General features: G+C 40.6%; 5 protein-coding genes across 11 annotated transcripts; 3 read left to right on the forward strand and 2 right to left on the reverse strand.

The window, feature by feature from the left end:
- Positions 1 to 6,354: 6,354 nt before the first annotated feature.
- dctn2 (dynactin 2 (p50)) lies at positions 6,355 to 19,732 on the reverse strand. Of its 5 annotated transcripts, XM_029502584.1 has the most exons (16): positions 19,519 to 19,732; positions 19,154 to 19,222; positions 18,272 to 18,280; positions 16,440 to 16,445; positions 15,538 to 15,634; positions 15,055 to 15,116; positions 14,724 to 14,822; positions 12,426 to 12,586; positions 11,702 to 11,855; positions 11,378 to 11,443; positions 11,126 to 11,164; positions 10,867 to 10,944; positions 10,394 to 10,465; positions 9,261 to 9,363; positions 7,967 to 8,058; positions 6,355 to 7,193 (listed from the first exon to the last, which is right to left on the reverse strand). In XM_029502584.1, exons 1-16 carry the CDS (start codon positions 19,552 to 19,554, stop codon positions 7,107 to 7,109), a joined length of 1,230 nt encoding a protein of 409 aa, XP_029358444.1. In that variant the 5' UTR covers positions 19,555 to 19,732; the 3' UTR covers positions 6,355 to 7,106. The 5 variants fall into 5 exon arrangements, with proteins under 5 accessions (XP_029358444.1, XP_029358442.1, XP_029358441.1 ...); XM_029502582.1 differs by lacking the exon at positions 18,272 to 18,280 and having other exon boundaries at positions 19,519 to 19,731; XM_029502581.1 differs by lacking the exon at positions 16,440 to 16,445 and having other exon boundaries at positions 19,519 to 19,731.
- A 1,748-nt stretch (positions 19,733 to 21,480) lies between these two features.
- On the forward strand, positions 21,481 to 72,018 carry kif5ab (kinesin family member 5A, b). Its single transcript, XM_029502275.1, has 30 exons — positions 21,481 to 21,606; positions 29,240 to 29,242; positions 39,082 to 39,169; positions 40,072 to 40,145; positions 40,510 to 40,614; positions 41,019 to 41,067; positions 42,058 to 42,113; positions 42,782 to 42,869; positions 43,134 to 43,258; positions 44,622 to 44,726; positions 45,360 to 45,508; positions 46,834 to 46,982; positions 50,114 to 50,319; positions 51,190 to 51,258; positions 52,456 to 52,662; positions 56,055 to 56,201; positions 56,773 to 56,961; positions 57,353 to 57,470; positions 60,023 to 60,087; positions 61,589 to 61,698; positions 62,863 to 62,964; positions 63,485 to 63,545; positions 63,635 to 63,706; positions 63,865 to 63,969; positions 66,139 to 66,355; positions 67,231 to 67,459; positions 68,241 to 68,305; positions 70,106 to 70,133; positions 70,606 to 70,688; positions 71,936 to 72,018. Exons 1-29 carry the CDS (start codon positions 21,481 to 21,483, stop codon positions 70,673 to 70,675), a joined length of 3,177 nt encoding a protein of 1,058 aa, XP_029358135.1. The 3' UTR covers positions 70,676 to 70,688; positions 71,936 to 72,018.
- Positions 72,019 to 78,205: 6,187 nt separating this feature from the next.
- On the forward strand, positions 78,206 to 87,635 carry soat2 (sterol O-acyltransferase 2). Its single transcript, XM_029502781.1, has 15 exons — positions 78,206 to 78,284; positions 78,611 to 78,669; positions 78,882 to 79,021; positions 79,137 to 79,190; positions 79,669 to 79,776; positions 80,467 to 80,749; positions 82,356 to 82,431; positions 83,125 to 83,209; positions 83,458 to 83,503; positions 83,680 to 83,809; positions 84,193 to 84,290; positions 84,974 to 85,072; positions 85,306 to 85,441; positions 85,831 to 85,976; positions 87,572 to 87,635. The coding sequence occupies exons 1-15, from the start codon at positions 78,206 to 78,208 to the stop codon at positions 87,626 to 87,628; spliced, it is 1,596 nt and encodes a 531-aa protein (XP_029358641.1). The 3' UTR covers positions 87,629 to 87,635.
- Positions 87,636 to 91,529: 3,894 nt separating this feature from the next.
- igsf8 (immunoglobulin superfamily, member 8) lies at positions 91,530 to 101,518 on the reverse strand. The gene is made up of 8 exons (XM_029502950.1): positions 101,313 to 101,518; positions 100,973 to 101,120; positions 97,778 to 98,158; positions 96,279 to 96,740; positions 94,414 to 94,592; positions 93,845 to 94,097; positions 92,999 to 93,457; positions 91,530 to 91,872 (listed from the first exon to the last, which is right to left on the reverse strand). Exons 2-8 carry the CDS (start codon positions 101,016 to 101,018, stop codon positions 91,745 to 91,747), a joined length of 1,908 nt encoding a protein of 635 aa, XP_029358810.1. The 5' UTR covers positions 101,019 to 101,120; positions 101,313 to 101,518; the 3' UTR covers positions 91,530 to 91,744.
- A 23,281-nt stretch (positions 101,519 to 124,799) lies between these two features.
- Positions 124,800 to 128,619, forward strand: sp7 (Sp7 transcription factor). Of its 3 annotated transcripts, none has more exons than XM_029501290.1 (2): positions 124,800 to 124,901; positions 126,385 to 128,619. In XM_029501290.1, the coding sequence occupies exon 2, from the start codon at positions 126,414 to 126,416 to the stop codon at positions 127,731 to 127,733; it is 1,320 nt and encodes a 439-aa protein (XP_029357150.1). In that variant the 5' UTR covers positions 124,800 to 124,901; positions 126,385 to 126,413; the 3' UTR covers positions 127,734 to 128,619. The 3 variants fall into 3 exon arrangements, with proteins under 3 accessions (XP_029357150.1, XP_029357148.1, XP_029357149.1); XM_029501288.1 differs by having other exon boundaries at positions 124,803 to 124,901; positions 126,381 to 128,619; XM_029501289.1 differs by having other exon boundaries at positions 124,809 to 124,886; positions 126,381 to 128,619.
- The last annotated feature ends 6,278 nt before the right edge of the window (positions 128,620 to 134,897 follow it).

The raw sequence follows: 134,897 nt of genomic DNA on the forward strand, positions 1-134,897 counted from the left end.
ATTTCCAGCTTGGGATAACACCAGCAGAATCAGAACATGTTTTATTAAACAGTGTTGGCTCTAACAAAAATCTAAAAATATACAAATATGTATGGATGGATATAATGTCGAAGAATTGTGTGTTTCCGGAACACAAAGGCTGAATCGATTTTTCTCATGAATTGTGTTATTATGATATTTTTTCTTTTAAAGGAGGAAAAGAAAAAATCAGGATGGTGTAACCATTCACCTCCTCCCTGTACCATGATGTTTTTATTAAACGTGTTGCCAGCCGTTTGTATCTCACCTGACTTGGTATCAAAGGTGTTTGTCTAAAGTTTGTCCGTATCACCTGACATTACACACATCCCTTACCAGGAAATAATCCACGAGGAAAAAAAAGACCAAAAAAAAAAAACACACACACACACACACACACACACACACACACACACACAAGCTACCGACTCGAAGACACACTTTTCCCTCTCACTCCACTGGGACGGTGCGTTGGTGGAGGGCAGATGTCTTTTGGTTGTAGGTTATTTGTAATCTGCCACACATTAAAGGCGCACATGACAGTCTCAGTCATTTCATACCGCGCGCTCTGCTGCAGCTCCGCGAGATATGAAAACACGGCCGGCCGGCCGGCGGAGCGTCTGTGGCGGCGCTGGGTGGGATCCAGCAGCAGACTGCCCCCCCCTCCCCCTCCCTCCTCCACCACCACCACCACCACCCTCCTCTCTTTTTACTGTCCGGCTACATGCTCAACTGTTTATGATGAAATTCATCAGTCCGCAATTAAAAACAAGAACAACGACAACAAGAAGAAAACAAAACTTTTATTCAAGGTAATTGTCTCTTATAGATCTCTTTATCATCCACCCTTATTTTACGGCTTACTATTCATTAATTTGGCTGTTTTCACTGCTGAAAATAACTAAAATGCAAGGCTGACTCTAATAATAATAATAATAATAAAAAAAACAACAACAACATAGGCTGCCAGATCTCACCGATATTTCATTGGCATATTCTGAATAATCCTGATAAATAGACTAAAAAACACCACTGAGTTCATACAATATGCACCTGGCGTTTATAAAATGATATGATAGGTACAGAAAAATGAAAATTTGTTTTGAAAAATAGCATAATTCGCACTTTTTGGTCAATTGAAGTAGCCTACCCATGCTATTAAACACACACACACACACACACACACACTATGATATACTATATTGTCAAAATAAATTCACTACATACACCATGATATCTCTGTGAAGGCATAGATTTAATAAAATCACCACAGCTGTTTATTGATGTATAGCTGAGTGTAAGAATCAGCAATGCGTCCCTGTCGAAGCCTCACAGACCTGGTGTGTCCCTATAATGTCACATGGCAGGTTCAAATAACCTTTAAATGATACTTTTTGTTGTCAGTTCACATAAACAGTGTAGCTTTGACAGCCGGAAACTGATTAAAGTCCCCTGAGGGACACACACAAACTATAAATCTCGTTCACCACAATGTAGGCTTAAGATGATGTAAGTTCAACAAGGTCACTCTCTCAGACGCAGCACAGTAGGCCTACATGTTATCTTAAAATAGTCACAGTGACAGGAAGGTTGACAACAACAACAACAACAACAACCAACAACAAAATAAGACCTCATTTCATCATGTTCCGCTCCTGACACTTTGTGCCCTAATCCCAAACTCAGCACACACTAACCGCTCACCATGCACAGCCCCACATAGCAACAGCGCCAAGTAGCGAATAGAAAGCTCAAATACTGTCTCTAGGACCCGGGTTAAAGCGCTGCAGGAAGCACCGCCAACACGTCACGACTTGAGTGGCTGTTGCTGAGTAGTTCAGCACACTTTCTCCACAGCCCCCCCCCCATACACACACAGACACACACACACTCTCCACCCCCTCTCCATCACCCCCCCCCATACACACACACTCTCCACCCCCTCTCCATCACCCCCCCCCCCCCCCATACACACACAGACACACACACTCTCCACCACCTCTCCATCACCCCCCCCCATACACACACAGACACACACACTCTCCACCCCCTCTCCATCACCCCCCCCCCCTCCTCCCTCCTGACCCCTGCCGTCTGTTTATTTTGTCAGTCCCGTTGTCTGTGTTGTATTCATTAGAAAACACTGTTTACCATCCCACATACAGCTGAGGTTGCCTGTTATTTAGCTTTTCCATGATGCCGATGATGAGGATGTTTTCTGAAGGGGTGTCATTTCAGCTGAGAGCTTTTGAAAGATGAAGAAGTAAGACAACAACAACAACAAAACGATGCATTTACAATATACGTTTTAGAAATCACATTGCTCCGTTATGGTCATCAACCTTTTGATTTGTGTTTTTGTGTTTTGTTTTGTTTTTTGGTTTTTTTTCACAGCACCTTTCAGCCCGAGGTGTGAGTGTAAACAAGCTCCCAGGCTGAACCGTGCGGCCACGTGGATCAGCTTTAAAACGACATTTCTTCAGTTTTAAAGATTTCAGTCACCAATGCTGTTACTGTGTCATCCTACCTGCTTCCACGGCGATCCCATAAATACATTTTTCTGCGTTTTGTTAAGAATAACAAGAGAATTCCTGTTTGTTTTTTTTTGTTTTTTTACGCAGACCACAGACAATCACTCCGCTGTCCTATATATTACATCATATAAGCAACCAAAACAAAAAGAGACGGACGGACCCGCCCACATAACTCGACTAACAGATATATGTGCATATGATTTCAGAGAAATGTGATAATGGACAAGTAATATATGTGTGTGTGTGTGTCTGCTATTCTAAAAATTGTGTGCATAGGAATTTATTTACTCATTATTATTATTATTATTATTATTTTGCTTTGATGCCTCACTGATTTAGACACATGCTGGTATTTGGAATTTACCAACAATCAGTAAACTGGGGAGGAAAGAAGAAAACTTAATATTGCTGATTATTAATGTTTTGAGTTGTTGTTTGATGTTGGTTTGTTTTGTTTTTATTTGTCCTTACAGACAAAGAGTCCGGGGAATCTCCAGCCACCACACCACACGCCGTCTTTATGTCCTGTGTCCTTGGTCAAAGCTCCACACCCAGTTCCCACTGACACTGACACACACACACACACACACACACCAACACACACCAGCTGTCGGAAATCTTCCCCTCTCTGAACTCAGACCAACCAATACAGCTGTTAACATGGACTGGTGATACAGTGAATCCTTTTTTCTTTCTCTTGGCTTCTCTCTCTCATTCTGACTTTCAGCTCTTTCTTTCGGACTCTGACAAAGAGGCAAAATTCTGCCCTATTGTTGAGATCTGGGGAAGGAATATTCTGACACCACTAAAGTTTTTACTCCAGACTTTGGCGTCACAGTGATAGGTGTGTGAGATTTAAAGCAATGCCAATTGCAATTAATTGCACAGGCAATTGATGCCACGTTTTCTCAGATGAACAATATTTTGTCTTTGAGCTTTTCTGCCCTTTTCTTTTTAACACATTTTGCTCTTTGCTCTGATGCCCATTGCAGCTGAGGCCAATTTGGCAATTTTTTTAAATGATGATGCCCATTAATCATTTGAATATTATCTCCAAAAGCGGTTCCTCATCCAGGATTTCGCTTACAATAACACATCTTCCATCCACACAAAGCAGCAAACTTCCTTCATTCCTTTGAAGTTTGACTTGATTTCAGATTTTGTTTTTGAGTCAACAAGCCTTTCATTCATTCCCATCTCGTCTGATCCGGCTTTAACAGTCAAATGTCACATCCACTTGTTGAGATTTCTGTATTTGGAGCTTTAGGACGACTTTGCAGACAATCTCGTTACGCATGTTAAACCCTTTTCACTTCATGAGTGTCACCTATCGTTACCCAACCATCTCTACCCGTCTTCCCTTTTAGACATTTGTTACGAGCCTCATTCTGCCCAACGACGGCATCTGCCCTGTTTTACTCCGTTCACCTCCACCCACCTCTCCTGTTTTCCTTCCTGCTTCAACACAGGCTTTTCACCTGTCCACACTCATTCAGGATAATCTGACAAACTGATACAAAGGCCCTTGTGCGATTTGCTTTCTCTTCTCTGTAGCTTACTTTTGATTTCTGATGCCAGTTGATCTTTCTCTGCTTCTAGTTTCGCTTGCCACCATTTTATTTCAGCAGTCTTCTTAGTAGAAATGTTTGTATTGTTTGTATTGTTTCCTGAATTAATATGTGCTGTAAACTAAAATAGAATTTTGGGAAATACGTGATCAAAACTAATGACAACAACCGCACAAAGGATTTGTACAACATCACACTTTGAAAGCCTTTTTGAACAGGTGAGTTTACGGCAGCAAGAGAAAGACAGCAGACTCTAACGCCATCCTTCTTTTGCTCTTCCTTTAGTTTCCCAGAAACAGATTTTGGAGTACTGACTGCTCCCTACAGCCTCTCAGTTCAGCTGTGCTATGCAGCCCGCGGACTTAAATATTTACTTTGCCCAGTCGAGCGAAAAGGGCTGGTGGAAGCTGCTGATATAGATATACATATCCTGGAATTTATGTTGCTATGAACCCCTTAAGAATTGTTTGGATTTCTACCTCACTGTTAAAATCTGCTCTTTTCAGCCAGTCTTCCGTCTTTCTCATTCACTCACTGACCTTTTGTCCTTGTTTGGATTCAGGGCCATGGGGAGAGCTTCAGTCTGACATGAAATTGTAATATTTAGCGCCATTGTTAACAACATTTTCAGCTGAAGCCTTGGTGAATCCTCAGTTGGTGACTGAAGCGAATGTATCCTAACAGATGGGGCTGGGCTGACCCAATCTCACACACCCAAAATAGAAGGACAAATGCAGTACAACATGATATACAGTACACAGTATGTCTCTGATCATCTGGGGCATTCCCTTCTAAGTTGGAGCTCTGGATCTAATTCCCTGTGAGCCACACTTGATACGTCCAGTTTTCAGCTCCCCCACAAGTAGGGGGATCGAAAAGAAAAGCTGGGGTCCATGCTCAATGCTTTACCATCACGTGAGAAACACACAGTCCAGGCCATGAAGTGCAGCTACCTTATAATACTCAGCTTAAGTAAATGAGAAATCAGCAGGTGATCATATGTACTATGTAATTCACAGCAAACATATTTCGATCCGGTTCGAAGAAACATTGTATTCATCATCTATTAACTATTATGAAACTAACTGTGTGTTTCTTTTGGCAAATCTCTCAATCCGAATAAATCCACTTGTAGTGGACTGATAGTTTGAGTTACTTATAAAGAAAGCTGCTTTGTCTGGATGACTCATCAGAGGCACCTGATCTTTACCCCTCTGGACACTATCTGTTTGCTGTTGACACAAATACCATCACCTGACATTGAACATAGTCCAACTTTGTCTGTTAATGCTTTCCGTAAACCTACTAATGCCAGATGGATCTGAGGTTGACCTGAGTTCTATCAGACTATGTCCTGCCACATTTCCAAGCATCCATTTTAATCTCACTGACCCACATGCTTTGCTTTTTCTGAGTTGTTTTTTTTTTTTTTTTTTTAATTCACTCTGCTACATTGCTCCATTCAACTAACACCATGTGTGTTTTTCACAGAAGTTGTACATGTTAATTTCTCTGGAACAACTTTCAAATTAGTATTTTAAATACTTACTATTTCATATTGATAATTATTCATAGACACTGTTATATACCTTTACTATAGAACTGACAGTGGAGAGAGAGAGATAGCTGATAACACACAACAAAGGTCGCAAGCCTGAACCTGGGCACCTTGATTTTTTTTTTTTATGTAGTTTTTCCTTAGTGTCATACACTAAAATTAGCATTTTGTAGTGGCATCAAATCTAGTTGAGTATTATAACTACTCTCTTAAGGATGAATGATGTAAATACAACGTAAATAGGTAGGAAATTCTGTTTATTTTATTGGTGGGTTCATTATTTCTGCAGGGACAGAGATTCAGGTCTGGCTGAGTGGTTTGCATCAATATCTGAGAGCAGAATATCACATACCTGCGTGTTTGGAAGTTTTTGTTATGTGCCATGCTGCCACCTGTTGTTCATAAAGAGGCATAACAAGTCTTATAATATGCATGAACTCTTTATCTTCAAGATTTTAAGCACTTGTTTTTTCTTTTAATTGATTCAAATTTTAATTGTTTTGATATTTGTGCCGATGCCTGAAGTGTTTCACATGACATGAAGTATCACGGCCATCTTTCATATTACAAGCTCTATAGTAAAGATAGAATTTGAATATTTTTATCTTCCATTCAGCTGATATTAGCATCAGTTCTCCAGCAATGTGAGGGTGAAACAAAGATCTTCATCCCAAACTTGTCGCACTGTTTTTATTTATCAGTTTTCATCACCACAGATGAACAATACAGTTGACTTGTAGGCAATGACAAAGCAGATTAAAAGTTGTCTGTGGCGTCTGGTCTCAGTCATTATAATATAGTTACAAGCGACTGAGCGTGAAGAAACAATAAGGTACACAGGCATATTTACAAGCTTTCCTTCCATCACTTGGCCCTGACACTTGCACGAATGTGCTCCTGCTACAACACTGGAGCACAACAGATTGATATTTTTTATTTTTTTTCTCTACACAGTCGATGACATCGGAAATGTGTCACCCATCAATCCAACTTTACAGTGATCCATCATTTGACCAAAGTATCCAGTACAAATCTAGTAATAGTGTGAGGCTCCAAAGGAATGGAAGTTTCTCGTGTTTAACTCTAATAATTATAAAAACAACCCAGTCTAAAACTTAAAAAGCTTAACAGGGGACTGCGATCAGTGGCATTTATAGAGTGGAGAAAAGTGTTTTAAGTTGATATCAATTTGATGCAAGAGAAAGGAGGGTGGACAAGAACATTTGGTCTCTTTTTTCCATCATTCTGTCTTTTCCAACTTCTTAACATTCCACTCTGTGAAAAAAGGCAGAGGCAGGAGTAGAGAGCAAGAGAGGGACAGCCAGAAAGGACAGCCGTAAAATCCTAATCCCCTCTCTGTGCTCTCTAGCCAACTCTTATTTGTCCATGTCCTACACTCTCCTGGACCAGCGCAAACTCTGCCATCGTTTATTTAGAGAGCTTCTTCATCCGCTGATCTAGTGCAGCAAAGTTCTCCTCTATAGCCACCAGGTTTTCCTTCATCGTCTGCTGGACCTGGGAGAAAAAGAGGAGGAAAAATTAGGACAGAAGTGACAGAGATGAAGAGGGGAGGAATTACAGTGGGGATGGAGAGCTGCATGTAAAAACAGACAGACAAATGGATGGATATTGATGGAGCAGAGGGAGAGAAAAAAAAAAGCTGTGGAGATGCAGAGGAGGGGGTAGGCGGCATTTGAGGAGGACCTGGGAGACAACGAACATTACGGAAAGGTTCTGCTTATAGAAGAGAGAACCTTTGTAAATAATCAAGTATCAAACTGACAGAAAATACTTTTTTTTTTTTTTTTTAATAAACGAATAAACCAATTAAGTATGTTTTCTTTTAGCACACATAACGCACCATCACTTTCATACGTGTGAGAATTCATTGCTTTCTATTTCCTAATCATTAAAAAACTAAATACCTGGATTTTTGACAAAAAAAAAACATTCCACGCACAATGCGAGCTGTAGCTGTGTTAATAAAAACGCTACTACTAAGTGGTTCAGTCTGACTCACATTCTGTCCAACACAGAAGATGCATTATAGACACTATATGGCAAGATCTGTTCCAGGAGGAGAGAAGAGCAGTAAATGCTGAGTGCCATCTCTTCCTCTGGACCTACCAGAGATACAACCACGGCCTCATCTAATAGTTATACTCGGTTCAGTGGTCCTCAGGTTATGGCAGTTCACACACAAGATGAAAATGGAAGTGGTCTAACATTTCCACCATTCTGAAATATTTATCTTTTCTCGTTCGTTCAATAGCTCCTGGACAACTTACCTGTGTTAGCAGGGTGTTATTGTCCTTCAGAGAGTTGTTGATCATCTGCTGAGTGGTGTCCAGGTGGGTCAGCAGCTGGCCAAACTGCATGGCTATGAGACGGAGGGGGTGAAGTGGAATTAAATCAAATTTATTTCTACACTGCCAAATTATAAGTTTACATCAAGGCACTTCACACATAGAGCAGGTCTAGACCAAACTTTTTATGGAGTTGTTCAAGAGACCTAACACAGTGAAATCAAAATGTAGGCAAACAGGGAGAAAAAAAAATATAAGTTGGAGCATCCATCCATCTGTTACACTTACTCCTTACAGTGCATAAAATACACTGTAAAGATAAGTGTTGTGAAATTTTGATCTAAACTGATGGATGATTTGTTCAAAAATTGAATAAACTATTTGGTTTTTACTTGTTTGACCTAATGAGGAGAAAGAAATGAGATCACTGCAGCTACACCCTATTGAGCGAGGAACACTTCAGCTCCACACTGTGACAGATCAGAGTAAAGGGAGGCTGGATGATAAATGACCTCTTTCAGCTCTCAGGAATGAATTATCAATATAATCTATTAATGCCAAGGTTCTGCTTTCATGTGCTAAATAATAAAAAGATGATAATGTGATATATAATATCATGCATCTCTTTTCCCCCAAGGGGGTGTTTAACAGTGGTGCAAGATTTAGTCTAATTCTATTACCATTTTGAGTCTCTTTCAGTGATTTTTTGCCCTTTGTTATAATAGAATGGCATGGTTTAGGCTAATTCCATTATCCGTTTGAATCCCATTTGCGCTTAGTTTTCATCTTTTGTCTCTCACACACACAGACATTCCCACTGTGGATGCAAATCTTTCAGGCCAAGTATTACTTCCCAGCATGAGTGCTGTTGGAAACATGATCCGGGTTCACACCCTGTTGTGTTCAGTTTCTACATCCTACATATTTTGAATCTTTAATGCCACTCCCCACCCCCACTAACCTACATACATCCTCTCCTTGAACCCTCATGGGTGTCATTTCAAGGTTCTTCTCCCCTCACATAAAAGAGTAGAACATAAATTATCCAAGTTTTCATTGTTATTATCCTTAGTGGGGTGAAATCTGCCCCTCGAGCATTATTACAATATTTGCAATATGAACCAATTACTCAACAGCAGCACATTCATTAAATGTCGTGTGCTAAAATGATGTGACGGTAAACTCCTCCACTTCCAAACACTTCAACTAATATTGTCTGACGACAAACAAAGTTTTCAGGTACGGCGTAATAAACCAGTCAGTTCATGTGCCTTACCCTGCTCATGCAGCTCCTTGACAGCGACAAGTCTCTGAACCACCTGAGGTATAGAAGTGGACATGGCATCCCACTTCTGCACCACGTCATAAAGCTGCGACACCTTCCAGGAAGAACACACACACTAACATTCAATACCAAGAAAACAGCATCCAGCGATAGGCCACTGTGACAAATTTAAATGAGCCCTGAAGAATCCCAAATTTTCCATTTGGTCTGTGTGTGAGCAACTATCCTCTTACATTTATTATGATATACATCAACAGCTTCATTCAAAATCACCTCCACGATGCTGAGGTTAGAAATCCCACTCAGGCTACTCCAGCTCTGCCATCTTTACAAATCCTTTCAGACCATCTGCTCACTCAGTTTACATACCGATACACTGGAAAGTGCTGATACTACAAACAGCCTTCAGATTGCGGTTTGCCAAGTCCACTTGTATTTTATGGTTAAAGACATGAGCCCAGTTATTGTGGGTTCAATGACATTAAATATAATCTCACATTACAGCATGCTTTTGTGCTCCTCCAATTCTTTTTTAAAAGCACTGACGTCTTACATCAGTAAATCCTATTTGCATCCTTTCCAAAGTCTATAACAACCATGGACAATAATGTTAAAATCTATCAAAATGAAACCACAATGAATTACTTTGTCATTCACAATAATAGTAATGAAATTAACATGATCTGCCCTCTACTGGGCTATTAAAGCTATAACAGTTTCTGCATAAAACAGACTCATGAACAGATTAACCAGGACATCATGCAAACCTACCAGCTGGATCAAAGCAACTTCTTCAAAAAGAACAAAGTAACAAGACTACGTAACTATTTAGCATGGCTAGTCTGTACATTTTTAGCTGTGGTTTTCAAAATTAATACCATGTTTCTGAAAATGATCTGAGATTCATTTATGCTCTGGATGCATTTTACAATTTCTGATGAAAATGTCTCAATTCCTATGACTGCAAGCTTTTGGCAGGAAAGTCTTCCATCTCAAAGTGCCTCACAACTAGAGCCCCAGAGTTCGACTCATTGACGGAAGCTCAGAGTTTCCATTCACATGACATAAATGCATCTGGGATTCTTACCGCATCTAGTTTGTGTGGATCTTCAGGGATTACTAACCTTGTTTTGTGTATCAGCATCTTCAATTGCTGCCTTGTGTTTTGCAATTTCATTCATCTTCCCGAGGACACTCTAAACCAAAGAACCGGAAAAAAAAAAAAAAAAAAAAAAAAAAAAAAAGTTGTCAATGTCCGTCACTGTAGAACATTCAGACAGACAGGAAAGAAAAACTAACTGTACTTTGGGAACTGTCAATATGCTGGTGAATGACTGCAACACGGCTAACCAAACAGAAATGTCAATTATTTTGAAAGTTAAAAAAAAAAAAAAAAAAAAAAAAAAAAAAAGGGGTCACTACAAAGAAAATGCGGGCTTGTTTGAAACTGAATTTTGACACCAAAATGATCAGGGACTACCTAAATCCAGATTTCTATATACATTTCAGTATTTCCTTAAAATAATAACTAATCAAGTCCATTAACTCCCTCTGCCTCCTTCTCTCTAAAACCTTGTACTGTGCAAGAATTGATTACCTGCAGTCTTGCCTCAACTTGATCCAGAGTAGCAGAATCCAATGCACTGACCCTTGCCTGCAGTAGCTCTATGGTGTCCTGAAAACAAAAGTACAGACACAAGTTAAAAATTGGCACAGCAGCAAACAAACAAACTTGGAGAAAGCTGGACTGATGACATCTTTGAAGTATGACCTAGTTCTTTTGATGCACATCAGACACAGTTATGAATAGAGACATTCCACATAGTGTGAGCTGACGAAAGTGCACAACTTCTTACCATCAAACTACCTCCTTGTACACCAGCGCTCAGAGGCCCCTGCAACATGAACACAGAAAGGAAATCTTAATTTAAAACACTAAATGGAAGATTTTCTTTCATTGTCACTTTGTGTTTGGCTACACTGCAAGAGAAGCATGAAAATCTACTGGTGTACGGGTGAAAGAGAAGGAGATCAACAGAATTAGTGTGAATGAGAGAAGCAGTAAAAGGGGATGTATGTGTGGAAAGACTGTGTGAGTTGCTTTGTACCTTCTTGTCTGATCCTGAGCCAACAGCGATCTCCAGCTCAGCTAGACGCTTCTCCAATTCTGCCATCTACAGAGACAGAACAAGTCAACACGTGGCTGGCAAAGACAACAGCTTCCCAAAAGACAAATGCACACACACGTGCACACACACACCCACATACCTCCCTGTCTTTTGTTCTGTTTATTACCGTCAAATATTCTCACATTGCTCTCATGAGAAGGATGAACGTCAAGGAGATCACACCACTAAGATATTTGCTCATTTTGAGCGTGCATTCATCCCAGACACTTAACTCTGCTGCCTCCGTCTCCCTTTCCACTTTACCTTGGCAGACTCATTGAATCTTTCCTGCTCTGGTCTGCTGTGCAGCTCATAGAGTACCACTCCATCTGGGCCCTTGGCTGACGGTGTCGGCTTGCTGTCTCCTGCAGAGCTGCCACGGCTGCCCTTGGCCGCCTCCAGCTGGGCGAGCAGACGCCTGCGGGACGGAAGGAAAGGGAGACACAAAGGAATTATATGTTCAATATTGTTATCAGCTCCAAGTCCTGCTACATTTTTGGTGCTCCTTTTTTGCTCTTTTTCTTTACACGCTATTTAGTAAACTTCAAGGTCAATGTAAGCTTTAATCTTTTTAGAACAGTTTTCATCCCATTCGTTCTCTTAGTCTTCAGCTCTCTTCCCTCGTGCTCAGTTGGGCTCTGATCTCTTACCAGTCTCTCAGTCCCTTTACTAACTTAATCATTCACCTTGTCCAGTCTTTGTTTCCTATTCCATCACTTCTCATGCTCCCCTGGTAGGGCTTTGCTGAGATTTGGGTTACTGTGGGCAGCTGATAGCAGCTGTACTACCATTACTGCTTATCTCTCTCTACTTCCCTAAATTAGGTTATAGTCCACAGCTCAGAGAAATTAATTCCCCTCCCTCCTCTCCAAATCCCTGCCTACGAGCTCACCATCCTGTCAGGTTCTAATAATTTGTAGGATCAAGTTCCAGGTTCCAGATGCTTGTCTTCTTGCTTTATTGTCTTGTCACCCTCCTAGCAGCTCACCTCGCAAGTGCTCCATCTGGATCAGCCAGGTTGATGTGTGCCTGTGGTCCCAGCAGTGAGTCGAGATGGGCAGAAACCAGCTGCTGTTTGAGCTGGGCTGCATGCTGGGCAAGTACCACTGGGGTCAGACGTTCCTCTGCATTACTTTCCTTTGTTGCAGCCTGCAAGATAAGAGACACACTGGTAACTAGACAGCATTGACAGCTTCTTTTTAAATTTTTTTGGATAATGCTGAGCTTGATGAAAATGAGGACTAGAAATCTGTCTTAGCTGAAAAGGCAACTTCATCATAGGACAGGTATAGCCTTGAAAAAAATGACATAAAAGCAAACCGTACATGCATTTTTTTCCCCTGAGGCAATTAAACCATTCTTAAGGAAATTATGTTTCAAGTAGAACTGAATTAAAGAGATTCCAATGATTTTTAAAATGGACCTGAATTAGTGACTATAGCAACTGCAAAGAGACATGACTGATGTGATTCAGTACAATAATAAAATGGGTAGCTCAAATTAGGTGATCCAATTGGCTCTTCGATGTTGTATTATGAGCACAGTCTACAGTTCTGAGGCAAAATTACTTTGCGCAAACACGTATCACTCCATAACTGACAGACAAAACAGTAATATAGAAAGAAAGCAAACACACTAGCTAGCAGGTAACAATACTGTACTCACCCTAAACGAGAAAAACAACACAGTGGCAACAAGATATGGAGCTAACGAAAGAGCAGATAGACAAATGGTGCAGTATGTGCAGGCAGTCAGTAAGACCTACTTTTTTGCATAAAAAAAAGTATATCGATGAAAACAAGTCTTTAGCATGTCTATTACTTTGACTTTAACACTTTGTAACTGTTTTCTAAAAGCAATCGATCACTTATATCACATAAAAGGTGTGTCAGAACAGCGCCCTTAAAAACCCTTATCTGGGATATCATAGATCCGTTCCACGGCCTGTTGTAAGTTTTTGTTTAAGCATCTGATGACTTAACATGAACAAGGAAGATGGCATACCGTACACCTTACATTGTACACCTTGAGATTTGGGCCAGGGATGCCAAATGTGGGGGAGGCTCATCTACACACCTGTTAAGTTTCCTGACTGCATCTTGCAAAATTCTGTTGCTACCACACTGAAAAAAATAAATAAAAATCTGTCCACAGACATATAAACACCTGCTAGTACTCAAAACCACATCAGAGGTCAACAACAGTAGTGGAAAATAACAGTGGAAAGAAGATACAAACACACACATGCCCACACTGAAAACAACAGCAGATGAACTCTTGTTGAAGGTAATGGCCAATATTATGTTTAATTATATTATTGCCCCTTAGAATAAGATAAGCAGAAGAAAGATGGACGGATGGAAAAATTAATTGACAGTAGAGGTCTGATGCAGATGAGTAAACTCCATTGTAATACATGATGAACCCTCTTTCATGGCAAGCCTTACTTTATAGGCAGGCACTTTTCTTTAGTCTTCATTTTATAGCTAACACCAAAATCGTGGCAAAAAGGACATTACATTCAACACTTTTAAGTAAGAACTCTGAGGAATAACAACCAGACAAAATTGGCCTTTCACCCGGGCAATTGTAAAGAACATCTCATAACAGAACGTTTTGCTATCTGATTTTGTCAGAGTTGTTTTCTGGTGTAATCCCACCATGATAAGGTAAGTGAAAGAACAAACAACATACTTTGTCTAAGTTAAACTACAGTATGCTCTCAGCAAAGTATGCTGAAGCTTTGACTGTAGCATTTACAAAAAAGGACTGCATTGGTGCATGTCAAAAGCCACAAGGAGATATTTTAGTCTAAATTTAGAAGTTATGGCAGAAAAACAGTTTGTTACCCCAGTAAGGCTTCATATTCTGTCAGGGACCCGCAAGATCTCAAAACCAACAGCTGCTGTCACTAAAACTGCCAATTCACAGGCTGAATTGGAAATTGGTGCTGGACGCACACAGCAACAGTCCCTAATCTGTGTCTGACACTGAAGGTTAAAATAGTGTCTGGGCTGTAAGTTTGAGGTTTGTTGCACTGGTTGAAGCAAAAGTATTTTCCAGGTTGAATTTAAAGCTCCAATTAACACACCATACTGAGCTTTGGATCGGCTTCTTGGTAAAAACTGTGCAACAGTAAGAACCGGAATAAATATGTCACCTTTAAAACTAAACAAGCTCACATAGCAAGACAAAAGCTGGATAATCAGTGTTTACCATTCCTTGCCAAGCTGTCAGGACAAGAGAAAGGGTGTGTGTGTGTGTGTGCGCGTTGTAGTGGGTTCACCTGGATGGCATCCACCTCCTGAGTGAGTTCTTGGATCTCGTTCACCAGGCGTTGATACTTCTGTTGGGGTGTCTCCTTAACTCCACAGCCTTCCCCAAGCTTAACAAGGGAAGCACAGAGTATAAATATTACCCAACAATGAAATGTGTCAAGCAAAGAAAATCAATGGCATCTCACTCTTTGTATTCATCATAAAGAAAGAAAGAAAGAAAAAAAAAATCTATTGAGCGAAGTATAAAATAATAATGCTGGTGTTATCCTCAAAAATAATAGCGCTCGAAAATAATAAAAAGGTGAAGTGATGCATTTTTGCTGAATAGAAAGAACTCACAATTTCAAAGTCTCCCGACTCATAGCCCACTCTGCGGCTTTTACTGATTCTGTCTGAGAAGTCTGTGAAATGGAGACAAAAACGTTCTAAGTGGAATCAAGATTCAGACACAAAGAAGCAGACTGTAGTCAGTGTGAATTTCAGATAGAGACAGAACAGGTTTTGGTTTTAAATCACATGTTGGACACATAACTCTTAAAACTGAGTTATATTTAGACAACTTAAAAACTCCATAACAATTGCTTTTTGTCAACAATATTGCACCTTTAGAGTCAATCTGGTCTGAACTTGTGTGGTAGGGCTCAAGTATCCATATTCAACACAAAGGAGCCTCTCCTCCAGTGCAGATTGACTCACTGATTTATTTTTTTAATAGATTTCATACAACAATGGAGGTCAATGGCTCCGAATAAATAAATTATATCACACAGACACTAGTTAAAAACATAGATATGTGTGGTTCTTCATGCACTCAAAACTGACCAAGTCCCTTAGTGTTGACGTGTTTGTCTTTGAACTTATCATAGGCTGCGTTTGGGTTGACCACAATCCTCTCAACGCTGTCACTGCAGAGCTCCTCCTGTTGTTGGAACCACGAGGAAATAAAGTCAGAAAAACAAACAATCATTAAAGGTATGGAGACATTGAAAAAGAGCCTTACTTTAGTCAGTCAGTGAGAAAAAAAGGCTTGAATCTTAAGGCAGTCTTAGAAACATATTGCAGGTTGGTAGGATCTTAAAGGAAATCCTACACTTGATCATTGCTCCAGAATTATGATTTCAAAGATACTTAATTGTGTGTTTGAGCCCAAGGGTGTATAATCGCTCACAAAGGTCAGATATCGTCACAAATTGTAGTCATGAATCATGGAAGCCATTATGTGGGCTGAATTAAAGGATTTCAATATAATTTACTGTAGCGGGCAAAAGACAAATGAATAATGGTGAGGCCAGATTGTATCATCTGACCCTCAATACCTTAATATCGCACTGTAAAAAGTCATTACTCTTCTACTTTGGCATAGAACTACTTTGGAAACATGGATGAAAAGGGCAGCATTAAAGCTAGTGGCCACTAAAGTCACATTTCTAAATGACGGTTGTTTGATTAGTGATTTTGGAGGGTACACAAGACTGTCATTTAATCAACAATGATGAACTAGAGGCTACGAGTTGGATTAAAACACCACCAACACATACAGATAGATGGCATGAGTCTGGGGCTCACACACAGATTTGGATTAAATAAATAAACCAATCAATCAATCCAAAAAAAAAAAAAAAAAAAAAAAAAGGACCCACACGACACACAGAACACAAGACAGTTACACACGCCGGGTGTGGGAGGAGGAAGAGGAGGGAGTGGAGAGTTAGTCAGGCTCTTACCAGCTCCTTGGGTTTCCAAAGAGAGTTAGAGAAAGTAACGGGAGAATGGAGGGAGAGAAAAAAGTAGGGGGGAGAAAGAGAGAGAGAGACAACACAGATTAATGTGGTTATCACATGCCATGCACACAACAGGAACAGTTGACCAGGGTCAGGGAAAGGAAAGAAAAAAAGCAGTGTTCTGAGAGTTGCTGCTAAACCCTGGAGACATATTGCTCAGACAACTTGTGATGTCTCCAGTTCTTTCTCTCTTCCCCAAATCAGGGTGGTATGATGGACCATGAAAAGCACCAAGTTACTTTCTCTTTTTAACGTCATGTTGTACTTCATAATGTTTTGTGACAATATGCTCTTATAGAGGGCATTCAAGTCTCATAACATTATGTAATGAATTTAGGGGATTGGTGTTGAAACAAAAATCATGAGTCTGAATGAAGGGTTAAAAGGGTCTTTAAAAAAAAAAAAAAAAACAAACAAACAAAAAAAAAACCCAACTGTTAAAATGTCTGAAAAGCCTAAAATGCAGTTACAGATATTGAAATAATTCTAACTAAGTTATCCTTAATGGATTTGCTAAACTAAATCAGCTGATGAGATTAAGGCCCCTGTATACTGTGTGATTTTTGGCTTTTACATACAAATCTAATGACATCTTCCATCCTTCACCCAGGATGGATCCAAGGTTGCAAAGGTAAACATGTCCATTGATTGCCAACTTAGAGCTTTGATGACCAACGCAAACTTGGATCTGTTAAAAATTTGGTAAAACTGTTCAACATAATTGCAGCAACAGTTAGCATTTTTAAACCAATAGAGTAATATAAGAGCATATACCATCAGTTCAGTGTATACTGTGTTTTGCTTCACATAAAGACATAAAAAAAAAAAATTAAACGGTGGCGTAGTGGTTAGCACTGTTGCCCTGGGCACGGGTTCAGTTCCCAAAGGTTTCCTCCCATCGTCCAAAGACATGCATGTCTAGGTTAACTGGTGACTCTAAATTGACCGTAGGTGTGAATGCGAGTGGTTGTTCATCTTTGTTTGTGTGTTGGCCTTGTGATGGACTGGCGACCTGTCCAGGTGTACCCCACCCCACGACCCAGAAACTGAAAAGTGGTAGAAGATGGATGGGGAAAAAATAAAATTGGAGTCAAAACAATAGCAAAATTGTGGAATTCTGGCAAAGAAAAAAAATCCAGGGGCAAGGGCAAAGATACATATTTTGCAGTTGCATTTTCAAAATGTAAAAGTGAAGTTGCTCTGCTTGTTTCTGCATTCACAGGACAATCTGACTTGTCAGAATTAATAGCAGTTCAATAAAGAATGCTACAACTCTATCACATTAGGTATTATAGTCAGCTCACAGTGCAACATGCAAGGATCCTCCAAGATTTCATCACAGAGTAAATAGGGGGCCTTCAACATGTCTAGTTAGTCAGAACAATGAAGTTAGCAAAGAAGCAGTTGTTGGAGCATGACGACAGGTTATCAAGGAAAATCTGTAAAACCAAAACTTTTTGTTCTTCTGTTAAACCATCACACACAGACACAAACTTTGGTCTTCAGAGGCATTTTAAGTGCTACTGAAGAGCCACCAACAGGATTCTTTCTTTGAGTTTAAATGAGTAACAGAAATAATAAGAAAACAACCAATCCTTTGCATTTCAAAATGATCAAAAATCTATGAATTACAGAGCACAAAGGTGGTCACTCCATTTATCAATTTCTCATTTCATCCCAGTCAGTAGAAGTAGGAAAATGGACATGAGGTTACAAACACATGCACAGAAAGCATGGAAAAAAGCTCACTGAGAGTAAAATGGAGCCAGTCTTACTTGTACAAACTATGGTTCCAGGAGGGGTAGGGAAGAGTCAAATCAAGGACAAGGGAATGGGAAGAACATATACATGGAAGGGAAAATGCCAATTAGGATTCACTCAGCTGGTCAGTAAAAAGTCCAGACATGTTTAGAACAAAGTCAACCCAGCATCCATTAACTCGCTGTTAAAAAAGGCTGAACTAGCACAACCTCCACTACATCTGCTGGGTGTATAGATCCATGTGAAATAAGCAGGTACATATTGAACACATTGAAGATACACAGTATCTCTAAAAAGGGCAGCCTGGTGTCTGGAATGAAACATGAACAAAACATTGTTCTTTTTTTATAAATCAGTCTTTACTCAGTAAGCATAATGAAGTCAAGAAATGTATATTAAATAGTACTCTTTGTATTTATAAGTAACCCAATAAATCTTATTAAGAAGTGAGTGCATAGTCACCTCTTAACTTCATGATGCTTGACGAAGTCGTGAAGATTTCCTATTAAAGCTACTGGTGATAACAAAAACCATTTAAAAGGTGGCCCAGAGTTAGTAAAGGCAACATCAAGTGATTATATTTAACTGTCACGAATAAGAGCTCGGTATTTAAAGTTGGTGACATCAAATTACTTAATCGCATAAATACACTGCTTCTGACCCACTATTAGTTTTTTCCATGCAGTCAGCGTGATGACAAAGACAGTCATTGAATTGTTTGAGTATTGAATCGCGGTCAGTGTATTGCACGTTGGCTAAAATGAAATAACACGGCCGTTTGACTGAAATATTGAGCAGAAGCATTAGTTAGCTTGTTGTGTTAGCTTACTGCTCAGTGAGTTTGCAGTGACAGTCCGCAACCCGACACATCCCGTCGACACAAAACAGCCACTCACCGACTCAAACTGAGCCTGGTCATCCTCCGGGAGGTCGCCGGTCTCATACACGTCCGGCTCGTTAAAGGCCTGTTGAAGGAAATTTGATAAACACATGAAGCGATCAGCCAAAACGTTTATTGTCGTTAGCCTGGCCAACGCCCCGGCCCATTCAACAACAGGCTTTCTACAAGCCCTCCCAGCTCTAATATCACACCATACCGTGTTACCCAAAAAAGCTAGAAACCAATAATGCGTATAATATATAACTACTGACAATAAACAGGTGACTAGATCGACAACAGGGATGTTGGCTGTCTCCGCTTGCAGCTAGCGTTAGCCATATAGCATTATTGCTAATCTGTTTGTTAGCATTAGCCACTTACGATTCCGGGCAAGTTAGCGTATTTAGGGTCGGCCATTGTCAGCAGGATGCAAAACGACACCAACAAACCACGACGGGACGGAATAGCAGTTCCTCAAAAGGTGCAGAATACCGATGAGGCGCGTCGGACTGTCACAAAAGCCAACGACAGATGAGCCAGCAGTCTCTCAGCCGGCGGACAAGCCGATGTGGTCACTAGCTTGATTTGACAGCAGGTGCGTTGGGTTTCATTAAAACGTAAGCGAAGGGGCGGTGCAACCTTCGCTGAAAGCAATGAAGCAGTCGATCGGCCTGGCGAGGACAGAAAAACAAGCGTCCCGGAGAAAGTGACGCCTCTATACGCATGCGTGCTTTTTAACCAATACGGTTCTGTGATTTCACTAACGTGTCTGTTATTTAGCATCTTTTATTTCATTCAGAATCCCTTCGTATCATATTTTATTTGTGATGTGCCCAGTAGCTAAGAGCAACAAAATCTATTTGAGTTAATTTCCACTGGCTTCCCCTAACACCTTTAACAGTGTGGACACACGGTGGCGCTACAGACCGGTGTATGGAAAACTTCCTATTATGCAGTCTATGCAAACAACTCAATCAATGGGCCGAAGATGGTCCACTGGATGGTCCAAGAAGAGGATTCACTCCGTTGGGGAAAAATATCTACATTCACTACAATGGATAAATATCACAGAGAACCACACATAAAGTGAGAGGGCCCTATTACGGTTATACATTAACTGCCTTCTGTTTGGCTATTTAAATGGTAATGGTTCTAATTACTCAACGGTAGACGTTATTATAAACAGAGGCCTTCAATCTTCCATCTCATTCATATTTAAATGCAAATTGATTTTATTTCAATGTTAGGCCAAATACTACTAAAAAAGTACTACTATGATCATACTTTATCCATTCCTCCTGCTGAAGTGGATTTCCAAACACCTCACCAAATGTCCAAACTTTGGTTTTAGAGAGGACAGTTAGCCGGCGGAAAGGGAGGGGTGAACTAAAGTTCACCAAGGTAAGCTTTTTTTTTTTTTTTTTCACTTTTACTTGATCCACAAGGACTGCATGTCAAAATGGTTTTTTGCTATCTCTCTTGCAATTCTCTTTTTTTTGTGATATGGAAATGTTACATCAATGGAGAGCAATTGAAATCAGTCAGAAACCCTGATGGATTCTTTGGTTCCCATATGATAACCCAGTCATGCAAATCAGCATTACCATGACGACCAGCCTGGTGCACCCCTGACAACAAGAAGCCCCACCCCACCCAACTAAAAACTAACTACCAAACATCTGTCATGGTACTTAAGTATTTCTCAGAAGTTGATAGTGCCACCTCAGGCTCTCACATCACCTCGGTCGAAGCCAGGAGACTGTGGAGGCAGCAATAAAAGACAGAGTTGGAGCTCGGCCCCTCTGCTCAGTGGTGCTGATGAGAGAGGATTTGAGTCGCTTCTCCAGCACGCCCCGCCCCCAGTGAGGGAGCAGGGATGACAGTGATGCAAGTCTGCACGCTCCCGAGGAGCCTGCAGCCTCTCCAGACACCGCCGACCGGACCGGGGTGGACTCATCTCACCGTTTCCAACTCCCCATTTGTCGCCCAGCTCTCAACTGCACCCGAGTTTGGTCTGGGGATATTTTAAACAAGAAACACTACCAAAGAGGCTTTTTCTTTTGTTTTCGTCATATATGTAGATATATATAGATATATATCTTTATATCTACATCTATATTTTTTATTCAGTGAATTTGGCTGTAGTCTCTCAAAAAACTCGAAGTAGTCCATTCTTCCAGATTCCTCGCCTGCCAGTCTTTCTTTGCATGTGGGTATAACCGATGGTTTTAGCCTGCGTCCAGGTGCTTTGCTGGAAAAGATCGCACGGGGATTTTTAATCTTAATAGTCTTTTCTAAATTCCTCTTTCTCCTTTGGGAGCGATTGGACATCCCTCCCCAACAATGGCTGATGATGCAGAATGCAATATCAAGGTGTTGTGTCGATTTCGTCCACTGAACAAATCCGAAATTAACCGCGGAGATAAGTTCATTCCAATATTTCAAGGTGAAGACACAGTCATCTTTGGGGTAAGTTATTTCTAAAAAAATAAATAATAATAATTAAAAAAAAAAAAAACAACCTTTCTATGCAGTCCGTGGATCCTGATGCTTGGGGCTGCACTTTTCATCTGGAGCACCCATCAAATATACTGGCCAGACAAGCTTGGGGGCTCAAAGGCTTCTGCCTGGGATCAAACTAAGTATAGACCTTATCAATATTCACATAAGCATGTTGCATCATTCAGGTGTGAGCTGCCACTAAAAGGCACCAAGGTTTTCCAGAGCTGTCACACAGGCTAAGCCCTGAGGAAAACACTTGATAGATAAATAATGATAAACAGGCATTCATGTGATGTTTCTCTTGGCCATTGAAATTGAGCCTAACATCAATAAATTCCACAAAGTGGAGGTTTGCCAGCAAGGTGGCAAAATAAAAAGAACTCTTTAAAAATTTATTTTGACCCCACCTTTGTGATCCCACACTGTGCTGCACCTTATCATTTGTCTCTTCTGCTGTATTGATCTGTTGGATTTTGGTGTGTTTCCTGCCTTAAATAATCACACAGGATTGATTGGTGTTGTTGAAGGCTGCCTTATGCAGCCTTTAATGTGCCAGTGAATTATCTTTGGGTTGTCTCTGTCCAAACAATGGACTGAACAGCAGCTGATGATTATTGTCAGCACAATGATGATGAAACAAACTATAAAATGATGATGAATGTATGCCAGAGGCTGAGGTTAACTGTGATTGTGATTCCTCCAGCACTGACACTTTCAGCAAAATGAATGGTCTGCAGCAGTAAGATTAGAGCGCTCTATGCAAATGTTCTCATTGTTTAGATGTAAAACCACATCAATGGCCAAGGCTGACACACGCTACAGCGTATGCAAATGCACATACAGGACACACATGCATGTGTGAAATTCACAAATACACTCACACAGACAGTATAGTACAGTATATTGTATGGTACGGTATACTGAGTTGTGTAGTCAGAATGAGCGAGAGAACGAGATATTCATTTGGCCTTTGGGTTGACTTCAAGTGATGATGAAGACAGCAGAAAATCCCGAAAAGCTTCATCTGTTGTCACACACACACGCTGAAATGCAAGATGCTGGTGGATATCCCTGCATGACTGCCTTGTATATCCTGGCTGTAGACGTAGGATGTTTTCCACAAGCAGAATAGTGGCTCGTTATCACATTATTTTGAGGCTCTTTGTGGATCCCAGGTTGGCGTTACAACAGCTTGAAATCTTACATCAATCTTGACAACTGTGAGAAAGTGTTCTCTGTCATTTTTAAGACAGCAGGACAGAGAAACAAGGCATTCAAATGGTAATTTAAGTGATGCTATCTCAGTTTAAAATTTTAGAGAATATAAATTTCTTTAATAATTTATCAGATGTCGGAGCTTCGGTTTTGTTCAGGCTATCACGTGTCAGACAGGAAATGCATACTTTGTATTGGTCGAAGGATGATAAGAGGCTGAAACTGTGTGTGCGGAAATGAGTGGAAATATTATTACCCAGTTAAAAGAACTGCGATGTGTCACAATGACAATAAAACATGCACACATACACTGCTCTGCAGTTTTTTCCCTCTAACCATTCAAATCTGATAATGTTTGGAAACACAGCATGCACATCTTTACTTTACACCCATTTCATAAACTAAATCCCCCTCAAGTTATTTCTTTACAGTTGAATATAATAATAAAAATATGTTCACAGTTTCCATCTTGGCCATTGTAATTGCTTTGGAGGCCTCGAAGAAGAGAGGGGCTTTTAGGCATCAAAAGTCATCAGAGTGTGTGTGTGTTTTTTTTTTCTCTTGTAGCTCTGGAAAACTCAGAGGAAGTTATTAAAAAAAAATAAGTCATTTGAGAGTTGAGATGCGGCATCTGTCAGTTTTGATCAGGATATTAAATATCAGGCTTCTGCTGCAGTGATTGGTAAGAGCAGCTACGCACTCACATTTTGATGGTTGATAAAAACAATTCGCATCTGGGCAGCGCTAATGGCTCCATATTTTTCTGCCCAAAGAAGGAGGCTCATGGAACTTGTTAGCTGGCAGAGGCAGTGATTTTAGTTGTTGATTGATGGTTTGGCTGAACCTGCATGGCATGAAGGAGGATACTTGGAGAGATTAAAGATCGCAGACGATAGTATGTTTTTGTGTTCTGAATGAAGGATTGAAGGCTCAAGGGACCTGAAAAGATTGAAAACAGGTGAAATCTGACTTGAGAGGTGTGTAGGCCTGAGACAAAAGAGAAAACGTCAAAAGACTTGTGTATCAACTTGGATGTGAGTTTTGATGACTTGCATTTAAAATAATAAATAATAAATAAATAATAATGGCAAGATAATGGCACTTGATCTCTTGAATCTATTGAGCCAGTGACTGAACAAACACTCATTATTTCTGACATTCTGAAAAACAGTGTAGATTAGATAAATAGAGAAGTGACAAGGATAATAAAGTTACAAATACATTTTAGTTGTCATTCACTTGTGAGGTGTTTTTTTTTCCCTTCAAATCTTCTGGTTATGGAGTAGAGTTGAAGCAGCAGGAGGAAGAAGCCCCTCACATCTTATGATTTCCACTTTTAACTTGCAAGGACCAGTTATTAATTTGACACATTTTCACACGTTTTATAATTTTATAAAGAGGTCAGTGAGAAAACAGCTGCCAATTTCTATCCTGCAAACAGAGAGAAACATTTAGCTCCTTCAGCATTCTCTTACCAATTGGGTGTTTTGCACTAAGCCATTTCCTGAGGGATGTATATCTTAAGCTGCGTCTCCTCCCCTGTGTTCACCAGGTAGTTGCACTCTTGTCGGCTCACCTTTAGAAGCTGGACCAGTAGCACACAATATGTTAGTCAGAATTTCTTTTAGCTGCCTGCTTTGCTGGAAATTGGGTTAGTGGGAGGTTTGAGAGTGAAAGCCCATAAAACCACAGCAATGAGCGAAAAGAGGCTAAACTGCTCCACAGAGCCGAAGACAACCGCAAATGTGTCGGGTGATCAAAAAGAAACAATTGATTAAACTCAGGTCTGTCATGAAATCGACTAAAGAGAACTGAACTGAATATTACATGACTTTCTGAATACTTTTCATACCGAGGACTGAATAATTCACTAGGGCCTTCACGACTTTTCTCTGTCCAACGGAAAATCTGCTGTGCTCCAACTAATTGACACCAGTAGTGAGGAACCAATGTCACTCCTGGATCCACACTGCATCAGTTGTGCTACAAGCAAGAAACAGCCGAAATACAAAATACACACAGATACTACTGAGCAGAATCGTTCAATCAACCCTGAACCAAGTAATATAGTGGTTTGATCATCAAAGACACATTTGTGTTGGAATGAAACACAAGACAACAAGAAATGTTTTTCTCCGCAACTGCAGTGGGAGAGTTATTTTTTCTTAACAGCCTGTGAAACGCTTTGACACAGTGACACAGTGTTTTTCCCATGAGTGATTTTAATGGCAACAGCACTCTGTTACATCCATCCTACTGGTGTGACACAACCATGAATGGCGTTTATTATCATCGATAGTTTCTTTGTCATGTGCCTTTTCATCTGAAACGCGATGCCACCTGTAGAGCCTATATGTGACAGCAATAACCATACTCAGCCTGCACGGCCGCAAGGTGCAACCTTCGAGTCTTCAGTAGCAGCTGTCTCTTGCATTTCACTGGCTGGAATAATGCAGCATCACAGCGGCCAGATTGTCCCTCCCAATCTTCTGGCAGGCGAGAGAGAGTGCCACAATGAATCATGCTTTGGATTCATTTCTATGAATAAATAAATGGATCAAGGCTGACTCAGTGGCAGCAAAAAAATGATTTTTTTCTTCCTTACTTGCTTGCGATGAGATATAGATATGGAACGCAAGAAGTGTGCATCTGTACATCTGGATGAAAAAAACAAAAACAAAACTGCATTTCCTCCTTCGATTGATATTCCTGGCCTGCAAAAGAGTCACTGGTGCTCAAGGGGATAAACAGCATCATTTTCATTCCCTCTGTCCAAAAAGGAATCATTTTATGGTCCATTTGGCTACAGCTGCAACAAACCCTTGTTTTTAGCTGCAAGCATGGTCTGAGTTTCTCTTTAGGGGGAAGGAGAGTTTGACACAACTTGTTTACCCAGAGCAAATCCACAGAATTTTACGTATAACTATTTTTGATCGAACAAGTGCAAAGAACTTTAAAACTCCACTGTGGGCTTTGGATGAAACTGTGGGTCCCACTTATCATGGCCCATTACGTCGCAGTCTGAAAGCTACATTTTAATGGGCCTGCAGCCCATTTAGATAAAGACAAAAACTTTCTTCTTCTTGTTTTTTGCACAAACTGTAAGCAATTATCCTGTCAGATTCACGGCATGAGTGCATCTGTGTACACTGTACGATTTTCTGACATGTGTTTGTGCTTTGTGCTGACTGGAGTTTGCAAACCTCATTATAACGGGTTCCTAGCCACTACGCTGACCTATGACATCATGGGTCTTTTGGAATTGTTTGATATTTTTTTTTTTAGTTTTGGTTGACAGTGATAAATAGCAACAAAGGTCAGCTTGTTTGTGGTGAAACAGGTCCCTGAACTGACATTAGAAAACTCAATCGAAATTGTGTGCATTAACACGCTATTGATTCTCTATTCTCTGCACACCATTTGTAATTCTATGGATCGCCTTTCTCTGACTGCTGCTCTCTTGAGTGCTTACAAGTCTTCTATAGAAACTCCATAGTAGAAGAGGCTGTTGTATTTTCATCTCCGAAATACTTACAAGCTGTTTACTTTTGAAGGAATATTAGAGGATTAGAGCAACCTTGTCAAATGGTTCACAGACAGTGTGTTTTACACTAAACTCTGCAGGAAGGCACATTGTGAGATTGTTCAAACTGAACTGACAGCGTCAGGTCTTGCAGAAATTGGCATGCAGTGTTGTTGAGAATTAACTGATTACTCATCAGCAGCCCCTTCATTTCAAAGTATTCCGATTTCCAATGGGGCCGTGGCTCCTCTGCTTTCGTGCACAGATGAGAGTTCACTCTCTGTTGTCCTATCCTCGGTTCGGAATCAGCGTTGAAAAATATTTCCTATTTTCTACTGCTCAGTTGCTGCTGTAACAATCTGTTGTCAGTGCATGTCAGGAACAGCGTAAACTCCTCTACCTGTGTCGTGCCTCCTGTTATTTATAGTTCCACTGGTGCTCTTTGAAGGATATTCCTTTTGCAACGGCTTCAGCGGCCAAAGAGAAGGAGAAATGGAGGTCCAACTGGCTCCCCTGCTCCTCCACCTTTGTGCTCCAATTCTATCACTGCAGTGCACACACCCTAACCAATTAAGTGCCGTAATGGGATTGCTGTGCAGGGTCATGATCTGCACTCATTTCTCCTCTTGGACGCCGCCATCGATGCGACTACCACTTGGGATCAGATCTGATCTCCTCCTCTCAATGCAAGCTTTGCTATATTTTTTCTCTGGCTGTATTTCATAGTGTAATGATTCCGCTGCTCAATTCCTTGTGACTCAGCAATAGTTTTCGGTGGATGTGGGTTAGGGTTAGGGACGAAGTTTAGTGAAGGGAGTTCCTGACAATCAGGAACCTGACCATTAGAGGATCAAGAGCAAAACAGCTTGCGAGATATCTTGGCCCATGAAATGAGAACCAGACTAGCAGAGATTAACTTTTCTATCTTTAAAGCTATTCTAAACACTTCCACTTCATAGTGAACGTTTCCTGCTTTAAACTATAGAGACGCTAATCTGGCTACCAGCAACCTGTACCCATATGGGCATACAGCTCTCACTGTCATCTTTTTCTGGAATATCAATATTATACGGGCACCCATTTTGTTAGCAGAGACACTCAACAGAATATTAGCTGCCAGTTCCTTCAGCTCATTTTATTTTTACTCAGCGTTCACGTGTGCCAGAGTTAGATAAGCTCGTGCCAATTCACCAGTACCTCTCCCTCCCATTTCTCCCCTTTTATGACAGAAGTGGGCTGTGACTCCGAGGCTTTTTGCTCCAGGGAGCGTTAATGGAGCATCCTCCTCTCATTAGCCACGGCCCTGCCCAGGATACTGCCTGGTCCCTACGTCCGCCCTTGGCATCTGTGGGCAGTACATTACAGTACAACCAACTGCACATGCTCACACACGTGTTTGTAATTGCCAAGACCCCAGGCGGTTGGTGCTATATTGGCCCTATGATACGGAGGAAATCCCTCAGAAATGAAAGGAGCTTCCCTGTCCTCTGCATGCCCAGGAATCCTGTTTCCTTCAGTTAATCACAGTTCAGTTTATTGAACTGACAGCAGAGACCGTGACATCTACTCGAGCCCCCCCCACCTTCTCAGGGGAGCCATACTTTCAAGCACATTTTCCTTTACTGCTTTTGATCTAAATTAATTTAATTTGCTGTTTTTCAGAATTTTATTCAAACTGCTTTACATCAGAGAGACTTGAAAAATCTTGCCAAACAACATTTTCAAGCTTATTTTAGTCTTTCTGTGGCCCAGGATTGTTCCCAGCCCAGACTTGAGAAAACACTTTTCCAGGCTCAAGCTCAGTAATGTTGTGTCTTGGTGGCTCCCACTGGGTACTTCAACAATCACAACATATTAAGTTTTTCACTTCTTTTGCCCCACCTTTTCCTCCCTCTCTCTCTGTAATTATGATTTTCAATAATTCATTTTCATGCAAACTTTTTTCCCTTTGGCCTTTTATTACCCACATTACTCTCTGCGTGGCTCTGTCATAAATTCTGGCTGGATTACAACAAGAATCTTCATTACCATGTTGTTGATTTTTACAACAAATTTAAATCATTAGTATTTCTTGGATTGCTTCATTTCCCACAATGCTATCCCCGTAGCTTCACTGGGTTTAGTAATTGCTGGTAACAAACACAAGTTAGATAAAGATGTTTACTATATTTCTACAGCTTCTTCCATCCTATTTTTCTAAACTCAAATTTATTATTCATTCTCAGCCACACTGGGTCTCTAACAGGCTGAGGACTGATGGTGCAACACAGCCCATCGGCATTAATGGTGCTCTACTTCATGTTTCTTTCTTTGGCACTTATACATTTTCACATCAGTCAAAGTATTCAGGTTCTGCATTCAGATTTAATTGGAGCTGTAGACCAGCATGACTAAAAACTCTCTATTTTAATTTGGCACAAAGCAAGAAATGTCTGAGGGTGTTGCATTAAATGTTGCCTGCATTACGATTTCATCTTCTAAATTCAGTCAGCACAGTTGGCTCACAGTTAGTGCACAGATTAAATTATTGGTCGAGAGGGATTGATGGTTTGGTTAAGAGCTTTCTTATATAACACAGCCTCGCTCTCAAAATCAGTGGGGAAAAATATGCCCCCTTTGTGATAAATTGATGCATTGCCTACTCCCTAAGTGTTGCTACGTGTTAAATGGATTACTGTACACATTCAGATCTATACTAACCCTTTCTTAAAACATGCCCGTCGGCAGGAAAAAGAGATATATTTTTTTAATTAATTTATTTAGAGCATTGCAGACTGAGACAAAGCTGCTGTCACAGGTAATCTTGTGTCCCGTGTGAATTCAATTTGCCTGGATTTGCTTATGCACAGGTTTAGCTGAAAGCAGGTGGCTGAAATGGAGATTGCGACTGTGAGTCCACAGGATCTCAGATGTTTCCTTTGACACCACACATTCCCTTTGAGATAAACAAGAGCTAAAAGCTTGGCTCTCAGACTGTCTCAGGTTTGGATTGAAGCCCTTTGCCCCAGGCCTAGGCTGCTTGTCCCAACTCATGTTCAGCAACTCACTTCTCTCTCAAGGTGTGCTTCAATTTTCTGTGGGGCTTCTATAACTGTATGCCATAAATAACTGTAAGGCATGTGAAGGCTGGAAAGTCATTCAAATGTGACATTGGTGGCAAACACTGAAACCTTCAAAGTGCCACTTAGATGATGAGGCGCCTTGTTATCCCCACCTTTTCTTGCTCTTTCCATCCCGCTCCCTTATTCTGTGTGTCTCTCTGGTGCATGAACAGTTCATTTGAACTGGATATAAATTTCTGTGTGCTTTGCTGTGAGAAAATCTTCTGACCTCCCCCGGGTCTAGATATGTTTAGCTCTTTTCTGTTCAAACAATATGGTAGAGCCGTATATCATTTAATATTTTCGGATCCTAGTGTCAATATGGGACATCAGCAGTCATTTTGGGGGAAACTATTGTTGGTTTTTTTGCCGAAAGTTAGCTGAAGACATATTATTCAAACAGCTGGTTATTTTGGCTTAGCTCAAAGACATGAACCAGAGAGCTGTGAAGTTGAGTTAATTTCCTTCAGACAGAGCAAGACTTTGATAAACAGCAAGAAATAAGAAGAGTATTTCCCCAAAATTTAAAGCTATTAATTTAAGGCAAAGGACCCTAAGGAGAGAGTGTTACCTTACCTGCACTGCTCAAGGTAAGGAATTGGCTTAGGCTTGCTTTGTTTTTTTTTTTTAACCTGATAAAATATAATATAATTCTGTATTAAAGTGCTGTTAGCCCGTTTTCACCTGCAGCAGCAGACGCACAGAGTTCTCTGGAGAATTTTCTGCACGCAATGAAGCAAATATTTTTTAGCATGTTTATTGCTGTTGTTTCTACCAGAAACTTCATAGCTTTTCATCTCACTTCCTCTGCCTTGCTCTCTTCTTAACTCTCCCTCTCTCAGCTGTCCTGACCTCAGTGTCGATGGGTCTCTAAAACTAAATCCCCCCCCCCTCTCTTGTTGTCCAAAGGGAGGCTAGTGTTGCTCCTATTTTGTGATTGGAAACTCAGTGAACAAAAGCCAATCTTGCCTCCCTCTGCTCTTCATTCCTTTGTTCAACCCCTCTCCCTCATTCTGATGAATTATGCAGAGTATTTCTGTTTGATTGGGGGACTAATGGCTGCATTTCTACATGTGGCTTGTTAATAAGCAACTTCATGCAGGAAAATGAGTGAAATCATTAGCCCAGTGTTAACAATATAATGTTGGGTGGTAAACCGTAGCTCCCTGAGCTCGTGATTAAGTAAAATAGCTGCAAAACATTCCAGCACAAGATAGCTGCGAGACAATTTGAAAAGTAAAACACCACTACTGGAACCTCGCATTCAGTCTTCACTGCTGTGTGAGCCGCTTTGCCCTCAAGGCACTGTGCCAGTCGACTCGGCTTAGACTTGTCTATAGAGTGAATTAGGAGATACAGTAATGTTTGGTAATATTGTGTGACTACAGTTTTTGCAGTTGTGAGGGGTTTTCTGTTACTGAGAGAATGCTGTTATCTGGGGCTCAGAGCCTGATTAGGTTGATGGAGCAGACACTGGCAGCCTGAACTCCTCTCCCACGTCAGTCGCACTGTGCTTGTGTGTGAATTTGTGTGTGTGAGAGGAGAATTCATGAATTTGTGGATAAGACAGACACAGATGCTGGCAAAGACCGCACACACAGAAACATGTGCACACAAAATCTTTACTTACATAAACACAAAAATGGGCTCCTCTTCCTCTTCATCCTTTGCCTTAAGTCGAGCTCAACAACAAATGTCAAACCACTGCAAATGAGCCGTGGCGCAAAAAGTGAGCAGCTGCCTGCTTGCCTTCCTGACAGACAGTCAGCCCACCAAAGTGAAGCAGGAGGACAAACACATGCCTAATCTTCTTATTATCTCATCCAGCTCTTCCTTCAAAACATTAAACTATTTCTCTTCTGGCTAGTGGGAGGGACAACATGGAGAGGAAGGATAGGAAGAGCATTATACTGTAATTCACTGAATAGGAGCTACATATACATGTGGGTGGTGTATTGGAAAGTATTTTTTGCTGCCAAGTATTGGCAGTCAACAAATCATCACCCTATGTGGAGAGTGCCATCTAATGTGTTAGTGTTTTCTGGCACACACTTCAGCACCTTTGAATCTGTCCCTTTAAAAAAAAACAAAACAAACCAAACATTGGCCAGTTCAGCACACTTACAAAACAAATTTTGCTTACGGTTTCCCAGCAAGTGACCTTTTGTGTGGCTGTGTGAGTAATGCCTGTTGTCTGTCAGGACCAGAGGTGGATGTAGCTCAAGATAATTATAGGACTGTAGAGGCTCAGGCTGTAAATAATGTGCATGCTTGGAGAGTTAGACCCCTGTCACTGTTGGTTTTGTCACCTTGACTGATTTGCTATAGAGACTGTAGCGATGTCCTCTGATTTTTTTATTAATTTTTTTCTGTTATCTACTGTTTCTCAACAAAAGGAGTATGTACATTCATGATGTTCATCATACAAAAACATAAAACACAAAAACAACAGAAAACATTGGTCTGAACCAATGAGGCTCAAAATGTTCAAATTGTCTTTGACCAAGATGTCAAGAGACTCATCATCAGGTCACAGTCCAATAACTTGGTTTGTGTTCAGAAGTCTTAGTTGAGGTGTTCACTGGTGGTTTACAAGATTTTGCCTAAATGTGTTGTATGGTGTGTTTTCCTGCCAGCCCTCTGGAGTGGCCTCTTCTGTCTCCAGTGTCTTACCTTACCGGCAGAGCCCATCTAAATTCAACAGCTGCTGCACTCCTTCATTGCTCTGTTTTTTTCTGCTCCTGTCTCGTTAACTCATTTACTACATTTGCTGTTGCTTGGGTGTTGCTCTTACTGTGTATTGCCCATTTCCCCCTCCTGGCATTTTTGAGCCTTGATGGTGTTTCTCTCTCTCTGTTATTTATACTGACTATAGAAGTCTGTCTGTCCCTTTTTTTCATAGCTTTCTTTGCTTGTATTGTTTTTTGTTTTATTGTTTTTAGCTACCAGTTATTATTGCAGTTTTTAAATCTTTGTTTTTTAAAACTCTTGGTTTTTCTCTCTTGGTTTTTCTCTCTCCCTCTCACTCTCACTCTCTTCCCTTTCGCGGGCCACTGCAGATTGCAGTCTGGACATGGTATGTGGGTGTTTGACATTACACATAAAGCTTATGGCCATGAACAATGTCTGCATGTTGAAATAATAATTGGTTATGTTTTTTCTGCATATACACAGTCAAATTCACACTCGTTGCTTCTCATTTCAGCATTTGCCTCCATGCAGCTACACGCAGACATGCAAATTCTACTATATATCTGTTTATATCATATTTATATTCATACAGAAATAGAACAGATTTGTATGTTTACGTTGGAGTCAGTGGACCAAATGGTTAGCAAATGGCTGTTTCTCATCCAGCTTACATAACTGGTGCAATTTACTCATGCCACTGAAGACCAAATCACAATTCCCCGTTCTATCCCTCACTTATTTTGTGTATTTTGCATGTGTGCACTGTGTGACATTACACAGGGCTCACTGGGAGAGGAGTCAGCCTAATCAGTGCTGATGGGGAACTTGTTTGTACCTGCAGTTGTGATTACTGTGCTTAAAAACAACAACTAAACAGTTTTGCTTATTAAGAAATGGAGAGATATTCATAAAATTGGAACTTGGTTTCTGCCGAACTGTCTACCCTTCTGTCACAAACAAATTATTTCATACAAAGCTAGAACACCAAAGTGGGTGGTCCCTGTGGAAATGTTCCCACTCAGTGATTTACTTTGCAGTAATACAACCTGATTTCCAGCTAGATCACTTAAAATTGTGTTCTTGTTTTTTTTTCTTCCTCCTTGCCGGCTTTTCCTCATGAAATAGCAAAAATATATAGATTCTTGTGGCAGACCAGGATAAACATCTAAATATATCACCTCTTTATATTGGTCGCAAACTAAATTGTTAGGAAAGGGCAGACAAAAAAAAACCAAAAAAAAACCACAAACAAGTTTAAACTTTCTGCTCCTTACAGATTGCTAGTCCAGTCAGCATGTGAAACCATGGCAACAGTAACAAAGGTGTGCAGTGACTGCACCTCATATTTAAAAGGAAAAAGAAAACAGATGAAATAATAAAAAAAAAAAAACAAAACAATGCCAAAGGCTTAGTGGTTTGCAAACACAAAATCAGGACAGCAAGTTCTAAAAATCTGTATGTTGCTGTGTTTATTTTATGGAGTATACAAGCAGTCAAACCTGAATCACACTTGATATAAGTTCTCTGATTGTCATGTCAAAGACATTGGCTTTAATACAGCGCTAAACACCATGCTAATAGCTAATTTACTCCTATTCTCATATATTGGACCATTGATTTTGATGTTTCAGCAACTTAGCCACTGAGCTTCAGAGGTGGACAGAGTACACAACTTCACTACTTGAATAAAAGTACAGATACTTCTTGTCAAATATTAGTCCAATACAAGTAAAAGTAGCTTAGTCAAAATATTACTTTAGCTAAAGTAATAAAGTATTTGCTTGAAAAATTACCAAGGTAAAAGTATAAAAAAAATACCTCAGGAAATACAGGAAAGCAAATTAGCTTTTATCATAATTTCACAAAACACTGATGCGATTCTGCTACAGACATGTTTATAGCTCAAACATACCTTCAGTTAAAGAGGCCCTAAAGAACCGGTCTGTGGAGGGATCCGGTGTGTTAACCGATTCGGTTCCCCTTTACGCTGATTTAGTGCTGAATCGTGCGTACTTAAGGAAGAAACGCAAACAGAAACACAGCTGGGTGTACGGAAAGCGAAATGGAACAAGCGTATGTGTAGGTTACTGGAATGTTATTTATTATATAAAAACATAAATCAAGAATTCATTTGTTCGGCCGTTCATTGTCAATCTTTGTGTAAATGGATACCAGCTAGCCTAGCTGTGGGAGAGTAGCCTACGTTAAGTGAACCTCACTGCCGGATCACTTACACTAGTTAGTCGCATCGAAATGGACTGCTGGCTAACTGGTTAGCTAACTGGTTAGCATGCTCGACTGACGCACTGATGACATTATTTTTGACATATAACGTTACTATTGCTTACCATTTATTTGGAAACGGACGGAGCACCAGTAAATGACATATTTCTGCTCCTCGGAAACACCCACCGGATAGTGTCCATATTTTTCATAATTCACGAACTCGTTGAACACCATCTTATCATAATGAACATACACTCACATGACAAACGTTCATCCTGACCGTCCTTTGGGAAACTGGGTTGGGAATTAGTTTATGTCCTGGGTTAGTTCAAAGTAAGTGCGTGATTTATACGAAAGTCAATGATCCATTCACTCAACACTTCAAATATTTTTTCCTGGAAGCCTACACACCATCTGTTATCTCTTGCACGACATGCCCATAAAATAGGCTATAGGTCTACATAATTGTCACTGTGATGATCGACAAGTTAAACTGTAGCATATACACAACAAAAAATCAGCAACAAAGCATGGTATTTATTTACTCATAAAAAAATATAAACAAATCAACAGGCGTGGACTCGGAGCTAAGAAGAAGAGGTCACGTGGGGCGCTGGAGCCAATCCCAGTTCACTTAGGGTGAACACGTCATCACGGTTAGGTCAGGTGACGTAAATGTGACGTGGTGAAATAGCGCAAATGTCTGCGGAAAATCGAGCAGCCGCTGTGGCGCAGCGGTAACGCTGCCGACCCGCACCTAGGTGGGAGGGGATCGATTCCGGGCTAGGGGAGGTAATGTAATGTAACCCCGGGGTGATGTAATGTAAATATCTGTATATGATGTAAATGTATGTAAACGTGATGTATGTAATGATGTATGTAATGTAATGTAATGTATGTATGTAGGGTCCATTCCCGGTGTGGGCACCTGAACATGTCTACGGAGTTAATTGGTTGCGAGTATTGGACTGGGCTAATGCAGATACGGCGCCCCCCCCAGGACCTAGGCCGAACCACACCAGACTGGTGACGGCACCCCTCCAGGAACGGACCGAGACGAGACCGGAGACCACAGACTAGACCAGTAAAAGAGCGAACTGAGATGATTTATTTTATGGCGGGAAAAAGGGACATGTAAAAATACATCCTTCGCTAAGCCCCGCCCCCTTGGTTACTGTTGCTATGCTAGCCTCTTTTCTGTTGTCTGAAGTTCGGTGGGAAAATGTCCGGTAAGCATCAGTCCGGTGATAAGAAAGGAAAAGAAAAAAGAATGAGAAAATAAAGGGTTAAGAAATTTTCTACACAAATATTTTTTAAAAGGTGGTGACGGTGAATTTGGAACGAAAAGAGCAAGATAAGAAACAGGGCCGTTAGCTTGTAATGTAAGCTAGCTGGCCAGCTCTATTGCTAACGTCCATTAGCCTAGCTTGTATTAAAGCCCGACACTAAACGTTGTCTTAGACAGAAACAGCTGAGTTTGGTAGCTCCATCAGAAAGGAAGACACAGAGGAGAGCGCTCCAGCTGCAGTCAGGTAACAGAAAGTGACATGGGGGGCAGAAGAATTTATTTAACTTGTTGGCTTTATTTCTGCACATGATATTGACCGCAAATTTAGGAGTACTCCACCGATTCAGACACAACAACACACACAAGGACCGGGATTACTCGTTGTTAATGTTTAGTGTGTGTGTGCAGGCAGACAGACCTGTATTCTGTGATGAGGAGTTGGACCGTGTTGTTGTAAGTGATGTCAGCAGAAGACATCCAAACTCTGGATACAAGCTAATGAGCGTTCCAGGTAATAATACGGCCACCATGAATGAGCCGATCGTTATGGAGAAATAGTACAGGTGGGATGAGGATTATACATTATACATAAGAATATGACCACGATGTATAATCCAATAGCCAACCTATAGCCTATTTTATGGGCATGTCGTGCAAGAGATAACAGATGGTGTGTAGGCTTCCAGGAAAAAATATTTGAAGTGTTGAGTGAATGGATCATTGACTTTCGTATAAATCACGAACTTACTTTGAACTAACCCAGGACATAAACTAATTCCCAACCCAGTTTCCCAAAGGACGGCCAGGATGAGCGTTTGTCACGTGAGTGTATGTTCATTATGGTAAGATGGACAAACGTGTGTTCAACGAGTTCGTGAATTATGAAAAATACGGACACTATCCAGTGGGTGTTTTCCGAGGAGCAGAAATATGTCATTTACTGGTGCTCCGTCCGTTTCCAAATAAATGGTAAGCAATAGTAACGTTATATGTCAAAAATAATGTCATCAGTGCGTCAGTCGAGCATGCTAACCAGTTAGCTAACAGTCCATTTCGAAGCGACTAACTAGTGTAAGTGATCCGGCAGTGAGGTTTACTTAACGAAGGCTACTCTCCCACAGCTAGGCTAGCTGGCATCCATTTACACAAAGATTGACAATGAATGGCTGAACAAATGAATTCTCGATTTATGTTTTTATATAATAAATAACATTCCAGTAACCTACACATTGGCTTGTTCCATTTCGCTTTCCGTACACCCAGCTGTGTTTCTGTTTGCGTTTCTTCCTTAAGTACGCACGATTCAGCAGTAAATCAGCGTAAAGGGGAACCAAATCGGTTAACACACCGGATCCCTCCACAGACCGGTTCTTTAGGGCCTCTTTAACTGAAGGTATGTTTGAGCTATAAACATGTCTGTAGCAGAATCGCATCAGTGTTTTTTTTTTTTTTTTAATAAATTATAACCATTTCACATTTATATCACCCAACCTAACCATGCTGCTCACCCAAAGTGAGCTGGGATTGGCTCCAGCACCCCACGTGACCTGGAAACGGAAACACTGTAGAAGATGGATGGATGGATGGACTGTCAGTTCATTCGGTACTGCCAGTCATTGTTTTTAATTGAAAATAGATTATTGCACATACCTAACTGCACAATAAATAACAAATAATTTACATGCTACAAAATCACCCATCCTTGAAAGTGTGGACACTTCATTATTATTCAAGCTAATGACAAATTTGCGTGCTAAGGGATTTTGTGCTAGCTTTTTTGTTGTCTGCAATTTTTATAAGTTTGCACAGCAGCTGGCTCTATAAACAATACTTGGATGTGGAGGGGGGATTAATAGTTTATGCTACTCAAGACTCTTGGTGCAGAGATAATCACTATTGAAGAAAAAAAAAAATCCATTGTTCTATGGCACTTATGCAAAAAACAGAGACACGTCATTTTCTTTCAGGAAGGTTTTATCAATGGAAAGCATTTGCATGACAATTAGCTAGGCCAATCAAAAATAATAACATGCACAGTGTGTGGTGGCCTTCAAACCACTTTTAGTTTATTTCTGTTTTCTCCCTCTGCTGAAGCTGTTTTAATTCCTAAATTTGTTTATTTCATCTACTGAGGGATCAATTTAGTCTATTTATATCCATTAATGATATTTTACTCCACAGGAAAACAATATTTTCTTTACATGTAGAGGAGCAGGAAGAGGACAGGGCATGTGGAGCCAGGATGGAGTTAGATCCTTGCTTATATAATATGGCTCTCCCACTTACACTTACTATACAACTCTCATGACAGAAAGGCTAGAGTCAAGCTGGTATGTGTATAAATTTCAGTATATCCAGATTAGATAAGAGAGCTTTATTATCAGCCATGAAATGTTATATCCTTTTGGCAGGCTGCAGGCATAGAGGGCTCCCTTTTCTATCATAAATGATGGTTCAAGTCCCGAAATGAATCACATGTCTACCGTTGGTGTTAGTGTTGTGTACTGTTAGGTCCACACATCTTTAATAAATCTGAGTTGAAATTATTATATTTGAGGCAAAGCACATAACACACATGAAAAAGATGAACTGTGATATGTGAGCAATTTAACAGGAAACCATGTAATTAAAAACAAAAGAAGACTAAATTCATGTTACTGACTTGAATGGAAAATGTTTAAGATTATTATACACCATCAAAGTTTAGTCAGCTGTTTGGCAGACCAGTTTGGTCTTTCACTGATCAAAAGGTTCTCTTTAACTGTTTAGCGGCCTGTTTGTCTGATATTTTACCTGCTTCAATCACAACTACAGTTTTTTTTTTTTCTTTTCTTTTCTTTTTGCATTTCCACTCCTCTTCTCAAATCCATTCTTCCTTTCACCCTTTCACATCAAGTCTTCAAGTCCTTGAATGCTCCTTCTAATGGCTTCACCTCAGATGTGATCCCTTCACTCTCTTTCTCTGGGTCACATAGTCTTTTACCCACAGTTTCATGCTGCACTGCATTCATTCAAAACCCCCATTGCTTCTCAATAGCGCAGGAAGGTACTGTACTGCTGAAAAAAGAGACAGATGGGCCTCTGAATGTGATATATGCGTTTCTATTCTGGCATCATACACACAGATGGGCACACTGTCTATAAAACTTATTCACTATGTGTATGAAGGAAATATTGATGTGGCTCTATTTATAGGGGCAATATGGTTTTACATAACGTTTTAGCGATGAACATAATCCAAGTCACAAACAACTTGCAACCTCACACACACCCTTCACAAACTCCTCAGGTTGGTCTTTACATCATGCCAAATGGGAGGCTGTCACTGGCAGTAATTTAAAGTACCTCCTAAATTGTCTGTGCTGCTTAGCTGACTGTGTTTGTGTTTGCTTTTACAGGGGAAGTCGTATGTATTTGACCAGGTGTTCCCCACCAACACCACCCAAGAGCAGGTCTACAATACCTGTGCCAAGCAGATTGTCCGAGGTGAGTCACACTGCATCACAATGTCTCTTGGGATCTATACATCAGTTTTGTCAGTCCATTCACTGTGCACATCCAATGGCATTTCCCTCCAGTAAGTGATAAACACCAATTTTCACGATGAGATGCAGTCACATAACCTACAGGTATGAGCAGCAAAAATGCGGAGGATCACATCACAGCAGGGCAGGAGTGTATCCACAAGGCAATAGATCAAAAGAAACCATCACCTCAGAAAGCCCAATCTTTGTTCCTTACTCCTCCCTCTGTCTGCAACCGCTGTCAAGATCTCAAGTGCCTCTGGAAGTCCATTGAACTGAGTCTCGATGGAGCATGTAAAAGGCTGCAAAAAGACGTAATATAAAAAAAAAAGCACCATCCATGACTGACAACAGGACAGGAAACATTTATGGTTAGGGATTTAGGAAAATGCTGCAATGAGAAGTGAGCTTTGAATTGTGTCCACAGAACAGGGCAGTGGAAGGCAAACCACAGCAGAGAAATCTGGTTATAGAGGCACATCCATATTTTTACGGTCTTTCCCCCTTTGTCTCTTTGGCTGTCTGCTTTTGTATTTTTCAATTTATCCACATTATTGTGTCCTTCACTGACTAAATTAGAGACTTAAACACTGCAGCTACGTGTTGCTTATTGTGTGCAGCCATAAAGGTTGCACAGATTCAGAGCAAGCTTAAACAGCATGCACTGCTTCATGGCCACAGTTTGATCTGTGTGTGGAGCAAAGGTCAAAGCAATTTGCCTTTGCTTATATGTACATCTGCCTTTCTTTCATACTGCCGAAGCTCCGGTCTGAATGGATAGGATTCTGTCAGATTATCCTTTTGTATGGTATTTTTTCATTTCCACTTTATTTGCTTTATTCAACGTACCTCTCCTCCCTTCAGATGTACTCGCTGGATACAATGGGACCATCTTTGCTTATGGCCAGACTTCCTCTGGAAAAACACACACCATGGAGGTAGAGTATGGATAAATAATTTACAGTCTTGCTGTAGCACGCTCACATTGGCTCAGACACACACACACACACACACACACACACACATATTTTACTTATTCATTTTTTTTTTATAGCTCACCTCTTCTGCTCTCCCTGACATGACATCTCCCTCCATCACTGTCATCGCTCTTTATCTTACTTTTCCAGCCTTCTGTGGGAACTACCCTGCTCTACTGCTCTCTCTGGGAAACAACCCTGTTACTTTTCAAGTCAAAGACCAATCTGTTCTTCTTTCTTTTTACTACACTCTCAGCTTAATTCATTCCAGGGCCCACATCTATCCGACACTTGGCTTACATATTCTTATCTTATCTTCTTGCAGGGAAACCTTCATGATCCCCAGGGAATGGGAATCATCCCCCGGATCGCTGAAGACATTTTTGAGCATATATTTGCAATGGATGAGAACCTAGAATTCCATATAAAGGTTGGTGTGAATTTCAATTGTGTCTGTTCATGTGTGTATTTGTGCAATTGTCACAAACACACCGATGCACGTGTTTAGTTTTGCTCACACACACACAATGATACATTCAGTGGGAATTTGCTTTGAAACTCGGAGGTAATCTTCTGCCTACACACTGAACATCAATAAATGATGATATGATATAAACCATGATAATCCTACAGTATTTGTTGTGATTTTTCCCCTTTTACATCACTGCACCATAATGGAGGATAAAGCCACACCAGGCACATGGGTGGAGAGATTACTGCTACATCATTTTGCATATTTGTCCAATGAGCTTTCATTTCGCGCCCTTCATGTATCTATCAACATCTTCTTTTGGGTCCTGTGCTATTTATTTATTCATTTATTTATTTCTCCAGGTCTCCTACTTCGAAATCTACATGGACAAAATCCGGGACCTGCTGGATGGTGTGTGTATGCAATGAAAATGTGAACACATCTGTTAATACTTATGGCTACATCTAGGTCCATAACAGACCATCAAGGTTTATTAGCCACTGTGGGGAGATGTAGAGTGTAAAAATCAATTTTTTTTAAATTTAGGAGGAAGCTTAACCCTGGGCTGTTAAAAAAAAAAAAAAAAAAAAAAGCATCCTATCATCCTATCACTTATTTGCAGTGAAGGTTATGCAGGAAAATAGAGAGGAAAACACTTAGTATCATGTCTCCATCAAGGAAACTAGCGTGGGTGCATCAACAATAGTTAAATTTGATTATGACTTCCTATAGACCTTTGCCTATCTACTTCAGACAATAAAACTTAATGGCTCTGAGCATTACATGCACAGACAAACCCCACAACATTGCAGTTCTGAGTCTTATCACTGAGATATATAACCACTAGAAAATGATTGAGACTTGAATTGAGAGCTGTAGGCAGCATCGCTGTGATTACATCTTAAATGGAGCCAGAGACAGTGGTGAAAGGCTCAATCTGTATTCACAGGAGCTCTCTGTGGGTGAGCAACATTTAAGCTAGGGCCAGTTTAAAAAAAAAAAAAGAAAAGAAAAGAAATTAATGCAGCATAGAGTATAGTCTATGTAGCTTTGTACACAGAAGAAGGGTATGGTTTAAAAAAAAAAAACAAACAAACAAACAAACATACAAACACCTGCAGACACACATGTCCAGACAATCTCCATGTGACCCCACAATCTAGTAAAATTGAATGACTTTGGACAAGATAGGACATGCCTCAAAGATTTTTCTTGCACCGCGGAGTCTGACTCACAAGCATAAAGGGAACATAGTCAGGTTGGATTATGGATGTTCTGAGTGGAAAACCACAGTCATATGCAAGCACTCATTTGCATGCACAACCCTAACCCACACACTCATTCACACATACACGTATATATAAATACAATGACCTTTCCTTATTTTCCCCCACACCCCAGTGACAAAGATCAACCTTTCAGTGCATGAGGATAAAAACAGAGTTCCTTATGTGAAGGTGAGTCACGTACATAACTCAGAGGCTCTTGTCGCCTTTGGCAAGATTAAGTCTAGTAGCATTAATTTCTATTATGTAAATATAATATGTTAAATAATCAGTGGGACATTTTGGAAAATTTGATTATTTGCTTTCATTTTGCGATTAAAAGATTTTAGCTTTAGCAGGTGGGGAAGGAGAGTAGCTCTGTCAAATGGAAACGAAACACACCCATTCCTCCAATTTTTGGGGAAGCCATTTTTAATTTACCTGTCGCTGCTTTGCTTGTGTTAGCATTAACATCCTACCAGTGAGTTCAGCGTAAAACATACTTTTACTCACCAACAGTCTCCAGAGGTTGAAAATACCACCAAAGTTAACTCTTGTCTTTCTCTGATTTTTTTTTTTTTTCTCCTTCTGGAATATGACCATACTTTTCTTTACCTTGTTACTGCAAAATTAGAAAGCAAATAAACTTTCCCAAAACTTTTTCATTGGGGATACTTCAGAATATGTGTAGAGCTCAAAGCAGGTGCATGTTTGGGGCATTAATTTGCAGTCAGAACAACAAAATATGTATGTGATTATAAATTATGTGTTTTTGTATGTACATGTACCTTTACATAAATGAATGTGTTTCATTTATCACTACACAAACGAAAGTGTGCATGTGTGTGTCTTTCGCTAAGGGCTGCACTGAACGCTTTGTCACAAGCCCCGAGGAAGTGATGGATGTGATAGATGAAGGAAAGGCTAACCGTCATGTTGCTGTCACAAGTGAGTCATGCTGTTGATCTTCTCAGTACTGACCCTAACCCTACCTTCACACTGTCAGACCTGACACCTCGCACATTTTTCACAGTTTAAGTAAGGCCATACTAAAGTGCAAAGGTGAGAAATGCATGATGTGGTGCAAAGTGAACATCTTGCTTAACATCTCTGTCAGTTGGGGAAGGGGGTGGGATGAATGATATTTTCCGTAAGGAGGCTAAATTGGAGTTTCTCCTCCCCTCTTCTCATCTTGTGCTATCATCACTTTAGACATGAATGAGCACAGCTCCCGCAGTCATAGCATCTTCCTGATAAACATCAAACAGGAACACGTGGAGATGGAACAGAAGCTGAGTGGGAAGCTATACCTTGTCGACCTAGCTGGAAGCGAGAAGGTAGGGTGAATGGGGAATATTCTTGAAAATAACATTAAAAGCAGGGCTTTGCATTGCTATTAAATCATAATGTTCACTGTCAGCAGGATTTTGTAACAAAGGGACCGTCTGTTCTCAGAAATAGGTTTTTCAGATATCAAAGAAGCAGATAAACAATGTATTACAGCTCTGAGTGTGGCTCTGCACTGAATTTTTAATGGATATCATATTATAAGAGACCACATTCTGTCTTTGGGACTGTGGATTTATTTGCATTTTTTTCTTTGTTCAGTCTGTCACCAATGATAGAGTTTTTCACCTTTTTTCAGTTTAGATGAGGTCTAAAAGACCAGACTACAGTAGACAGAGGTCGCATTGAAGGGGAGCTGCGAACATCTAATTATGTCCCCTGTTCCAAGGCCTTTCAGGTGAAATCTGAGTCAGCTTGCCCTGTCACACTTTTCATGAAGCAATTTATATCCAGAACACAGGCTGTACTTCAGAAAACATGCAGACAGAAAATATATTAGAGGTGCAGCTGAGCATGACCCCTGCTTTCTGGTGTTGATGGTATCGATGTAAAATATGAATATCATGTGCTTGAAGTGGCAAATGGCCATTTAGACTTGATAGGTTTTGATTAATTGCTATTAAGTGCTGATGCTGCATCTGTAAGTTGGTTTCATCATCCCCGCTGGCAGAAGGAAGAAAAGGGAATAAAATGCTCCATCCGCTTCTGCAACATCTTTGAATTTAATACAAAATATTAGGACTGAACAGAAAGCTTGTGTATCCTCCATTAATAGGGTTTGATAGGACAACTTGCTCTCCTCATTAAGCTCTCATTATCTGTTATGTAATTATGTAAATAATTGTATCCCATGACAATTGTGATACAAGATGATGATGCGTGTTCCTTTTGAAGTTAAATGTTATGCAGAAATGTTTTCAGACATGTTTGTAGAAAAAAAAAATATATAAAAACTTTCCTGAAAAAAATATAGTTTTTTAGCAATCATAAGGAATATAGAGTTTTTCTTTATGTACAAGTCAAATATTTTTCCATGTTCAGCCGAATTGCTGGCTGTGACCCGATAAAAGACTCCCAGTTAAGCTAGCAATTAATTAGCATTGATTAATTGGATGTCTTCCAACTGAACACGGTCAGCATTTTCCCATATAATTAGACACTCATCTAATTAGAAAAGTCTTACACTTTCATTTCTAGGAGCCTTATTTCAGTTCAGTAGGTCCAACGCTAAGACATTGTCAAAAACCGCAGCACTTGCACAGTAAAGCATCGTAAAAAAAAAAAAAAAACATTGTTGTCCTTTTGACATTTTTATACTCTCTCTCTCTTTCTGTATGTGTGTATCTGTGTCAGGTCAGTAAGACAGGTGCGGAGGGAGCAGTGCTGGATGAGGCCAAGAACATCAACAAGTCTTTGTCGGCCCTGGGGAACGTCATCTCGGCTTTGGCTGAGGGAACGGTATGTTGGAGAAATCTCTGCTTCCTCCAAAGCGCTACACACCGAAGGGTTTTCCTTTCACCTGTTTTTTTATTTTTTTGAACAAGCATTTGGTTACCAGCTGCAGTAAATTGGCTGAATGTATTTGATGAGAAGAACTGAAATGGCCTGAGTGAAGGGATTTGCTTCATGCCTCAATTCAGCAACAGTCAAACACAAATTACTGAGTAAAACGAATCAGCTCAGAGGTATTTGTATAATCCTACACCTAAACCTACCTTAAAAAGATCCAACATTTAAAATATTTCAGCAAAATATGACATTGATTTTTTTTTTTTTTTTTGCCAAGATGAGAAGTGTAGCTGCAGGAGGTAATAGCTGCCTTAGCTGGGGTAAGTTAAAAAATCAGTTAGCACTGAACACAATCTGGGGTTTTGCAGAATTGTCTCATATTGACAACGGTGAAACAACAGATGGAGAGAAATCACTCCTTTCTTTGTTCTCTTCTGATGCTCACAACAGATCATTTTTTGTTAGAAGAAAAGGGAAAGAAAGGGAAATTCAGAAAGTGCTCCAGAGATTTATTTTTTTATAATCCTTTTATGCCTCCATCTCTGATTCCCTTTCATTCTTCCCTTCTTTACCTCTTTATAGAAATCCCATGTACCATACCGAGACAGCAAAATGACTCGTATCCTGCAGGACTCACTGGGCGGGAATTGTCGCACCACCATGTTCATCTGTTGCTCTCCTTCTAGCTATAACGATCTGGAGACCAAATCCACCTTGATGTTTGGCCAACGGTAACACACTTCCATGATGCACCACGCAGCACAACACACAATGTTGTTTTCTTCAAGTGCAGCTGTTGGGATATTTTTCGGCTCAAACCTGTTTTGTAGTCTGATATGCTGTTCACCATTTGTTGCCTCTACTGCTTTTGATGGCCCACACATCGTCTTCAGAAAGTTTGTGTTGCATGGATGATGCTCAGATTGCAAAAGAAGCATCTTGTCTAATCTAAAGGATCTAAAGGGTGAACTGCAGTCATAGAGTTTTTTTTTGGGCTTTTTGCAAGATTTCCACTCATATTGCTCGCTGTCAGCTAAAGGAACTCACAGATGGAAAGAGTCTGAAAAAAAACAAAAAACCTCCCAGTGCATCTTCAGTCCTTTTCCTCTAAAATGAACCCTTTGAATATAGACAAGTGTTGGTTGAAATAAATAATGTATGCCAAGGGAGTGGCAGACTCCACAGCAGATATTTGAATTTTACTGAACAGAAATGTGGTCTCTTATCTCCCTCTGTGAACCACAGTAGCTGTTGAACGCCAAACTGATCTTTTTTCTTTGTCTGGGAGGTCAATATAGATCAAAAATACTCAACCACTTTATGTGAATATTTCGGTGTTATCATCATGACTATAATCTGACAATTAAAGTCTAAATGTGCAGAGGGGACATTGCTGCATTAAAAGGAGGCTGCTGAAATTCTGTCTTGTTTAGTGCTAATTTTAGAGTTTCATTTTATATCAGAAACACAGGCTCTATGAATTGTCTCGGGCTGTACTTCATTCAGTTACCTACATCCTAATGGGAAGAGAGCAAATTTAGGAAGAGTCTGTTGTGATATCAGGGAATAAATAAATGAGGGAAACATATTTTTCTCACTGGAGTGTGAAATTACGTGAAATTCGCTGATGTGAGAGTCACAACCAGAGCTCCCTGCTGAGCGGCTGCAGTCATGAACGTTTCAGCTCAGCTGTGCCTCATGTTTTGAGTTATTGTGGAGAAACAATTTACTTTACACGCTAATGAACTGCTTGAATGTTACATTTTTATATGTATGAATGTGTTTGATGGAGTCTGAAGCATGGCACTTTTTGAGTTTTCACCATTGTATATTGTAGCCTCTTCCTGCATGCACCATCAAACACAGTAGAAACTCAATTTGCATAACAATTAATGAGATGCAAGCACATTTTCATTAAGCCGCCACAGCGAGCTGAAATATCCTCCAATTCTTTGCTGTTCTTGTACACTTTTTTTCTTTTCATCTCACCCTTCTATCCTCACATTCTTTCCCTCCTCTTCTACTTATCTGATCCACACTGTATCCTACCAATTAGAGCCAAGACCATTAGAAACACTGTATCGGTAAACCTGGAGCTCACAGCAGAACAGTGGAAGAGGAAGTATGAGAAGGAAAAGGAGAAGAACAGGTCGATGAAGGAGACCATTCAGAGGCTTGAAGCCGAGCTGGACCGCAGGAGGAAAGGTAATGCAGCGTACAAAAACACTCCTCTAGAGATGAACTGTTGAAATGCCCTGCCCTGGGTGGTTGACATTATCACATGGACAGACTGCCTCAATTTAGAGGAAACACAAGAAAGTTGTGCGACAAAAACAGTTTGTACAGCTGTTCATGGTCCTCAGAGGATGGCTTTTCCTGTAGTACCAGCATGACATTCGCATTTTTTTTTTTATTCTGAGAGCAGTGTCTTCCGAGAAATATTGAATTTCAATTTGGTGCATCCATATTCCGCAAAGATCCTCTGCCTTTTGGATTCTCCCTGTTGTCAGAACAAAACACGCCCACTGTGCATTTCAACCAACAAACTGCTCAGATGGACAATGGGGTGTGCTATGTGTTAAAGCTAAATTAGCTTAGCGCTGCTGCTTGCATGGCTATGACTCATATTTGACAAATTATTGTAAGGGATGATACAAAAGAAAAAAAATTCACTGCTGCGTTAAAGAAACTCAGATCCTGAATCAGTTACATTATGTTATTTTTGGTGACAAAGGTCACCCACCAAGCTGCCACCAAATAAATAAGGGCAGTTTTTCCTGGACAGTGAGTGCTGGATGTCAAACCCAGAGAACTCAGCCTCTACATGGTTCCCTATAGAAAAACCAATTCACTTAATGCCCCTGTCGCCTCTAGTCTCCTTTCTTTCATGGGAGCGTACCCACTAACTGGACTGAAAAGCCTGTCAGCCTGCAGACATTGCTTTTCAGTCCACATGAGTGCAGATTTAACCTTTTGTTGCTCTCTCTACACACAGAGATATAGGAGGGAACAGCCAGACTTTCTGGACATGTGCCCAAACTCCTTAAATTCCCTTTCAGGTTATTTCTAATATTCACACTTTAAACTGCAGAGTTGGATTCCCCTCACATTAGACTGGAGGGCAACGGTGCCGTGGACTTTGTTTTATGAATACTGATGTGTTAGACATTCCCACAGCCACAAAGGTTAATCCCATCTAACAGAAAGTCATAACTTACACTTGTCCTCCTCCATGTCATCACACACAGCCCTGTGTCAGTGTACGCCCAAGAATACAAGCATGTGAAACGCCATACACAATTATGCTCTCATGATTACACTGATCTACTGTAGCCTCTCTTGCTGGACTTCAGGTCGATCCAAATGTCAGTGCGCTCAATGGTTGTGATCGGCTGACATTTAAGCTGTGTAATGAATCCTCTCTGGTGTTCCCCTCGCTACTTGACCTGAATTTTAAAAATGCTGGAACACGTCTTTATTGTACACCAATTGTTGAAAATGATTCCCTTTAGTGACTGTGATAATCCTTCACACACACTCAATTTCCTCCTCAACCACTCTCTTCTCTGACTTATCCAGTTTGGTACTTTTAATTTTCTCAGGTATGACCCCCCACTGCCACTCCCATCACACTGCTCCCTGTATTGTTGGCCACCTCAGGCCTGAGACGGATGCTGTTGAGCTCCATCTCACACAACATTTTCCAACTCTCCACTCCAGGGTGTCCCAAAGATATTAGCACTTTCCTCGCACAGCAAAAGGTATCCAGTGCAGAGTGTGAATTCCCTGTAGTGTGCAATGCACGTTTCACCTGGCAGCTGTTTTTGCCTAGTAGCACACCCTCAGCTCGACCTGGAAATTCATCTGTAAAAGGTGTCAGCTGTATAGTAGTTTATTGTAAAAAGTATGGATTACATTGACCTTGTCTTGGAGGGGGCAAAGTACTCAATTTTCCAATTGATCCACTTACTTCCCAGTTGCAGGACATTAAGTCAGTCAAATCAGAGGCATGCCACATGCTAGAGGCGGCAACACAAAAACAGGCACAGTGCAGAGCTCAAGCTTAGCCCCCTTTCAAGCAGCAACAAGCAGTTTATTCTAATTTGTTGTGTGAATTTTGGAAAGAGCAATGGATGCGTAAAAGTGTCACATAAACGTGTCATAATGCAAAACAGCGACATGGCTTAGTTCTTTTTCCCTGATGGCTGTTGTCAATTGGTGCAACCAGTTTACACAAGAGTGAGGCAGCGTTGCTGACATGGCATGTTTGAAACAAATGGTACCTGTTTGGTTTGATTTGCCTAACCTGAACATTGTGAACACAAACCATCCAGGTTTGCTTTACATTTTACTATTTCTTCTTCACCACAAAAACATACAGTTCATGAGCTGTGACAGCGGATATCAAGATATAAGATTGGAATGGTTACTTTTAAGTTAGAATGTAGCATTTGTTTTTCAGCTTCTTTTTATTATTATCTCAAGCATCTTGTATAAATATTGTGCCATCTTTTGTTCAGAGATCGCCCATATTCCACTTCTTTACTCCCAACAGCCCAGTCAGTTATTTAACCCCAATTTTACGTTTTACCATTTACCATTTTACGTTCTTTTCATATTCATACTAAAACATCAGAAGCCAACAGGTGAAGAAAAGTCAATGTTCATCCATCAGTCCCTGTTCCCATCTCCTGCATTTTGAGTTAATTTAGCTTCCCGCCCCCAAAGGTGTTCAAAAGACAGCAGAATGCATTTCATTCTTTGTATTCTCCTGGTTTGGTTTGAACAGAGCTGAAAAATGGAAAAACCTTTTATATTTAAATTTTCATTCTCCTAACTACAATAGAACACTTTAAAAGCTACTCTGCTGAGGGGTTGAATTCATTTAAGGTTTTTTGTGCTTTTATCACTGTGTGTTTTAGGAAAAATACTGTCATGGTCAGACATTTGGTCAGACATTTTTATATGGTGTATTAAACATTTAATGTATTAGATTTTCTGTTTGTGTGAGCAATTTGCATTTTTTATTTTTTTTTTTTTACATTCCATCTACTATTCACCCTCCTTCTTGCATTTTGGTATGAATCTTGGTCAAGGCCAGAGAGAACTGGATTTTGGGTCTGAGTACATAAAAAAATGCTTATTTATTAAATTTAGTGAGATTTCAACGTATTCAGGAGTAAAGAATGGGCACATGTTGGAGATTAACTGCTCTAATCCCTATTTTATGCCTGTATGTATGGAGGGATTTGCCGAAAATGAGAGCCACCTATTTACTAAATAAATAAACAAACAAATAAATAAATTAATTCCAATATTTGGTCCATTGTCTCTAGGTGACGATGATGATGTTGTGGATCAGCATGAAAGATCGGAGGGCGCGCCTCTGGAAGTTGCAGAATCTGAGGAGCCAGTTCTTGACATTGGTAGCCCTTGCAGCCCCTGCTCAGTTGCATCCTCCATTGTGGTTCATATTTCTGAGGAGGAGCGGCATAAATATGAGGAGGAGATTCGCAAGCTGTACAAACAGCTGGACGATAAGGTATGAAATTGAGGACAATTTGTGAGCATGAATGTAGAGCTACACACTATGGCAGATATTTGTAATGGTATGCACACATGAATGCAACGAGTGTATCAAACATGTATTATTCATGTTAATGAATTCAGGATCACACACAATGTAGTGAATAATAAAGAAACTCTTAGGAATAATTGCCACTGGGGGAAATGGTAATTTTTGACATTGAAAAGCATTAAGCTTTCACTTATCTAACACATCACAATCTATCCACATTTATATAGCACTCCACAACATGGTTATGTGTAATTTTATAGACTTTTATCAACTGATACTAATTACACTGAGTTGTGTGTCAGTGCACTTTTTATCTTTTCTTTGCTGTGCATCAAGATAAAAATCCCATGTTCTCTTTTTGAGTTGCAGTGGTTGTACAGAACAATCTGTGCATATATTTAATTTTTTTTTTTCCACTGCATGTAATACACTAGTATAATAGTACTTTTATGTACCTGGAAAATGTTTGCTATGACATGTAGTGTTTCTGGTTGAGGGCAGTGCATTTTATCATTGGAATACCTTGCATTTTACTCTCTGATACTATTGCTAATGTATTTTTTCTTTTTAACAATAACTTTACTCTTTCTTATTAATAACATTTATATTGTTTATGTTTGGACAGAATCTATGATTTCTCCATGAAGAATAGTATTGAAAGTGCACTGGATTGCTCATCTGTACAGTTAAGGGGAAGCTGAAAGTAGGCTATAGCTGAACAGTTAGTGAGCTATAGTTGAATATGGAACCCAAAAGTACAAAAGATGACGCACATAAGATCCATAATAATGTCAATGAACTATGTCCGTTTTGTGTGTCTCTATACCACCAAAGGATGATGAAATCAACCACCAGAGCCAGATGGTAGAGAAGCTGAAGGAGCAGATGCTCAACCAGGAGGAGGTAAAGGACCCTGGTTTTACATCCCTACATCAGTCTGGTTAAATGGCCCACAGTAGGCTGCACTTCTTGAAATGTGGTAAAAATGTGAATAGAAGTCACCCAGGGCGGCCTTTATTATCCCAGTTCTGAAGTGACAGAGAGAAGAAAAACGCCTTCCAAGTGCCAGAGAGCCCCTCTCACGCATCAAGTGTCATTGTTAAATTGTGAGTGTGTTATTTGTATTTTAACCGTAGTGTTAAACATAGCAGACTGGATTGGAAAGATCAATAGATTTAGGGACTGACTCATGATGTGCTGCGTGTGGTATCTGTTCATTTTGATAAATGCATGAAGGGGAACAGCCTGTCTTAGCATGGTAACATTTTTGCTCTATAAACAGACAAATGCTCTCTTATGATCTGATATTTAATGTGACATGTTTGTATGAGCTTCAAGAATTTGGTAACTTTTTTAAACCACAAAATTGTATGCACCCCTTTGTCACATAAGTTATGCAATAAACAGGATTGTCTCTGTGTTTGAGCTACATGTCGGGGGAAGAGCAATTGAAAGCCCCCATTATAAAGTAATCACAAGCAGTGTTTACAACATATAGTGACAACATTGGTTAAAATAGGGGACCAAATATGCTGAAACGGGCTTTGGCCTACTCCGCTGCTGAGTCATTTGCAAAATTACTTAATTCATATTCCAAAATTATCCTGCTGTGGGTTGAGCTGACAAGATGGTAACTACCTAACCTCTTTCTGTGTGCAGTAACATGATTTTACATCCATTTGGCCAAGTACAAACTGCAGAGCTGCCGAGGTTAAAACATGCTGGCACCCTGGGTAGAGCAATATCTATGTCTAATCACATCCATTCAGTAAAACGGCCCACAGTGCGCTGCAGCAAGTACAAACAGACACCATGCTGGCATAATAATATTGGCTCTTAAAGTGTCAAATGATAGGCCCCGATCAATATTCCAAGTATATTTCATTTGTTAAATTACACATGTATTGTGTAACAGAGTTTGTACATGTTTATCTCTTGTCGGCAAGAGAGCCAGATAAACCTCACAGCTATGTTTTATTAAAACCCTACATCTCTGAAATGTGAATAATGGCGATGAAGCTGCTTTTGTATGAAATATTTCTATAAATATGTTTTGTTGTTGTTTTTTTTTTTTTTAAACCAAATCTACTTTGCCCTCAGCTTTTAGCATCATCCAGGGGTGATAGTGAGAAGGTGCAGTCCGAGCTTTGCAGGCTTCAGACGGAGAATGATTCTGCTAAGACAGAGGTGAAGGAGGTCCTGCAGGCCCTGGAGGAGCTGGCAGTCAACTATGACCAGAAGAGCCTGGAGGTGGAGGAGAAAAGCATGCAGAACAAGCTCCTGGCTGAAGAGCTTGCAAAGAAAATGGTGGGTCAGGCTTTTTTGTTGTTAATATTTAATAGTCAAAAAAGCGAGTGAACATGCAGGAAAGAGGGGCAATAGAGAAAATCAAAGAGGCAGAGACTGAAGAGGACTGAGGAAATATTCCCCTGATTCAACTAATTAAAAGAGTGACAGACAATGTATGTGCAGGAGAATTGAAGATTAAATTTGTGTAATTTATACAAAACCTTACTGTGCACAGTAGACTGAAGTTGGCTCAAGATGCTAAAAACTAGGATGAATATTGTGGAAGACCACTTTCAGGAAAAGAAAGGTGGTAAAGGAAACTATCTTTCAACTACTTCAGTAGAAGATATAAAATTCAATTAAGGAGATAATGAATTGAATCAGAGTGTTACATTGAAAGAGAGATAACGGAGAAAATTCTGATCATTTGGTTGCCTGCTGTCTGTCAAATGTGCCACGTCAGATCCTACTAGGCACAGACAGAAAAATTCAAAATGGGAAGGGAGAAGCAATCAATCTTTTCGTTGAGGCACTGAATATATAAATAATAAATAAAGCGCTGGCCTGTCGTGTACGTTGTAATCACACCAGACAATAATCAGCAACATGATATATGGCCCAGGACTGTCTGAGGACAGCAGAATATTTACATCAGATAGAACCTGAGAAAGTGTAAGTCACAATAAATCTAAAAATATGTTTGTCTGATTGGAGTCTCACAGCCTGTCATAGAGAATTAATCAAAACTTGACAGTTTTGAAATCTTATAGCTGTGTTTGTGAGTTGATCATTTTAAAGGAGAAAAAGTCAGATAGTGTTAGAATTAAGGATTGGCAGAACTGGTCAGTTATCCATAAGGCTACTATGACTGGCTCAGTGGAGCAAGTGGATCATTATGGCCCTTCTTTAAAAGCCTTTAATATTCTGGGCCGTGTTTTTACAATCTACCATTGTGAGTGGCTACATTTTAGTCTGCTAAATGCAGCTATCTGCTCTCGGCTGTTGTGCTCTGACCTCTCACCTATCATAGTCTTCACTCAGGGACCACAGCGGGTAGTCTGACAGGTTGTGAGTACACAAAAGTGTGCAGTGATCTGAAGAAAACCCCGTCCTCTCAGGCCTCTTCCCCGTTCCAGCCCCCACCTGCCCACCCTGGCTCTTAAACACTGGCACAGAGTTGCTCCCATGTGCAATGTGGTAGGTTTTTGACATTTTCCATACACCATACATGAAATGAGGCACCAGTGACCTAGAAAAATGTTGCAATGGAATACATTCATCACTGTCTCCTCAGCAGACTGTGTTGGTGCTTTTGGTGGAAAACCCTCTCTTATTCTGCAGGAGGCCATATCATCACTCATTGTTACCGCCATCCATCTGCTCTTTTCATCCATCTGTCCTCTTAAACCCCTTTCTATCATTATGATTAACTCCATTCATCTTTTAATCAACCAACCAACTCTTCCCTGTGATATCACTTCATAAATCTTTTTTTTCCCCAATTGCAGTGAACACTTTCCATTAACCTTTCGCCTGCGCTCCTTTTACCTAATAATAAATGAATTGATTTCAGTTAATTATTTACCATCATTTGTGCTAAGTAAATATTTTGATGTGGGAAGTGACCAGAAAAATTATCACAGGGTATAAAGTTAATGACGGGGATGAAGATTGAAAAGTATATCCACAAGAAAATGTTATGGTGTGTAAGGTGGTTGGGAGAGTGGGATGGGAGAGTTAGCATAAAATACATCATTAAAAAGATTTTGAGGGCAATATTTATCTGATAATAGGGGATTCACTTTGTATATAATGAAATTTATTGAGAAAAGTAAGACCTTTCGAATATGTGTAAAAAGACACCACTGTCATTCATCAATAATTTACACCAGGAATCAGGAGTTCAGAAATACTGGCTCTGACTGCAGCCAACTTCAAAACTTTTCTTGGCCTCATTCATTTTGTAAGACATTGGGCGCATTGATTGAATCCAAATTGTTTTGTTGTATTTAAGCCACTGCAGCGACAGCAATATTTAGAAGCTCCCTGTTGTACAAATTAGAAAAGGATAAAATAAGCTCATAATTTATCTCCCAGATCCTTTTATTCAGGGCCACTACCATCAGCAGCTATCTTGAAAGTTAGTGATTTGTAATTTGAAAGCAATTATGTTTTGGTACTTGGATCTTGTGGACAAAAGTAAGGCCAGGACATGGGGCTACCAGAACACATCAAAATAAAGCTCCACTTCTGTTTCAAGTGAGGAATTAAAGTACTCTTGGTTCACATGAATTTTATACTTTTTTAAGTATCTGAATTGATTATGACAAGAACCTATAGCGTGTAAGAAAGCCAATTAAAAGGTAATTGGTCAACACTGTCATATTGTTGCACAGCAGCATAATGGTTAGCGCTGTTGCCCCACATGTTTTCCCTGTGCCTGCATGTGTTTCTTCTGGTTTCCTCCCACCATCCAAAGACATCATGTTTAGGTTGATTGGTGACCCTAAATTGTCTGTAGTTGTGAGTGCAAGAGCTTGTTCATCTCTGTATGTTGGCCGTGCGATGGACTGGTCCAGGGTATACACCGGCCAATGTGCGCTGGGCTGGGTTCCAGCACGCTCTGTAACCCGGAAACAGATAAGTAGTAAAAGATGAATGAATGAATGTTATATTATTATTTAGGGTTTACATTGTCAATTTGTGCATCGAGTCAGACGAAAGAAAATATTCCATCTAAAAATCTGTGGATCTATCTGTTTTCACTGCTACAGCACCCCTCTGTATATTGTTACGGCACAGAGGGGTGTCCAGCAGAGACTTCTTATTTATTGGTTTTTCCATAACATCATTAATCTTATCATTAATTCTTGAACTTTGAAAGAAAAGCTCAGAAATGCTACATTTCCATTTGCATTTTCCCTTCTCCATAGAGGATAAAAGGGCAATTGATGTGAAATATATATGAAATATTCTAATGATTTATGATGAGTACAATTCACAACCTCAAGATAACATAACTTGATGTATACACCCCTAATAGGTCTCTTAAGATGTGCAACTGTTGAGCTGGTGGTGCCTCCAGCTAAGACTAACCAGGTTGAAGTCAGCCACAATGTAGACCACTTTCCATAGAAACAGTGTTTGGATAAAATTAGAAAAGTTAGATATAAAAATGTGTAACCGGTTTATACTCAGACAAATCGTTCTACACCCATGGTCAGCGGTTAAAATATGTCTTGCAGCTGTGTGTGATCCCAGGTTAATGGACTCTCATTACCCTTTTCTATCACGCCACCCCCACACAGTATTCTCTCTCCAATCCCTTCTATGCTTTCTCTTTCTCATTTGTTTTCCTCTCTCACACACTCTTGCTCACCCCAAACCTCGTCTGTCTTCTCCTCGGACAGGGTCACCTGATGGCTTTAGAGGCGGACCTGTCCCGTATCCAAGAAGTGAGCAGCCAACAGAGGAAACGCATCGCTGAGATTCTCAATGGGCTCATGAGGGAGCTGAGTGAATTCAGCACCATTGTTGGAAACAAGGACATCAAGCTGGTTAGTGGAGCCGAGGTTGCAGGTTCAGTGAACATGTATTCACAAAAGATAGGCCATTTCAAAAAGGTGTAATTTTTTACCATTTTAGTATTTATAGAATACCTAAAACCTAAGAGTTATATGGTGGAACAAAAAAAAAAAGTAGACCCTCATATTTATGATTTATTAAGAATGAACTTAAGACTTACCAACTAAAGAATACAGCAAGCTACAACTCTTTCATCCTATTTCTGAGCAATGAAGTTAACACAAAAGAGTGACAATGTGACAAACAGTCTGGGTTCAAAAGTTCACACTTTACAACACTGGCATATTTATATGTGAAATATATTTTGTGACTGCTTGTTCCTAGGCAGTGTTACATTTTTATCACAATTGAAGGTTAAACTCTGAGACACAGTGGCATGTTTCAATGCCTTGCACATCATGTTATATACATTTCGCTTCAGTATAGGCCCAGAGGATAGTTTATTGATACATTTACTGTCATCTGTAATACTTTGATTGATTTTGATATGCACCTCTGAATCACAGCACCTGCTAAATGATATCATTCATCATTCACACCCAGCCCATGGAGCTCACTGGTGCGATTGAGGAGGAGTTCACTGTGGCTCGCCTCTACATCAGTAAGATAAAGTCAGAGGTGAAATCCATGGTGAAGCGCTGCCGCCATCTGGAGAACCTTCAGATGGAGTGTCATCGCAAGATGGAAGAGACGGAAAGAGAGCTGTCGTCATGCCACCTCCTCATTGCACAGGTGAGGGACTGTGGGGAGTTAAAATTTTAATCTCTTCAATCTAGAAACAGAAGTTTGTTGACAAAAACAAGGACGCTGTAGCTAACAACACTGCAAGACATTCATTTTCACCTGAAATGACTGAGAAAGTTTGCTTTGTAGGCCTTCATGTGATATAAATGACCTGATGAAGAGCTGTGTACTCAAAATATCTCTCAAATGTTTGTGTAAAAAATGTTTTGTTTTTTTTTGCGGGGGGGATTAGCGTTAGCCTCAGATGCTTTTTGTTCAAACGCTCCTGATTCTTAAAGTATTGTGTGTTTTCAGTCCTCTTGGCTGGTGTGTTTGTGTTTGTTTATTCTTGGTATCTTCACTTGGTTTTTTCATTAGTATACCATGTTCTGACTTTCAGCATGGGGCAAAGATCCGCTCTCTAACTGAATACATGCAGAATGTGGAGCTGAAGAAGAGACAGCTGGAGGATAGCTACGACTCTCTGAGCGAGGAGCTGGCCAACATCAGAGCTCAAGGTAGAATAAAAGAAATGATACTGTAAGGAGCGGGCGTACAATAGTCACACATAACCAGGAAAAACACACCATTTTTGTTTTAGTTGTGAACTTGCCAAGATTTGCTAATTACCTTCAGAGACCTGGCCATGAAAGATAGTACTGTTACAAATTAAATGTTTTACCTGACTGTGGCTCTAGATGTAAGGCAAACTAATCTTTGAGAGAACGTGAACATCTGAATCTAATTTCAATTTCACTAATCAATCCAGTTCAGAGGCACACATTGAAGCCTCTTTGGGGAGAAAGTCTGAGGGCCACAAAACTGACTGTCCGATCATCAGGGAACCTTGAGTGTCCGTAAATTTTTTTTCCCCAGATGGTGTGATGTTATGTCACAGAATAAATGAAGTAAAAACATCAGCCTGATGGTAGCACCAGAGTAACCTTTCTAACCCTAACCCTAACCTTTCTAATTTACACTGGCCATGTAAATTCAAACTATGATCTGAATTGACCATTTAACAGTGTTGTTGGACTTCACGGTGACCAGGTTTTATAACACTGTCTATTCAAGTAGCTTCACCAGTCAGTTTTACAAAACAGGTAAAAAAATTATGGGTTTTGGAATATCTGTGGTCTGTCAGTTTGGATTTTAATGGCCAAGACGCCCTTGTTCTGAGAAACACTGCACTGGAGAGAAAGTCAGAATAACATCAATACAAGATTTGGTGGAAGGTCTTAAATCCTCTAGGCATCATGAATGGCTTCAATATTTCATGACAAGTCATCTAAGTTTAGATACAGCAGTCTGCACCAAACATGTGCCCCTTCAGATCATCCAGAGAGCCCTCAATCAAGCTTTGGAGGGTAAATCTAGTTGAATCTGAGGTTCAAGGATAAACATTGTACAAATACTGTCAGTTGAGTTCGTGTAAAATATGCAAGTTTAGCCTCAGGCCAAAGATGAGATTTGACCGTATGCCAAGGGAGTAGAAAATATCAATATTTTTTGATAAACATAGTATCACATTTATAAATCAGACAAAACAGTTATAACCGGTTTGTTCAATAAAAATGCAAATAATAATATAATAATATATATATATATATATATATATATATATATATATAATTTTTTTTTTATTTTTGTTGCACAAGTTCCTTGTGTTTTCTCTAAACTTAAATGTTATTCCTTTCAACCCAACCAAACATTTTAAAAATATTTTGTGCTGAAGGGATTAAAATTATTTAAGTTAGAATGTGGTAAACGCTGTGTGACATCCTTACTCACTGCACAGTGAAGGAAAACGTTTAAACTGATAAATCTTGAGTCTGGAGATGCCAAACTCCAATTAAAGGTTAATGTTTAGACAGGGTCAAATAAAATCATGTCTGGACTAATGTAGAAAGACAACAAACCTGTCACTTTGTCTTAATGCCATCAAGCTGAAGGTGGAAGGAATTTTCTCTCTGCTTACAGCCATTTTAATGGCTTCAGAGGAGAGTTTCAGCTTGTGCCAGGGGCCTCTTTATGCTGTCAATAGAAAAACAGCTAATACTGATGAACAGCTTTGGCTCCAAAACATCTCACAACACCAGCACAATACACTACATTACTGGTGCAGTTAAAATTCAAGTGGTGTTCAGCTGACTGCAGTCATTCCCAGGCTCATTTATTCATTCATCTTCTACCGCTTATCCTTTTCCGGGTTGCGGGGGGTGCTGGAGCCAATCCCAGCTCACACTGGGCGAGGGCGAGTTCACCCTGGACAGGTCGCCAACCCATTACAGGGCCAACACACAGAGACAGACAACAACAGAGACCAACAACCACTTACACACATTTAGAGTCACCAGTAACCTAGACATGATGTCTTTGGACAGTCTGAGGAAACTGGAGTACTCGGAGGAAACCCACGCAAGCACAGGGCGAACATGCAAACTTAACACAGAAAGGCCTCAGGCACAGGAACCAAATCCACAAACTTCTTATTGTGGGGCAGTGATAACCACTATGCTGCTGTACTGCCGTATTCCCAGGATGCAATTCACAAATCAGGCCAAGGGCATACCTTTCCTGAAGAGTCCCACAGAACTGCATTAAATAACCAGCGAATTTAAAGGCAAATAAATCAATTTTGCACCCACTCCCTGCCTGAGCCAGGCACTTGTGGTGTCATTACAGAAGTAGATAAACACAAAGTGCCGCAGGTTATAGTGTTCTCACAGCTTTGGTGTGAGGTACAGGCCTCCTAATTTCATCATCGCATATTGGGAGCAGCGGGGAATCAGCAGCAGATCAAATCAGCATGACACAATAGCTGTCATTTGCAATAATGGATACTAACATACCCAAGACATGACTTGGATCAGGCTGACCTCACTGTGAACATCACACATCAGCACTTGTGTGCTGTGGAAGTCAGGTCACTCTCACCTATGACTTTTTATCTACATCGGCATTTTACTCCTCAGTATCCTTTTCCTCTTTTTTGGTCTTCACTTTGGTTCCTTACACCATCAGTCTCTCAGTGTGTTTACTCCTAAATGTGTGTCCGTGTGTGTTTCAGAGAGCTTGTCACACATGGCCAAGGAGGGCAACCACACTTGTGCTCGGGACTGCTGTGATATAAAGGTAGTCATGACTACAGTGAGAGCCACTTAATGGAATGACCTTTTACTTCAGCACCTCTGCACTCAGCTGAATGCAGACGTGCTTATGTGGATGTCATATGGGAGTGCATTTGCTTGCCACTGTATCTATTTTTCATGTGTCTCTGTGCTGCGTCTGTGCTGGTACATAAGCTGAGGAATGTATCTGCATGTAAAGTGATGCATGGCTTTAACCAATGGATAAAAATTTTGGCACTTACTCGCAATAGTGAGATTAGAACATCCATATGTTTCAGTATGATAAATATGAACCTATAGCCAGCAGTCACACATGCATGCAGAAACTACTCTACTCGGCTCTATGGGTCCAAATATGCAGCGATTTTTATAAACAAGTTCCAACCTGGTGACAACCAGGTGGATGAATGTTGCTACCTTTTGGACAGATCTAGATTAACTATGTCTTTATTTTAAGTCACGCTAACATGCTGCTGATAGCACCTAATTATTTATTGTGCTGACATGAAATTTGCATCAATCTGCTAGAAACCAAATGAAACCAAGACAGTTAAAAAATAAAAGAATGTTAAACTATTCTTTTAATCAGTCAATAAAACGGAGAAAATCCTGCGATTAACTATGCTGGAAATCACAAATATTTGGCATGTCCTTTTGGTAAATGACTTGATAGGGTGATGAAAATTGTGGTTGTCAGATTTCCATACATTTTTTTGCCAACATGGTAAAATGAAGCAGTTTCACTTGTTACAAATACCTGTTGATGTCACTTTACATTGTCTTACTGCGCATCACCAACAATGCTTCCAGCACATTATAAACAGTTTCATTATATATTTGCACAAAAAACCTGTAATCAATCATTGTACTGGAATGCTCGTAGATATTCTGTCTTTCAGTTTATTTTTAGTAATTAGGGAAAAAAACCCACTTTATTTTGCATTGGAAATACGTAATCATGAAATATGTGATCATGATGTAACCTAAAGTAATGAAAGAATTACCTTTTATTGCTAATGACTTTATTTCCTGGCACGCACAGATTATGCAAAAATATCAAAATAAATGGTCAAAAACTAACTGACAGCAATGACTTTTTTAGGCCCATGGAGGCCTGGGGCCACTTTGCCTAGTTGGTAATGCATTCTTAAAGTCAGCATCTGGCATATGTTGTTTAATGCTTCTGTACAGCTGGCAGAATTAGTTTGTTTTCATTATCAGCTTGTATGTGTGCATTTGTGTGTGTATATTTGTGTACAAAACCCCCCAGTTACATTAGCATGTCATTTCAGTCACCAGCGTACAACACAATCTGCTGTGCTTATGTGTGTGTTCAATGCCCATGTGGCATTGTGTGTCCACATGTGCACTCGAGTGTGTAATTTTCTCCTCTAGTTATTTTTGTTTTCCTTTTGTTCCTACCTTTGGGTACTCTTAGACTCTCTCTCTCTCTCATTATATATCCTGTGTATGTCTCTCACTCCCTCTTGCTGCCCATACCTCAGAGGGCTCTGGAGCAGCAGATGGAGTCACACCGTGAGGCGCACAGCAAACAGCTTGGCCGCCTGCGAGATGAGATCAATGAGAAGCAGAAGATCATCGACAATTTAACTGAGTCAGTATTTCAAAATAGAGATTCTTAATATGGATAGGAGCATTAAAATAGTATTAAAATAGACATCCAGGAGTATACAGAAATCAATGTCAATGCACCAAAATATTAAAATCCAACCAGGAGTGTATTTGCTTCTGTATTTGAGACTGGGCTGTGGCAAGAGACAGCTTACCCACTCAGTCAGAAGCCTACAGGCTCAAAGTTGAAGTTTAGTTCTACCCTCTTAAGAAGTGGAAAAATTGTGAAATTGGGGTTATACCATGTCAATAGTTGAGTTTTCAAAAAGTGTTAGCCCTTCAATATATGTGGGTGATTTACATGGTCAGGAAACTGCAGTGTGGGAAGGCTGCTGCTGAATCTGTTTGAGAAGCCCCTGGCTCTATGAAATAAGATGCCTTCAGGTGCCTTGTTTTGACTATGTTCTATACCAGGCATGACTGTCTGGAACAGGACTGCAGGGCAGACCCTCTTGTAGGACTACAGTACATTTCCCAGCTGGCTTTGGTGTGACTGTAACACCCAAGGAGCAGCTGCAGGGATTCTTTGAAAGAAAACACATTTGGAGCCGCTCTGCTTGTCCTGCTGGCAAAGCCTGATCTGGATAAGCAGCTTGAAAATAGATGCATGGTTGGATGGATGGATGTCAGTGAAGTGGAACGGTCTAATCTGAAATAGGAACAGTGTGACCTGTAGATTCTTTGACAGAACAGGAAAAGCAGAGTGACGTACACAGACATGCACAGTTTTGCCAAGCATCCTAAACCAGGATGAGCCTGCCTTGACTGGACCCTTCTGTGTTTTTCTTTTGATCTAAACTTTGGCCACTCAAGCTCTTTTGTTATGTAGCAACAGAAATAAATCCATAACATACACATAGAAATGGTGGCTCTTCATATAATGTTGTACACGCCAGTGAATTGGACTGTTTCGCTCAATCTTTTTTCAACTTAAATATCAAAGAAAGAAGACAAAACCTTGAATTAATGTCGACTTTTGATGATTCTTCTAAATGGGTAAATAAAATACAGAATGATTAAATTCTATTTTGGTGCCCTTTGAAGTTTGAGGAAGTTAATTAGAAATGATATGATTTTCAAGAGCAGTTGCAGATTTTTAGTTCTCATAAAGGGAATCAACGAGTAAGCCAGTTGCCACTTTTTTCAGCTCTAACCAGAAGCAGCAGCTGGAGTTGGAGTTGCTACATGATGACTTTGAACATCTCAGGAGCCAAGAGCGTCATAAGAGCCGGCAGCTGGAGGAACTGATGTGAGTCTCTGCTTTACAGTCCTGACCAGCTTTCACACACTTCCCCATATGGAGTCCTGGGGGCAAGCTGCCCCTTTTGATTCACATCTTCCATGTCTTTCTGTTTGCTCCCTTTTGTCAATTTATTTTCCTCTGCAGCTCTGACTGCCATTCTATTTACTGTGTGGGCCTATAGTCATGGAGTAATATCATCCTGCACACTGTGGCTAAAATAAGCTGGAAGCTGGCCTTTTTAACCATCTCTTGGTTCCTTGATAAAGAAGAGGTTCTTTTTCATGCTATCTTGCTCTCTTTGAATATCCATTATGTAGTTTTGGAATAAGGCAGCAGCTGGCTGCTAATATGCTTCTCTTGGACTGACCTTTGCAGCATATTGCATTAGATTGCAGCTGGGTAACAGCCCATGAGTGGGGCCAATGGTGCATTCTGGCTTTTCTTCTATGTTAATGGATTGTTCTGGTAAGACCATGGCAATTATTTGGCAAAAGGTAATTTCATTTAGAGATTTCTCTGTATTTAGATTTCTCCATGAGCGGCATGAGCAGTCAAAGCAGGACCTTAAGGGACTGGAGGAGACTGTTGTAAGTCATTATTTATTCTCACGACCCAACTGATAAACTAAATATCTATTTTCTTTAACTGCACCATTTCCTCTCTCCTCATACCGTAGGCTCATGAGCTCCAGACCCTGCACAACCTCCGCAAGCTTTTTGTTCAAGACCTCACAACTCGAGTTAGAAAAGTAAGATAGACATAAATAAGTTTCACAACACACGCCAAAGCTTCCATTTTCCACATCTTACCTTTGTTGCCACAGTACATCTGACTCAGCCGAAATGCTGCAGCACAGAGGTGTTTTTAGCCTTCAACAACTATAACAGTCTGTGTTTCTGTTGACAGAGTGCAGAAATGGAGCCTGATGACACAGGGGGATATATCACCCAGAAACAGAAGATTTCCTTTCTTGAAAACAACCTGGACCAGCTTACAAAAGTTCACAAACAGGTAACTTCAATAGCAGTTACGAAGCCCTAAATTATTTTGACAACACAGATCATAACATTGTGCCTGCCTGCCACCTTTAAATATTGGGACAAATGGTGTGGTTTACCTGAGCCTGGAAGCTTGACTCTCAGTAGCAAAGTGAGGAAATATCAGAGGAGGACAAAAGAAGTGAGCCAAAATAATAGAGAGCAGCTTGCACTGTCATTGTTCTTCAATCCACAAAACCTAGACTGGTGCCATCAATCATCTGACCACAGAAACTTCTCCAGAAGTATCCTTGAAAACAGAGCTGCGCGAGTCAAACTACGCTGCCTTCAGGGAGAGGAAGCCATTCAGCATAAAATTATTAATCGGATATAATTTACACAAATAATTCATCCTCATGCAGGTGCACACAAGCACTTAGTTTTTCCTCCTCTTCTTGGCTGACACGCACAAACTCAAAATGGCATCCTCATGCTAAAAAATGTTAAATAAACACAGTTTAAGTTCCTAAATGCTTTACAGCCATGGACTAAATGTTGAAATGTTAAATGTTCTGCAGAATGGCACCTATAGTCAGGCTGACAGATTGGTGAAAGCTGCACTGCAGTAGTTTGTCAGGCAGAAAACCAATCCTAAAGTTGTTGCTGGGAGAGCCCTCTCCCATCCACCACCCGCTGCTACTGTGAGACTAGAAGACAAAAGTCTTGGCCATAAATCAGAAAATACTCAGTGAAAAGTGTTAAGACTCCCAAAGGCAGGCAGTGGACAGTGCACCAGGGCTACATGCGAGTTTTATTGCGCCTGTAAAAATACAATTATGTCTGTCTGTCAAAACATCTGCCTGCACACATACAGCTGTCATGATTTCGATTGTCGACCTGTGTCTATTTTATGCTTTTTCCTTTGAAGTTATTGCCACAAAACCAATAATCTACATCCAAACCTCAGTTGGATCGATTGAATTCCTGCATCGTCTGTCTACCTTCCATGTTAAATAACCTCTGCAGCCTACTAAACCTCTCACTGTTGTGCTCAGTACCCTTGCAGGATATGAATTAGTTTCCATGTTCATGTTCTAGCAAGCTCTGCTTTTCAAGTGTTCCTTTCTCACATATACCTTTGCCACTTACAGCTTACGTGTGCAGCAATGTAAAAATCAATGCATCTGCACATTGAGTATTAACAAAAACCATCTGATACATATGGTGATAAAATTTTTAATGTATGTAAAAAAAAAATGTAATGTATATTGTACTGAAAACATACTTTTAGTTTGGTCCAGATTGTCCATGACTTTGACTGACTAACCACTGTTGGGTCAGATGGCTGAATGTTGCATTTTCGTGAGCGTGATTAGGACCGTTATGAATTTAAACTGCTCAAGGCCTTTGTTTGGGACAAGCTTGTCTTAGAGACCTCTCTTCATTTCCAATTCCAATCCCGATATATGGTATTTTAGTGAGGATTTTAGTTTGCTCCCTTTTTCTGTGATAAATTGTATAGACACTGAACAGACCTGTTATCATTTCAAATTAAATACCAAACATTCAGTGGACCAAAATCCTTGATGTTCTTGTGGCTTAAGCCAAACTCTCGCTCCTTCCTACTCTCCACCTCTCATTCACTTGGTGTATTCAATGTATATTTACTCCTTTGCTCTGCACTATGCACTCATTTATGATCAGACTATATATGATGTTTTTTCAAATATTTCTATTTTCTTTGTGGAAATTAGACTATTATATAGTCAGTAATAGAACCCAAAAAGAGTAAGACATTAATTAAAGAAAAATCCCATTATTAATTAAATTCAGTGGTTATTTTTAAAATGGGTACCTAGGAAACTGTGTAACTATGAAAGAGATGATATAGGATGTCGATATATTTGACTTGTTTACTGATTAAGGTATTCTATTCAGTAAGATATTCCAGCAAATGTTATTAATGTCGTCAGTTAATCAACAGGAAATAACTTTGCACCAAATTCTAGAAAAGGTTTTGTGAGGAGAAGTAGAGACGCAGCTACTGTTATTATACTTATACTCATATATACAGTAGACTTCCTATGCAGATGTATTTAGTCAAATAATCATTAAAGAAATGACAACCATTACTAACAGTCACTACTGTAGTCACATGTGGCTTGTCCTTGGCGTCCTGCACGTGTTCTTGTGTTTGTTATAGCTGGTGCGTGACAATGCAGATCTTCGTTGTGAGCTTCCAAAGCTGGAGAAGCGTCTTCGGTCTACAGCTGAGCGAGTTAAGGCACTGGAGGGTGCGCTGAAGGAGGCGAAGGAAGGCGCCATGAAGGACCGTCACCGCTACCAACAGGAGGTGGAGCGCATCAAAGATGTGATGAAGGCCCTCAATCCCTTTCGCCGACCACATGCTGCACAAATAGGTAACAAAACCAAAAGTTCACCAAATAAAACTAATAAAGATATAGTGAGCTGGACGCTACTTTGCATGCCATGCATTTGTCATTATAGTTGAAGATATGTAATCAGATAAAATGTTGATTACAAAGTGTCTCGATTCAGTATATAGACAGTACAATCCCATTTGTGGTTGTTGCCATGAATTATTCTAGTGCTGCTGTTTAGGACATTATTTCTTTTCCTATTCTTGCAATTTGTTAATTAAATCTTTTACCAAAATTTAATAGCAATTCATAGAACAGTTTTTCTCATTTACTCAATTACTTTTCAAAACAAGTGAGTGCAATCATCACAGTAATTGAGTGCAATTGTGAGACTTCTCTCTACTTAATCTTGTTTTTATATCCATTGCTTAAAACTACCAGAAAGTCAGGTTCACCCCTGCGGTGCAGGAACTTCATTTGGGTACTGATGGAAAATGAGTGCATCTGGATAACTGTAAAATGAGACAGTCACTTCTCTTTATTTGCCCAAAATACTAAACTTTATGAAACACAATGACAATGCTCTTCTAACAGAACTACAATTGGTGAGAGGAACATTTCAATCACCCGCTCAGTTCATCATTACTCTTCTATGCTTTAATTTCTTTGTGAAATAAATGAGAGGCACATCTGCTGCTGTAAGAAATTTGAGCTACTGCTTTGGGAGAGTTTTTACTTTCACAAACTGAAGATCATATCTTTGTATTGGTGCTATTGCTCCATTTATTAATATATTCTCAGTAATCCATTCACATTAAAAATGCATTATTCTGTGCCACAGTGGACTGTGGGCCGATAAGCCTTTTAATAAACAAGTCTGGTTTTCTGGATGAATCTTGTGTTATCTCCCTCAGCCAAGGCTGTTCGTCCAGGCCACTACCCAGCCTGCTCTCCCACCAACCCCTTCTTCATCAGAGGCTACAGTCAGCCCGCCTCCTTCTGCAAGGCTGCTTTACACAACAGCAACTACCAACAAGCAGCTGCTTCTTCTACATCTCCAGAGAATGAGCCTAGGCTACCTGAGGCCATCTCCGACCAGAGCAAACACCTCGACTCCCAAAACAATGACAACGACAACAACATGTAAGTCAACACACTACGGACGATCACTGGTGGATGTAATGTATGGATATTATGACACCACCAGATACTAGTTTGGACCCATTGTAAGTCAAAGTCCACCTCCACAAGCCCATAATGTTCCTGAAGCTTTTAGCCCAATTTCATCTACTTGACATTGGACATGGTATCCTGAAACACTTGAAACAAACTTTTCCGGTCATTTCACACTTTGGGAACCTTTTCCCAAGCTGGTCATCCTGAAAAAATGCTAATGCTAATAAAAAACACAAAGCTCTCAATTTTCACATTTAATTAGCTCATCTCAAATAACATCATGTTCTATCTATCACCAGCTTTTGTGGTCCATGTCATGTGATCTGTTTTCACTAACCTGCCGCCTCCCTCTTTAAAAGTTTGTTCATTGGTCCGCTCTAATTAACTTTCTGATGTTAGTCATTATTTTCAAACTTTGGTTCCAGGTGACTGTTTTCTTCCGGTCTCCTCTTTAATATTGTTTTAATTTAGGCTACATGCTTTAATGATAATTTTGTTTGTGTGTGGATTTTTTGTTTTGAATGGAGGATCTTTGTTGTCAATAAATAAGGGCATTAACAAAGATAGGCATGGAAAGGAAATTTTGTTTCGTGTAAAACCCACAATTGAAGGTTTTACAAACTTTTTATTTATTTATTTTTAAGATGCTTTGAATTTTGTGATGTCTTTTTGACATGAAAAGATAAAGACTTTGGCACAGAACTACTACAGTGACACTGACATGCTGGTCTCTGTCTGCTGTTTACAGGCTTCCAGCTGAGCCAGCAGGTCAAGGAAACACTAACACTGCAGAGATGCTGGATTCAGAAAATGGTGAGGCAGCATGTTACAATAATGAGAGATGTTATGATCACAATCAACAAGGATAAATTTATTTATTTTAATGATTGCTTCTAGGATTGTCATTATACTAGCAATTATGAGTGAATGCTGCTTCATGCTCACTGTTAAACTGGTTTACAGTGCTGCTGCTATGATAACAATTCTACCTGCTGCTTTGTTTTGTTTTTTAGTTTGATGGGAATTTTTATATCCCTTTTGTACTCAGAGGATTTATTTCTTTGAGCCACAGATAAGTGAGTAGCAGGGTGTGAGTGTTAGTCAGTGGTCTTTGGAATAAGTGTTTCATATATTGATGGGATGTAGACTGTTATTACCTGAAATTTGCCAAGAGAAAAAGCAGGCCATTCAGGGGTACTGCAGCTGCCTAAGGATTTATTTAGCACCTCCAAATTGGTGTGCAACTGTGGGTCTACCTGTTCCCGTCAGCAACAGACTCTGTAGAAGATAGATTAAGCACGCCAGTGTCATTACTCAGCCAGACAGATAGCCAGCCAGACAGGCTGAGTGCCCACCCCAGCCTCTGATCCAGCGATGACAGTTGTAAAGCTGTATAATGCCACCGAACCGCTTAGTATCTCCATGAATGCCAATAAAAATCAGACACCGAGTTAGAGCCAGTATGTCAGCCTGTTTCAACATTTCTTGCCTTTGCTTAAATATTTAACATCACTGATTGATCACAGTGACCCCTTAAAGGATTTTAATAAAACTGGATTTAGTTCTTATACTCTGAGCATCTTCTGAAGGTTATCCTCCTCTGAAGACAATTTATCTATGACCTCAGTTTCAATGAAGGCTCATTGAAAAGAGTAAAAATCCTGCACCCCATATTTCATACCTCTTAGATGTGTAGCCTTGGCGTTTTTTTTACAGATATTGTTTTCTACCTAAGAGATTAAACGTGTCAACTTCAATCTGTGAAGCATGAGGTGCCCTGATAATGGCTAACTCATCAAACTGTGCTACAAGTTATGCCAACTTGCTTCCATAATTACCAATAAATAAATTGGCATAGGGTTCTTACTTGCTGTACATTTAGTGGCAACAGAAACTTCTTATGCCAGGGTGTCATTGTGCTGTGTCAAGCCAAGTGAATATTTTGTGAAACTGATCAATGTCAGGGTAGTTTAGGAAGAGTGTGAGCATCGAAGGATTGTATAAGCACTTTTGGAGAATTCATTCAGTTCATTAGGCTCCACAGTCTGTAACTACGATCCAGAGAGCCCATTCTCCATATATGTGCTGGTCTGATGCACTGTTGTTCTAACTTTTAAGATATTTTTTGAGAGGCTTTGCAAGGAAGCTCTCTGGATATTTACAAGCAACTTTTGAAGTTGAAGAAATGACATCCTCTTCACCAGGTTTACCAGCCATAAATTGGCTTTTTGTATTTTTCCACTAGCTTCTATTTTTATGCCACTGTCAGAGCTCTGCAGGCAGAGGTGGTGGATAGTTACAAAAACATCAACAGTGGCTGGTTGGAGTCAGTGAAAATCTTTCAGTATATCTTTCATTAGACATATAGGTTTAACCTTCCTCCTGATCGGGGCAAGGGATCAGTAAAATGCTCATCCAAGTTGTTTTTACATGGAATGATAGATTTGAGAACACATTACGCAGCTGCTTGCTCCAAATTCATATGTCCTAAATGGCTTTGGACTGTTTCTGTGACAAACCCACAGCTTCACTGATTTAGTCACCACCAACACCCACACAATGCACCTCACTGTGCACCTGCCTGCCTCCTTATGCACCTCTTTTTGTCCACAGGAAACACCACAGATATCAATGACAACAGGTAAGACTGGGGAACCTGGTTAGATTACTACACAATTCCTTCTGCTATTTGTTGTTTTCCTGCAGGCTTGAAAAAGTGTAACATTGTAGGGTTTATTTTGCAGCATTTTATCATGGCCTAGAAACATTTCTGCTTCGACTTAAAGTCCTAAATTGTTTTAAGTTACAGATTAATGGCTGTAAATGAATGCCAAAGCTGGAAGCAACTTAATCCACTATCAGTATGGGCAAAGAACATTATTAAGTGCATTCAACCTGCATGCCTTTATCCCACTTGTGTTTTAAAACCAGTTACTAGAAGCTCACTGAATTGCCTCCCTCACTACTGCTGTGTCTCTGTGCTCCACCACTGCCCCTCCTCCTTCCTCGTTGCTGTCACTGCTACTGCTGCTCCTGCTACTACTTGATGCTGCGGCCGCCTGTGATTCTAGTGTGTCGGGTAGCATGTGTCTGAATGTAAATTCTATACCCAGAACTGACGTCTGTGACAATCAGAGCCCAGCCAAACTCTGCAGCCTGCAGCCAGAGGCCTCAGCCAGCTAATAGTCCGGAGCAGGTAAGAGAGCAGAAAAACAGAGGGACACCCCCATGATTGTGTGGTTCATTTGCTGCTCAACACATCATGCCACATTCAACCTTTTACATCTAAAAAGTATTCTTTTTCCAAAGGATTCTCTGGAAAACCTGTCCAAGTGCTACCGGGTAGTTGTTATTGTATTTGACCAAAAAAAAAAAAAAAAACCCCAAATAAACAAACACATTGGCAAGCACTACTTCTGTGCTACAAGTGGCAAAGTCACATCTCGCATGATTGTGGCTTCAAAATTACATTTTTCAAGACCTCCAGGGCTTTTAGATACTAGTCTCTTCTTGGAGTATTCTGAGAAGCCCAAGCATTAAAGCTTGTGGAAACACATCTTCAGGTATGTTTTGGTCCATGCTGGAATCAATCAACACAACCTTGACAAATTAAGCCTGACAGCTTAAGCTTTCCCATTCTGCATCACCACATCACCATGACTGCTGTTGTCATGCAATCAATTCCGACTTGTGGCTCTGGCTGGACAGCATTTCCCACATAAAACATAGTAGAAAATAAGTGAGAGACAGTAACCTTTTTATTTCTTGTTTATTTGGGTTTATTATTGTCTACATCAGTGAGACAGACTTTAGTGGCTGCGTGGACTCATAAGCCATCCAGGGAGAGATTTTTATTCTGTTGCCGACACTCACTGAGAGAAAAAATAACCAACAATCAGCATCTGTCTCAGATCAGCACTTTTTTTCTAGGTTGGTTGAATTATTTCATAAATCCCAGCCAAGAATTAAAGATCATACAATTCTGAAGATACTGTTTCTGGAACAACCTATTTAAGAAAGGGGAATTACATTATCTCTGGTTAGGGGTTTCACTTAAGTCGAATATGTTTACTGTTATTCAGTTTTATTTGGTTTCCTTTTTTGTGTGTTCCTGCTAGTGCATTCTTTCATGTTAATAATTTTTTTTTTCTCAGCGCAGTGTAATATAAAGATACATCTCAATTAAATCTAAATATTTTTCCTTTACAGCTGCTGAAGTTTGTGTCCTGTTGAGTCTAAATTTGGCCCCAGAGTGTAGTTCCCAAAGACAACTAACTCCATTGTAGACTCTTATCGGAAATAAGATCACTTGTGATGTGTTCCTTCTGGTGGTGTTAGCACTGACTGCTGTCTTTTTTTTTTCTGCCATCTTTGGCTTATTTCTGTTTCTCTCAAATCTGTTTGACTGTCTCTCTTACTTTTCTTCTCTCCCTATCTCTCCAGGCAGACGTTTTTTCTGAGGCCTCCTCTCTAAATCTGCATGCAGCTGATCACAGTCCCCTTCCCCACTTGCTGTAAACACCCCACCCGCTCCTTGCTTGCTCTTCTGCCACACATTACAATGTGTGGGAGTGTATGTGTTATCAGTTTGGCAAGCATTCCACCATTCCTGACCTGGCAGCTCACGCCCTGCACCATCTCCCCCATGACTTGGGACACAAAGGGACCAGAAATAGAAAGATGGAAAAAAAAACAAAAAATGGTGTGGTGCTGTAGGTAACCAGTAGGCTGTGCTGTTTGTCTCATGTGACAGTGACAGTGGGTATCAAACCAGAACATCAGATGCTAAACTTCATATAATCTCTATTATTATTCATAAATATTAGTTTGGATCAGAAAACTTCAACTTAGGCATTGCTGAAAAACACTAAATATTGTGAAAATTGGGCTCACTTTATTGATATTTCTTTTTCACCTGTGCACGTTTCATATTTCATGCTGATTTTCAGATTTTCTTACAAAAATATACAAATGATAGGGAAAGCTAACATAACAACACTGACATTTAATGTTTCAGTGTAAACCTCAGAAGGATCTCTGAGTTTATACAAATGGAATATGTGCTCTGGAAGCTGATATTTCAGGTATATTGTGTATAATTGTCTTTGACAACAAGGCAAAACATGAACACACGTTGATCCCCCATTACTTTAGTCTGTCTCTGTATCCACTGACCTCCCCCAAATCAGATTTGGGGGAGCCTGTTTTTTCTTCTTGATGACGTAACTGTTTAAAAAAAGGGGCAAGAATATATAGTAAAAAAAAATAATAATAAGAAGGACATGTGCTGCAGTTTTTAGAAAATACTATTTGAACTGCAATTAACACTGTGGTTGTACGGGACTATCTCCAGCCGGGATCAATGCCGGGGATTAATACATTGCTCAAGTGAGTATTGCATGAGGAGACTCGTTAATGTGCACAGTTTAATGTAACAGTTTTGTATTTTGGTATATCTTACAGGATGTATTTGAGATACCTGGAATCCATATTATGTTTCCACTTCTTAGACTATCAGAGGAATAACAAACCAAGTGACCTCTACTGACATCCTACCACCTCTAGCAAGTTCAATATTAATGCTTTCACAAAGATTTTTGGAATCTTGACACTTCACCTGCTTCTGATATGACACAGGATGAGCAGAGGATGAAGGAAGGCTAGCTTCAAATTAAACACTCAAATGTCTGACCCGTTACTCATCACTTAGTTTTAGCTCCTATGAAGAGCAGTTTCATCTGAACCATAACTAACGTGAATTCATATCGTCTGAAAGAGGCTGATTGTGATTCTGAGATGTTATTCATCCATAAAAGAAACCTGTCTGAAAGGGATCATCTGTGAGATATTTAGTTATTGTCATGTCATCCAAGAGCATGGCAGTGTAAAAAAAAAATAAAATAAATAATAATAATAATGATAAAACTGTAGCAACTATTTTTATACTTCTAGTTCAGGTTTGAAAGAAATATATAGTCTTTCTCATTGCTCTATTTTAACATTATCAACATGATTTATTTGCTCTTTGTCCTTAAATAAAAGCAGCTATGTGTTGTATTATTTCCTATACTGCAGAATGGTAAGGCTTTAAGATTTACAGTGTGTCAGCGCTGAATTAAAGTGGGTGTACGAATGCAGCAGCTGTTCCAAATTGATTCGGTTTAGGAGATGACTAATTCCCCCGCTTTCTTTATGAACCTCAGGCCGAAACCAAAGTTCTGATGGGGGTGAATCACTGAAGGAGCATCTTGCTCTGTAGAAGCCTGTATACAAGCTGCGAAGGACACGAAACAAGGGTTACTTTGGGCTATCAAGAGGAGATACAGCTTTGTCTTATCCCTTTGACACACACACATGCACTCAGATGTAGCACCTCATCACCCACTGAGGTGTCTGACCTTTAACCCCAAAATGCAGATATGTGATGTCCTGTATTTACTTAGGTATGTGCTATCTGAGCAGATAAGATGACTGTCTGCTGACAGACTGATGGTTATTCAATCAACCACCTGTCAGACTCTCTCTATTGACCTCCTGATCAACCAGTCAGGATTAAAGAGTGAAGGGTGTGTGTGTCCTAAGAGAGGACAGGAGCTATCGCTGCTCTTTCACTTTCAGCAAGCGAAAAATCCCGATCACGTTTGGGATCAAGACTTGCAAATGACTGATAAAATATTTACTGCTGCCTACTGGGTATAGTAAAGACGTACATGAATTTGTGTTGAGGGGCCTTGAAATAAATTACACTGGAAGTACTCTTTTAATGACTTGGCACAGACTTAACATTTGGTTAATAATTAAATACATATATGCAACAGGTGAAGCCTGAATAAAAGCTTCAGGTTTTATGGCAATTATGTCATGAAATCGTAGAAAATGGATGGATCATTCACTGGTCCCAAGACCACATCATTATTCCATATTTATTTATATTTAATTTAAAGCTGTACACATGTTCAGTTTTTATTTAGTTTGTACTGTTTGTAGTAAAAGTATTCATGAAATTGCTATCCCCTAAAATTATCTCAGAAGTTGCATTTGCTGCGGTGTTTTCTTAATTCCTCTTATGTCCAAATTTATTGCTGTAAAGTGCAGGCAGAAATCTAAAGCTCTACCAACATATTTATCAACAGTTTTAATTTCGCTCTGGCTTGTTAGAAATGTTTGGGACGTTTTCTGATGTTTTTTTTTTTTCTTTCTTTCTTTCTGCCTCTATTTACACTTTATCTAACACTGTAGCTGTTGGGTTTTCTCCAAATTACCCTTTGATAAAAAAGTCATCAAACTCTAAAGACTTTTCATTATCTCTGAAGTTGAGTGTGTTTGCATAACCTATAGAAACCATGAGTTTAATGTGAATGGCCTTTTTTTTTTTTTTTGTCAATCAGCTGTTAGTCATTTAAAACCACGAGGAACAGAACTATTCTTCTCCCACGCGTTGCTGTGCTATAAATCTTTGGATGACTGAGTGTGGAGTTTATTTTCATTCTTATTGTTTGTCTGAAAGTTATTGTAACCAACCTGAAAATGTTCTGGCCAGGTGAATAATCTGTCTACAGCGTAACTGTAACTTAAATATGGAGAAGTAGAAGATGAGAATGGTAGAGTGGTTAAAAAAAAAAAAAAAAAGACAGAGGCGCAGTGGCTGTGTTGTTTGTGCAAATGTGCGTTGGCTGGTTTGTTTACAGCGTGTGATTTTGTGCATGCAGTACTTTCCTGTAGCTGCTGAGAAACAGTAGTTATCTCATGAAAACTGTTTCAATAAAGAATAACCTGTGTACATTTTGTTATTACAGTGATTTGTCATGACTTTACTTTTTTAAAATCATTTTTTTAAGGGGAACATGAAACAGTTTGTTTTGTTTTGTTTTGTTTTTTTCACTCCGACATGATAAAAGGACACATATTGGTCATATCGATGTGTCAACTTGCAGGCTAACAGCTGTAGCAGTGGCATCAACTTGACTCCCAATTAAGGTAAGGAACAGCGAGTTAAACAACTTTATCTCCTCAGTAACTTGAACGGGGAGCACTGCTGCCTTCAGGGCCTCTGCTGCTCTATTCATTGATTTGTTTTGGGTGAATGTCACATTGTCAGCTGCTGCGTGTTTCTCTTCCTCTTATAATGAAGCAAAGCCCAGAAATTATCACATCACCACAGAGAATAACGACACATATCTATTTTTTAAGAGAACATCTGTAACGTTTTGATTTATTGTTGTTGTTGTCAATTTTATTATTATTCTACAATTCATTCAGCTCAATGCAGTTATATATATAGTTGTTTTCAATTTGAGTGAACAGCTTATTTAAAAGCACAAGTATGTCCTGGAGGCTTTTCATTCATTTTAATTCTCCCACTGAAGTTGTGTATGTTATAATAAAAAACTTTGCAAAATGTTCAAAACCTATTAATCAAGCACTTTCGGTTGAAATTATTTGTTTGGGGATGTGTTGCTCAAAGCAAACAGATTTTTGAGTAACTTCAATGTTCACTTCAAAGTTGATCTCTAATTGTGGATACTTTGAGTTTAGTGGATACTTCAACCTCTATCAGCCTGAAGTCATGTAGCCAGGTGTGTTCTGGCAAGTTTCATGATGGACAAATGCATTAATGTGTTTATTGCTACTGACATGCCGTGTTCAAGAGTTTCAATTTTCAAGATGTCTGCAAATTTCACTGAAAACTCCTTTCTCAAGTTCAATATTACATTTGTGTAAGTAAAACACTGGTTCATAATTGTTTTTCAGTCTACTGAACATCAATAAGTCAGAAAGAGTAAGAAAAAATGGGATTAAAACTAACATATTCTGAAGTGTTTAGGGAGCAAAGTGGGGTTGGATAGCTGAGGCCTGTACTTGCCCACGTGCCACGAGCCAAAAGGACAAAGTGCAGAATTGCACCTGAGAAGAGGACACCAATCACCAATCACAACAGTGACACAACCTTACTTAAACACACTCCAGCAGCTGTCTCAGTGCGAATCCTGACTGAGACGGTACATCTCATCCTGTGGATCACTGAGCGCCAGGTGAGAAGACTGTGTGAGTACAGAACCGAGACTATGACCAAATGTCTGTCATGGATGTTGATGACATATCCGTCACATGCTGGGATTTCACTTCCACTTGCTCTGCTTTCTCTGAATTCGTAAAGGTTGTAGTTTCAAAAGGCACCAAATTCCAGCATAGAGTGTGACGGACGACGATTTTTGGTACAATGATTCCATTTGTTGATTCAAGAGCTAAAGACAAACAGGAAGTCTCAGAATAAAATCTGATGTAGTCGTGCAGGAGTATTTATTAGATAAAGAGCAGGACCAAATAGTTTCTTCTCTGATTTTCTGGTCACTTTAAAAGTGTGTTTTCATGGAAAGTTTTGACTTAATCTTTTAAAGTTCTTTTGAAATTCTCCTTCACACACAAAAGAGAAAGACGATTTTACCAACCAATCATCAGTTTAAGTCAAGTTGAGGGTTATTGTCTTCCTGATAAGATTCATTTGGAGCTTTCCATTATATTTCGCTTTTCTGGTAACCCACCTGAAATATTAAGGCTGGGTATCAGTTGGCATTATTCATGCTAGTTGGACGAGCTTTTGTGATTAACGAAATTAAAGAAAAGGATCAGATCAGACTATTAGTGATCTCAGGCTCAGTTGTAAACCAGCATAGTTTCTGCAGATTGTCTTAAGGTTTCTAAGTTTGCTGATTTCGACAGTGCAAATGGATTAAAAAGCCAGTTGTTTTGTCTTCAAGCGCGGTGTAACACACTCAATTCATCTGATGCATCAAAGAGTTGTTGCATTAATGTTGATTGGTTCCAACACACGTTTATCTACATCCCTCTCTTCCAGCACATCAGCCATATTATGTGTAATCTGTGCAAAGCCTATCTTCTATATTGACTTTTCTCCTGAGGAGTGATCAAACAGCATGGATTAGAAAACGAGGTCACTCTGTGTCTTTCACCCCTCCCTGGAAGTCAGTGCAGCATAATCTCTCAGTCAGTTTTCTGTGTATCTTATCTATAGAATGTGAGGCACTGAGGACAGGTGACCCGGCTGCTGTTGACATACTTCAGCTTGAGCTGTACTGACTAGTGATAAACCTCCTATTATGGAAAACCATTGAAGGTAACCACAGTTCAAACCCAAATCCTGGCATCGAAAGTCCTGAATTCAGACCGGATGATTTTTAAGTTCGGGCTTCTCACCTCCTCGGGAATGGCACTAATCAGGAGTGTTTTCTTTTTTTTTTTTGAAGCATGTAATCAGTCTGTGACCTCAATTAATAGTTGTGGAACAGCTCTGCATGGTCAGTGAATCACATGGATGAAAACAAAGTAGCTCCTTTTCTAAGTGCTAATAAAATTTAATTTGACATCATTTGAATAAAACTATAGAGACTTTGGTCCAGCAGAGCATTGCTGTTCAAGGCAATGTAGAGTGGTTGTACTTCTGACAATAACCCGTACCTGAGCTATGTATTACGAAAAGTCACAGAGTGCTCAGAGGGTTTTTTTTCCTGTCCTCAGTGGAGCTACAAACAGCAGACAAAATGAAGAGAATACCAATCAGGCTGCATTCATTAGACTTCCACTGAAACCAGAAACAAAGTTTGAGTCTAACCTGCAGCTTTGATGTGCACAGGATCCTCTATGTGAGTCCCAGCAGACAGTCCTGTGTGTTGCAGCGTTGGCCCAGTGGTAACCATGACGACTGCAGAGCCGCCTAATGGAGTGTATCACCGAAAAACGAAGGCCCAGCAGTCAGATGAGCATCCCAGTCATGGTTTGTAGACTCTGATACAGCAATAATGATTTAAATCTTTTTGCTGGTGTCATCTCTTAAAAACCGAAATACAATTCAGTTCATTTGACATTTTAAATACATTTCAGTCTCAATATAGAAATATTTTTGAAAAGATGATGAAAAGAGAAATACTAGAAGCTCTTCAGGGAATTTTGGAGATAATTCTTTGTGGAAATGAGCGAAGGTAGAATTCGCATTAATATTCTTTATTTACCCTTCTAGTTTTACAGTCCTAGATATTATATCTGCAGTATATTGGTGCTGATCGATGAACAACTGAACAGCTTTTGTTCTCGTCTCTGCAGCTGAGAGCCATGATAATGAGGAGGAGGACAGTCTCAAACAGTGGCAAAACCATGCACAGGTATACCATATTCCCCAGCCAGTGCCTTGGCAGACAGTCCCTCGGCCACACATTTCCCCTTGTCTCAATCAATTGAAACAAGGAAATGCAGATTTTAAGGCTGCACAGAACAAACTGAATACAGCATAAGGTGCTCAGGTGCAACGTATTGGGTGCGCGGTGTGCTGGTTGAAGGAAACAAACAGGAAGTTCTCCTGTGTGTCCTCATGTAGAAGGTGAAAGTGAAAGCTCTGGAGCAGCTCCAGCATCAGCTGAGTGACATTCTTGACAAAGCTCTGACCGAATCCGTTCAGCCCTTCACCCAGACGCAGCTGACTGCAAATGGAAAGATGACCAGACAGCCCTCATCCAGGTGAGAGAGAGGAGATATACGATTCTATGTTGATCTGCTTTTATTATTCTATTTATCACCTCCCTGGGTGTAAAACCTTCATTTGAGTCAGTTTTTACTTTGTGTTTTGTTTCAGAGCTCAGAGAATGGATAATGGCAAAGTGTTTATGGCAAGAGCATCAATACTGGAGTAAGTAAGACAGTTTATATCCTCCTGGTGAAAACACACACAGGGGTGGTGCGTGTGTGTGTGTCTACCAGAACATGCTTCAGGATTATTGGCATACTTTCTGCACTACATTTATCACAGTGACAACTTAGCTCAGTTTATTTTTTCCCAAATGCAATATTTCAGTTTTTTATGGTTAGAAATTTGTCCATATAAAAACTGCAGAACAGCTTCATATAACCCTGATGTTGGTCAAATTGGCAGAAAAAGTTTCCTAGCAACAGATCAGCGGTTAGTGTGCGGTCCAATCGTGCAGCGTCAATTCATGCAAATACAGATCATTCAGACTCCACTGACATTTCCATTAGGGCTCCGTGTGTGTGTGTGTGTGTGTGTGTGTGTTTTGGTTTATGAATCCTCCAGCATGGATGCAGCACAACATGAATGCACGGAGATTAAATTATCTTTCTGTCTGTATGCCTCTCCTACTCTCCCTCAGTGAACTGTTTGAGATCAGTCACATCAGGACTATCTACCACATGTTCATAGCTGTGCTCCTCATCTTCTTCCTGAGCACGCTGGTTGTGGACTACATTGACCAAGGCAGGTATGAGGCATCCATGACCCTGAACCAAATTTTAATCTAATAAAGCCTGACGCTTTCTTCTTATCCCTCCTTTCTTTCCTATCTTCTCTCTCTGAGCCACTGTTCGTCTGGCAGTGGAAACAACACACAATTAATTCCTCTGGCTGTTCCCCCACTGCAGAGCCGCACAGTCGGGATTTGGTTGCTTTTGACACAGGATTGTGACTTTAATTTTTGTGTTATTCAGTGGAACAAGTGCCAGCGGGCAGCTCCACTGTGTGAAAATGACTCGATACTGCCACCACCCTCAATAAACATTGAATTTAACTTAAGAAAATCAAATGTTGTACTTCCAAGGATATGGCAAAAAATTATGTGAAATGCTGCACAGAGGGGGCATGTTAGTCTGTTATTAATATCAGCAGAGGGCTCTTTTCAGACGGGAGAAAGAATGCACAAAAAAAAGTCAATATATTAAATGGTGCCTGTGCATTTTTTTAAAAGCACTTATGTTTTAATGTCATTAAAATGGCCTATTTGAAACTAAAGTGCTCAGCCAAATATTCACCCGCAATCACAGTTATTTTTTTTTTTTGGGACATTGAGGAATTAAATCCTAATCAGTATTTAAATGTCTGACTGTAATAATCACTTATTTGTTGTTATGCTAATGTACCAACTCACCACTTCCACTTTTCTCCCGATTCTCAGGCTGGTCTTGGAGTTTGACCTTTTTTTCTTTGCCTTTGGAAAGCTTTGGACAGTCACCTGGGCTTGGTGTGTGATGTTTGTCTACACCCTTTTTGTTCCCTACTACATGTTGGTGGTATGGGGTTCACTGTACCACAACCTGCACTCCAAGTTCGGGCTATGTCTGGGGACGGGGTTGATCTTGTCTGTCATACAGACCTGCGTTCTGGGACTGTTCCCCATCTACATCGTCGTACACAACCAGCTGCCACCGGCCTCACGGTTCATCGTGATACTGGAGCAGGTCAGTGCGTGCAAATTTCAGGAATAAATCTTGCCTTGTACATGGGTAGAAAAGTGCAACTCTTGCTGTGCTTTTGTTCTAACAGGCAGAAAGAGAGATTGCTCGGGTCAATCATCGAAGAACATGTCTCATTAGAGCTTTACTGATATTTTAGAAAGGCAGATTTTTATTGCACCAACCACCATTTATTGTACAATGTACAAGGATATACTGGAGGTTAGCTGGTAATATGATAGAACAACTGTGAGAAAACACTGAAACATTTATATTTCGACTTAAAAGTGTCCCAGTCAGGACAGAGCTTGTTATAAAGGGTTTTCTTTTTCTACTTTTAATATCATGACTGTAGACAAATCGTGAACTTTGGAAGATAAGTGTGTATGTAAGTTGTGTTGCACAGCAATTGGCAAGAGGATCAACTTGAAAAAACCAACAAGCTCTGACTTCTCTCTCAAGATATAAAATATGTATTTATTTCACACGCTTGAAGTATTGAGGCCTGGAAGCCAGTACAAACAGCTTTATTCAAGGGTCCCTTTACATGCACACTGTGTACTCCCTTCCCTGCGGCATAACGCACATTCATTCACCTGAAAGTGACACAGTTGTTGGCTGCTTTGTACGTCCACCACTGCTGTTTACACAGTGTTTCAAAAACCCCACTTCCTGGTCAGCACTGGCCTCCAGGCCACCAGTCAACCGTCTCCCACACGGGAAATTAATGTCGTTGCTCCCGGTACCCTTTACTATGCCGAGTTGTGCTTCTTCCAGGATTTTTAGCTCCAAACCAATTTCAAAGGTTACTTAAAGATTTAAAGGTTGTTATAAGTGTTATGTTTCTTTTAACCTCCTGCAGTATCATTAAAATGATTTTATTGCAATGTGAATTGCTGCACAAAATAAAAATCCACTAAAATAAAACATAGCCATATATTGTAAATTTTGGTCAGGAATTGCCTGGGCTAGGAAAACACACAGATAACAGCATATCCTGCACATGAAATCATATTTTTTTTTGCAGCAGGAATATAGGGATAAGAAAGAGATGGGAACCGTCCAACTGGAAAGCTATTAAAAGAGACCGTATGCAGATCTCAGAGTTGCCAATGGTTGAACATCACAGGCCCATACTGTAATACCTCCTCATCCTCTTTATTACACCAGCTCCAGTAGCCCCAAACCGCCCTATTGCACTGAGATCATTTTAGCTCCATTTGATGGAGTAAGATAATCCCGTGTGCTTAGATGCTTTGGAAAACCCGGCCCTGATCCTCATCTGACCTGCGTCCAGGCAATATATTTGCTAGTCTGAAGTCACAAAAGCTGGCCATTTTAATGGCTAACAAATGATTTTAATTTAAACACACACACACACACACACACACACAAAGAGAGCAATAGAGCGGTTTCTTGACATAAACAGATTGGTGACACTACAGTTTATGACAGGCTGACATGATAAAGTTCTCCAGAAAAAGTCAACATACAAATGAATGTTTGTTGTGTTCAGAGCCAGGAGTCCTGAGAGGCTCAGGTCCATTCATGCAATACAGACAAGCCATAACTCATCCATGTCTCACTTCAAATTATAACTGTTTTCCTCCAGATACGATTTCTGATGAAAAGCTACTCCTTCATGAGAGAGACGGCTCCCGTCGTAATGAGGAATGCACCAAAGAAAGGTACTGAACTGTATTGTGTTAATATCAGGTGCATTCAATCCTCAGGCTGCATCATTACTCACAGAGGAAGTAGAAAAATGACCAGAACAGAACTCAACATGATGCCACCAAATGATTGATGTTAAAGTTAAAACTAACAATGAGTGCAGCCATATGAAATAACCAACCACTGGCGTGAGAAGCCCCTGAGAATCTGATGTAAAGGTCTGCTACAGGGAGATAAAGCCTGGAAATAACTGGACAGCCTCCAGTCTTACTTGGATGAAATTGAAAACTCCCTTTGTTCCCTGCAGATATACGATGATCATATGTGATGTGAAAGGCAATTATCACAAAGTGCTACAAAGGAAATCATGAAAAGCTCTTACAGTCTTTGAGCCAGATCATTTTGCATAACGGTAAAAGGGACACGGCCATTTAATTTTAAAGACAGCCATTTGTTGGCCGGTTTCTACATTAAGGCACACTAAAGTTTTAGCACCCACAAATGGAAATTTAAAGTCTCTTAAACAATGAAGGAAGCCCTAAAAATAAGAACCTCTGGCCTTAAATCAAATCTTTTCTGGTCCTCTTTTGAGGAAATATCAATCAAGGCGGCTTATGGCTGATTATTCCACTGCCAGATTTTGAACCTCGTAAATTGAACCCTTCTAGTTTGATAGTGACGCTTATTTAACTGTTGTCACTTTGCAGGAGAAAGTCCCAGATTCCCAACACTTTCAAGCTACTTGTACTTCCTCTTCTGTCCGACTCTCATCTATAGGGAATCGTACCCCCGGTAAGTAATGTTCCTTCTTCTTGGCTCTCTCTTTTTTTTTTTTTTTTTTTTTTCTTCATGCTGTTGTCATGTTTAGTGAAACGATAAGTGGATTTCATATTAACAGTCCCATGCATGAATGGAACTCATCAAAACAAGAAAAAATACATTCATTGAGGAATCCAGAATTCTTATGTAAGTCTCCAACCTTTAAAAGTGATTAGGTTTATGGTGACACTGACACATCCTGTCCTGTCTTTTCTTCACAGAAACACCCACATAAGATGGAAGTATGTTGGCATTACGCTGGGCATGGTAAGGGTTAACGACCTTCAGACTGGGGTGTGGTGGAGTAACGTGAAGTAACAGTTTTAATGAGTGATATCTGAATTGGTGCTTCACTTGTGTACTTCTAAGGTGTGGTCTGTTTTCCATTTTCATTTCTTCAGCACAACTAACTTCTCGATAACATTATAACTGTCTTTTTGTAGATCTTGGGCTGCCTGTTTTATGGCTACTTTGTTCTGGTGCGCCTCTGTGTGCCGTTCTTCAGATTTGAGAACAACCAGCCCTTTAGTAAACGGACAATGGTTCTCGCTGTGTTCAACTCAATATTACCAGGTACTGAGCTTTCTATCAGGCTACACACACACGCAGACACACACACACAAACAAATTTTCCAGGCAACATCAAAAGGGAGTGAGGTGCAAAGCAAAACAAGATTAAAGTTCAAATGTGACTTCATCGCAGCCTCTGCTATCTCTCACCCATGTGAGTCAGCACAGGTTAATATGTTAATAAATGACCTGCAATGTAAGTGAAGGAAAAGAGTCTCTGGTGTTTCTAAAAAGCTGATAAGATTAAAGGTGTTATTATGAAATCAGATTCCGGTAACAGGTCAGTTTACTGCTCGCTTCATGGGAACATTTTTTGTGTAAGTCCTGATATAAAAGCATCAGTGATGTTCCTGTTACCCCCCTCTGTCTCTCTCTGTCTCTCTCAGGTATTATGCTCCTTCTGCTGTGTTTCTTCGCTTTCCTGCACTGCTGGCTCAACCTCTTTGGGGAGCTGCTGCGCTTTGCTGACAGGATGTTCTACAAGGTGTGTGTGTGTTTGACTTTCTGTGCCATCACCTCTCCTGTGACCACATTCTTTTCAATAATGCTTGTGTTTCCAGGTGGGAATTATTTGATTAATGATTAGTAAAACAGCAGGCAGCGTGGCTTGACAGTCCAACACTTTTCACTGTTCCATCGGTATATTCTGCAGATACACCCCCCCGTCAAGCAGCTGACTAAACTATCATTCGGGGCTGTCTGAAAATGCCAACTGGCTTTGATTGGCTCATTCCTCCTGAGTTTTGTCCTCCTGTCACTCTCTGCTACGTCTGAGGTGTATTCCTGTGAGTCTGCACATCACAGGCAGCTGTGATGTGCAACTGGCGGCGTACAGAAAAACTGCTGCTCATTAAAAAACAGCAGAAAATGAAACTATGTGATTCCCCTGCAGCCGCAGATTCATGGCTGTTCTTGTGCACCCCCGCCTCCATTCTTTATGCTAAGCTACGCTAATCACTCCATATTTAACCCAGTCTTCTCATCACTGCTCCTTCCAGTACATATTTTAGAGTTTAAATTTGCTCCTAATTTATTGTGAATTGTTTTACTGAGGCTGTCACTTTTTTTTTTGAGCCTCAAAATAAAGCAATTATACTACTTAAAGTCATTATATTATTTTCAGCACAAACAGACACACCCTTATTTAATTATCTTTTCATTTTCCAGGACTGGTGGAACTCTACATCCTTTGCCAACTATTACCGCACCTGGAATGTAGTGGTTCATGACTGGTTGTATTATTATGGATACAGAGACTTCCTCTGGGTAAGAAACAAGTTCACAAATAGATTGAAAATAATAACAATAATAATAGAAATAAAAACTTTCATGTCATGTCACAGTGGGTATCTGTATCTCCAAACTGGTATGCCCCATGATGACGCGTTTATAGCAGTTTAAACCTCGTACTGTAATTCCAGTGACTCAAAATCCACCGTGAACCGGCCTGATCCTTTGACTTTTAGCCTCTCTCTCTGTTCTTCCTCTGATCCTTGCAGCTGTCCAAAAGGAAATGCCGAGCAGCTGCCATGCTCTCCGTCTTCATCGTCTCGGCTGTTGTCCATGAATATGCCCTGACCATGGGCTTCGGCTTCTTTTACCCCGTCATGTTCTGCCTCTTTGCTGTCCTCGGAGGTGAATGCACGTTATACAGTGAATACACAATCTGACCTGGAAAACTGAGGAGAATGTGATCAGCACCTTTAAGAGGAAAATAAAAAGTTGTCGTCTCACAGCTAGAAAATAACCGTAACTTTAGTTAAACACTGTCTCTGATTTGAATGTCAGTTAGTGGTTATAAATATGTAAATGTGCCCTTCTCCATCCTTACAGCCTTCAAAGTTAAAAATCTGTAATTACTCACTCCAGACATTTAGTTGTTGCCCCGAGCACCGCTCTCTTTTTACCTTTCATGTTCTCACTGTTCCTCCCAGCTGCTATTTACATGCTCACTTCTCACAGCCATAGCACACATACAGATTTGCAGTTTAACCACAAATGGACCTTTTTATTTTTTTTTAAAGTGGTCTTCAATTTCACCATGAACGACAAGCATCAGAGCCCTGTGTTCAACATCATCATGTGGGCATGTCTATTTCTCGGCCAGGGTGTCCAGGTGTGTCTGTACTGCCAAGAGTGGTACGCCCAGGTACACTGTCCACGGAAAGATGTAAGTACTCCGCCTACAGCACAGGCCTACTGCTGGTACTGAAAAGGTCAGAGAGAGCAATGCTGCGATCAGACTTTTTCTCCTTTGATTAGTTACTTCATATCAGGATGACGCTGATTCTGCAGCACTCCTCTGTGGCACCAGTTTTGCTAATACATCATTTACAGTAGAATAGTCCCGGCCACTGAAATGTTTAAGAAAGGAAACGTCTTCTTCTTTTGAGACTTACTCATGTCTAATGGGGGAATCACTCAGGGCTTTACAAAGCATGACGGCACTATACAGGGTGTCCATAAAGTCTCCACAAATGTGTGGAAATGATTCCAAAATGAGGAGTAGCTATTGAAGTTTTTTTGCCTCATTTAATACACCTCTACATGGGCACCATTAGTTGCATGAAGCACATCAAGATGGTACTCTATTTCTCAATGGCATCAGTGACCTTTTGCTTTAGGTCAGTGATGTCCTGTATCTTTGTTCGATACACAATATCTTTAGCATAACCCCACAGGAAGAAGTCCTGCGGAGTGATATCTGGTGAACTACCTATTTCATCAACAGGGTACCTGAAATACACAAATGCAGTGTGATTAAAAGCTTTGATAACCACTTAAATTTATAATACACCCTGTAGTGTATAGCAACTAAAAAAAACAGGGCATGCGCTCTGTCAGGTTTACCTTTCTTGGCTACATCCATGAATCAATAAAGTTTGACACACAGCGATATGCTACATGTGAAGCATGCCCCCTTTTGAGATTGAGTATGGTGTTTGAAGGTATTGGATTTTCCCCATTGTATTCTTTGTAAACTCGATGTGCAGCTGTGCAGGAGAGATTCATGTGACTGCATGTGGATTTTTAAACCATACAGTGAGCTGCTTGTTTGTAGCACTACACACAACAGTGATGTCATTGGACAGGTCTTTGACCCCAGTTTGAGATACGGGGACCTAAGATAAAGGAAAACAGGAGAACAACAATGAAATACAAATGACTTCAAGAGCAGTGTAAACTGTTATTAAATCTAAGACTGGATTACATGACGTGGACTTAAATAGTTCGGATGTTGGACGTCACACAGACGCCACTAACTGGATGAATCCTCAGACCTCTTTCACTATTTCATCCAACTTTCTCATTTCTTATCACTCTTGCACTCATTCATGAACATCTGGTGCTACTCAGACAGACTGCGTGCGTAAGAGCAGAAAGCACACGAGAGACTGACGTTTGTAAAACTCCGACATGAACGTAGCTGTTGGAATAACCCCCCACCCTCCGTTTGATGAAGTCACAGATGTGAGGGATTTACAAGACAGATTGGCGCAGATGTACTTAACATACTTACTCCACTATGAACCATTGCATCTCTGTGTAGCCACAGCTACAGCCATGCCATTCACACACACACACACACACACACAACGGCTTAACACAAAAAACTGCCGTCTTAAAAATAGAAGTGATGGTAGTAATTATGTAATTACATTATCATAAAGTGGCAAATCATACCGATAAATGTATCAAAAGATTACAGCTTATGTTACTAGAAGGAGGAAGAGTGTCACTAACTCTTCCACTTTTCCTCATCAGAATAGTTTCTGGGAGCTGGTGACTCCTCGATCTTGGTCCTGCAGCTACCAGAGATGAAGCTGCCTTTCTTCTGGTTTGGAGGGATAAATGATGGAAAGTCATGGTGGACTAAATGTGAAAAAAAAAAAAAAGCACCTAAGAAAAACTTGAAAGATGTATAAATATGAAATGCTTTTTTTAATTTTCTGTTTTAAAGATTTCCTTGAGTTAAAACTTGACTGACTGCTGTTTCTATGTCACTGGTTACATCTGAATTCTTTTTATGTGAAGTGATGGTATTAACATCTCTCTTTAAAAATGTGAATTGCTTTTTTAATCAACACTGTAAGCAAACTGTCTTTGAATAACTAGATTTTTGACTGAAGTGTTTTGCCAAGTGCAGTGGTCTTAAACAAAGGGAGCCTTCCCATCTCCTCTGTTCTCAGTATTTATGACAAGCTAATAGTCTGCCACCTCAATATCCATTCAAACCAAAGGCTTTATTTTGGTATGCTGCAATTCTTTAAATTATTAAATATATTTAAGTGTTTTAAGAACAAGCTCTCAAGGACCCCCCAAAAAAAGAAAAATAAATTATTGTAGAATAAATACTGCAATTGCTGTTTTTATTTCTGCTGAATTTGAATTAAATATAAATGCATTTATAAAACCTGAAAGAACAATGTCTTTCCTCTTATCTTTGTGAGGTGTACAAAGCATTACTCCCAAAGCAAATGGAATCTTCCTGGATCAGGAGCACCTGTCCTGGGATTAGTTTGGAGAGCAGGTATGTGAACCAGCACTGTCTGCTTGCCACGTCCCTCTGAACTCGTACAGGAAGAAGGGAGATTAACATTGGTAGTGTTTGCATTAGTGATGCAATGCTCTGTAACCTGATACACCATAATGCCATGAGAACATGTGTGGTGGACAAGATGCATCAGTAGCAGAGGTGATTATGTTGGTGTCTACCGCTGATTTGCAAATGAAAGTCAAATTGCTTCTTTTGTCGTTTTTCCTAATTTTACATTTCTGTTTGGCAGCTGCTTTCATTTTGCGCATCAAATGGCTGTGACATGTTATTTCTTTGGTGGATGCAGCTGCCATTAATGAGCCTGAGCCTCCATCTGCTGCACACCTAGTTCCAAACATGCTGCAACTTAAAACAGTCAGTTGACCCACTGTTGGATTAAAATTTTACACTGCAGCATGTTATGTTATGCACCGGTGTATTGCTAATTCTCATATACAGCATGAAACAAAGCTTGGTCTTGGTATTTTAGTGAATGAGTCTGCAATTCAAATGACTTCATAAATGGACCAATTACAGAACACATATGATGAAAGTTGCTATAACACAGAGTACAACATGCATCTCAGCTTTCACACTGCAGCACTCCATTTAAAACATTGTGTTTGGCGGAATCTGTTGTTTTGCTTCATCAGGGGTTTCTCAATTCAGCACAAGCCCTTAAAATATTCATTAAATAGTGATCAATAAAAATAATAGATTTAAGTTGTCCAGCATAAACCCCATTCTGTAACCACATGAGATAAAATGTGTAATGTTGTCTCCATGACAAAGTGCTGAGAGTTAGCTTAAGCTGAAATTCAAGCCTCTGCTTGGCTGCTCCCAACCTGGAAATTGCAGCAACCGCAAGAAGTATTTTGGCTTTTTCGTTCAATATAGATGGAAAATATGCTCAACTAGCACATCAAGACTTCTTCACACAGATTAGACTTTTTTTCCTCCCCCACAAAGTCATGCTTGCATGACTCTCAGTCTCCAGTGTCCTCTGACATGAATGTTTTCAAGCTGTAAGAGCAAATAAAACCAGGATGACATTATAAATCCAGAGTGGTTTATTGGTTTTATCAACTGGCAGGTTTACCAAAAGCACCATGAGAAACAAATTGAGCAATAACCCACCTTTATAGATTTCAACGGCAGCAAGTTGCATTCAGGAGCAATGGGATTTAAGCATGAATGAACAAACAAAACATAACACCTCCATTAAAAGAATTATACACATCTCCAACAAAACCTCAGCGCAGTCAGTTTTTGTACTTTACATGCTAAGTGCTATGCTTCGTAATGCTGCACAGGGAACCGAGCTACACCAGCTCTGACAGACACAGAAAGAGACAGAGACGGCGGTGGGGGCCCCAGGACACACTGCAGCCATAAACAGGGATTAGAGAGAAACATGCAGATACTCACTCACTTTCATCTGAAATGTTGGCCAGCAAGCCAGCCAGCTTGCTCTGTTTGTGTGTGTGTGTGTAATCATGTATGGGGTAGGTTTGCAAAAAAAAAAAAAAAAAAAAAAAAGTTGATCTGGAACAAAGTGGCTCAGAAAATGAACATTTCTTTTCCTAATGTTCATGAACAACATCTATAATCAAGGTTAAGGAGGGCACAGGGTAATGAAGACAGGCCAGATTTACAGGGACTCACATCGAAAAGCAACCACCGACACAGACAGACAGCAGGGAGTCAATGAGACAGTGAAGTAAAGCTCCGTACAAGCAAATTTCACCAAAAAGGAAAGACCTGAAATCATTTCTACAAAAGAACCACAAGCTGGATAACATCAAGTCTTGCTTTCCTCCTCCTTTCCACGAACATGCATCTAACCTTTAATCGCAGAATGTGGCCAGACTTGCACAACCAAACTTTTCTTAAGAGTTATTTTCAACAGGAAGAGGCAGATAGATTTCACTAATTTTAAGTGTGCAGCCACAGTAAATCTGTCCAACAGATTTCTGCAGGCTAGCAGTGAGGGCTACAGTCATAAAAGGTCTTGGCAGCAGAAATGCATGGCCTGAACCACATGATCGCCATGATGACAACTACAGTGAGACTTCACTAAAGCCTCTGGTCATGACTGCAGCACTTAGGAAATTTTCAACTCGGGGTGAAAGTTTCCGAAAGAGTGTGAAACAATAGTTTTCCTGTAACTTCTGTAACAAACAGGGAATTCTTTCTCAGTCACTTGACTAGAGCAGTAGAATCATTCATTTGCACAGCAATGAAACAAAGAAAGAACAGCAGAAGCAAAGACATGAAGAAAAATCAAGTAAAACACCAAGAGGGGCTTTGGTCCCAGTTCCGTTTTTGTCCAAGTGCTTCAGGAGAGCAGAGCAAACTGCTACTGAATGTTAAACACAGGTGCTTTGTCAAAGACAAAACTGACGGTACAGCATAGTCTTACTTGCGTTAAGAAAAATACAACAGCGAAACTCCATTAAGTATTTACATATTTCAGTCAGTGCATAATGGACATTTCTTCCATTCCTTTTTGTTAAACCTTTTCAAGTCTGTATAGAAACTACATCGTGATGCCTCCAAAGTGAGGAATGCTTGTATTTGCAATTGGTTCTCAATTGGTCTTGGCATCAAAAAGCCTTCAGCCAGCGGCTTCCTTATTAAGTAACAGACAGAGACTTTGCTTACATGCAGACTGCTCATACTAAATGTCTGCCGGGCTGAGCAGCTCCCATCATCATTCATCGTTCGTATGACTGACTCAGTGGTAGTGGTGAGGCTTCACCATGCCCGTCCATTTGGATGTTGTAGGTTTTTTGTATTTAAAGAAAAACATGCAGTTTCAGGCAGTAACAGCTAGGCCAGTATCGACTGGTTGTGAAAACAGTTTGCTTTGTATGAAATGAGTACCATTATCTGACGGACTGAGCAGCATTTGGTAGCATTGTGCTGTCGAGACCAAAAAAAAAAAAAAAAAAATCTGTAGTACCTCCTTTAATTTTGAACATGCCAGAAAACTATTTTCGAGTTTAGATAACTTGGGCTCATTAAAACGTTAGGTTTGATTAACATGATCCAGATTTCAGAGGCATTTTAACTTAAGCCTCTATTACTTTAGGATATCACACCTGCGTGTGACGCAGAAATCATCAGTCAAATAAAATATACTGTTTTCAGAGAAGGCTTACCTATAAAAATACAAGAGAGTACAAAACTGATTCTTTTGGCATTGGTTGTTAAACATGTAGGTCAAATGACAGATAATCAATTTAACAAGGTGACAAAGTTTTTTTTTTTTTTTTAAATTCACTTCATTTGGTGCTGAAGTTCTTTCTTGGCCATCTCATCCATTGTCTGTGAATCGTCTCTGTGCCTCTTTGTGACCAGTCAGATTTCAGAGAGAGGCACGCTGGCGAGGCAGCATGCTATTTTTGAGCACGCTGCCTCGCCAGGCGGCTCATGAAGCAACAGGTTACCGTCCCGATGATGACGATGCCCACAAACAGGGCAGAGGCGACGCCGATGACCAGAGGGATGAGGAGGAGGTCGGCAGCTGAGATAATAAGAGAAAATGAAGACAGAAGTACCGTTAAATACTGCAAATGTTTTTCCTTCAGTAGGAAAATACAACCAAGTGATTTCAAGATAAGATAATCAGATATAATCATTTATTAATCCCTCAGTGGGGAGATTAGCATGTTACAGCAGCATCAGACATATAAGATAGAAATATTTTATTAACAATAACTAACATAACTAACATAATTAACAGTAACATTAAAGATATGCACAACTGTGTTGTCATTGCAGGATGATTCCAGATGAGTAAATTAGCTAAGGTTGAAATTAATACAAACAGCACACACATGCACACGTGCACAAACACACTCTGATGGCCATGAAGTTAATGGACTGTGCTTCTGATGCACTGAAATCAAACTAGTGAATCAGTTATCTGGAGCAGTCAATTTAGTCTCTATCTGGGACTCAGAATTGTTGACGGAGCCGAGCAGAAAAACTGACAACTTAGTTCTGTCAAATATATTTTCTACGCATTTAAACACTCTGGACGTTTAGACTACAACAAGACGGGTCAAACTGTTGTCAAAATAAAAGATGTACTGGAGTTGTGGAGACCCAAACCAACTCCAGATGCAGCAGATACACAATTCTCTAACAGCACAACCCAACCACCATTCTTTAACACATAACAACCATTCAAAATATGCCCTAGCCACAGATTTTTCCTTTCAAATACCAAAGCAAAAACCTCAAGGGCATGAACCCACAGGAGTTAGAGAGCTAAAACAACCTAGTCAGCATCAATCATGAGTAAATTAATGCACAACTTTTTTCTATCATGGATGAAACATCTCAGTTATTTTTCAAAGTCAAATCAAAGTTACTGAGGAGAGGAACCAGTGAGATTAAGTGCATATCTAAATATTTGAAATGCACAGAGGAGCCATGATCTGATAGCCTAATTAAAATGTGTAGACACCATTCAAGGTCAAGAACAAATTAATAAAAATTCTTGGGATTTTTTTTTTTTTAATCTTCATGTGATATTTACTGTTCAAACATCAGCAGTTTGACCCCCACTCTGATGCTTCAGTGAAGGAGGTCTGGTTGTAGTGGATGATGATAACAAAACGGCACGCCTGGCTGGAGACACTTACCTCTGGCATACAGGTAGACGGTCACAGCGTTTGACTCTGTTTTGGTCCCCGTGCTGTACCAGCTTCCACGTGGATCCTGTCCCCAGGGCTCGACGTGACAGGCATACATACCCTGGTCATCCAAAGTTGCGCTGTGGACCCTCAGTCTGTAGCTGACGACTGACAGGCGGTCGATGCTCACCTCACTGCTGTTGATGTAGGTATTTGCAACACCGTTGTACATGAGAGCAGCAATGAATGTGGGTTTTTCTACCACAGGGGGCTCTGGAGGAGCTACACTGGATGATGGACTCTCTCCTTTCTTGAAAACCGGTTTAGGGATTGGCCACCGCAGCCAGAGCACTTGAGTCTGGATGGGACCTGTAGCTGTCACAGTGACATTGCAGATGAGAGTAATGGTGCTGCCTGTTTTTAACAGGGGTCCCCGCGGGAGGTGAGCCACAGCTGAAACCTGTACATCTGAGGAAGGAAGCGGTTTATGGACAATTAGGGCTGAATCCAACAATTATTTTGGGTGTGAACGCAAAACAGGCATTTGTAACATAGCCAATGTATTTTTAACATTAAATATCATTGTGATCACAATAAAAAATAAAAGTGCAAACAGGCTCCACACAAAAAGGTGATCTACAAATAAATAATTAAAAATAGCAGCAGTTGACAGTATTGCCTGAATGGCAAGCACAATTCACATTCGCATTAGCGGAAAACGACACTTTGATGAGATCCAACATCAGAAGTTTGCAGTTTTACTTTATTATAAAACTTTTCTGTTTACTACACATGGAGAGTCACTGATGGAAGTGAAGCCTGTGGGTCAATGAGACCATCAGAAGTGCCTCTCACCTTTGGTCCTCAGGTTGACGGTGACTCCCTCGGAGCTCTGGGTGAGTGTTGCAGGTGTAGATGGGCCAGGGTTGGACCTTCCAGCGTACACACTCACCACACAGCGATACACCCCCGTGTCAGACGGCTGGGCTGAGAATAGCTTCAGAGAGTACTTCCCTTCTGCCACTTTCTCCACAGAGCCGCCACTGGCTCTGCTGAGGTCATCCCCCCAGCTTACAATGCCATTTGTGCTCATTTGGGCCACTTCCACCTGAACATAAAATAACAAGGTAATAAAAATGTGTCAGTATGTGTTAAATTGAAGGTTTGTTTGGTTTAAGTAATGATAAATGATAATAATTTCCTTAATGGCAAAACAGCTATTTCAATGTAAACAGCAAGGTCAAAGACCTGTTTTGCAACATTCCTGTGCAGTTCTGTTTGACCAGAAAAGACGGTTCTGTCCCTCTATAGAAAAACAGCTGCCGTGGTGTGGCAGTGCTAAATGAAAAAGCACGAAGACACAGACACCTCTGCATTTTCCTACTTTGAGCAGTCTCTTGAGTGAAAGGTGGAACACACAGTACCTCCACTCCGCCGGTGCCAACTTCATCACTGCTTATTGATCCCCTCTTCATCCACTGAACCAGCAGGCCTGAGTTCACCCCAGAAGGCAGCCCCAACACCTCACAAGTCAGGATGAGAGGAGATCCCACCTGCAAGGTCAGCTCCCCTCTGGGTGAGGAAGTTACACTAAGAGACTCCGCTGGAGAGAGAGAGAGGGAGAGGGAGAGGTAGGGAGCTCAATAAAAGTTTCAGAACAAGAAATCCTCCTTGATCATCACTACGACCTGTGACAGTTCAAATCTTAGCAGGAAGTGGTTTACAGCACTAAGTGACATTTGTGTGGACAGAAGCCAAAGGATTTCCACTTAACACAGCCGAAAGGCCTTTAAAGTCATGCATGTTCTGTTATAAAGGAAGCTATTTCTGCATCATACTCACTATATGCAACTTCTTTAAGGAAATGAAAGTGTTATGAATACCCTGGCAGAATGAGAAGGGATCATCGCGTGCTACTGTGAATTACCAGAAATTCATTTTACCACAACACTTCTCTGAACACAGACCTCCTCAATAACGGATACATTATGTTCGTCAACAAAAGCAGAAATGTCAGAACGGCATTAGTCAGACAACAGAAAACACAGAATTAGTGCTTGTCGGTGGTTGTCTGTGAGACACAATGCATGCATTGATGAGCACTAATCCCTTAACTTCAGCGTTCAATTTACTGCAGAAAAAAAGATGGCCTGAATAATTTTCTGCACTGCTAAAATGCTTAGCAATAAGTAACCATTCTTTGTATCTTTGAACAGCAATTATCTATATATTACAAAGCAGTTATGCTAAAATCATATAAATCAAAAGTAAGAACATTTTATGTAGATGTAGCCAGGTAGGTAACAGCACTTCCTGTGCAAAGATGAGGAATGTTAATGTCACGGCGTTACCTTCCCTTTTCAGCAGATATTTGCAGTAGGACTGCGACACTAATTTACAGTTGTGTTGTGAACACGATGAACACACCCGTCCACCAGAAATATCACCCTTTTTGAGGCCAAAGTGTGGGAAAAGCTTCTTAATCCTTTAGATCTACACAAGCCCTTTCAAATTTAAATTGAGCCACAACAGCTCAACAGCTATCCAGTTGCTCAGCCAGCCAGCAATCGATCTACCGTATAAAAGCCAGCTGGATAATCAACAAAAGAGCTGAGCATTTAGCATCAGCAACAGAGAGCTGCAAGCAGAGCCACTGTCATTCAACTGAGGGAAAACTAACTGTCATCGTTCAAACAAAAAAAATGAAAAACTTAATTCCAGATTTTCAAAAACAGAGTTTGCTACTTTTCTTTCTTTTCTTATTTATATATGGAAAAGATTTAATCTATGAATGAAAAACAGAAGAGGTGCTTTTAGCTGTATCCCACATGCAGCACTAATCTACCCAGGCAGCCAACAAACACGGCAATAGGTTCAAAACTGTATCTGTCCGGTTATTTAATCATCTGCCATCTAGTTGGTAAACTGCTGATTCAGCCAGCCAGAGAGCTAGACATTCAGTTAAGCTCTAAAGAATACAAAGATCCAGGGCTTGAATCTGAAAACTGGAGGGAGTCCAACATGCTGAACAGCACCACAAGTACAGGCAAACTGACGGCACTCCTTTGACTGCAACAAAGAGGGAACTGAAGTGCTTTCAACTGACCACACTTAAAATGTCATGGCTTATTGTCTCTAAATTAATGCCCAACTACAGCAACTAACTTTATTATAAAATAACATTTTATCACAAGCATAATAATAATAATAATAACCTGATGTTTTGCAATAGAGTTATTACAGTATAACCTGGGCACTGGTTTTTACATGTATTCAATGTCACACTGACCTAGTTGCTGAACAGTCAAATTGCCAATGTCAAGTGTCCTCTGTGCAATCTTCTGCCATGATCGATCAGGGTCCAGAATCCACTGTGAGGCCTCACAGAAATACGAGCCAGTGTCATCCGGCTGCACTGCTTTCATCTTCATCACATACACGTCCAGTCCGGCCTCCCCATTCCTCTTCTCCAGTGTGATCTCTCCATCACTGTAGCGCTTCTTGTACGAACGCCCGGGGACGACCCCCAACAGTTTGTCGATGGATATAATCTCTCGCACGGCGCTGCCCTCGCCTCCAGCTCCGCTCACTGAATCTTCTCCCCGACCTCGCTTCCCAAATGTGATGGACAGATGAGTGAGCTGCTCCGACTGGATGCCGGCTGAGCAGGTCAGCGTTAATTCAGCACCCTCTGGCACTGGCTGGCCAGTGAGCGAGCGGGAGAAGCTGATCTGGAGGGTGTCAGGGATCACTGAGGTTGTACAAAGAAGAAACAGACAGGCAATTATATTATATTAAGGTGCTACAGGGGTCAGATGGGAGGGAAATAAAGGCCCAAATTTGATTTTGATTGCTTGTGTGCTGTTCATATACTTTTATGTTTGAAAAAGCAAAATAAGGTGAGACGGACCTCAAGCCTTTTACCTCCCTGTTAATGGGCGCTGGAGAAATACATATATATATACAAATATATTAAGATTTAGCATCACAGAAATATTATTAGAGAACTTAGAACAAGCGTCACAAGTTTGTTGAGAGGAAAAAAAAAACAAAACAACCACCTGTAGTATAAACTCCAGGCAGTCACTATAAATAGCATTTTAGAGTCAGAGATGTCATCGCGGACCAAGTTAGATAAATGAAGTAATAAATCACTGAAAAATGTCCATATGGTTTGCATAGTGCAAAGTTTCTGATAAAATCATATCAGAACATAGCAGAACTGGAATACTCACCACTAAACTATGATGAGCTCATTGGAAAAATAGCTGACTATTGATGAAAGGAATGTGTTACTTAAGCCAAAACATTTTTTTCCAATAACATTAAGATATCTTATCAGGTTTTGTTGAACATCACTCACTCGAGTCCATCACATGGCCAACACACAGACACAGACAAAGACCAACAACCACTCACAATCACACCTACAGGCAATTCAGAGCCACCAATTAACCTAAACATGATGTCTTTGGACGGTGGGAGGATACCTAGCTGCAGGTGCTAAAAAAGACTATACAAAAGGAAGACGATTTTAAAAACCGTTCTTTAATTGGAGACCATGTGATGTAGCATAGTGTGTTCTCTCTTGAGAACAGCCATGAGACAACCTCACAAATATGTGTCTTGTTTCTCTGTTTTGTAGTGCTGCCTTAAAACTAACATCCACCAAACAAACTTTTCTTCCATCATAAAATCATTCGCAACGAACCAGTGAGCTTTAGACAGAAAGAGACAAATGGGTGGAACTATTGTCACGGACCGAAACAACTTCTATAAAGATCTTACCTTTGACAGGCACTGTGGCGCTGTAGTTCCCCTGGTAGGTGGTGTCTGTGCTGGGTGTGTAGCACTCGAATTTTCCCTGGTCTTCAGGCCGGAGTCTCTGGATCACCAGCCGGACCGTGTCCCCAGAGTCCCTCTCCACCCTCACCTCACCATTCTTCACCCGGGGCTGGAACGGCACGTAGGGGAAGCCGTTGTCCCTGGTGGACACCACTCCCATCTGCCTCCCACCAGAATTGTCTCTGTACAGGAACCACTCAAACTCCTGAGTACGCGGGCCTTCATATCCCGATACAGTACAGGGCAGGGAGAGGGGGAACCCTGCCACACGGTAGAGGGGTCCCATGGGAAGAGTGACTTCCCGACACACGGCGTACTGGAGCACTGTGAAAGGAGAATATAAAGAGGCAGACTGCATGGTGACTGTCAGTTTGTGGGGTCATGGTGTTGCCTCGCAGCATGTCTGCTGCATGGACAGACTGATCAATATCCTGTGCTGATGACTGGCTAACAGGGAATCAATACAGTAAATAGCTGGAGAGCAAAAACACTCAGGCTGGAGCCAGGCCAGCTTCCTCTGAATGCAACATGTACAATAAATGAAACACATTCATCTCAGTGGACTTGTTCCCTTTCTCTCTAATTAAATTTGTCAGGGGTGGGATTTAAAGCAAAATAAAAAAATAAAAAAAAACACAATATGGCATTTGTCTTTATGCTCTTTTCTTGCCCCATTAGAATTGAAGCCTTTACAGTTACCCATTGCGTACAATTTACATTACACAAAGAAGCTAAAAGTTGTAGTTTTTTTTTTTTTTCAAACTAAAAACACAGAGTCTGAAAGTGAATGCTTTTCCTACTTCATACTTTTCCCTGAAACCGTTTAGTTAAGATGTGCAGCTGTGTTATATTTAGATGTTGCCGTTCAACTGCAAAAGCGCAGAAAAGAAAGAGTCAGAAATGGTGTTACTGGAATCAGCTGAGCCTGATATTTTCTAACCAATTCACTCAAGCCATGGTCGAGCACCATTGTAGAGTTTCAGAGTGTGTGCCTGAGGGCTGAGACCAGCTTACGCATCGGAGTATTTCACTGAGCCTTATTGTCTGCCTTCAAAAAAAAAACAAAACACTTCCCCTAAATGTTCTTGGAAATACACAGGATCAGTCAAACCTGGCTTTTTTTTTTTCCTTTCAGAAGTGAGACCTCCTTTCAAAACCCCAGGCATTTATACTTTTCATGCCAGTACTGCTCTCTTGTTATATTATAATGATACTTGACTAAAATATTCACAAGCTGTTACTGAGTCAGTCAAATGTGAACAACCACATTTAAAACAGAAACACGACAGCTTCCCCATTTCACTGTCAAACCTTAAATCACATCAATTCTACAGATAGTAATGGCGGCAGCACAGGAGGTCCATCAAGCCCACTAATCAGGAAGTTGGTGGTTCCTTCTTGGCTCCTCCAGCTCGCATAAATATGTGGGTGCAGATGGTAGAGATGCAATATGAGTAGCAGCAGAAAGCACTGTATGAATGTGTGGGAATTGGTTGAAAGTGGCTTCTATCGTAAAGTGCTGTTTGTGGTCAGTGAGACTAGAAATCTGCTGTATAGGTGCAGTTGATTTTAACAGAAGAAAGAAAATATTATCCTTTTATATCCAACACGCATGTGTGTTATTTAACAGCATGCTGAATTTTACAGAAAAAAGGCAATGAGAGTGACAGGGATGAATATTTTAGCAAAAATCTGTTGCTGATAAAAAGTAAAGTTGGAGCCCTGTGTTGCTTTTTATTTTAAAAATCACAAAGTCATTTAACTGGATTTAAACTAAATGAAATATTTTCCAGTCAGCTTTTCATGTTTAGAACTGTAATTTGTACCAAAACCTAAGAAACTAAGGTTTGGCTCAAATTTGGAGAAATCTTTCATCCTGGCTGAATATTGAGTGATTTTTAGTCTGAATAAAGTGCCAAAAACTGAAGAACAACCTCGTCAGCTTCTTCTGTCTCCTAATGCAAACATGACATGCGAGTACCCTGACGCAACAGTCCACAAACAAACCTGCAACGTGACAGTAGATATGATCATCTGTATCAGCTGCCACACCCATTGACTTTCCCAAAACTGGTCAACACCTAAGTAACTAGAAATACTAGATGGGTGTGTTTTGGCACATCTTAGCTGTGTGTGTGCGAGCATGTCAGACCTGAATACAACTGGAGCTTTCTCACAGGCCAAGAGATGGCTTGATAGCACCACACCCATAATGACACAGAGACTGGTGGAGGCTTAAGCGGATCAAGTCCTAATTAATGCCGGGCTTGGACTGATAGGGCTTGGGGACACTACAGTTTGTGACAATGCTCGATTGTCTGGATTATGTACTGGACAAACGGAGGGGGGTGGGGGGGGGGGCCCAAAGAGATGCACGCTGGTGGACCACCACAAAGAAGTGTGTGTGTTAGGTTATTAGGTATGACTCATGCGTGGGGGTGAAAGACAGTCAGCCAAACATGTTCTGTCCAAACTACAATTGTTGCTGGTAAAATGTTCAAGCTCAGTTTCACACATCGCAGTCACTGACTTTTAAATGGGTTGTGCGTCCTGTATTGACCCTGAACAAAAAACAAAACAAAACAAAAAAGCTTTCCCAAAACTGTAGAGCCCCTCTGGGTTGGTCTGGTTGTTTTACAATCACGCATCTGTGACTGTTTCAAACTGTTTCAGCAGGTACCGTCTCCCTTTTTTCCCTCACCGCTGTCACTGTGTTTCAATATCCAGGATTCAAAACTCAACGTTGATTAACGTCATTAGTCAGTAGGAATTTGCTTTGATGGGTTTACATGACACCCAATGAGGAAGTATGATAAAGACACAAAAATTACCATTAAACTAAAAAAAAAAAAAAAACATGGCAAAAAAAAGAAGTAAACTTTGGGACTTCCTAAGCACCACAGGAGGAAGAAACTTTGTTGGCAAAGCAAACCACTCCATCAATCTGTCAAACTGCCTGTGATTTGTGTTATCCGGTCTATCAGCCACTCTTCGGTGTGATAAAATGATTTGCAGGCCAAAGGGATGAGACGGATGCTGACGATGAACAGTCTCACCGGCAGGCACGCACAAACAATCAGACAAATGATGCATGTGACAGATGGCGACGCAGAGAGCAGACAGGTAGGACGCACTCACCCCAGTGGAGAATCAGGAATAATGTCGCCTTCCTCTCGGCCATCATGCTCCTCTTCCTCACCCCCGACGTGCGGATGGATTATCGTGCTGAGGCGGATCTCTCTCTCCGTGTTTCTCTGCGCGTTCACCGACGATCATAGTTAAACTTCTTCAGGGCGAAACACACACACACACACACACACACACACGCACACACACGATCGGATTATGCACACACATACAAATTGAGGTGTTTGAAAAATGCAGCGCAGAGAGCAGGTTTGGCGCCATTAGCTGGCTGCAAAGACAGTGGACATTAGTGCAAGAAGGTGTAAATGTGCAGAGCTGAACAGTTCACCACCTTTTGATCCGGAAGCCGCCGCATCCCAGTCAGCACACCGACTGACTCTTCATCATCATCATCATCATCATCGTCGTCATCATCAGCAGCAGCAGCATAACCCGGTTTGGTTTCAGATTATACCGGCTCGAAAGGTGCACCGTTCAAATCCAGCCGAGGAGTGTTTGTTTGGCATCACAGGGGGTTGGAGTGTGTGTGTGTGTGTGTGTGTGTGTGTTTGGAGGAGGAGGAGGAGTGGCTACTGACTAAAAAGGGGGAGGGCCATCTGTGCAAAAATCAGAGGGGTCTGGGGAAAAGAGGTGGAGCCGGTGCCATTGGTCAAAGGAAAGGACGATGGCGTTTTGAGCCAATGACGACAGAGAGCGTCATGCAGCGTCACGCCGCGAGGAGGCGCCAGAGCGGAGCCTGTCTGAGGTGTCAGCGCTTCTGAATACCTGTGATATAAGCAGCAGCAGAAGAAGAAGAGTCAGGGCTTCATGCCCTGTGATATAAGCAGCAGAAGAAGAAGAATCAAGGCTTCATGCCCTGTGATATAAGCAGCAGAAGAAGAAGAGTCAGGGCTTCATGCCCTGTGATATAAGCAGCAGAAGAAGAAGAGTCAGGGCTTCATGCCCTGTGATATAAGCAGCAGCAGAAGAAGAAGAGTCAGGGCTTCATGCCCTGTGATATAAGCAGCAGAAGAAGAAGAGTCAGGGCTTCATGCCCTGTGATATAAGCAGCAGAAGAAGAAGAAGAATCAAGGCTTCAATGCCCTGTGATATAAGCAGCAGAAGAAGAAGAAGAATCAAGGCTTCATGCACTGTGATATAAGCAGAAGAAGAAGAAGAAGAATTAACACACACCAAGGCTCCCTGTCCAGATGGCTCCTGCCCTGATACCCTGAACTCCAATCAAATATGAGCTGATTGAGCTTCAACGGGCAAATTATGGAGGGAACGTCACCCTGTCACAACGCAGATACTGATTTTGGTTCTGGTGGCGTGGAAAGATACAAAACCACCAACCATACATGAGCAGAGACTCGAGCAGGCATATACCGGGGAATCAAGTCACTTCCATTCAAATACATTTCATTTGCATGCTAAGTTATCTCATAGCATTTTCCAAATAGAGCAGGTCTGCAGCTGGCCAAAAATAGATGAATGGCTGTGAATCTATGACTGACAATATATGCATTTGAACAGAAGTAGATTTGTGTGGATTTAATCATGACGAGTGATTCAATTAAAAAAACAAATAAAGTTGAATTTTCCCACTTAAAAATGCATAATTGCTGCCAAAATTGAAATTATGTAGCATCGTTTATGGATGTATAAAATTATATTGAAATAAATGGGACTTGGATACAGCCGCAGAGCTAAAGATGCTAACTAGGCTTTTCCAATTTACCTGAATTTCCCGACTGAAACAAATGGCAGCATTCACCAACTTCATGAGATGCTCTGTCTTATCCTTCAAAACCAGCGCGTGGGACAACATTAATCTTCCAGCCGGATGACATGGTTTTACTTGGTGGATTTATGATTCCCGGTCTACTTAATTTACAGGAATTTGAGTTTGAAGTGAATTATGCTTTTCCACTGGGCTTGTTTGTTCCTTACTTCATAACAGCGGATCACAGTTCCAAGTTAATATAATCTTAGACATAAACCTTCAGTAACACCCTTTTACTGTGCTCTTTGGTTTCACCTCTCATACATTTGAATTTGTGTTCAGTGCTGGCAGGTCTAGAGGTGTGACCAGTGCTGTCCAACGGGTTGTTATTATAATAAAATCAGCTTTGGAAGTTGGAGAGGAAATCTCAGCAACCTTATCTGTACAAAGCTGCAATACAGACTATCTACCATACCTCTGCTCATTATAACCTCTGTCCTTGTATCTATACAGCTCAAATGTGATTACCATTATTGGATTTTATTTCTACAGTGTCCAAAGGAGACACATTTTCTTCTTTCATGCTTAGCTTTTGTTCAACTTACTATAGGCTTACACAATAGCCCTTTTTACCGCAGGACATTTTGACATGTCACAGCAGGAAAATCACAGGTCTAACCCAATAAAATTAAAGTTGTCTGGATCCGCAGTTCAGTTTCATGGTTAGGGTGTTGTTCGCAGTGCCTCCATGAATCATACTGCCATTGCTATTTAGGACTCTTGAACAGAAAAAAACAAGAACAAAGCTGCCATTAATATGTTAATGGCAGCTTTGTTCTCTGTTCCTCTGCTTTTCCTAAAATGACAAGTCAAAACATCTTCATAGGAAAGGATCTGTTATGTTTGCACAGTTGTACATACATTCAGTTTAATATTTACTTTCATCCTGTTTGTTTCTTTTTTGTAACTATAGTATCTTGTGTTATTGTATTTTTATAGTTTTTATAGTTATTGTCTGTTTATAGTTTTTATTATATTGTATTTTTTTAAATACTTTTATTATTGTTATTCTCTTACCTACAGTGTGTCTTGCTGCTGTAATGTGAGCATTTCCCAGTTTGGGATCAATAAAATCCATCTGTCTATTATTGCTGCAGGTGTTTGCACAAACATGCATTTGAATTTCATAGATTTAGTATCGTGTAAGTAAATCGTGCAAATATGTCTGCTCTCACAGAAGTGTGCCTTCCTGCAAGCCTTCCCATTTTTGTGTGTTGACCATGAATCATAGCGTTGAGTTAAGAAGAGTTTTACTCAACCACAAGATGGCGACATCCATTTACTAGACTGAGCGTTTCAAGTATTTACATTAAGTAGTCTGCATGGACTAGGTATCTGGAAAAAAAAAAGTACAACAATAATGACAATTCACAATACATGAGAAATGTACTAGTACATTTACACAAATGAATATATTAATATAAACTTTTGCTCAGTTACTATTAAGTTAACTATACAAAAAAATGCAAACATTGCTTTCCGATACACAATATTTTGGGGGTTTTTTTCCTAAAATTTGAACCCTTCCTAAGTAAGGTTTTTGTAAGAACAATTTTCAGGGGCTGACAGTGATGAAAAGCAGCGATAAAACCCAGCTAACATTTCTGTGGCCTGCAGAAACAGCAAGCTTCATTCCCGCCTTCTCCCAACTCTGTGCCTTTTTTTTTTTTTTGTATTTCCCTCAAAGGAAGAGCAATAAATGAGTGTAATCAGTTATTTATAGATTTTCCACGCTTGAAGTGGAGTCAGGAGAATATTAAAGCATAGCGTAGAAAAATGGAGCAACATTACAACCAAGTAGGGCAGGATATGGCCCCATATGTGGTTATGAGTATAATGTATGTGGGGTGTTCATTAGTGGACAGAGCCACTCAGATGTCTCTCTCTCTGAGGAGGATTTATATCATCAGAGCACACCTCATTAGTGGTGCCAGTGATTCTCTAGCCAATCTAGTTTCTTTCCTTTCCTTTCCTTTCATTCCCTTTCCTTTCCTCACTACTCTCTCCTCAATTTAGGCTACATGGAAACATGGATGACTTCACAGTGTGGCCTGACATGGAGCAAGGGGAAGTCATTTGGGTATTCTGGGTTAACAAGGCGGCAAGCAGGATATGCAGACTTCAGCAGGAGCCTACATCAGCGCTGAGGGATGGCACTCATGCAGAGTAAACTTCCTCAGTTGCAGCCTATGGCTTCCAATGTATTGCAATTTTTAACCAAGTTGGACAGTTGGGGCATGACGTATTGTGGGCCTCATCCAGGGAAATAAACCTCTAAAAGCTAAACTGATCTGCCACACTATTCGCTGTGTAAATGTCTGTGTATTGCTTATGACAGGCAATCTGAAAATCTCACATTCTTTGGTATTAAAGTTTTTATACTCTGGTTGTTTAAATTCAGATTCATCAACCTCAATATTTCCAAACAGTGGCACAAGTGACTCAGTATCTTTACTCAAGTAAACAGCTCTTATACTTTTATTCTACTTTCCATCTTATACTACACTCCTACTTTAGAGACATGTGCTATACTTCTTCTCCCATGTATTTATGTGATAGTAATAGTTTCAAATTATAATTGGCTACTATAATTAATAGCCTATATTATACAGCACTTTATGCTGTGTGAGAGTCAAAACTTGCTTAACCTCAACTTGCTATAACATTGAGATCCTGCATGGTGGGATTTCCATTTCTATTTTAGGAAGCTATTTGTTGGTTTAGCTATTGCTACATAGCGAGAGTCACCATTAGCAGCTCTTTACTTCCCAGTCTTGGCAAGAGGTTCAGTCACTGTTATGCTTTTAAGACGGGCTTTATAATGCACCCTCGGGGAAGTCCTACTTTTCAGGGGGACTGAAGAATGACTCTTTATCCAAAAGAGACAGGAATAACTGCTTAGTATGATAATTCAGTTGCATAAAAAGGAGCAGTGAAACCACAAACGAAACAAATACATTGTTTCCCAACTCTAGAGACAGTGCTTTGTGAGTCTAAAAATTTTTTTTATCTGATTCTGAACTCACAGTCTTGACTGGTAAAGCTGTTAATGCTAACATTGGCTATGTGGCGGTCATAAATGTTGGGTTGGTGTTTTTTTTTTTTTTTTTCTTGGGCCACTCGGGGGCAGCAAAACTAGCCCAAAATAAAGCAACAACATATTATCACCTAATAAAGTTTGTAAAGCAAATGCTTTAGCAACAAAATGTAACTTCTCCCCTCCTTACACATTTATCTGGAAATGCCTCTCTGGCTACCTAACATCTGGCTGAAAAGGTCACGTACCCTCTGACTGTTTATCAGAGTTTTTCGGTGCTACTTGATATGAGGTTAATGAGAGCATACTTCCCCTAAACATGAACTATTAACAGCTTTTTAAAGCTGAGGAGGTTCATGACTGCGTGTGATATCATCCACACGGGAAAATACACGCTAGATTATGGTACAGCTTTGGTAAACGTACTTCCTCCATCACAAAATGTAGTGTTGCTACAGGAGTAAATATCTACATTTTCCTTGCAGTTTCCATATTCCCTCTTCTTACCTCTTTCTTTGTGCATTCACTCCCACTCTGTCTCTTTTAAGGCCACTATAGACTAAACTGTGACCTACTGGAGACTGTCTCTAATTACTTTGTACTACAGTCACTACAGCCAGACAAACACCCCTGTCATCGCAGGGACCTCACCATGACTGTCAAAGAGGATCCTTTCACTGTGTGTGGCATTGGTTCGTACTGCTGCTGCATGCATAGATTGGCACCCTTTGTTCATTCGTTTTGTTCATCTTGCTCTCAAAGTACTTGCACGGACAAAGTTTCTGTCTTTGTGTTTTCCTTCTTCTTTTTTTTTTTTTTTCTTTCACCACATCGCCATCTTTTCACCATTTCTCATGGCAACCGTGGTCTTAATACTTCCTCTAAAACATAGATAGACTGCATAGAAATACATCTTGGTGTGGCGTGTACGTCATCCATCCACACGTCAAGCAGACGTATACATGTACTATAAATGGGCTCCATTTGTCCTCCATAACTGTCAGCAGATTTTTTATTATTTTTCTTTACATTGCTGTGTCAGTCTCACTGCTACAGGGGACACAGACTCAACCAGTGGTGTGGTAGAAGGACCACTGCTAGACAAAACAAAGAGAGGGAGAAAAGACAAGTACACATAGAGCTAATTTATTGCTGACGGGATATTAATAAGCTTCTCTCAGAGGGCCTTTGGTTTCGTAGGTTTCCTTTCTTCATTACAGAATACAGTAACAATGTTTAGCTAAGCATTTGACCGCATCATTTGGACTTCTTATGGTCACTGTCTTGGACGGGAAATGTGTGAGGTTGATCAGTCAGCTTTTCTTGGAACAGAAGACACTTTTTTTTGTTTGTTTTCCGAACATCCTAAAACGAACGTCTTAAAAGAGAAAAGTCATATAAAACAAAAAAAAAAAAAAAAAAGAAAAAAAAAAAACCCAACATTGAGAATATACATTATTGGATGAGACTAGATGTTAAAATGTCTTTGTATATATCAGCAATATATATTCTTCATATACTTATTTGCTTATGTGTATTTTCTGTATTATGCATTTCCCTAAAAGCTAATTTTTTTAAGTGCATATGTGTTTTTTAAGGAGGACCAAGTTGGCCCCTGGCAGCCATCTAGAACAAAATGTTAGAAGTGGTCTCCCATGGTGCACTTGGCCTGGACTGGAGGATAGTTTTAGCTGGCTGCCACACCACAGGCAGACCAACAGATAGACAAATAGAAAGTCTAATGGGCAATTTGGTGGACATGGAGGGAGAAAGACACACACAAGAGAGGAGAGGAGAGGAGAGCAGAGGAAAGGAGAGGAGAGGAGACGAGAGGAGACAAGAGGAGACGAGGCCAAAAGAAGAGAAGGAAGGTCTGCAAAGGGGGGAATTGGAAACATATGCGGTGGTCTGACTGCTGTCTTCCCCCCTCTGCCTCAACCAGACAACCACACACTGCAAAAACGGGAGATGGGCCAGGAGTGGTGTGAGGCACAGTGCGAAGGTGATGATACATGGGCAGTGACTGGCAGTCTTTTATGGAAGAAATATGACAACTAGCAAATGCTAAACAAATGCAGATGCTTTTAGAAAGAACCAAATAAGTCTGCCATAGAGTTGGTTGTATGGTGTATGTCGCATTAGAAGCAGTGTCTGAGGTAGTGTCTGTAACTGCACCTCTCAGAGAGGTATTTTAAAGATGAAGAATATGACTTTGCACATCTGTTAAAAACACACTTTGCTTTCTCCTTCTTGAAGACAGACATGACAACTGATTCAACTGCATTCTTCAGCTGTAGCTAATTAATTTGATGAGTTAGCCAAATTAAAAGAGCGAAGCTCTTGGCTGTTGTTCGTCAAATATGCTCTGTACGCTCATGTCGGTACCACATTTGTTCGCTCTGCCAAAGAGTGACTCACCAGGCTGGACTGTTATTTTTTTGTTGCTGAAAACCAAACCGTGAGAATGACGCATCAAATTTAGATTTGGTTAGATCACAACTCATCATTCCAGCCATAATTAAGGTAACCAGGCCTTGGAACGTCTCATGGCAGCTAGTTGAGTAGAGGTGAAATGTTTCTGATAGACAACTAGGAAGAATAAACATTGACTAGAATTGTGCTCAAGTCAATGTTCAAGTCGTCTAACCTGAACCCTCATGTTTATTTCTGTGATATCAGTCTTTAGATGTAGCAGTTAAAGTTAAAGTTCCGATGACAAAATGGCAGCTAGCAACAACACAACTGACATTTTTTGCATGCAAATTATCATATATGAATAAACTTCAATAGCATTTGGTTAAAAAATATATAAAGAATCTTTTAAAATAAGTATATTTATAATAAGTAATCGTTCTGAAATTTTTCATTCAAATTTTGCACCATCAATAAATTCCTCTGTGATAATTATTTCAATATTTTGGACTGTATCACAATAAATCAGTTTCTTCAGTGAAAATAAAATATAAAAATAATAATTCCAACTGAAACTACATTTTGCAGTATCTGCCAACATAATAGCATAATGATAATTGTATCTATTTTCCTGTTTATTTATTTACTGATATTATTTTTTTGATCTACTAATTAATTCCTGTTTTAAAGGGTCTGTTCTATATTCAGGCTACAACCTCAGAGTTTAAGGATTATTTTCTGTTTGAAATAAGTCAAGTAAGTTATAAGAAGGATATTTCGAATCAGAAGCTCTGACCAAGTTCAAGAAACAAGATTACATATATTTCTGTCCCCAGCTGCAATCTATACTTGATGACACTATTCTCCCCTGCTACTGCCTAATTTACTTGGACTGGAGAGGAGTTTATAATCGTGTGAATATTGTGTTTCCATGAGTGTTTGTAAAGTCCAAGATCTGGTCTACAACAAGACAATTCCTGAATGCCCTGAGAGATTTGTCTTAATTTCACTCTGTATTTGTATGAATTTTATGCTGCATATTGTAAATGTAACTGTATCTTTAAGCACTACAGCACATTTTATCTATCTTTTGAACGCATTGCTGAACAGCCTTCAAGATCTGACGAGCAAATGGGTGGATAATTTCAACAAGGAGGAGTTTGCCGGCTTCAACCAGATCTTTTCTCAGTTTGCAGTTGTTAAATCACCTTGAACAACTTTACAATTCGTTTGAAATGTTAAATGGCTGAGGTATATGCAGCCTGGCTTCATCCACATAAAACTGCTTTCATCTCTCTTTCATTTATCTTTTTTTTTTTTTTTGCATCCACTCATTTCTCATGCTTTTCCATCAGCTAGAAGCTTCTAACATTTTGTATCATTTTTTGAATGAATTCCTTCAAAGTTTGGAAATGATTGTTGGATTTTATTGACCATCTGGAACAGAATCTAAAGTTGCTTTGTACCTCTGACTTAGTGAATTTATGTATATTATTGTGGCATTTTTCTTGCTTCACAACAGTAAAACAGAGTTGAGGGCGGAAATGATAAATTATTCATGTATTCTTGAGCAAAATTATGCCAATGTGTCTGTGTCTACAAGCACATGTGCATAAATTCTGCAGCTTGCGGGACGCCCACCTGCATACGGCTGTTGCTGATGTGTGTGCGCACAGTTTTTGCACTTGCACGAGTGGCACAAGTGTGGCCGGAGCGTGGCTGAATGCATGCAGTGATTAAAGATGGGGTCTGCAGCAAGAGAGCGAGAGAGTATATGTATCATCAGTGTGGTGATGGTTGTGGTGGTAAGAGGAGGAGGGGGTCGGACGCAGAGAGACAGACGCCAGCCTCGGTTTGGAGCTGAGCCTGAGGAGGGACTGTGGCTGACAGAGAGCGGAGGGACTGGAGAGCGAGGGAGAGGAGAATGAGGAGAGAATTCGGGGATTGAAATGCTGAAATAAAGTTGAATTATGGAGGCCAGCAGGAAGCTGTGTTGGCTATGAATGAGCTGAAAGAGCGGAAAGAGACAGCAGCAAAAAGGCAGAGATGCATTATATTAAAATACTTAAGTGTGGAGACGCTGGGGGAAGGAGGAAGGAAGGAGGAGAAAAAGGAAAAAGAGAAGGAATGGGGGAGGTTGTGTTGTATGAACTTGCCACTGGAGGGGATGCAGGGTGGGTGAGGAAGAAGAGGAGGAGGAGGAGGAAGGGGGGAGAGGGGGCTCATTAACCAGTGCGAGATTGGAGCCTCAGTGGCTTGCTCGCATTCAACCACACTTGGCCTTTGATGAGGGCTGGATCCTCAAGCTCAATCAGTCCCACATGAATCCAACTGGGAGGGAGAGGGAGACAGAGAGGCCAGAAAGACTGAGACAGAGGGGGTGGTAGGGATGGAGAGAGGGAACCAAGGGAAGGATGGAAGACAGGAAAGGAGACAGGAAATGGTAGATGTATAGAACAGGAGGAGTGAGGGAGGAGGAGTGACAGCCCAAGGGAAAAAAGAGAGCAGTAAAGGAGGCGAGCATCAGGATGTTCACCAAAAAAAACAAAACAGAGAACTGCCCTTGACTAGCGATTTTTGCAAAACAAGCTACTATCCAAAATGAAATTGTTTTCTTAATACTAAAATATTTGAGTGGACACATGAGTCATTCTGAGGGAGGATTCTAAAAAAAAGACACACAGGCATGTTTGTGACTGTGCATATATTTGCATCAACCAGAACAGCATTGCTTTAGATGTTTACATATTTCTGTGTGCGCTTGCATTTGACATATCATTTGCTTGTGTGTCTGTGGGTTTATTTCAGCAACACATTTAACTCTTTTATTTTTGTGGATAGATTTTTTTTTGTTGTTCTTTAAATCTGGCCTTTTTAGCAGGTCCTATTTTGTGTTTTGGGATGTGGAGATACATGTATGTGTGTGTGTGTGTGTGTGTGTGTGTGTGTGTGTGAACGGTGACGGAGACAGCTGTTTGCTGTAGTAGGCACAAACAAAAAGAAAACAATCCCAATTAATGGTCTTCAACAGTTGTCGGATAAGAAGTCCACTGACTGAGCTGTTACGATTTCAGCCATAGCACTTCCAGGTTTTCTCTTCCATGCTGATTTAAAAGTTAAGTTAAACAGGTCAAAGGTGCCACATCTTCAGAGCAGATTAGACGCTGGAATCGGTCACTGGTAATACGGACTACTAGCTGGTTAGTATGCTAACTTCAGTAGAAGAAAAGACCAGAAATAGCTAACACTAGTGTTGCTTTCCAACTCTGGACAGATGTGGATGTGGTAAAGAAATGAAGTTTGATGCTGAACTCACAGCACTACATCTATTGACCTCTGGTAAGTAAGCACCTCTTTATGTTAACACTAGACACTGAGCACTAGTAAAACTTACGTAAAGCTCCTTTAACTCATGTAGCTTGACAAACCATTATAAAGTCTCCCTTGCTATTTTTTCCCATCAGTTTAACAAAGCCAACTATCATAAGTGAGCAAACGCCATTCACTGCAAGAGGAAATAAGATGGCAAGATGAGTAGCCACTCTTGTTAAAGGTCTGTTGTTTTGTCTGACTTAGGTTTCCAATTTACTTCATGCATTCTGCTCTCTGTGTTTTTGTCTCAAATCTGTTGTGAAATTGGTGAAAGCATTTGACACTGTGCTTGTGTTGAATTTATTTGCAAGACTTTCTGTGTTTTGTGAATGTTCTTGTGTTTTTGAACCTGGCCACTTCATACATGTGTCTGTGTGTGTGTGTGTGTGTGTGTGTGTGTGTGTGTGTGTGTGTGTGTGTGTGTGTGTGTGTGCGTGCCTGATCATGTGATTCCAGCATCGCATGGCATGACTGCTGTGGATGAAAGTGGCAGTATTTAGTGGTTCTCCTGAAGCTCAGGTCTCTCTCTCTCTTTTCCTTTCTCCTTTGCTCTTTCACTCAACACCACATCAGCACCAATGGGCCACAGAATCATTACCCCATTACGGTGTCTCTTCCAGAGGCAGGGTTAAACTTACTGCCGCATCTGCCTCCTGCCTCCTCCTTTTCTCTACACAGACCTCTGCAGGAACCAATTAATCACAGAAGCCATGAGGATTGCAATTAGTAAGCATTTAACTAAATCAAAACAAAATGTCTCTCTCACTGTTCCATTGTTAGTTCACTGTGCTGTCAGTGGATACAAACATTGTCTTACCCAATGAGGGGCTATTAAGCTGGCTGAATGAGTTTGTCTTGCGGGGAAGGACTGTGATATGTGAGATAACAACACATTAAACCAACAAGAAACAAGCGCATCCCAAGTGATAAAAGATACAACGTGAAGTCCTGCTTCCATTAAAGCAGCGAGGAGACTTGGCCATAATGGCATCATGGTATAAAAGTTGATGATGTTATCTGGATGATAACCTAAAGGCTGGATGTAACTCTATATTCACCAGTTGAATCCCCTCCACCACTTGGCAGACATATAGAACTGAGGTTGCTTTATTGGTTACCCTAATTGGTGCCAGTTTCCATTTTCATTTCCAAAAATTACAGTGGCGTAGCAGTGTTCTGTTCATACTGCCCACATCCATAGTGTGTCTGCATGTGTCTGTTTGTGTGTCTGCGTGTCTGCATTAGATAGCGAGACAGAAAAAGAGCAAGACAGGAGGGTGAAAGAGTAAAAGAGATAGAGTGAGCTGTGAGACACTGCTGTGCTGCATGTGTAAACGTGTGCAGAAACTCTGTGATGACTGTTTGCGCTTTGTTCTGTTTATGTGTGTATAATGAGTCATCAGTGATTGGCCAAGTTGATGTGGTCAGCGATGGAGGGAGAGGGAACACTTTACAGTAAGCACATCGATGGAAAAGAACCTCTCTGGGAGGGAAGAGGAGGGGTGGGGGGGTGGGGGCGGGGTCTGGGTAGAGCACATCATTCCTCCAACTGTAGGAGTAAATTACACGAAAATACACAAAACTCACCACAGTTGAGCACAAAAGCCACCGTGACGGAGAAGCAGAAAAAAAGAATACTTTAGATTTGGATAAACACACGTGCAGGAGCTACAGGAAAAGTAAACAAGGCAAAGAAATTTTTGGCTAAGATGAGTGCGTCACCGGAGAGGGCAAAGTTGAGATAGAGGAAGGCAGAACTGCATTAAACTGTTGGATTCGAGATGTGATGTGGATCACAGCCCCAGTGTGATCCGGTTTAGCCGAACATGCTCACTATTCAAACATTAGTTCGCCAGGTGATTAAGAACAGAACAGATTAGCTTCTGAAAGGCAACTGCAAATCAGATGCCCTCAGGTTTCTCTCTCTCACACACACACACACACTGGGAGGGGCTGAATAAGGGAGGATATAACACTGCCCCACTACTACACCCACTATGACCCATTATTCAGCAGCTCTTCCCTGTAAATGTGATAATTATATCCTTGCCCATTCACAGAACAGCACAAATATACAAACCAAGCTGCTTCTGTTTATTCTCCTTGTAATTCCTATTTTATTTCCTCCAGCACTTAGTTAATCCATTAAAAACCAACATTAGCAGAGCAATGAGAAGTTTGTGTTCTATTGTTGTATAAAGAGTGTGAAGATATTGGCTATTGTGAATTTGAACAAAATGGATTACTTTTCAGTAAATATGTGTCCATCTGAGCCTTTGCGATGTTGCGTGTTCAAGTATAGCACACTCATCTGAGTGTGTGGTGACATGTGCGTGTATCCCTGTTTCTTTATGTGTGTTTGTGTGTGTGCGTGTGTACTGGCAGGCCAAAGAGCCATTGTGCAGCAGCGACCACAGAGCACCGTTTCCCCCCGCCTCACTATCCAGCCCCCCCAACTCCGCCACAACAAAGAGCAATTAAACACCGCTGCCTTGCCAGCTGAGGAGCCAACCGCCAGCCACACTTCCACAAACAGGCAGATCTGTTTAAAACCAAAGGGGAGAAGCAATAAAAGCCAACCTACCGAGAGCAACCCCCCTCCAATCCCCTTCCGCTGATTCAAACCAGAAGGTGACTGGCTGGCTTCACCCTATCACTCACTATCACCGTTCAGGCCACATTACTATCAGATGTATGCAAAACCTAAGTCGTGGTGTTTTAAACATGGTTTATGCATATCATCTGTATGGCCCTGGTTTAAAAAAAAAAAAAAATATCTACGAGATAGGAACTGCTTCATCTCTCACAAAATGCACTGAAGCACAGTGAGGCCATGGTGCTCAGGCTGCATGTGAATGCCTCATTCTACACCCTAGTTGTTCCTCTAATACGGGGAAATAAGATGCGAAAAATGAGCTTCCATGCACAATGTTCTTCAGCATTTGTTGTTGTATGTTTTTTTCAATGACAGACTACTCCTCCACAGGATGCGTATATGGAATTGTACTGTGTTTGTTTGACCTGCCAAGGATCCTTTTAAGGATTAAAGCCTTCTCTTTACCACATTAAAACAGTGGAAATGGTAGCACATAGCATACCAGCTCATTTCATTCTCTCATTTTTTGGCGTCAGCCTTTGCCAGGCACCTACTACTGACTGTACGCACTGTCTGTGTTTTGTACTGTGCCCAAGTTGTTTTTACTTCAAATGTCACAGTGATTCTCTGGTTTAGTTAGAAGGACTTTTGTATTACAAGTACAGTAAACTCAGGATGGCACCAAATGGCTCCTTCCAGTGTTATTATTATATACAGTATAACTGCTGGCTGTTAGTGTCACTTCTTATATTGCTCCTAAAATGTATTTTATTCTATAAGCTTTGTGTGGCAAGTTACTGCAAAAGTTACTGGTGACAATAGGAACCAAAATCTAGGACAGACGTAGCAAAAAATTTATCCAATCAAGCAAATTTCAAGTTCCGCACTTTCTAGTGTACTATTTTGGACGATACATGACTAAAAGTACTAATTTGCGCTTCCCCACTGCGACGTTGTAAATGTACTTATGATCAAGTGTTATAATGATCAAATCTTTTAAAATGTTGTCTAGTGCTACAATATTTCCTGTTTTGTCTATTTTAACTTCTGAAAGATGAAGAAGACCATTCAAGACCAACGTTACATAGAGACAGATTTAAAATAGATTTATGAATAAATGAAAGCAATTCCACAACAAAAAAAACAATTTAGAAGAAGACAATACCATTTTTGATTTTTGCCTCATGTCGTGTTTGACAGTTTCAAAAGTTTTAACTTTCATGACTTTGATACACAATTCTCCGCTTTTTTTTTTTTTTTTGGAAGGTAATGTGTCTGTCTTGGTGACCCCAGCAGAGGGCAGGAGTGCAGGAACCTGCCACAAAGCAGCTGTGGATCCTGTCCTGGCCCTGGCCTAGTCCAGCCCACCATAGCCCGGCTCGGCCTGGGTTCAGCGTGGGCCGCATCGCGGTGTCTCTGGTCAGGCAGCCTGGAGCCCTTGGGCGCTGGCAAGGGGTGCGGGCGTCCGGGAGGGGCCCCCTCAAAAGCCATCTACGAGGGGCCACACCCACACGGCCATTACGGTGGAGGCTGTTCTGGGCTTCTCCCGAGGCCGCCCGCCTGCCATTTTTAGAGCAGCAACAGAGTAGACCACATGCTGTGGCTTCAGGCAAGTGGGGGAAGGAAGGTTTCTTCTTTATTTTCAGTCAAAGTGCCATTGGGCTTCAGGAGAATTTCTACATTTACACTCCAGTTGACTGAGTCAGTGAGGAGAAATAGTTTATCCTTTAGATAAAACTGAAAAAAAAAAAATTTTAAATAAAAAAACCCCTAAAAGCCTCATATATTTGTATATATATATATATATAGAGAGAGAGAGACATCATTTTGCTTCCTGTTTTAAATTTCAGACCCAACTTTTGCTCACCAACAGGGAACTTTTCAGTCAAGACAAACGAAATTCCCCATCCCAGCACCTTTAATTGGGCTTTAATGTGCCTGTTTTACTTGTGTGGTTTGGTGTTTCTCCCAATCATAAAAGAATAGATGAAAGTTTTAAACTTACTTCCAAGATCCTGTGAAATATGTGGAGTTTGGTTGATTTAGTCCTGCGCAGTCTCAGTGTATTTCAGGAGAGTGTGTGGGTGAAGCGTTGGGTGGTCTAAAGGAGAGAAGACTTGAGCTTCCTCTTGCACACATATGGTGCGGCTTGGCCTTTTTGTTTTGATTTTAGGGGTTTTAGGTTATAAGTAATAAAGTCCCCCTTTAGGTACGACCTGCTTATTTTACCTGCCTATAATGTCATTCTATTTCTGTATTGTATGCCCTACCCAGTCCTCTCACCATTTCTGTCAGTACTTACAGCCTTTTTCCAGCTCCTCTCTGCATTTTGTCAAAGACTAGTTTTGAACCTTGCTTTAATCCAGAACTCCTGTTTCTCCAACATTGCTTTTGCTCTTCCAGATCCTCATCTCTTTTCCTGATCAGTATCACCAGGAAGTCCCCACAGCAGTCTGCTTTCCAAAAGAAGAGGCCGATGTTAAGTCAAGAACACTTCACCTCTGTTCCACACGATCACTCAATATGCAGGGACATCTGATACTCTTGGTCACCCGTCTCGAACGCAGAGGCAAACGCACTCTTTTGACCCACTTGAAGATATTATCCCTCTCCTGCAGTGCAATATGTCTTTCATAAATAAACGATAGTTCCAGTTCTCCAAACCACATCATTATGCCACTAAGACATCAAATGTAAAGCTTTGAACGATCTTCTGTTGGGAGTAAGAGGGCTAAGAGAGATGGCGGCTTTGTCTTTGCTCGTGGTGGACCACAGATCTGAAGTGGATCTCACGAGGGAGAGAAAAATGCTACACAGAAATGATCAGGATCATATTCATGCTGCAGGCCCTCACATTGTGCAATGTATTGTATTTTATAAAACCAGGAAACCCATATAGTATCATTAGGCAATAGCCTTCACATCAAGTTGCGAAGACTATTGACTATCTGTTGTAAAACTATGGCTTTTTGAACCAAAAATACAGATAAAAATTCTGCTTCTTTCAGTACAATAAGAACATCCAGGAGAGGAGTTCATTAAATCAGGGAGAACGGAAGTTATTTCCAGGGTGAGGGGACCAGAGCCTGCTGGTGGCACATTCATGACACATGGAACAGATCACACGACGCATGGAGTTGGATTTGCCGTACGAAATAAAGTAACCCAAAAAAGAAAACCTCAATTTACTCCCTTTAAAAACCCTCCCCTCTTTTTGGCGGGGCTCCGCCAAGGAGTAATGAGCTCCTACCCAAACCTCAACACCAGCTGCTGTCAGGGTCTGGGGGCACTGACTAAACATGTTTAAACCTGCGAAGGTGGGGGGTGGGGTGGTCAACCCCGTGGGGTGCAGTGCAGCTTAATACCTTCAGATGTGACAATACTCAAAGAAATTGATGAGTTAAGAGCTGGCTGATGAGCGGGGTCGTGGCAAGAAAGCACTTAACTGGTGTTTCGGATTCCTTTTAAAGTTTCCATAGTCACACACATAGAGATACTGTTTAATATTATACCAATTAGGCAGAGTTGCACTCAAGACATTTGTCTGGATTACTTTGTCTTAAATTTTGGTATCAAAAGGAAACAGTGTTTATTCACAAACTGCAGTTCCTTGAACAGCTGCTTGAGACCGGCTCCAAAAGTGAGTCAGTCCCCATTGACTCCCAGCAGAGCATCACATGTTTATAAAGCAGAGCATAACATGTTTACAGCCTGATACAAGAAACACTTTCTCTATGGTTCATTTCCGAACTCACCCCGACAACTGTATGGGGTGAGTTTTTATGTGACTTTCCTGTTTAAGTTTTACTGAGACTTTGAGTGAATGGAGCGAATGTATTTGCCACAAACTGGCATGCCTTTTCGTCTTGGCTTCACACGGACCCAACCTCTTTGCCCATTTTCAGCAAGAGGTTGACAGAGTCAGGCACTGCCACGAGAGAAAAGGCAGAGAAGCCCACTTTGTGTCTCAAAACATCCTGAAATTTGCGTGATGTCACCAAGGCTAGGACCGTCTTCGTTTACAATCTCTGGTTAATAGTCAAATTTGACAGAGTTGTTTGTACTCCCTAACGTTGGCACACCTTGCTACAATTTTAGACAAAGGTCCTGTAGTCATCCATAAAAAATGCAGCCTTCTCCTTCATTTGAATGGAGTCATTTGAGGTTACAGAAAGGGTGCCACTGAAAGGCAAAACAACACAAGGGTTGTTTGGCAAAAAAAAGTTCAAAGAGGCTCAACTTTAGACATTACACAAAATGACTTCATCTGGCAAGATGCTGCCATTCAGATACAAGTAAACTCTCATTCTTGGTGTGAATCCTTTAAAATATGTCAAATATTTCTGGTGGTTACGTTTTAATTGTTGCTACAAATGATAAAATCACTGCCACCTGATTATTTTCTAACACTGGTAAAATCTTCTGTAAGAGGAAAAGAAACTCTTAAACAAGCTATAGATTGAGAAATCTGCTTCTCAAATCTGACTTCTTGGCTAACCTATAACTAAAGTAACATACACTGTGTTAACCTGATGATGTGAAGTATCTTGTTTGAGGCAGATGGAGAATGATTGATACATTCACACCAAGCCCAGATCAAGATTTGAACATTTGCTTTTCTCAAAGCTTTGTCAACAATTTTAGATAGACGCCATGAAATGTTGACTATGCAATGCCTGGTGCTGTCATGTTGCCTATCATATCATATTTCTTTACCTAATTTTACCCATTTGAAAAAAGTAAAATCAAACGTCAAGTCATTGTAAGGCTGAAATCCTCATTTCTGTGTTTGACTTGGGTTAAAGAGTAAAGTATAAAGCAGTCCCATTAAATAGCATATTCTTCAACGAAAATGTTGCATCAAGCAAGCTTTTAAAAATCTGTTGCATAAAAAGCATCACATCCATGAAGCACTTTTTCTGACTGACAGCAGAGGCTGCTTTAGATATCAAGAATCACCCCCATTCAATCCTGCCACTATGTACGTATGTTACTTCTACCTGCCAGTGTCCAGTCAAAGGCGCAGTACTCCTCCAAGTCTCTCTCATTTCACCAAGTGTGTATAAAGAGATATTGAAACAGACTGTTATTGCTGTCATTGCGCCATACTGAGCAATTGCATGCATGACGCCTGTTGGGGTCATTAGGTGGCCACAGGTCTCCTCGACAGACGGGGAGATTACAGGCCAGACATCGGCTTGTATACAGCAAGAAGGCGGTGGACTCAGATTTGTTTGGGAATAGATGGACTTCTGTGTTTCTGGTGCTGATACTTGCATGTAATACTCTGTATGTCAAACAGCATATTCGGCATGTTACAGATCATTTGCAATTTCAGAGTGGGATAATAACTCTGTCATTCAGCAAACAGCAAAAATTCTTCAGAAACAATTAATGTCTGGCATGCGTGGTCACTGAGGCATCACAGCTGGACACGAACATACTAGACTTTGTAGGGGGTGGAGATGTCAGACTGAAATTTTGTTGCTGTTTTAGAAACAACATTCATCGTAATAACAGCCAGGAAACTTTCTTTTTGTTTGCTTCGTTTCTATTTGCATTCGCTCAAGAAAAAAAATGTTAAAGGGAAAGGTTTACTTTCTCCGTATTGTTAGCTTACATGTGATCACCACCATGTCTGGTGGCTGAACATGTTCTGTCCACTGGTTGAGGTGCAGCCTGTTGGTGGTTAAATTACTGAAAACCGCCAACAGGCCCCAAACTAGAGACAGACCACTCAAGCCAGGCAGGTCATTTTATTAAAAGCATGTTGTTGCTTTTCATGTCTGACATCAGGCTAACATTTGATGGCCTAATCAGCAGCATCGACAGCGGCACAAATGGACATGATACCCACTGGTAGGTTGTATAACCCACCGCCCAGTTTCTCTTCTCTCCCCGTCTCTCCGTCTATATGTCTCCCTCTTTCTCTCCTCTCCCCCACTTCTCTCGCTCTCTCATTTTCCGTTGACAAGCTCTCTGAATCTTTGACCACACAGCCTGGAAAAATAGCACAGAGTCATGCTGCACAGCAAGTCTATCCCTGACCCTGATTCCCTCTCACCACATTTCCATCAGCAGTGAAGTAAAACACATCTAATCATTTCAATTTTCCCCCTCCGTCGCAGTATTATTAACATTGTTAATTTTCTGAGGGTTGCAGCCCAGAGGGGAATGTCAAGGGAAATGCATTATGGCGAGATATTCCATTGATCCACCATTATACACACTTACTTGGTTGCTGTAATGGCCTAATGATAGCAAGAGGCCAATTCAAAATGAATGTAGAAAACAGAGGGCGGTTCGCCCCAAAAAGAAGCATTAAAAAGCATGTGAAGTTAACGTATAGATATCGCCTCACTGTGAATGAGTCCCAAAGCTTTGCTTTATGTTTGTTTGTACTGCTGCTCTGCTTCTGTGTTATCACCATGATGATCTGGCAAAACTTCCACGACTATTTCAAGAAAGACGTCTGCTGGATGACCTTGCTAGTACTTAAGTGTACACAATGAAGCTACAGGAGCACAGCAGGCGCACATCCAATATTCTGCTGTGATTTGAACTTTCTTTATAGGGTAAAACAGGTTCTGGATATAAGGTAAGACAATTCTTGATTAGTCCCTCAGTGGGAGAATTTGCATATAAATTGTAGTTTAATTCTACTCTACGAAATTTAAATTACCTCCACTGGAATTTGTACTGAAGCTGATAGAGGAAGGATAGAGCATAGACCAAGCAAGAACCCATTCGATACTGGTGCAGCTCTGGATCATTCACAATGAATGGTGTGTGATAATAAGTCTGCTTCTAGTGAGGACAGAAAGACAGACAGCATAAAGTCAGAAGACAGAGTTCACTGCTAAATTTGAAACTTCAACATCAGAAGAAAAGTTATTTGCAATTGTTTTAACTTACTCTATTGAGCTGCTCAAAGTTTCCCAGTTTCCGACCTTCGCAAACTACGTGACTTCCAAAATCTATAAATACACTAAAAATACTACTACAATAATCCAGCACAACACAATGTGTATCTGTTGTGTAGTAGAAGTATACTTATGATCCTTTCTCTTTTGTACTTTCTGCAGGTAAACTGTAACCTGATAATATGGTTTTCTTTCCTGGCGCAATGGAAACACTGTGGGAAAATGCTGAGATTGAATATGTGATTAATTCCTCTGATTCACTTTCACAGCAGTGCGCTAACGGCCATCACTCTAATCAACTCGTCAGTGTTAGCAGTTCCATTTTCTACACACAAAGTGAAACGGCTCAACTACAACCTTTGCATTGAAAACTGGTAAGGATGATGGAGATTGTCTTATCACTTGTGTTTTTATGTTTTTTAAATTTTTATTATTATCTATTTTTTTTTCTTACCAACCAAAATATTTTCAGAAAAAACAAATGCCAGTAGCAACGAAACAAAGAATATGACACACACCGTGACTATAACTGTATACAATTTTGGTAATAAAGAACATCTGAAGGTTTGTTTTGCTTCTACAAAGTTGAAAGAGTTGCGCTTCTTGATCCAGACTTTTTCATGAAGTTAAGTCTGGTAAGTCTAAACAATGTTCAAAGAAGCAGCCTGCCATAAATATCTGCAATGACACGAAAAAGAAGAGGCCTCTCACATTTGGACAATTTTTTGTCAAGGCATTTTTCCCATGGACATGGAAGAACCAAGTCAAACAAGTTGCGCTGCGAGTTATCCCCTCACTCATCAAAAAGTGCTGGTGCATCTGGTCAATTGAGGTTCAAACACAAAGACAGTCTTTAGAAAGTGAAGAGAGCTTTCTACCAGAGCTGCCTGTATGGTAGAAAATGGTTGATATGTGTCTCATCAGTTGCCCTGTTGAAGCATCATCATCAAAGAAACCACTATGAAGGTGATTCAAATACATATGCTTTTTCTTCGGGCAGTTGCATGCACGGGCCAAGGGTGCAGGCAAACCTGAAAGTACTGATACATGTGATAGCTGTCATATGCTCAGTGACCGTCCACACAAAGCATGTAATCAGCCTTGGTCGACATAATCATGCCCACCCAACGCCCAAAGGTTCATCAAGCCTGCAGTGTCTACTGTACATAGCCAGAGATCTCAACCACACAGGGCAGAAAATAGTAAATAGAGCAGGGAAAGCTTTTTGAAGAGGCTGTTAAGAGCTTAACGCATTCTCTAATTATAGATCTCACTTGCTCTCTTTTGAAGACAACTGTAAATGGGCACACGCCAAAGTTTTAGATTACTACAAGTCTTATAAAAATGAGGAAAAGCTGCCGATTGCGGACCACTTCTCAGCACTATAGGAGCTGTTTAACCTCCCCTCTCATTTCACTTAAATGTAAAACATATAAAGCATTAATGAACACTAAGAAGAAAAGGAACACTTCCCTTAAAGACTTACACCAATGACACAACATGCCTCAAATGAGAGGGGAAGGAAATGCCTCAGAAAGCGTGAAATGAACTCCACGTACAACACATGTATCTGTGAGCATCCTGTCACGATATGGTATGCCCATAGGAGGCATGTTTGATCCTATTCCTCCTGGATTTTAATAGATAGATAAGTAGCAGGTGTTGTCATTGTTTGCGCTCTGTGACACTCCGTCCACAGTTTGAGGTGAGGTTTATTTGACTGCGTACAGTCCTGTAGGAGTGTGTGACAGTGTAAACTATTGCATGTAGCAGCCTTTGTTCTACTACTCACGCCCCTTCTGGGATAAGAAAATAAAGCGATGAAGGTCAGTTGGAGAACAGACTGCCAAATATAGCCGCTGTGTTCATGTGAGGGCCAGACTCTCCAGAACGACAAGCCCTGCTCTAACCATGCCCTGTAATTGAGGAGAAAATAAGGACAGAAATTATATGTTTATTTTTGACAACAATTTTAATCTTCTGTGCTCTCCTTCAGAAAACGAGACGCCCACAAAAAGGCGCTGAGAATCCATCTTACTCTAGACTGAAAGTTGAGCTTTTCAAATTTTTCAACCAATAAATGAGATCAATAAAACATACACAGCCATATAAACCTGAGAGGCAGTTTCAATTTCAAACTGTTTCCTACCTTTATTTTTTTTATGAATTTCATGTCCTGTCCATGTAAGTCAAACAGTTTAAGAAGAGCACATAAAATATACTCATTACATGACAGCATATTGTGCTCATTAAAAACAAAATCGCCTTTCTAAACACCAACATACGGGCATATTAACATTTAAATAACATTTTTCTTGAAAAAAATATTAAAATGTTGCTTTTTATCTTATAGTTTCTATGAGAAACTAGTATTATCTCATATGTGGCCACAAAAGGCCAGATTGAATGGTTTCATAAGCATTTTTGTCATGTGGCTGTACATAATATTTCTTTATTTCTACTAGTATTTGTAAAAATATTTGTTAAATGCAAGTTTTTACAATACAAAAGTTGCCTCACCCCTAAAAACAATGCAAGTTTGGAAGTTTTGTCACAGTACTTTTTTTTATGTAGTCATTTTATTTCTAATTAAATAAAGTAAAGGTTGAGGAATAATCTGCAGCTTCGAATGAATTAACTGATTCTGATTTTTGTCATGATTGTTAAATAGTTTGCCTGAGGTGTATCACCCTGAGACCACAACCATATGTGTAAACGATTGTAGGCAGCTTGGGAACGAAACATATTTAAGATTGGTAAGAAAGAAAAATATTTTCCTCGGAAAAATATTAACACCAGACTCGAACAATGACACAATGATACTTAAACGATTTTGAAATACCACTCTAAACCACGTTTTTCCCCCCTTTGTACTTTTTAACTTTGTGTTTCAGCTTTCCTCTTCTTCTGTCTTAAGGAAACAATCCTCCGAGTCGTTTCCCTTCGTTAATTGGCAGTATGGACTCATTTTATTTGATGCGATAATCTCTTCTTTATTTTATTTAATGACTTGATCCTTTACTTCTTCGTTTGTTTCTGTACTGCAGCCCCTATTACCATCACAGTTAATGTCTAAAAAGGCAGTTAACTGCATTTAAGAATATTGGAAACAGAGCGAGAGGGTAGAAACCAGAATAATAAAATCTCGGATGGAAACCACAGACTCGGTCAGCTTCATTTTTTGATTTATGTGGCGTAGGCCGAGGCTACATGTATTTATTTATTTATTTATTTTTTGTTTGCTAAATTTTTGTTGTTGTTTTTTTTTTCTCTTCTCTGAGAAGAATAGTTTTATAGTTAATTACACTTTCCTACCCAATGTGCCTAATGGCATCTAATGGCATGAGCACACTTTACAGCATCTCATCGTTGATGCTCAGTCATCCTCCTGCCTCAGACTCTGGAAGACTAATCCCAGTGGAAAAAATAATGCCAGTGAAATTGAAATAATGTCCACATGGTGATTGATGAGTAACCCATTCATGCGTTTATCTTGAAAAATGATTCAACACTCTCTTCGGGGAGGTGGGATGTCCTCTTGTTTTTTTTTTTTTTTTTTTTTTGGTCCACCAATCTCCGTCCGTTTTCTTCCATCTCTGGCTTTTTATTGCTCCTTCGCGGGTCTTCAAAGAGGCCGGAGCCTGTAATTAGGGGGCGGGATCACTGCGCCTCAAAACACTTCCCCGCGTTACTGGCCCACTTCTCCCAAAGTGTCCCGGGACTCTGAGCTGCGCTTCTCCCTCTCCCCCTCAGCTTCCTTAGGATTTTGTTTCTCAGGGATGGCCGCATCTATTCTGGAGGTAGGGAATGTAATTGTAAGTAGATTTGGTTTCTTCTTCTTCTTCTTCTTCTTTCGTGTTAACAACTATTTCTGTGATGTAAATATTTTGTTGAAGTTCCAGCTAGAACTTGAGAGTTTAAGGGTGAGGAAACTTTGTATGTTTGATTTGTGACAGAAAATACAGGGCTGACTATAAACCTCTGTTTTGACAAGATAATGATCATAAGTAATCAAAGATGCAATTGGATTCAGGATTTAAAACAGTTTCAGACTGGGCTGCTGACAGGCGGGTTAAGTAATAATTAAAGTGAACATCTCAAATTTGACACTCTGCCTAAGTGTAAGATTGACATTTCCCCACTGCATTAGTCACTTGACACCCGAGAGCCAGCCCGAGAGCGGTAGATGATTTCTCACAGGGCCAAAGAATTTTTACAGTTTGCGGCAGTGGGTGGAAATGAAGTGGACAGCAAAGACGAAACACTATCGACCTGAAAACAGGAGCAAAGTCAGGATGCAGAGCGTCTGGCCCCAGGGTTTGTTGTAAGAAAGTGGAAGTCAGTTTGAAAGACCAAAGTTTATGGCTAAAAGTGATTGGGAAGCTTGACAAGATTTCCATTCACACTTGAGCCATGTTATATCCTAGAATGAAAGAGATATGTTCCATCTAAAAGGTTTACTTTAAAGCATATTTATTCACGATAATCATGAAAATCTGATACCAGATGAGTCATACACATCAGATAACCATCAAGCTGAATAAGGGGAATATAATCTCTCTACTGCGTGTTACAGAAGCCGAAATACTATAAAAAAATTTGATTGGTTATAATACATTACTAACCATTTATCTGCACGAACAGTAACAGCAGGGACTAAAGTACAACGCCTCTGACATGTTGTGCTTTAGAGTTAGTTACCTGCTATATTGGGAGGGCAAATACTTAAGAAGGATCTACTTAAAAAAAAGTTTCATCAATGAAGTCATAGCCAAAGTGAAGTTTATTCAATAATAATTCGATAGACTGTTTACAGGAATAGATTGACAATCAATGCGACAATAAGCGCATGATGGTCATATTTAAATCTATAAGAATATAAACCGAACAAATCATGAGACCATTGTCATTCACAGTTACGATATATAGTGCCATGTTTGGATTCGGACATGCACAATGTATTTTTTGTATGCGGCGTTTGTGGAGGCAGGTGGAAAAATTTCAAAACCAACATGAGTCCAAAATTTGAAATAGCTGGTAAAAAGTGGTTAAAGTGACAGAAAAGAACGAGGGAATTCCGCCTTTGCTGAGCAGAGCAGATCCTTCACAGGCATAAACATTCACTGCTTAAAATTGCCTTGACCACTTTGAAAACGGAGAGAGCAGGCAAAGCCAGCGGTGGCAGTCAGACATAAGTTTTTTATTAGAGTTGACACTGACAGAAGCAGCAGCAGCAAGCAGCCATTTCCTGCAGACAGACAGTCTCATTTTCTCCCATGTCTCCTCCTCCCCAGGAAGACGCACGCTATGGCTCCAGTCCTCTGGCTATGTTAACTGCTACCTGTAACAAGTTTGGCAGCACCAGCCCTGTAAGGGATTCGGCTACACCCGGGAAGACCGCCAGCACCACTCCAGTAAAGAAGCCCTACACCATGACCTCTGACCTTCAGACAGCCAAGAACGGACGGACCGCAGACGGCAGTGGCCTGGCGGACTCCTACACTGGCTCCTTCACCACAGCTGCAGGAGGAGGAGGAGGTGGCGGGCTGCTTACCCCAACTGGAAGCCCCCCTCCTTCAGCTGGAGGCTACACTACAGAATATAATCCTTTCTCTCACTCCTTCCAGACCTCTGTCTCCCAGGACCCGTCTCTTTTAGTGTCCAAGGCCCACGCTACTGCCGACTGCCTCACCAGTGTCTATACCTCACTGGACATGACACACCCTTATGGCTCTTGGTATAAAGCTGGTATCCACCCTGGCATTACTGCTGCCCCAGCTAATGCCACATCTTCCTGGTGGGACGTCCACCCCAACTCCAACTGGCTGTCAGCAACGCAGCCCCAGGCGGACGGAGGCCTCCAGGCGTCCCTGCAGCCTGTGGCCCCGCAGGCCTCCCTGAGCCCACAACTACCCAGTTACAGCACCGACTTTACACCCCTCAACCCAGCACCTTACCCCTCTGTGGGGCTGGGCTCCTCCTCGCACCTCCTCCAGCCTTCCCAGCACATGCTTCCCCAGGACATGTACAAGCCAAAGCCTGTGCCAAGTGCGGGGCTGATTGAGAGTCCCATGGGCCTAAAGTCTGCGAGGGGATCTGGGGGCTACAGCGGAGGTGCAACACCTACTAGGTCTTCATGTGACTGCCCCAACTGCCAAGAGCTAGAGAGGCTGGGTGCCTCAGCTGCATCCCTGAGGAAGAAGCCGGTCCACAGCTGCCACATCCCAGGCTGTGGGAAGGTCTACGGCAAGGCGTCCCACCTCAAAGCCCACCTGCGCTGGCACACTGGTGAGCGACCCTTTGTTTGCAACTGGTTGTTCTGTGGAAAGCGTTTCACCCGCTCGGACGAACTGGAGAGGCACGTGCGCACCCACACACGGGAGAAGAAGTTCACCTGTCTACTGTGCAACAAGCGATTCACACGTAGCGATCACCTCTCAAAGCACCAGAAGACCCATGCGGATTCTGCAATGCAAGGGAAAGCTGTAGCTGTGGAAGGAGACACGGATCCTCGTAGTGAAGAGGCGGCAGATCTCAACACCAGCGCTGTAAGCACCAATCCTGTTGCTGACCAAATCACCAACGGAGATGAGAAGTCCGGCACACCCAATGGAGTGGAGAACAGTAGTGGACTGCTGGAGATCTGACTTGATGAAATCTCCCAAACAATGCTATTTGAGACATGATGGTGAAAAAGCCATCTTTTGAAATAAAGAAAAGACAAGAACAATAGATCACGTTTAAAGAGACTTGATATGATAAATGACTGAGCATGTTGTAGGTAGCAATCACCTCATTTTCTCTGGACCACACAAACAGTCAACACAAATAAAATTGCACATATACCAATGCACAAATGTATGCGGGCACACACAAAGCGCAACCAAACCTAGATGTAGGTGAACAGAGATATAGTGTGCACATGTACACATGCGCAGAGATAATTATGAGCAAATGTGCAAGCACATTTCGTGCCTACATATACGCTAACACACACAAAACTATGTCTGCACACCCATGGGAACATACACAAGTAAACAGCCTATGCACACATTTCATAGCCTCCACACATTTTCTGACTTTCAAATGAGACAAACCACTGGGGAAATTTAATCTGCAAAGGCAGAAGGAAAAGAGCTCTGAAGCCGCAAAAGGAAAGTAGTTTTAGAAGGAGACTTATGGTTGGGATGATGGAGTTGATGGAGCATTGCATGCCTAGAAAAAAAATCTAATTTACAGCTGTACTTTGATACTTACTCATTATTCTTGAAACAATCAAAAGGACAGTCTTACTGCATCTTGTTACCAAAGACGTTTTGATGTAAAGGTTTTTGCATTTCACTTTTGTTTGCTGTTTGCTTCTTACTATGTCTAATTTAATTTCATATTTACATAAATAATCTAATTTATGTTTTAAATTATACACTTGGAAGATTATCTTGCACCCTACAGGAACTATAGTGCCTGGGGAAAGAAGAAGAAGAAGAAGAGAAAAAAAAAACAAAAAAAAAAAAAAAACGCAAGATGGTTGAAGCTGGCCAAAAAGAAATTAAAATGCATTAAATTAATACTTTCTTTCTTATCTTATTTATTAGTTAAATGTGGAGTTTGGGGCTATGTTTTATTAGCTAAGATTTATTTATAGATCTTGAAGTTAGATGTGCGTGTAAACTATTTCTATATAATCTTCTAATTGTGAAGTCTTCACACCTGGCAAAGTAATGATTAATAAGGGCTCCTCCTTGTTTGTACATACTATATATTTACAACAATATATAGATTTTGTTAGGTGTGTTATTTTTCTACTTTTTTTTATGTATTTTCTACATTTTATATAACTTCCGTGATGAAAAAAGATTTCTATGTTGCTGCAGTTAAAAGAAACAAAAGCTAAACATAAGAGCTTAGTTTGTTGTCCATAATTTTGCTCATATTGGTTGTGCTGAACTGCCAGCGTTTGCGGATTTCTTGTGAAATGAGTGTATAGGATACTGTAAATAGTGATAAAGCATAAAGCCAAGCAAAGGTATACATGTTGTAAGAGTTATGGTGTGGAATCATAACAATTTTGGTGCTTATAAAAGTAAAGGAATTTTAAATGCATTTTTCTCACTGGCGTCATTCTTATACAAAATCTGAATGTGTCAGTTTCACCTTGAAGAGCAAAAAAATTAACGGCAGTTGCTCCTTGAGCACAAAGCTCACTCTTCTATACTTCATTCACTCCTTGCCTCGCTTGCCATCGTTATTTTTATATCTTTCTTTATTTCCATCTCACCATGGCCAACCAAATACTTTCATTATCTTTTGCTGCGCAAAACAAAGCCGTCCACTGAAGTGAAGTCTTAACTCCACACAATGACCCCCTTTCAGCGAGCCACTGTAGTTACACTCAAGACAATTACTCCACTCTCCAGCTTGAGAGGGGTAATTACTGAGAGCGATGCTCCAGTAGAGTCAGGAGAAGGGAGAAGAGGGGATTAGGACATGGGAGCTGTGGTTGTATTGTTTATTGAGGGAGGTGGTCAAACAAAAGACCCCAATTAAGGCAGGATGCAGGATGAAAGACATGATACGAAGATACAAGCATGTTTTATAGTCTGACAAAAACGGCCGGTCTGAGATGCTCATGCCACTATAGATGACAGTTTGTGTAAGACTTTCTCTCCAGTTTTCTGTCAAGTCATTCAACCTATGCTGCAGACTAATAAAAATACTTGAGGTGGGTGGACTTCCCACTCTGCATTGAAGGACAGTTCGCCTCAGGAAAGACTAAACGAAGCCAGCAACAGATGTTCTGTTCTTTAGAAGCACTGGACAAAATAATTACACGAGTTAGTCTTTATGACACGCTAATAACCATACCTTTACCAGGTGAGGTTTAAAGAGAATGACAAACACCAAGAACGTATTTAGAGATGTGTTGACATTCTTCCACACTTCAGTGGAAATGTATTAACTTACTTAACCCGTCATAAGAAACGTTACACGTGAAACATATAATGGGAAACCAATCATTTGCAACATAAAAGTAAGGATTGTCATCACAGAAGTGAAGACCCGTATGGCTTTAACTGCTCTGTAGCTGCCATCTCGCCTGTTGTAACATTTACACTTGCCTGGCTGCATGGTTCCAATTTAGGGCTTCTAATGAGCTGTAGTTGAGGTTAATTTATATAAAATGTCCTAAGGCTCAGTCTGTCATCAGGGACCGACATGTTTATGGTGGTCTGAAGTGGTGAAGTGGGCGCATAGTCGAGTCCACAACATAAAAGGCAAACGGAGAGAATGGGGTAAGGGTAGGGCGTGTCAGGGGTGGGGGGTTAAGAAGACGGTCAGTGGCTTTTAAAACCTCTGCTGCTCCTGGTATTTTCTGCCTTTTTAAAATACACTCCTCAGCAGTGGTGGTGAGCTACTGTAGCCTTAACTTTATTTTTACTTCTTTTATTTAGAAAGCCAGGAAACATTAAATGTTGTTTCAAATAAGGTCATAAAAAGAAAATATACATGCAGTGACACATAGCAGCAGTAGCTGGACAATCTGTTCCATATGGCTTGCCCACTCGTGTCCCTGTATTCCATTTACAAAATCAAATTACCTCAGACTTAACAGGACGAAAAAGGTTATTCTAGAGGATCCCAGACAAACCTGTGAAACCCATCACACAGCTCATTTCCAACCTAACACAAAGAAGTAATTTTAAAACAAGCACTTGAGCAGTGTTTAGTGAAGTCTTGATGAGTAAGAAAAACTTATACTTAATGAATTACTCCAGGGAGTTTCAACTCTCTGGGAGACTGCAATTCCAGCTCTTAAAAATGAGAGAACTCATCAAGATGGGTTGAACAAAATCCTAATGAATCCTTTTCCTGCTATTATCTGGACATAACTGAGTAGTCAGGTAAAACAATAGAGCGCACTGACGTAGCCACAGGCACAGGTGCCTACTACTCCATTTACAGTGTGTGCAGGGGCTGGGGGTAGGGAGCAGGGGTGGGACAGTGGGGGGTACTGGGAGAACAAAAGCGCAGGTGTCTGCAGGTGTGGCTGGATCTATGTGACAGAGTTGGGGGAAGAGGCGGAAAAGAATGTCAGCACGTCCAGAGGCTCAGGCCATAAGTAAAAACAAGATAAGGATTGTTGTTAAAGGGAAAAGGCAAACTGACCTGAGTGAACCATAACATGACCCAGAGAGCAGAGGAGGTCAGGCAAAATGTAAAAGGGGTTAGAGAGGAAAACATCCCAGATAAGAGAGGGCAAGAGGTAAAAGGGTCAAACTGCCCCTGCAGTTTTATTTTATGTCCTTCCTTGCTTGTCATCTAAGCCATCATCTACATGCCAGGAGAGGAAGCAGGGCCATGTTACAAAGATATACAAAAGATGCGCCCCCAGCCATTAAGTGTCATCCTGTGCTATTCCTCATTCACAGAGTGGCAACATGCCACATTTTCAATCCAGTTGATGCAACAGTGCTGCATCTTGCTGTACCACTTCCTATTTCTTCTCACTGCGATGTATGTCACATTACGACATTGGTGATGGAGGTTAGACCACCCTCACTTCTGACAAAATGCACTGCAGCCCATGTGCGTTGCATCATCAAACTTGGGAGTGCTTCTCATATTTCCAAGTCTAATTATTCAATGTTGCAGTCTTTCCTAGCCCAAGAAATGCCTTTAAAGTTTAAAGGGAGTGCTCCATTGCTGCCCAATGCACCAAATGCACCACTAAATGAGGCCATTTTGTTTATAGGAACTGTGGGAGGGTTGTGGGTGACTCTGTGCCCCTTTAAAAAGATAATATCCTTCCCATTTAATGGCCTCCGGATGACAAATTGCTTCCAGGGGAAAATTAAGTTAAGAAAATTGCATGTGTGACACGTGAAGTAAAGACAAATCCACTCAACTTGACATCCATAAATCAATTATGTACAGTTGTAGGTGCAGCTGTTTCACTTTTTTTTTCCTCCCGAAATGGCCCAAATGAAGCACATGCATTAGCTTTTAATCCGTAATCTGAAGTATATCTCATCAGTTTACATCAATGTAATAATGTACAAATTATTAATTTTATGTACAGATTTCAAATCCATGATCACTTGAGTAGATCTACGGCGGAAGCAAATACTGTCAAAGAGGGATGGTTTACTCAATTTTGAAAGTTTGAAAGTTCAGGGGAAAGTTTTTTTTTTTTGTGAGAAGAGTAACAACCCTCTATCTCTGGGCGACATTTGGAAAAACTCATAAAATTGATGGCCCATTATAACCTCATACCCTTACAAATATCTAAAACATTCAAAAACCGTTCTTTCCTTTTCAAAATGCTCAGTATATTGATGGTATTCCGACTGACGTACAACCCAAACCGTTCTTGCTTGCCTTTTTTTTTTTTTTTTTTAGTTCAAGCCACTAATTACTTCCTTGGAACATTTAAAATGAAGGGATTTAGGAGAGACAGTACCGAGAATGGCTGGAGGATATGTAAAAACACAAAACCCTCAGGAGAAAAGGTAGAGAAAACACAATCAGGGAAACCTGCCACTAAAAGTACAGTGGTAAGTGAGAAAAGAGGAGGCAGCCAAATAACAAATGAATCTGGATTTGGATCAAGTAAATGAGGAAACTGTAGAAGGAAAAAAGACTCAGAGAGGAAGGAGAGAGTCAAAATGCAGAAAGAGAACTGAGTGATTTGGGTTGGAAGCGGGAGCAGGGAGCCAGGGTTGGCAGGGTTTTGGTGGAGGAGTGTGGTGGTTCAGAAGTCCTCCAGCGCGAGGCGCCAGTGTGTCCAGCGGGGGCCCTGACCATGAGCTGCCTCACCCCCCCAGAGCCACGGCCACAAACCCCCTCTCCCCCTTCACCACCAGCACCACCACCCATCCAACCCGAAACCCACTGGCAGGCAGCGCTTCACTGAAGCTGCTGCTGCTGCTGCTGCATGTTTATTTAATATTCTGAAGAAATTGAAATATCTTTGTGGCTTTAACTCGCATACGTACACAATCACATATCACTCACACACACACACACACACACACTACCGCCACAATATATAAATAAATAAAGCGGAGCAATAACCTTCTCTTGATCCGTGGCCAAGAATAGAGTCGAAGAAAATCTTTTTCAAATGGTGTTTTCAGAAAGTGTAGAGGGAGGAGCATGAATGTCTGACACTGCACGCTGCATGCCTCAGACTGACTCCCACAGAGGAGAGAGAGGACTAACAAAGTGGTTGACAAACACGAAATCGTTCCCATGCTACAGGGACGGAGCCGCCGTGACAGTTAAATGAGTTATTCAATCTAAACGCAGCTCTCATCGTACGGGGACGCTGTTGAATCTTTCAAAAAGTAACTAAACCGCATATTAAGCCATTAAGCCAGTGTGTGGTCGGTAAATGAGAAAATGTATATGAGGTGTTTGTGAAGTGCTAAATGTGCAAAAGTGTATGCCAGCCAGTTTGTTTTTTTTTTTTGTTTTTTTTTTTGTTTTTTTTGTACGTGTATGTGTGCGTCTCACGCTCGACGCACACGCGCACACATCCATAATGAGCCTCTGATCATTACAAAGCAATTCCTTCAGACAGAAATCCCTTAAACAGCCTCGGTTTTGGGCTTCACGCTATCCCCCCCTTCTGTCTCCTCTCTCCTCAACAGCCACCAACCACTGCTGCTGCCAAAAATAACACAGGAGCGCCACTCGAACCCGCGCCTCACCACAGCACAGCCTGGCCGCAAGAGAGGGATCAAAACACACACAAAAAAGGAAACACATCATATTGTGGAAGGAGGTGGGGGGGGAGCATTCATACAGCTCCATGCTTGAAGATATCTACTGATGATTTTGGCAACCAAGGAACCGCACATACTAATGCGCCAGGCCAAGACAGGGAAAAAGGAAAGTGTGTTTGTGGAAGTGTGCATACATTTTGCATGAAGTATATTGTCACTGCTAAGACGGTATTCATTTCGGATTTAATTCAAATTGTGATTTAACTACTAGCTTTATATAAAAAAAACAAAAAAAAAACAAACAACTTACATTATCACGTTATAGGTCAATAAATGAAGGCTCTCAACCAACAAATGAGCACCTGGAGAACATGGCGAATTAACATTGAAAAGTATGAAGCATGAGTAGGAGGGGGTATACCCTGGTCACAAATAAATCATGCTGCTTTGATTGTAGGTTTGGGAGTTCAAATGGAAGACAGTTTTACTTATTGTCATGGCCAGTTCACTTTGTGTTGCATTTGGCAAAACGTGCCTATCCACAGTGACACACTAATGCCAGTGAATGAAGCCATCAGAATCCAAGCTCTGTTTCAACAGTGGCCAGCAGGGGTTTACGAGCAAACCATCACGGGATTAATTGCCGAGCCACAGAAATAAAGGAAATGATGGAAAGGTGGAAAATGTACTGAAATATTTTATGAAAGTGCTGCTATATTATTTGGGCAAGAAATTCTTTACTTGCGGATCCAAAGAGATTTCAAGGAGTTTGCATGATTCCTCTAATAGTCAAAAGGATTCAAAGCAAACAAAAGAAAGAGGGCCCAACTTGTAATCAATTTATTTGCCATCACCTTTACGCTAGGTTTAGATAGGTATGGGTATGTGTATAGGTACAGGCGGTGTAGGTAAAGTGTGTATCTATTCTTATTTGTTAGCCCTTAATGTCTCCGTGTTGGCCAATGGGGGAGATAACAGGTGCTGGCACCTCGGGGCCCAAACCACAAACGGAGCCCCGACAAAGAGCTCCGTCCGCCGGACAGATCGGTGCCAGACTGTCGCCCTCTTCTGGCCCACAGTGGT

Source organism: Echeneis naucrates, chromosome 5, assembly GCF_900963305.1.
Source record: "Echeneis naucrates chromosome 5, fEcheNa1.1, whole genome shotgun sequence".
In the NCBI taxonomy this organism is placed as follows: Eukaryota; Metazoa; Chordata; class Actinopteri; order Carangiformes; family Echeneidae; genus Echeneis; species Echeneis naucrates.

What these genes read in the sequence shown, in the direction of transcription:
- soat2 (XM_029502781.1), top strand. Translation starts at nt 78,206, where the DNA reads ATGACGACTGCAGAGCCGCCTAATGGAGTGTATCACCGAAAAACGAAG. An exon ending in ACCAGACAGCCCTCATCCAG is followed by an intron (nt 79,022 to 79,136) that starts GTGAGAGAGAGG and finishes GTTTTGTTTCAG; the next exon opens with AGCTCAGAGAATGGATAATG. An exon ending in GTTCAACTCAATATTACCAG is followed by an intron (nt 83,810 to 84,192) that starts GTACTGAGCTTT and finishes TGTCTCTCTCAG; the next exon opens with GTATTATGCTCCTTCTGCTG.
- kif5ab (XM_029502275.1), top strand. Translation starts at nt 21,481, where the DNA reads ATGGCTGATGATGCAGAATGCAATATCAAGGTGTTGTGTCGATTTCGT. An exon ending in CGGCTTTGGCTGAGGGAACG is followed by an intron (nt 44,727 to 45,359) that starts GTATGTTGGAGA and finishes ACCTCTTTATAG; the next exon opens with AAATCCCATGTACCATACCG. An exon ending in GGGACTGCTGTGATATAAAG is followed by an intron (nt 60,088 to 61,588) that starts GTAGTCATGACT and finishes CCCATACCTCAG; the next exon opens with AGGGCTCTGGAGCAGCAGAT.
- igsf8 (XM_029502950.1), bottom strand. Translation starts at nt 101,018, where the DNA reads ATGATGGCCGAGAGGAAGGCGACATTATTCCTGATTCTCCACTGGG. An exon ending in CGCCACAGTGCCTGTCAAAG is followed by an intron (nt 96,741 to 97,777) that starts GTAAGATCTTTA and finishes GTACAACCTCAG; the next exon opens with TGATCCCTGACACCCTCCAG. An exon ending in TTGGCACCGGCGGAGTGGAG is followed by an intron (nt 94,098 to 94,413) that starts GTACTGTGTGTT and finishes TTTTATGTTCAG; the next exon opens with GTGGAAGTGGCCCAAATGAG.
- sp7 (XM_029501288.1), top strand. Translation starts at nt 124,866, where the DNA reads ATGGCCGCATCTATTCTGGAGGTAGGGAATGTAATT. An exon ending in TGGAGGTAGGGAATGTAATT is followed by an intron (nt 124,902 to 126,380) that starts GTAAGTAGATTT and finishes CCTCCTCCCCAG; the next exon opens with GAAGACGCACGCTATGGCTC.
- dctn2 (XM_029502584.1), bottom strand. Translation starts at nt 19,554, where the DNA reads ATGGCCGACCCTAAATACGCTAACTTGCCCGGAATC. An exon ending in CCAGATGGAGCACTTGCGAG is followed by an intron (nt 11,856 to 12,425) that starts GTGAGCTGCTAG and finishes TCCGTCCCGCAG; the next exon opens with GCGTCTGCTCGCCCAGCTGG. An exon ending in TACAAGGAGGTAGTTTGATG is followed by an intron (nt 10,945 to 11,125) that starts GTAAGAAGTTGT and finishes TTTTGTTTTCAG; the next exon opens with GACACCATAGAGCTACTGCA.